The 139,197-nt window shown below is 46.4% G+C and overlaps 1 protein-coding gene across 1 annotated transcript; it reads right to left on the bottom strand.

Annotated features, from left to right (window-relative positions):
• Window positions 1-17,531: 17,531 nt before the first annotated feature.
• Window positions 17,532-118,978, bottom strand: LOC125427940 (noelin-2-like). The gene is made up of 3 exons (XM_048487508.1): window positions 118,794-118,978; window positions 21,902-22,051; window positions 17,532-17,549 (listed from the first exon to the last, which is right to left on the bottom strand). The coding sequence occupies exons 1-3, from the start codon at window positions 118,929-118,931 to the stop codon at window positions 17,532-17,534; spliced, it is 306 nt and encodes a 101-aa protein (XP_048343465.1). The 5' UTR covers window positions 118,932-118,978.
• Window positions 118,979-139,197: the final 20,219 nt, after the last annotated feature.

Below are 139,197 nucleotides of genomic sequence, written 5' to 3'. Positions count from 1 at the left end.
CCCCCCCCCCCCCCCCCCCCCGTCTCTCAGGCCCACCTCTGGAGTAACCAAGTGATCTGAAATCAAGCCTGTCACACACTTTCCACTGTCACAACAATTATTATTATCTCTTCATTAATACTCATCAGCAAATCTTAAGGTGGAAGAGGACTCTGTAATTAGGCAGGCGATGCTGGCTCATCAGAAATTCCTGCTGGTGCAAAGGAACAAGAAACATCCCCCACCCCCATGAACCATCATAACTTTTGCAAGGAATTCCACTAGAAGTCCAGATTTCTGAATGGGATTTCTGCACGGAAGAAACTGCAACTGACGGGCAACCCCTGCCAACAATCACTCCCTGCTACACAAAAAGCCGCAGAATGTGTCTGATCATCCTAGCTCGACTCTGAAGCTGAGGAACAAAATCCCCTTCAAAAGCAAATTCCTTTTGCTAGTAAAAGAAAAAATATAGCAGCTTTCAAAAGGTGCCTGGCCCTCCCTTTCCCTCACGGCAGTTTCAATGCCTTTGTGGGAACACAGAACAATTCCATAAGCTCAAATCTTTCTTCTGGCACGTGAACTGCACGGCGTAGTGGCAACCAGTTGCTAGCAAAGGAAAAAAAAATACTTGAAATCAAAACTTCAGACCAATCCCTTTAAAAAAATGTATATCAATCACATTGATAGGTCTTCATCACGGACTCCAAAAGGTTCAAACACAAGTGATTCAAGGCAGCACCACATGCTGGAAGGAACCCCTAGGGGGGTTCCCTGGTTTCCTTCCAACACTAACATGGGGAGGGGGTTACGAAAGAGAAACAATGGGAGGAATAGAGGTGATAAGCTCTGCCTTCTTCTGTTGCCATTGCTTCCGAATGGGTCTCAAAAATCAGGATCTAGAGTAGGGGTCTGCAACCTGCGGCTCTCCAGATGGTTCATGGACTACAAATCCCATCAGCCCCTGCCAGCATGGCCAATTGATCTAGAGACAAGAATGGTTGGGAGTGGAAACTAAAGGGTAGGGAAGGTCGAGCCCATTTTCTCCATGACGGTTCCCTGTGGATTCTCCATCCCCTGCCTTCTGCATTCATATCAGGTGGTTGTTCGGTGATGCCCTCCCCAGATCTCAGAAGCTAAGCAGGATCAGCCCTGCTTAGTACTTGGATGGGAGACCACCAAAGAACGCCAGGGTTGCTATTCAGAGGCAGGCAATAGCAAACCACCTCTGTTAGTTTCTTGCCTTGAAAACCCCATAAGGGGGTCACCATAAGTCAGCTGCAGATTGACAGCACTTTACAGACAAATGCATTGGGGGATATTCCATACCAAGACAACATGTATTTTGGACTGGCCACCATCTGGAGTTTCAGTAAACCAGGTGTCAGCTGATCATGTAATCTGACTTTATTTAAATTAGGACATTAAAATAGGAGCTTGTCCAGATGCTGGGGGAAATGTACCATCCACGGCTTGACTATGTGTTACACTTTTTATTATGTCATTTTAAGTGAGTTTTTTCCCCTTTTGCAAATGGAGCCACCAGGACTGCTTTATCAATTGTGAGGTAGGGAATGGGAGAGAAATGTTAGCTCTTGCTGTTTTCTCACCAGAAAAAAGAACAGTTCTGAGCTAGCTGTTGTGGGTTTTCTGGGCTGCATGAAGAAGAAGAAGAAGAGGAAGAGGAGGAAGAGGAAGAGGAGGAAGAGGAAGAGGAGGAGGAAGAAGAAGAAGAGGAGGAGGAAGAGGAGGAGGAAGAGGAGGAAGAGGAGTTGGATTTATATCCCCCCTTTCTCTCAAAGACTCAAAGGGGCTTACAATCTCCTTTCACTCCCACCCCCACCCCCACCCACAAACACCCTGTGAGGTAGGTGGGGCTGAGAGAGCTCCAAAAAGGTCACCCAACTGGCATGTGTTGGAGTGCACAAGCTAATCTGGTTTCCCAGATAAGCCTCCACAGCTCAAGTGGCAGAGAAGAGAATCAAACCCAGTTCTCCAGATTAGAGTGAACCTGCTCTTAACCACTACACCATGCTGGCTCTTTTTGCCTGCATCTATGGCTAGCATCTCCTGAGGCATGTCATGGTGATATGTGTTTCCCTCCATGGTACAGTGTGCCACAGAGAGGAACACATCTTACTGTGACATGCCTCTGAAGATGCTGGCCATCAATGTGGGTGAAACGTTAGGGGCAAAAACTACCAGACCACAGCCACATAATCCAAAAACCCCACAACAATCAGTTGATTCTGACTGTAAAAGCCTTTGACAATACTCCTGAGCTACTTGCAGCCCTGCTTAGTGGGGGCTGCTGCTGGTAGTTAAAATATGTATGTGCTTTCTTCACTGTGGTTAAAAGCAACTCTGGATGGATTGAAAAAATGGCAGAGGAGAAGGAGTTCAAATTTCCTCTTTTCTCCCCTCATGTTACTACTCTAATTCTTAGAAAAGCAACTACTCTGCAGGCTGTACTTGGAAAAGAAAGATATAAACACAGAGAAGACTGTAAGGTGTAATTGAACCCTGAGGAAAAAAGCCACTGTAGAGTTGTGTGCAACTAAGATGGGAAGACCCAGATTTGAAACCCTACACTGTCTTGTAAGCTTGCCGGGTGACCTTGAGTCTCCCTCTCTCACACACACTACACAGCATGGTGTAGTGGATAAGAGCAGGTGGACTCTAGTCTGGAGAACTGGGTTTGATTCCCCACTCCCCATGAATGGCAGAGTTTTATCTGGTAAACCAGATGTTTTTCCCCACTCCTACATTCTTGCTGGGTGACCTTGGGCTAGTCTCAGTTCTGCGGAACTCCCTCTGCCCCACCTACCTCACAAAGTGTCTGTTGTGGGGAGAGGAAGGGAAAGGACTTTGTTAAGCCCTTTTGAGTCTCCTTACAAGAGAGAAAGTGGGAGTTATAAATCCAAACTATTCTTCCTTCTCCTCTTCCCTCTTTCTCAGCCTTACCTGTCTCACAAGATTGTTATACAGAATGTCCATCACAGTCCTTGAAGGAAGGATAACATCTAAGTTAATTTAATAAAAGCTGAATGGAGAGGGCGTTTTATTTTTTCTTTCATCCTCTAATAACACTAACACAGAAAACAGCTTTGAAAATAAGCTAGCCTGTGTCCTTGGATTCAACTTTCCCAATTAAAATTGGTTCCTGGCAACTCCTCAGCCAAAGGTTGCAATCAGCTTAGAACTCGTAGCTCAGATCTTAGTCACCACAGCCAGAGTTCCACACCTGGAGGAAGGCTTTCCTACTTTCCCTTTCCAACAGCAACCACCAATTCCCCTCCTCCCAAACCCATTCTTGAGGTCAAGGGACACTACAGAACAGAAGATTGTGCAAATTATTATTCTTTTTTTTTTAAAAAAAAATCCTGACAAACATTCTGGTGGGTAACTCTGTAGGGCAGCAAACCACTGGGTTGTAATATATATAAAAATCGATTTGCTGCTACTCATATTGTTAGATTTTACAGACATGCATAGAGCTGCTAAACTAAATAACATTCTTTCAGACAGGAATGACAGGTGATCTTATAAAGTTGCTAAATAATTGGTTGTGGTGGGTTTTCCAGGCTGTGTGGCCGTGGTCTGGTAGATCTTGTTCCAAACATTTCACCAGGATCTGTGGCTGGCATCTTCAGAGGTGTATCACAGAGAGAAGTCTGTTACACACTGTGTCTAGTATCTGTTACAGACTGTGTCTAGTATCTAGTACCTGTTACACACTGTGTCTAGTATCTGCTACACACTGTGTCTAGTATCTAGTCACAGTGTGTAACAGACTTCCCTCTGTGATACACCTCTGAAGATGCCAGCCACAGATGCAGGAAAAACGTTAGGAACAAGATCTACCAGACTACGGCCACACAGCTCGGAAAACCCACCACAACCAGTTGAATCCGGCCATGAAAGCCTTCGACAATACATTGCTAAATAATTATTTGTTAATATGCATTTTTAGCTGGCCCTTTGCCCAAAGGTGTCCAGGTGGGTTACAATATAAGACAAAATTAATAAAATATCAATAAACCTAAAAACAATCACAACATATAACAATATGACAATAAAACTAATTTAAAATCCATAAAACCCATTAAAACCTATGAAAATTCATAAAACTTATTAAAATTCATAAAATCTATATAAAAATTCATATTATCAGAAGGGGAAAACCATCTCTTCAGCCAAAGGCCAAGGAAAATAGGTGCATCTTTACTAGTTTTCTAAACGCCTATAAAGAAGAATATGAAGAAGATGCTTGACACACCTCGGGGTGGGGAGGAGGTCATTCCATAGTCTTGGGTCTCCACCTTTTTTTTACCATTGAAGGTGGCAGTACCACCAGAAGGGCTTCATCTTACAGCACAAGCAGGTCAATATGGGAGAAGACATTCCTTTACACACCTGGCTCCCAAGCCCAGGTATCTACGCTTTATAAGTCAAAGGGCACTTTCACATATGCTGAACAATGCACTTTCAATCTAATTTCAAAGCAATGTGTAGCTAGATTTTACTGTGTAAAACGGCAAAATCCACTGGTAAATAATCATTAAAATGTATTGAAAGTGGATTGAAGGTGCATTATTCGGCATGTGTGAAAGCACCCAAAGATAACACCTTGAATTGGGCTCTGGAGTGAACTGGCAGCCGGTGCTCGTCTTCTTCTAAGACTGGTGTGATGCGCATCCAGTGGTGGGATCCAAAAATTTTAATAACAGGTTCCGATGGTGGTGGGATTCAAACAGTGGTGTAGCGCCAATGGGGCTACTGGGCAGGGAGGTTGCTTTAGTAACCCCTTCTCGGCCCTCAGAAAAAAATGGCAACCACTTCTGGAGAAGTGGTGAGAACTGGTTGGATCCCACCTCTGTGTGCATCCAGCCAGCAAGGTTGATCGTTAAGCATAGAAGCGCTTGGTTGTCATCTCATAAGGGGAATGGATAGAAATTAATTTTATTGTGAATAATCTAATTGTCAATGGAATATTATGATCAGGAAATGTCCTTTCGGTTTCAGTTTGCGAAACCGTTTTGTCAGTTTTGCACTGGTCAATGACCACAATACATTTGAAATCGGAATGAACCAACCACCAACGTCATTTCCCCCCAACCTTCCACAGGAGAAGTGGCTGGCTGCCAGAGAGAGTGAGAAAAACTGGAAGCCTTGATCTCAGCCTAGCCTGTCAAATGCCAGCTAAGTTCGATGAGAACAGGGCTACCTGGAGATGGGCAACTGCAGAGAGAGACAGGCAGGAGATGAACGAGCAGCATTTATCCTCATTTCCAACACCGTATGCTCCTCTGGAACAATTTCAAATGCCAAAAGATTCTACAGATGGGTGACACGTGACAGCCCTGCAATTATATTCCCAAACCTTTTCTCATCGATGCCTGGGGCACGTGCCGCATGGCAAAGCTAACATCGCAAAGCAGAGAGAACTGATCTTCAACCTCTCCACATCCACAAGCAGGATAACTTACTCCTCTTCAGTGGGGCAACTGTTTGAAAAACCAGAGGCCTACCATGGCAACTCAGCTTTAGCCCCTCCTACTATGCTCTGTGATGTCATAAGAGGACTATGAGGTCGTTATTAGCCGCCAAAGATGGGTAGGGCTTACGTACTGCCTGATGAGGTCTGATCCATTGGATTCTCTGACCAAAGACCACTGACAAGGGCTACCTTGGCAAAGCTTTGACTCAGGCATGCTTCTCAGTGTTTTCCCAGTAGCTGGATTCCCAGTTTACAAGGGAAGACAGGACAGAATGAATCTGAATTGTTCACAGCAACATTTCTGGCACTTGCGATGGCCAATGGCAAGATGGGAAGCTTCTGAGGTCCCTTACATCTGCTCTGGCTATCCCAATTCACAGCTATCCCAATTCTTGGTAAGGCAAAAATTGGAATGTTGAGGGTAGTAAAAAAATTTGGGGAGGTTATTACAATGATTTAGCATAGCCAGTATGATGTAGGGGTTAAAGTGTCAGACTGAGAACTGGGGAACCAGAAGCGTACCGGGGTAAATGGCACCTGGAGACAATTTGGACATCCCCCCACCCACCGCTGCCCAGGTGAATGACACATGGGCAGGGTTGAGGGCGCTTGAAGACAACGAGGCAGCAGGACTTCCTGCTTCCTGTCATCTCCAAGTGCCCTCGACCCTGCCCAGGTTGCCATCGTCATGGACATGGGCAAAGTCTAGGGTGCCCGGCTCCCCCCCTTCAGCTCAGCTCCCCCCCAAGCCGGCAGCCAGCCATCCCTTCTGACCCTCCGGGCAGGCCAGAAAAGACAGCAGTCCCCGGCTTCAGAGACCTGCTTTTATAAGCACTGAGGCTGGGCGTGGGGCTTGGGGATATTTGGGTGACATTTGAATGTTAAGACCCAAGAAAAGAAAGGAAGTCAACTTGATAATTTGGAGGCTTCCTTTTAGGACAGGTGACGTGACTCTGCAAAAGACAGAAACCCAATAATCCTGTCCATCATGACCAGTGATAGCTGCAAAGGGCTCTTTGTGTAATTTCAAAGATCCCATGGGAAAAACAGTGGAGACAGAACAGTAGGAGATTCCTCCCTGCCTGAATCCTGGGACTTTATTGATCTGTACTCCTGGGACAAAGGGGTGGGCCATGGATCACCAGACAATCACACTTCCAAATTTGCCAAAGGAGATCATGTAGTAGCAACAGAGTTCAAACTGCAAAAATCATCTTACGGTTGAAGAGTGGCATTTCAATCGAACCCAAAGGAACAAATTAGTTGCTTCCCACATTTTTGTAGCAATTCGAGTGTCAGAAATGTGAGTTTCTACATTAGCCACTCCTCACTCAAACCAAAACTGCAGGCTCCCTAACCCCTCCCATCCATATTAACAAAATTAAATAGAAACCTTGCTGTTAAAACTGATGACAGTTTTTTGCACCAGCCGCACATAAACGGCGTTAAAAACAAACAAGCAAGCAAAAACTGAAAACTAACCCCCGCCAAAAGGAAGAGTGTTGTCAAGGAAAACAGACAGGACATAAATCGCCTACCTGACTGTCCATTACATTTACAATTAATGAAAAATATCATATAAGCACACAGCCCTACTGAGAATGTTTAGGTGCTGATTCCTAACGGTAAAGTGCTGCTTTGAGAGCAACTCACAGATAGAAATGTGTTTTTGAAACTGTCCAGAGGACACAATGCCAGCATTTAATCTAGATCAGGGGTAGGGAACCTTTAACACTCAAAGAGCCATTTGGACCCGTTTTCCACGGGAAAAGAAAACACTTGGAGCTGCAAATAATAAAGATAACACTGTATATGTTGGGGTTTTTTTACCTTTTACTCCACTCATTCTGAGAAGTGCATGGATGCACCCGCCCTGCTGCCTGCAGGGCAGGCAAGGATGAAGCCGGCGGCTCGGCTCGTGGAGCCGCAGTGCAAGGGCAGAAGAGCCGCATGCGGCTCTCGAGCCGCAGGTTCCCTACCCCTGATCTAGATAGTGGACTAGGGGCCAGCTGCTGGCTCATATGTATTCTCTGAATTTTGTCATCTCTAAAACATTATCCAAAGTCAACTTATGGGGGACTTAGGGGAAGCATCCGTAGAATTGGGGGGGGGGGAGTCTTTACACAACCAGAAACATTTCTCAAGGGACTTCCACACGTCACTAGATTTTGCTGAAAGTAAAATTCAAAGTAGATCCGGAGGTGCCTCTTCATCATGCAAGACATCTGAAGAATTCTGAGGGAGGTTGAAAGAGATTCACTAAGGCTCACAACATTTCCCAGGGCTGGCAAGTCCCCATAGTGTGTGTCTTAGAAACACATTAAGGGTAAACACAATTGTGTGTTTGATGCTAAAATGTAGAGCTGTGATGGAGAAGACGATGTGCAGGGAAGCAGGCAGAAAGACATGCTTAATTCTTTCATCTTGGCTTATCCCCAACAATGACCTGGCATGGGTAGCCCAGTCTAACTTAATCTCATCATATCTGGAAAGCTAAGCAGGCTTGGCCCTGGTTAGCACTTGGATGGGAGACCTCTTGGGGGGGGGGGGGGGTGGGGGGGGGGGGGGGTGGGGGGGGGGGGGGGTGGGGGGGGGGGGGGGTGGGGGGGGGGGGGGGTGGGGGGGGGGGGGGGTGGGGGGGGGGGGGGGTGGGGGGGGGGGGGGGTGGGGGGGGGGGGGGGTGGGGGGGGGGGGGGGTGGGGGGGGGGGGGGGTGGGGGGGGGGGGGGGTGGGGGGGGGGGGGGGTGGGGGGGGGGGGGGGTGGGGGGGGGGGGGGGTGGGGGGGGGGGGGGGTGGGGGGGGGGGGGGGTGGGGGGGGGGGGGGGTGGGGGGGGGGGGGGGTGGGGGGGGGGGGGGGTGGGGGGGGGGGGGGGTGGGGGGGGGGGGGGGTGGGGGGGGGGGGGGGTGGGGGGGGGGGGGGGTGGGGGGGGGGGGGGGTGGGGGGGGGGGGGGGTGGGGGGGGGGGGGGGTGGGGGGGGGGGGGGGTGGGGGGGGGGGGGGGTGGGGGGGGGGGGGGGTGGGGGGGGGGGGGGGTGGGGGGGGGGGGGGGTGGGGGGGGGGGGGGGTGGGGGGGGGGGGGGGTGGGGGGGGGGGGGGGTGGGGGGGGGGGGGGGTGGGGGGGGGGGGGGGTGGGGGGGGGGGGGGGTGGGGGGGGGGGGGGGTGGGGGGGGGGGGGGGTGGGGGGGGGGGGGGGTGGGGGGGGGGGGGGGTGGGGGGGGGGGGGGGTGGGGGGGGGGGGGGGTGGGGGGGGGGGGGGGTGGGGGGGGGGGGGGGTGGGGGGGGGGGGGGGTGGGGGGGGGGGGGGGTGGGGGGGGGGGGGGGTGGGGGGGGGGGGGGGTGGGGGGGGGGGGGGGTGGGGGGGGGGGGGGGTGGGGGGGGGGGGGGGTGGGGGGGGGGGGGGGTGGGGGGGGGGGGGGGTGGGGGGGGGGGGGGGTGGGGGGGGGGGGGGGTGGGGGGGGGGGGGGGTGGGGGGGGGGGGGGGTGGGGGGGGGGGGGGGTGGGGGGGGGGGGGGGTGGGGGGGGGGGGGGGTGGGGGGGGGGGGGGGTGGGGGGGGGGGGGGGTGGGGGGGGGGGGGGGTGGGGGGGGGGGGGGGTGGGGGGGGGGGGGGGTGGGGGGGGGGGGGGGTGGGGGGGGGGGGGGGTGGGGGGGGGGGGGGGTGGGGGGGGGGGGGGGTGGGGGGGGGGGGGGGTGGGGGGGGGGGGGGGTGGGGGGGGGGGGGGGTGGGGGGGGGGGGGGGTGGGGGGGGGGGGGGGTGGGGGGGGGGGGGGGTGGGGGGGGGGGGGGGTGGGGGGGGGGGGGGGTGGGGGGGGGGGGGGGTGGGGGGGGGGGGGGGTGGGGGGGGGGGGGGGTGGGGGGGGGGGGGGGTGGGGGGGGGGGGGGGTGGGGGGGGGGGGGGGTGGGGGGGGGGGGGGGTGGGGGGGGGGGGGGGTGGGGGGGGGGGGGGGTGGGGGGGGGGGGGGGTGGGGGGGGGGGGGGGTGGGGGGGGGGGGGGGTGGGGGGGGGGGGGGGTGGGGGGGGGGGGGGGTGGGGGGGGGGGGGGGTGGGGGGGGGGGGGGGTGGGGGGGGGGGGGGGTGGGGGGGGGGGGGGGTGGGGGGGGGGGGGGGTGGGGGGGGGGGGGGGTGGGGGGGGGGGGGGGTGGGGGGGGGGGGGGGTGGGGGGGGGGGGGGGTGGGGGGGGGGGGGGGTGGGGGGGGGGGGGGGTGGGGGGGGGGGGGGGTGGGGGGGGGGGGGGGTGGGGGGGGGGGGGGGTGGGGGGGGGGGGGGGTGGGGGGGGGGGGGGGTGGGGGGGGGGGGGGGTGGGGGGGGGGGGGGGTGGGGGGGGGGGGGGGTGGGGGGGGGGGGGGGTGGGGGGGGGGGGGGGTGGGGGGGGGGGGGGGTGGGGGGGGGGGGGGGTGGGGGGGGGGGGGGGTGGGGGGGGGGGGGGGTGGGGGGGGGGGGGGGTGGGGGGGGGGGGGGGTGGGGGGGGGGGGGGGTGGGGGGGGGGGGGGGTGGGGGGGGGGGGGGGTGGGGGGGGGGGGGGGTGGGGGGGGGGGGGGGTGGGGGGGGGGGGGGGTGGGGGGGGGGGGGGGTGGGGGGGGGGGGGGGTGGGGGGGGGGGGGGGTGGGGGGGGGGGGGGGTGGGGGGGGGGGGGGGTGGGGGGGGGGGGGGGTGGGGGGGGGGGGGGGTGGGGGGGGGGGGGGGTGGGGGGGGGGGGGGGTGGGGGGGGGGGGGGGTGGGGGGGGGGGGGGGTGGGGGGGGGGGGGGGTGGGGGGGGGGGGGGGTGGGGGGGGGGGGGGGTGGGGGGGGGGGGGGGTGGGGGGGGGGGGGGGTGGGGGGGGGGGGGGGTGGGGGGGGGGGGGGGTGGGGGGGGGGGGGGGTGGGGGGGGGGGGGGGTGGGGGGGGGGGGGGGTGGGGGGGGGGGGGGGTGGGGGGGGGGGGGGGTGGGGGGGGGGGGGGGTGGGGGGGGGGGGGGGTGGGGGGGGGGGGGGGTGGGGGGGGGGGGGGGTGGGGGGGGGGGGGGGTGGGGGGGGGGGGGGGTGGGGGGGGGGGGGGGTGGGGGGGGGGGGGGGTGGGGGGGGGGGGGGGTGGGGGGGGGGGGGGGTGGGGGGGGGGGGGGGTGGGGGGGGGGGGGGGTGGGGGGGGGGGGGGGTGGGGGGGGGGGGGGGTGGGGGGGGGGGGGGGTGGGGGGGGGGGGGGGTGGGGGGGGGGGGGGGTGGGGGGGGGGGGGGGTGGGGGGGGGGGGGGGTGGGGGGGGGGGGGGGTGGGGGGGGGGGGGGGTGGGGGGGGGGGGGGGTGGGGGGGGGGGGGGGTGGGGGGGGGGGGGGGTGGGGGGGGGGGGGGGTGGGGGGGGGGGGGGGTGGGGGGGGGGGGGGGTGGGGGGGGGGGGGGGTGGGGGGGGGGGGGGGTGGGGGGGGGGGGGGGTGGGGGGGGGGGGGGGTGGGGGGGGGGGGGGGTGGGGGGGGGGGGGGGTGGGGGGGGGGGGGGGTGGGGGGGGGGGGGGGTGGGGGGGGGGGGGGGTGGGGGGGGGGGGGGGTGGGGGGGGGGGGGGGTGGGGGGGCCCTTATGTTACATTAGACTCCAACCAAATCCAACTCATGGTACTTATATCATCTAGTTTGGCCCTTAGACATAATTACTCATGTAGGAATCAAAGAACATTTTAATTCTCTTCCTGGGAGTCAGAAGTGATATTGTCTGTTCCATTACCTCCGCCCTCTCCCACCTTATTCTGCTGTGGGTCTGGACCAAGCCCCTCTGCTTGACAGGGGAAACAGACTATCAATGATATAAAAAATCACCTCCTTCTCCCCACTATTCTTTAGAATTGCTTATTCTCTTTCTCTCTATTTCAGTCACCTCTCTATGCAGATTCTGCCAGCTCATAACTCTATTTTACTTATTTTTTCCCCACCATATTGTTATTTCCCCTTCCATCCCCAATGGAGGCCAAAACAGTTTACATGAAAATATAAAAGAACATTGAAAATAATGCTATCCACCAATATAACCGCCACACACATCTCACATCCCCCATTCTGGGTGATATATCAATCTCTTCAACAAAGCTTTCCTCAATAAAACTGCCTTGAAGATTTTCCTTCAGGCTGGCAAAGAAAATATTATCCTCATCCCTTCTGCCAGGCAGGCTGCTACAAAGGGACCATGATTGAAAATCCCCAGCCTTTTGCACATGTTTGTTCTCTTTGGGTCAAGCATGCATTACCTATGAATCAGATTCTCAGTTGTTTTATTACATTAATACCCCACTCACTCCTCAGCCAGGGCTAGGTTCAGGGTAGCTTACAATAAATCAAAACATCAATAGCCTAAAAACAGATATAACATTAAAACTGTAAACGTGTTTTCCCCTCTTCAGAACTGACCATGTTACCGCCAGGAAAATAGCCAAAATATTTTCCTGAAGTTACCTGACTACACTGGCTCCAGGTCAGGACACAGAGATCAGTGTGACTCAGAAGCCCGCAAGACCAGTAGATGTGATTTTTATTGATGTTCTTAAATAAATTTTGTACCCTGATCTGTTCTGCAAAACATGTATTATGCTTTCCTGTTTTAAGTCTAGTGTATCCTGTTTAAGTTTAGCCTTGTTTGAGTTAAGTAAAGTAAACTGTATTAGAGAAATGTGGTATTTTAGAATGGTTAATATTAGAGGCACAAGGAAGTTGGCTCTGGAGTTTAGTTTGGGCCAACACCCAGCCGACTCCTCAGCAAAGACAAAGACCCTTTTGGTTTTGCAAATTGAATCTGATGGCAGCACCCCAGATGTCCCAGCCGTTGGAAAACGTGTCGGGACCACCATTGGACAGTTTGAACTTTTGTTTGTTGCAGGACTGGAGGCTGGAGCCTCATGGATATAACCTTCAAGGGGAAACAGCCCATCTGATAACAAGGAGATAATCTGGCGCGGTAGTGTAGGCCACCCAGATTCTATGGAATGGACCTTCTCAGCATCTCCCATTTCCAGTGCACCATTATGTACAGAAAATCTCACGGGAAGACGCTTGACAGCGAGATTTCATGATCCCATTCACAAAAGTTGTAATTGTATCTTTCTTTTGTATTTACGTTTCTTTATTGGTGTAAGGTAAGGGACCTGCCCCCTTACCTGCCCCTTTGCCCCCTTTTGATGTGCGCAGGCATAAAAGCCTTCTTAGCAGCTTTGTTATGAGAAAAGCGTGGATTCCTTTGGGTTTGAGCTGCAGCAACCACTTCCGAATAAAATACTTTGCTTTTGAAGGACCCTGGCTTCCTGCACCTCACTACGTTGCCTAAACTGAAATCACTTAATGTTACCCAAGCAGCAGCGGTAACAACCACAGTGTAGGTCAGAAAAGACACATGGTTTCCAGGAGTGGGCAAAGCAAAAAAAAAAAATTCCTCTGCCTACACAGAGAAAGCAGAGTGGAGCATTATGCATTTCTCTTCCTTGGCTTTTCTGCTCTGCCGCACCTTCTCCCACCAACACAGGAACAGTTCCACCGGCTTTTCCAGGGGGTCAGAGGGGCCCCGTCTTTTTAAAATGTAAGCCCTTTTGATCTATCCCAGGAGTGATAGATCAAAGGGATGGCTGTCTTTAAAAAAAATTAAGGAACAGGTGGCAAACACCTGAACATGGAAGTAGGGAAAGCAGGGGGCAAGCAAAATGGCAGTGAGACTCAGTGGGACACCTCCTCATGTGTAAACAAGGAAACATGGGGAAACCCCAGTGCGAAGCACACAGATGTGCAGAAAACCATCCATGTACAAAGAGCCTCCGTATCTGTCCTGAGAAATAACTGAATGGTTCTTATGAATGGCAGAGTAAAGAAAGAAAGTTGTGAAGAGCACAGCTGGTATGCACAGCCTGCCCGGAAAGATTTATCAAAAGTGTATCATGAGAACTAGAAGCTTATTTTGTTTCAATATGCAAAGAGGCATTCCCAGTTTCAGGTGGACAGTCACATTGAGCTGCAGTTGAAGAGCAAGATTCAAGCCCAGTAGCACCTTAAAGACCAAGAAGGCCTATTATGAATGGGGTGCTTATCTCAGGGCTCTTTGCTGCCCAGTGGGGTCTCCTTGAGTTTCTGTTTATACACAAGGAGGCACTCCCCTGCTACTGTCCAGCTTGCTTACTGGAGTCTCCTGGGCCTTTGCAGCTTTTCCTGGTTCTCTTCTGCTTATCAACTCATTCTTAAAGGCACACAATCACAAGATTGCTGACTTTATTAAAGCCCTTTAAATTATTAACTCCTCTTATTGCAGTTATATTGACATTGTAGCGCCTTTCCAGAAATATTCCTCCCCCATCCCCCCCCAATGAAAGAGGCACTCTGCTGAAAAAGGGGACCATGTGCTAGAACTCATATCGTCCCACCCTCTCCACTCTCTCTCTCTCTCTCTCTCTCTCTCTTCCTGCTGCCACTGTTGAAGAGACACTTGTATTTTGATATTCCTTGTTATTTTGATATTCCTGCATTAGATCTATGTCCACATATGCTCCCTGACACCCCTGCTGTGTCTGAGGGGGATTCACACCATCCCTGGAAAGAAGGGGGCTGAGTGCACAGGAACATTGGGGTGTATGATGGGACCAAACATTCTCTGTTGTTATTATATTGAGATATCGATATATCAATATGATAATTTAGATGTTGGGGTTTTTTTGGCTAAGTCTGTGGGGTTGAGCTTCTTTTCTTTGACTTCCAATTGCTTGCTGGGTTTAACTCTTCAATCCTCCCCCTTGTGGATTTGCTGGCAGGATGAGTTGGAAGCAGAAAGGAGCCAGCAACCCGGAAGGGGGGCAAGGGGGAAGGCACAGACGCAGCGTGAGGAAGGGTGACGCTAGGTAGGCTGACCATGGGCAGAAGGAAAATGTCAACAGCACTCCCCATCTCTGGCCGTGAAGCAAATTAAAGTCACACTAGAAGTGGTGTCGCTTGCCACAGAGAAAATAAAAAGTTAAAGCGGCCTCAAGGAAATATGTCCGTACAAGAAATCTTGCCATGATAGACATGCACTCCTGCAGCTCAGCAGACACCTTGTGCCTAATCAGCCCAAGATACCCAGGGTAGAAGCCTCTCACAGTCAATATTCTATCAAAAAACTGTATGTAAACAGTCATACCAGATGACCCATTTCTACCCTATCCAGAAGCCAACAAATAACGGCAAGATCTGGTCTTGGCAGCCTCTTCCCACCTACGATTATTTTGTGCTTGCTTGCTTGCGTGCGTGCGTGTGTGTGTCTGTATGTGTGGGTGGGGGTTGTGTGTGGGTAGGGGAGGGAGTTCTGTTAATTGCAACTTTAAATTAGCACCGCACTTATTTGCCTAATAAATACTTTATTTGAGCGTGTGAAGTCAATAAGAAGCCATTTTCTCTTTTGTAATAAGATTTTAACTCAACTAATCTCAAGGAGGAGGGGATTTACTGCTTGCTGCTGCCAGCCGGGCTGCTCCACTTGGAGCAATAAAGGCACCATTTGCATCTCATTAAGCGGGGAAAAGGTGAGCGAGAGGAAGCTCCCCTGCATCCTAAGAGGCCCGGCTGTCTTTGAGCAGAAGCACAGCCCAACGAAAGGATCAAAGTCTCTGGCTTCCAATTAAGTGCAGAGGAAGCAAAAGGCTGGGGAGAAAATATGCTGTAATTAAGAGAGGCTTTTCCGTTGTTGCTTTGTTTGGGGAGCAGAGGTTTCTTTCTCAAAAGAGGGCCAAGCCCAGCGTAATGAGCACAGGTTGCGATAAGTCTTCCCCTTCCCTCGATGATTCATCGATGGGATTGGAACAATAGGCTGATGCCTCTGGTCAGAATCTGTATGTATAGCTGACCAACATGAGACCTTCTTTATCGCAGATCGTTTCCACAGAATAATCCCTTCCCCCCCCACATAGCTCGTCTGCGGAGCCAACAGAGCAGCTTTCCTTACACTGCCCTTGCTCCCTCAACCCAGCTGCCACCCTTCAGGCTTTGCTTTTTAAGGTAACTGCTCTATTTCTATATGAGAACATTGAGGAGGTTTTAAATGGCATGGCAGTAGAAGCAGCATGATTTGAAGTTTGACTGGTGTTGTCTCTACCCCAGTCTTCGCCTCTACCCCAACTGGCTTCTAAATGCAGTTATCTGCTGGGTTCTTTTGGTTATAAGGTTTCAGATAATTATTGGGTGCAGAGGCCAGTAATCCGCCAATCTTTGAAGTTCTTGAGGCGAATTTTCAGCCTTTTTACAACTTTACGAATCCTACATCAGAAATGAACGCTCCTGCTTGGGGTTGAAAGTCCCGTCAAGTCGCAGCCAATTTATGGTGGCCCTTTGTGAGATTTTCAAGGCAAGAGGCAGTGAAAAGAGGTTTTCCACAGCCTGCCCTGGACTTGCTTGGTGGTCTCCCATTCAAATACTAACCAGTTCAATCCTGCTTACCTTCCAAGATCTGATGATACTGGGCTAGCCTGAGCCATTCATAAACTCCAAATCTTAGCTAGCTTTCCCCAGAAGTACAGTTTCTCTCTGGAGGGTCTAACCCTAGGTGGAATCAGGCTCAGATAATTAGGAATTGGCTTCCTTATCAGCCACCAGCATGGCCAATTGGCCATGCTGACAGAGGCTGATGGGAATTGTAGTTCCTGAACATCTGGAAAGCATCTAGTCAGACCCTATCTGACTAGAACCAGCAGTTTAACAGACTTTCTTCCTACCCAACCCATCCCATTGGGCACTTCCAGAATTCCAGGGGTCCTGATTGGCTGTTAGCTTCTCTCTCTCTCTCTCTCTCTCTCTCTCTCTCTCTCTCTCTCTCTCTCTCTCTCTCACACACACACACACACACACACACAGCAAGCATAGCAGGGATTGGTGGTTGATAGAAAGGCGTAGGCCCTTTGCCTATCCAGCACACTATAGCATCTTCAGGATATAGCAGTATAGCATGTCCCCATTTTTTAATGATAAGACTTTGGGGGCAAGCTGGGGGTGGGGAGAAGTGGTTGCTGTGGGGCAGAGACAAGGAAAATGGTGATAGCCTTCCCATCGACCCAGCATGCAAACTTGGACTATGATCTTTCCAAAAGGATCTCATTGAATAGAGCAAATCAGGGGAAAACCGAGAAAGACTACAATTGGAAGAGGACAACAAATAGATGCTCTGGGGAAAAATCTTGCTTCAGTTTGGATGCTAAACTAGTACAGAAAATATCTGTGTAGAAGCAACCTTGGATTTACAGAAGAATACTGGCTTAAACAAGCCTAAATTAAAATGGAGTAGCAAAGGACATATCTGGGAACCAGAAACTAGTGAGGGCAGCATGCTGGAATCTGACAGCAGCAGAGCAACCTTGAACTACGGGGCAACCAGGTTAGACTCCTGGACAAACCTGTAAGGGTCTGGTACTCCAGTCAATAATAAGTCTCAAGAAAGGTCCAAGAGCTTTATTAGAACTGTGCAAGCCCCAACGGCCAGGTAGCTGAATCTAAGATCCAAGCTCCCTGGCCCCAGTATATACCTTAGGGTTACAATTTGGTTTAACCCATAAAGCCCCCACCTTTGCATTCCCCCAATATAAGCATGAGAAAGGACAGTAATACAGTTACATTGTTTTTGGGAATAGGCAAGTCACTCCCTGAGAAGGAAAGGTTAGGAGTACTCAGCAAGCTCCATTGAACTAGTTACATGCGAAACAAAAGACAGAAAGCCCCATGGCCTTGGGGCAGGGAGATAGGCTGGCAGGCCAAGGATGGCTACTTGTTGGAAGACTGGGTGGAAGATTGCCCTTTTGGGAGGGGCTACGGCCCAGAACAGGACACAGGGAGAAGATCCTGGGTTTAATCCTTGACATTTCCACTTAAAAGATATTATGTTCAACCACACCTTTTACCCCTTGAAAAATGAGTTATGTGGAGGTCTGATTCAGTTCAGGACGGTGGCACAACATTTAAGCCCCGGGAAACCACTTTTTGACCCCTGTGGAGGCATCATGGTACCAGTATCAGGCAGGTACCCAATTTCAATAAGGACCATAATATCATTAAGAGAAGGGGATTTTAAGTGCTGCCCATATGCTGTTTTCCATTTCAAATGGCTCTAAGGAGCATCTGTATCCTATAGGGAAAACATACAGGTACTGAAATGAGTAATTCTGTGCTTAGCTTACTGGAGCAAATAGTGGCTCCCAGAGGTTTTTTCAGGTTGGAAGGGTTCAACCACCCCTTTGTACCCTGATCCTGATGTCAGGCCCCAGAATTGCTACAGAAATGTAAGGCAAACTGGACAATAACAAGGATGCCGTGGAAACATGGCATCACATTAAAGCCTGGATTTTTATTTTTCCAAATGCTGAAAGAGCCCCAATTCTGCCGGGGACTGAAGCATGGGGGTGGGAAGGGTTCCTCTCTCCCCCTGCGTCACTTTCAAGAGCTGAATTGGCCACGATTGAAAATGACATGGGAGGGGGATGGAACAGGAGCCCCTAGTTCCCCTGTGCTGCAGTTTGCCCCCACCAGATGGAATTTGGAACAGCAAAAAAACAGGATCTACAATGGCAACACCTGGTCATGATAGACACAGGGATGTGGGATCTTCCAATCTGTGGGATGTGGGATCTTCCAATCTGGCCCATTTATGGAGCTCCCAGAAACACTACCAAGGCCCTTTGCTTGCAGGTGTAGGGCATGACTCATTGTCACTGTCAGTCATAAGAACATAAGAACGTAAGAACTAGCCTGCTGGATCAGACCAGAGTCCATCTAGTCCAGCATTCTGCTACTCGCAATGGCCCACCAGGTGCCTTTGGGAGCTCACATGCAGGAGGTGAAAGCAATGGCCTTCTGCGGCTGTTGCTCCCGATCACCTGGTCTGTTAAGGCATTTGCAATCTCAGATCAAGGAGGATAAGATTGGTAGCCATAGATCGACTTCTCCTCCATAAATCTGTCCAAGTCCTTTTTAAAGCTATCCAGGTTAGTGGCCATAACCACCTCCTGTGGCAGCATATTCCAAACACCAATCACATCGCTAAGTGTGAAAGAAGTGCGTTTCCTTTTATTAGTCCTAATTCTTCCCCCAGCATTTTCAATGAATGCCCCCTGGTTCTAGTATTGTGAGAAAGAGAGAAAAATTTCTCTCTGTCAACATTTTCTACCCCATGCATAATTTTATAGACTACAATCATATCCCCTCAGACGCCTCCTCTCCAAACTAAAGAGTTCCAAATCGCTGCAGCCTTCTCCTCATAAGGAAGCAGTGCTCCAATCCTTCAATCATCCTCAAGGTGCCCTTCTCTTCTGGCACTTTTTCTATCTCTTCGATATCCTTTTGGAGATGTGGGCGCATCAGAAACTGAACATTTCAGTACTCCAAAGCGGTCGAATCCATGGCTATTTTTATATAAGGGCATGACAATCTTTGCAGTTTCCATTATTATCAACCTCCTTTCCTAATTATCCCCAGCATAGAGTTTGGTTCCTTTTCACAGCTGCCATGCATTGAGTTGACATTCCCATGGAACTATCAACCAGGGACGCTTCAAATCCCTTTCCTGGTCTGTGACTGACAGCACTGACCCCTGTAGCGCAGGTATGTGAAGTTTGGATTTTTTGCCCCTATGTGCATCATCAATTTTACATTTAGCTACATTGAACTGCATTTGCCATTTCTTAGCCCACTCACCTAATTTATCAAGGTCCGCATGGAGCTCTTTCAGAATCCTTTGTGGTTCTCACCACTGCTACATGTAATTTGGTATCATCATCTGCAAACTTGGCCACCAGACTACCCACCCCTACTTCAAGGTCATTTATGAATAAGTTAAACAGCACTGGTCCCAATACGGATCCTTGGGGGACACCACTCCCGACATCTCTCCACTGTGAGAACTTCCCATTTACACTCCACCCTTTTCTCTGTTTCTCAACCAGTTTTTAATCCATAGGAGGACTTCCCCTCTTATTCCTTCATTGCTGAGTTTTCTCAACAGTCCCTGGTGAGGAACTTTGTCAAAAGCCTTTTGGAAATCCAAGTAGACAATGTCCACCGGTTCCCTCTTATCTACATGTCTGCTTACACCCTCAAAGAACTCTAGTAAGTTTGTAAGACAGGACTTGTTTCCTGGACAAAAGCCATGCTGACTCCTTCTCAGCAGGTCTTGCTTTTCTACATGTTTAATAATTTTTATCTTTTAATGATAGATTCTACTAATTTACTAGGAACAGATGTCAAACTGACTGGCTCTGTAATTTCCTGGGTCCCCCCTAGACCCTTTCTTAGAAGATTTGGTGTGACATCGGCCATCTTCCAGTCTTCAGAGATGGAGGCAGATTTCAGGGATAAGTTGCATATTAATGTGAGAAGATCAGCAATTTCATGCTTGAGCTCTTTAAGAACTCTTGGATGAATGCAATCCAAGCTAGGGGATTTGGTAGCATTTAGTTTATCAATGGCTGCCAGAACTTCTTTCCTGTTCACCACTATCTTTGCTAGTTCCTCGGATTCACCTCCTAAGAAGCTTCTGGTTCAGGTGTGCAGGAATTTTCCCCACTCTCCTCTTGGGTGAAGACAGATGCAAAGAATTCATTCAGCTTCTCTGCACTCTCCCTGTCATCTTTTGGCTCACCTTTTGTTCTTTCATCGTCTAACGGGCCTACCGCTTCCCCTAGCTGGTTTCCTGCTTTTGATGTACCTGGAAGAACTGTTTGTTGCTGGTCTTGATGTTCGCGAGCCATGCGTTCCTCATAATCCTTTCTTGCCTCCCCTTACAGCTAACTTGCTTCTCTTTTGCCAGTACCATCTGTGTTCTCTCTGGTATTCTTCTATCAGCCAAACTGGACTTCCATTTTCTAAAAGACATCTTTTTTTTCCTAACACTTCTCTTTAACCTCCCTTTTTAACCATGGTGGTGGCTTTCTTTTGGACTGGGCGCTGCCTTTCCTAACCTGTGTGGAACACATTCCCAGCTGTTTCTTAAGACTGTGTTTTTAAATAACCTCCAAGCACCTTGGACAGTTTTGACTTTCTTTGATTTTCTCCCTTCAGCTTCCCAAGCACTATCACCCCTCATCTTTGAGAAATTTCCCTTTCTGAAGGCAAATGTAACTGCAAGATAGAAGTTGTCACTTGTTCGCGATGCAGAGGATATCAAATCTGACAGCATTGTAATCGCTGTTCCCTATTGCCTGTAGCAACACTGACTTCCCCGTGACCAGATCCTGGGTCCCACATAGAATTAGATCTTAGGCACCACCTCTCCCCTGGTTGGTTCTACAAACCATCTGCTCCAAGCAAAATCACTTCATTACTTCACTTGTGCACATTTTTGCTTTTGTTGGCCTCTCTAATTTCTTTTTCCATCTCAGAATCCTCTTGTGCACTTTGGTCAGGGGGATGATAATATATTCCTATGTTAAACTATGCTTCACCCCTGGTATTGATATCCACAGTGCTTCTGTAGAGGAATCAGCTTCCCCTGCATTGTCTATTTTATGTGACACTATGCTCTCTTTGATGTAGAGGGCCACCCCACCCCCAATACGCCCTGTCCTATCCTTCCTGTAGAGCCTCTGTAGAGTCAGAGCAAACAATCCTGAGCAAGGGAGTCCATCAATTCTTGGGCTGCATATGGGGTTATCAACAATATCCTAACTGCTCTATATTGATATAGTGGCATCTTCTTTTTTTGGATGGCTTTGGATCCAGAGATGGAACACATGCAATGGGTTCTGAAGGTTTCCAGGTCAGTCCCAGGAATTTCCACTTACAGTATCTCAGGGAAAAATATTATTTCCTGCCTGAGATTCCAGGGAGCCAGGTGGCCAATCAGATTAGCTTGTCCTTAGCTAGACAGGCCAATGGCATGACTCAGCATAAAGCAACATCACATGGTCATACAAATAAGATGGCAACCAAGTTCCTAGGCACAAGGCCTAATTAGAGCAAGACTGGGGACCTTGCAAGGGTCATGTAAGCTGGTTCTGGTGGGTTTTCTGGGCTGTGTGGCCGTGTTCCGGTAGATCTTGTTCCTGACGTTTTGCCTGCATCTGTGGCTGGCATCTTTAGAGGTGTATCACAGAGGGAGGTCTGTTACAGTGTGGCAGTGTGTAACAGACTTCCCTCTGTGATACACCTCTGAAGATGCCAGCCACAGTTGCAGGCGACACATTCGGAACAAGATCCACCAGACCATGGCCACACAGCCCGGAAAACCCACCCAAACCAGTTGAATCTGGCCGTGAAAGCCTTCAACAATACATTGAACAGATCAGGTAAGTATTAGACATTCAATCGTGCACAAATAGTGTGGTTGCAAGAGAGGTCAAAAGTGATATATCCAGAAAGGAATCTCCCTGGCTCAGAGAGGTGAACAAGAATAAGCCTGGCAAGAAAAGATGATGGGAGACATCACAATGCCCAACACTCATTGCTACAAGCTACTCGCTCCAAAATGAGGAACACATCTCTTACTTTTTCTTTCAGTTGCTGAAGCTGCCGACTGCGTAGGTCTCTTGAGCAGGATCCCTGGACTGGGATCACAGCAGTGCACAGACATTTGCTGTCAGGGACCTGAGCAGAGGTGTAGACCTGCCAACCCTCATTGGAGCTCTGGAAGAGAGTCTGCAAAGAGAAAGAGCACATGGCAGTCAGCAAAGGACTCAGCAATCGCAGTTACCCTCAATCCCAGGATGTACACAGGGGCAAACAGGTAAGACCATCAGGTCATTCATTCTTCATTTGTAAATCAAAATTTACTTATTTCAAAATTTACTTATTAAAATATATAGGTCCAACCATTCCTTGTCATGGCTTAAAAATCATTGTTAAAACAGGTAAAAACCAACAGAATGAAACTAGAGGTGTGTACCATTTTTTCTCCTGGTACTATTCTAGGTTTGAGTTTAATACTTCTGAAAATTTCAAAAAAAACCAAAAACCCTGCTAAAAAGCAGTATCCCCATACTGACTTTTTCAGAAATTCACAGTTTTTCAGGTCTATTAGACCCAAATAAATTTTCAGCCACCTCCGAACTCCTCATAGGCTCAGCAGAGGTGTAGCTCCAAGGGGACAGGGGGGCGATGCAACAGGTGTGCGTCCCTGTGGGGGCGTGGGGATGTGGGGTGTGTTGCATGGCGGGACAGGGGTGTTCCAGGGTGGGACGGGGGTGGAGGATGCACCAGTGCACTGGGCGCTTTTCCCCCTTGCTACGCCTCTGAGGCTCAGAGTCATTACATGGCGCAGAGATAAATGCTAGGCTTGGCTTTGCCAAATTCCCACCGTAAATGTAACCCCTGATACCCCCTCTCCCCAAAAGATGCCCAATGTCTATACCTGGTTTAAAAGCCCTGTTACCTAAAATGAAGGGACTCTATTCTAGTCCTCAAGGGGCCCAATCCACAAAATGAGCCACAACAAAAAAGGAACAGGCAGGCAGATCACCTCAAGTGGGAGAACAGCCAGTAGGTGGCAGCGAGAGGACAGAAGTGGGCCCATAAAGACATATGGGAGGAGAAGGTCCTTTGGATAGGTGGGGCTGGGTCCTGAAGGGCATTAAAGGTCATAAACCGGGCCCTTGAATTAGACTTGGAAACAAACTGGCAGACAAGCTAACTGTTTCCTGTCATCGCTTCCACCTCAGAATTAATCCCTCTCTCTTTTCATTCCCTACAGGGTTCTCTGTGGAAAGCCATGGCAGCGGGATTATTTTCAAATGGTTTTTAATTTGTATAACGGATGAATCCATGATCTTCGGAAATGGTTTATTAGGAACGTATTAGCATGTTCAGAATCTAAGGAATGAGCTATTGAGATTCTTCCCATCACAGTTATAAAGGTTACAGTTATTTACTTTTAAAAAACTGGATTCTGACATCATTCTATGCTTGGTTCTTGAAAGGTCCTTATATGGAAGCCCCATAGAGGGTGTCTGGGCCCAACATGTGCTGTTACCAAGTTAGAATGAGAAAATTAGGCAGGCCAGGTCCATTTTTTTGAGCATCCTGAGCAGGGAGTGCCCAGGGCCTGCGTCACCTCCTCTGTTTACTACCAGACCCTGCTCATATGCCTCCCTTTCTACCCACAGACCCAACACTGTCTGCACATCACCTCCCCACCCATTCACTAACCCTCTGACTGACTGCACCCCCCACATGCCCTGACAATGCTGGCCAGTGACTATGGCTGGGATCATGGATGGCAGTGTGCTTGCAACCAAGCAAGCGAAGAAAGCATTAGTGGGCAGAAAGGGAGACCTGTAATCCATGGCAGCAGATCCCATATGAAGCCCTGGGCCCCAGCAGCTGCTCCACCCTAGGGTATGCTGATGCTGGCCCTGCAAATAATAATAATGAGAGTTTGGATTTATATCCCACCTTTCTCTTCTGTAAGGAGATTCAAGGTGGCTTACAAGTTCCTTTCCCTTCCTCTCCCTGCAACAGACCCCTTGTGAGGTAGCTGGGGCTGAGAGAGTTCCAAAGAACTGTGACGAGCCCAAGGTCACCCAGCAGGAGTGCGGAAACACATCTGGTTCACCAGATAAGCCTCTGGCGCTCAGGTGGAGGAGTGGGGAATCAAACCTGGTTCTGCAGGTTAGAATCCACCTGCTCTTAACCACTACACCACGCTGGCTCTCTTACACTCACCAGTTTCCTCTGCTCACTGCTTTCCTCTGCTGACTGGGTGATCTCTGCCCAGTAAGATTTCAGCCTATCCTTCCATGCTGTGTTATCATAAGGATATAATGAGACCCCCCCCCCCCCAAAAAAAAAAAACCCCACCTCCCTAATCTGGTTGGATGAAAAGCAGGACAAAAACATCATCGGGAAAAATAATGACAATAACAACAACAGAAATATATTAAGAACTTTTCTTACACATTCAAAGGTTTAAACAGGATCCACATTAATTGGATTACAAGCCATCTGGCTTTGCTGTAGGGAAAACTGAGAACGAGACTGTTTCACACACACACACACACACACACACACACACACACACACACACACACACACACACACACACACACACAATGTATGCAAAGTATAAAAACAACACACAGTCTCTTGCACCCCCTTTGTCCCTCATCTCCAGCTGAAAGAAGGGCTTCTCAATCAAGACACAGCTCTGAATCTCGCTGCTTGCTGCATTCCCCTGAGGGAGAAGCCAAGGAGACTCCAAGATGCCAGGTTCCCACACAACAGCCTGGAAAAAGATGTGCTGTTTGCTTCGTCTCCCGTCTGTCTGGCACCTGCCCACCTTGCACATGGTATCTCTATAAATATTTGCTGGCTGGATAAACAAGAGATCAACTATTTACTATTACTATTTTACGCACACACCTTGTACGTCTGCACAATGAAGTGAAATGGTGGGGTGCAGGAAAGTCTGGGATATTACGAAAACATTACACAAACATGACTGAGTTATGCCAATGATGAAGGACTTCCTCAGGATTATATCATGGATGCTACCAAATCTCTCAGCCCCTCCATTTTAACTCGAAACATCCCAATGCATTTCTCCTTTGCACTGGTCGAATCTTGGCCTTTATTTTCAAACCACTTCCTGTCTCCTCACATTGAATTTCCCCCTGATAAAATCACACAGTTCTCAGCCTTATTTTGGCATCTCCTGCATGTGAGTCCCAGAAATGAGTGGCCTTTTTGGGGTGCATATGTGGATTTTTTTGAAGTCAGTCTTGACTACTCTTGGTAGCTCTGTGGACAGAAGGGAATCATAGAGTTGGAAGGGGCCAAACATGCCACCTAATCAAACCTCTTGCTTAATACAGCATCAGCCTAAAGAATCCCTGACAAGTGTTCATCCAGTTGCTGATCAAAGACTGCCAGGGAGGAAGAGCTCATCACCTCCCAGCCAATTCTACTGTTGAACTATTCTTACTGTAAAAGGGAAAAAATCCTCTAGAGAGCCAGTGTGGTGTAGTGGTTAAGAGCAGGTACACTCTAATCTGGAGAACTGGGTTTGATTCCCTGCTCTGCCACTCCAGCTGTGGAGGCTTATCTGGGGAACCAGATTAGCTTGTGCACTCCAACACATGCCAGCTGGGTGACCTTGGCCTCCAGTTGTTTGGAGCTCTCTCAGCCCCACCCACATCACAGGGTGTTCGTTGTGGGGGTGGGGTGGGAAGGGAAAGAAGATTGTAAGCCCTTGAGTCTCCTGACAGGAGAGAAAGAGGAGACATAAATCCAAACTCCCCCTCCTCCTCTTCTTGGTTGAGAGTCTGCAACTGGCCCAAGGTCACCCAGAAAGTTTCCTTGGCAGAGTGGGAATTCAAACCTGGATTTCCTAGATCCTAGTCTGACACATTATAGACTAAAAAATAGACTAAAAAATGCCCATCAACATATTGTTGAGCTATGTACAGAGGAACTGACTGCACACTGCATGGATCCTTTAAGAAGAGTGTATCCGAAAAGAGCACGTTTGCAAACAAGGACAAGAATACTCAGCACAGATTTTGGTCTGACTTAGTAAGGAACAGTTGTCACATGAGGCTTGGAAAGACCTGGGTTTTAATTCTGGCTCAGCTGTGAGACTCTTTCAGTGATCACACACCATCTGTCAGTCTAACTTACCACCCAGGGCCGCTGGACAAATAAAAGGAGATAAGGAATTAATGTCCAGAGTCATTGTATGGATACAAAGGATGTACTGTTGGGGTGGACGCTATCTCTGTTCTTTGCATCTGTGGACACTAGCCATGAAGATGGATAGTTTCCCCGCGGGCTTCTGTCCCGCGGTCACTCCAAAGAGTCACAGCATGTTGGGAACTGACTTTTGACAGATACTGAATGATGATCATTGCAGAAACTACCAAAAACATTCAGCGAGGATAACATGGAGGAGGACGTCATCAGTCACAGCACTGCCTGCTCCCAAATCCCACCGGTTTGCACAAATGCTCCCAGGCTGTGGGATGCCTTGGGGTTATAGGTTACAAGGGCACGGCCCGCCACAACAGTTCCACGCTAATTCAGGGCCGCCTGTTGTCTCCGTCGTTTCAGGGACAAGATGGTTGGCATCAGCGCTGCCGAGGCCACCACCTCTTCCCAAACCCCGCAAATGGAGGGAACGTGTTTCTAAAAACTCGCTCGACTCCTAACTAAAAATGGAGCCACTGATGCTATTTTTAGCTCCTGCCTGCCCTGGGCCGTGCAGAACGCAGACACGTAATGAATTGTGGCGTGACCTATTCCGTCCTCTCGTGTTATGCAGTGAAACTTCTTCATCCATTTGGCTTCTCCGCACCCCCCCCCCCATTTTTTGTTCTTAAAGAGGCATCTGCTAAGAAACTGAGGGGGGGGGAGGTGGAGAGAGAAAGACAAGAATCCAGAGACAACTCTCCCTTGCAAATGAGAAATAGCCATCAAAGCATTCGCTGGTCTCTCCTTTGCCCCCCAATCCAACACGCCAGAAATCTGAGAGAAAACCTTTTAAGAAGCAAAGCAGAAGGAGCTCTACTTTGCAGTGGGGGGGGGGGGCACAGGGGCGGGTAGAGGATGCAAACTAGGTCAGCCCCTTGTTAGCCCGTCAACTGATCTATTCTGGAGGCAGCCTGCCCCTAATTTATGCACAGAAAATGAATAATCAACAATGAGTGATCCGGCACTGCCTTTCCAACGCAGCTGCACCCCACCTACTTGCAGACTCCCAATTCGAGTGTTACCAAACACTGGCTGAAAAAGTTACACCCAGGGTTTTATGAGACTTCAGGCTAGGCTTGCCAACCTCCAGGCATGGTCTGGAGATCTCCTGGAATCACAATTGATCTCCAGGTAATGGACATCTGTTCCCCCGCAGAAAATGATTGCTCTGGAGGGCAAATTCTATAACATTAGACCCTACTGCTGTGGCTCCCCAGGTTTGAACTCCAAATCTCCAGGAATTTCCTAACATGCATAGAGGGGCAGATTGTGTACTATCATACCCTGCTGTTGCACAGCATCGTGCAACCGCCGAGTATGATATCACTAGTGCACAATCTGCCCCTCTATGCATGTCATTTCAAAAATCCAAAACTAAAATCAAGCTTCTAGTCACTCATGGGCATGAAAGTATATTTGGAAATACATCAGCAAGGATTATGAATTTGTGCCAAACACACTGCAGGGCAAATGAACGTGGCTTTCCATATAATCTCCATCTATTCAGCTCTGTAGTAAAAATGATACAGAAACCAGCAGTAGGTTTCCCTCATAAGTTTGCAGTGAGCTTGAATCATACCCTTCGTCAGGAGAGTGAGTGTTTTGCACTGAGATAAGCCAGCCATGAAAATGGGGAATAATAACAAGCCAAAGGGGCAGGTTTATACATACCCAAACATTAGGAGGAATTAATGATTCGGTAAATAACCCCATAAAATGCTATTTGTTGCTATATTATTTTTGTTATACTATATATTTTTTTACTATATCAATGCATTATTTTCTGCCAAATACCCTACCAACCATCTATTCATGTGAATGCCAGGTTGGGGGGAGGGGGAATAGGAGTATCTCCCAGGTGTTTGACATCCAAACATCCTGGAAGTCCTGCTTTTGTAAGAATGTTTGGGGCTGGGTTCAGTGGTGTAGTGCCAACAGAGGGGAATGACGCCCTGGGCGGCGCCACAGTGGGGGCATAGCCGGGCTGTGGCGGGGCGTTCCGGGGCGGGCGGCGCCAAGGATGGGGTGCAGGGTGCGCACGTGCCCTGGGCGCAGTCCCCCCTCGCTCTGCCCCTGGCTGGGTTTGGAGTGGGTATGGTCAAATGGCATTTGTAGGGAAAAGTTTCTCAACAGTTTGGGTGGCAATCTGGCTTCCATGAGGTAAATAACAGGCAATGCTTATGGCTTCTGCAGATAGCTTTATTGGTTCAGTTGACTGATAGAAGTCCCCCAGTAGCCTTTGGGCACTCCACAACACTCCTGCAATAAAGCTAGCCCATAGTCTGCACTCTGGGAGTTCAGCGATCCTTCCTTACATCCTGGCTGCCTCTCAGCTCCACAGCCTTACTCTTCTGACAGCCCGGCTCAATGGCTGGTCCCGCTCTGCCACCCTAACCTCCTGTCCTCTGGCCCCCTGATCCCAATCTGTTCTCAGTTCTTAAAGGATGCACTTTCCCTGCACCACAGCTGTATGAATCAACCAGCCACATCTGGCCCTTAGTGTGCATGGCCACATCTCACCTACTGGTTGCCCTCTGGATCTACCTGCGTCTTGGTGTAAACTGGGGGTGGCTGTCTTAACCATTCTGCTTTTACTCTGTGTCTGGCCTCCAGGGTTGCCCCAGTGTTTCTGTCCAAATAATATACTTTTTTGTTTATTATAGATGTCCTTTCCAATTTCCAGTTTTACTTATTTTTATACATCTCAGACAGCAAAAATTAAGATATATATGCCAAAGTAGCACAAGGTTTGTGTTCTTAAGTACTGGGTATGTTTGCAATTTTGCCTGTAGAAAATTAACAGTAGAATTCAAAATAGGTTGTCACAGAATCACGCTCAAGTGAATTGAGCTAACTCCCAGGAAAGTGTTCCTAGGGTTGTATTGACACACTTTAAATTTTGTAAACATCAAATTGTGCAATTTTACTGCTCCCTGTAAATGAGCCCTGACCCTAACATGGATGGCCCACACTGGCCTGACCTTGTCAAATCTCAGAAGCTAAGCAGAGTCAGTCCTGGTTAGTATTTGGATGGGAGTCCACCAAGAATTGCCAGGGGTGTTGTGCACAGGACGGAAATGGCAAACCACCTCTGAACATTTCTTGCCTTGAAAACCCTACAGGGTTGTCATATATCAGCTGCATCTTGACAGCACTTTATACGCAAACACACACACACACACAAATGAGCCCTGACATGGTCCACCCTCATCATATCTCAGAAGCTAGGCAGGGCAGACAACCAAGGAAGGCCATGGTTGCTATGCAGAGGCAGGCAATGGCAAACCACCTACAAGCTCTTTCTTGCTCTGAAAACCCTACAGGGTCACCATAATTTACCTGCAACTTGATGACACTTTCTACCACTAAGTAAAAAATAAAGGGATGCTATGTGTGTCTTTACCATTCCACCTTCCCTTCCCATGGCAAATCTACTCAGAAATAAAATCCAGTTGCATTTAATGGGACTTATTCACAGATAAATTGGGCATAGGATTGTACTCCCCTCATGTCCCATACTCCACCCCCCTCAAACTGCCCACCCAGGATTCCCCCTGGTTCTGGATGGATATTTCAAAATCACAAAGCATGCTTAAGTGATCCTGTGAGTGGGGGATTCAGATCATTCAGGAAGCCTTTCAGAGAAAATGGCTGCCCCAGGAGTCAGCCATAAAATGCTTGCCACAGCTTAACTTCAGTAAGACAGTGTAGCTCCTTGTGCTTCAGTAGCAGCTGCTGCCAAATCATTGTTTTTTGTTTTGATTTGATTTTCAGTCTGCACAGCCAATCAAGTCTCCAATTGTCAATTTGAAGCCTTGGTTGTCAAAATTTCACCCAATTCCTAAAAAACACTGGGTGGGTGCCAGAAAAGGTGTTGGGGGCACCATGGCATCCATGGGCGCTACTGTGTTGGGGACCCCTGCCTTAGCCTCTTTTTCTACTTTATCATAAAAGCTTACGACAACACCGTTTTGGTTACAAATTACATTGCCATCATGCAGAATAGTACCCCAAAGACCTTTCCTTTCTGCAAAGGCTTTTTACAGCAGAGGAAGATCCTAACGTGGCTGGGTGTTCAACTCTCCCAGCTTACCTTTGAAATGCATCTCAGCTGTTTCTGCTCCTATATATATCAGACCAGCTTCTTCCTCACAATTCATGTTTGGAGCACAGCATGTAGGGGAACAGCAGAAGGAGTGTGTGTCACAAGAGAAGCTGTTATCAAGAGAAGGGTCTGACTTCCATTCTTTGCTATTTGGGAGGACCCGTGGCTCAGTGGCAAAGCTTCTGCTCAGCATGCAGAAGAACCCAAGTTCAATCCCCAGCACCTCCAGTTAAAAAAGGACCAGGTGATGGGAAAGACCTTCGTCTGAGACCCAAGAGAACTGTTGCCAGTCTGAGGAGACAAAACTGACCTTGATGGAGCAAGGGTCTGATTTAGTAGAAGTCAGCTGCAAACGTTCATGACTTTCCCATTCCCCTGCACCCCTGACATCATCTTCAGGTTCCTTCTTCTCCTCAGCTTACCCAGAGCTGTTGGGATGTGGCTCTGCCACAGGGCAATTGGCCAGCTGGGCCCCAGGGGGTCCCACAAGGTGTGGGGGCTTCTGCCACAGCATTCACAGAATGGCAGGTTTTGCCCACTGCAATTTCTCCCAAGAAAAATATAGGGAACAGCATGAAGAATGAGTATTTGGCACATTTGATTGACTGGCAAATCCCATTCCCCTCGAGTACTAGGCAACAATGTTTTTACTGTAATTATTTGTATAGCAGATTTCCTCACAACTCCTGGCATGTGTTGTACCAGTAATACTTATAAGCAGATTTGGGAGTTAGACCAGTGAGGGGAAAGGAGGCCAATGATCACATTTGCAACTGGGTGGGAAGCTCTGATCTAGATTGCCCACCCTGGTCCAGAGCCCAAATTCATCATACAGTGGAACCTTGGAAATTGCCGATTTTGGTTTCGCTGGTCGCTGCCGGCCATTAGAACGTCGCAGATTTCGCCAACAGTCTTGGATTTAGCTGACGTAAATTGCATAGTTTACACAATTCATGCAATTTGCTACGCTGTTTGTGCATGCGCAAATGTCGCGCACGCGCAAACAGCGCAGTTTTGAAAATCGTTGATTTTGGATTTCGCTGATAATCGCCGGACAGATTATCGGCGAAATCCAGGTTCCACTGTATTTTAAAAGCTAAGGAGGGTCAGTCCTGGTTAGTACTTGGATAGGAGACCAAGCAGAGGTACAGCACCCACAGGGACATGTGGGGTCACATGTCCCAGGTGTAAGCAATGGGGGCAGAAAATCGATGCCCGGCAGTGGCCCCCTAGGCATGCGGAGCAAGGGCATGGAGGGGACTGAGCTGGGCAGCATGAGTCGGCCTCCTCTGGACTGTCCATGAGGGAGATGCGGGAGACAGCCGGAGATCCAGTGCACTGCCTTCCCTCCTTGTGCATGGCTTCGCCCACCAGCTGGCCTCTACCGCACTCCTGCTGCACCTCGCCTGCCACCACAAGGCCTCACTGCTCCTAAGGTGGCGCCGCCACAACAACTGCATCCCACTGCTGGGCCCTGCTGCCAGAGAAGTGGGGTGTGGGGCACTGGGGGAGCAGAGGGCAGGGCATGGGGGGCACTGGGGCATATTTTCCCCCGGTTGCCCTTTTCCCTCCCTACGCCTCTGAGACCAAGTCCAAGGTTTGCTACAAAGTCCAGGGTTGCTAAGCAGAGGCAGGCAATGGCATACTTCCTCTGTTCACTTCTTGTCTTGAAAACCCTATAGCGTAGCCAAAAGTTACCTGCAAACTGACAGCCCTTTCCACCACCAAAGGATGAGAGAAGCGGGCAGGTAAGCTTTTAAGAATGTTTCTTGTGCTGCTATTCACGCTGGGATATGAACCAGGAGCTCATTTTCTCAACTACTACCTTTTGCCAGCATGACAGTATTTGCAGAAAGGACCATATTCTTTGCAGTTCCTTGACAGCAACAACTGCAGCCCTTTCCTCTCTGGCAAAAAAAGAGAAAAGAAGCCAAACCAGCCTTACAAAAACAGCCCTGTTAGGGACATTTATTTCACGTATGCTAATGTGGATTTCACTGCAGGAGCACGGTGGCTCTGCAGAAAGGACGTTTGTCAAAGACTGGCAGTGTGTTCCCGCTGTTCTCTCAGGCACGTCTGCAGAAGCAGAAAATATTGTTTTGTTGTGAATTCAACTAAAGCTTCTCTCTTCATGCCCTTTCCTTTCTTTCAACACCAGGAGATGTTCATATGCCACAATGCAACTATCTGTCCCCTGCTTGCATGCCTGGTTCCTACAAATGACTACAGATGCAGCAGGAAAATGGTAAGGAATCAACAAATCGGTAGCAGTGATAGGCAGAAGAGTCTATTCTCGGCCTGGAGACCATATTTTTGGATACCAACACCTGTCAAATACTAAAAAACGCTCAAAGGGCAAGATGCCGGAGAAGTGAGCACACACAAACACTAACACGAATGCCTGCCCTTTCCCCCTTCTCCATAAATCTAACATTTATTCCAAGAAAGGGGGGTTACCTGATGCAGGGAATCACCCTTGAACTAGACGCAGGGGTCTTTAACCTGTGGCTCTCCAGATGTTCATGGACTACAAATCCAATCAGCCCCTGCCAGCATGGCCAATTGGCCATTCTGGCAGGGGCTGATGGGAATTGTAGTCCATGAACATCTGGAGAGCCGCAGGTTAAAGACCTCTGAACTAGAACATCAGTCCCAGCCAGGATCCATCTTCTTTGTAAGCTGCTTTCCCCACTGTTCCCAAGCATAGTTTTGTGCCTAGATTGACATTTTTATAACCTCCTCTACTGAACATAAAGGATGGGAATCTCTCCCCCAACCTTCCCACGTGTCCTGCAAATTCTCAATCTTTATTTTTATACAGTCAAAGAACAGCATAAATTTCACACATTCCCCACAGATGCTAATAACCCCTGAACCTTAATGCAAGGCCTGCTTAAAATTTCATAAGTCCAAAAGGATAAATTATAAATAAAAAAGAATATAGAGAGTTAAAACTCTGATATTTAAATTTGAAGCTTAACCCAACAGTACCTGGCAAATTTTACCAGCTACAGAGAACTTCGCAGTATTCGCTGTATCCTTGGGGCTTCTGTCCACATGTAACATCTTGACATACACCAGTGGCAGCAAACCTTTGGCACTCCAGATATTATGGACTACAATTTCCATCAGCCCCTGCCAGCATGGCCCCTTGGCAGGGGCTGATGGGAATTGTAGTCCATAACATCTGGAGTGCCAAAGGTTCGCCACCACGGACATACACCAAGCCCGAGCAACCAGGATACATGTTCAGCAAGGGAATAATAAACTTAAAATGGACCTCTTGGTGAAAGGGCCAGGGCAGTAAGACAGTGTTCCATGCTTTCAGTTTCCCCCAAATCACAGGGACATCCCCTATCCCACACGGGAACCTTTTTACAACATTCAGCCAGAACCACAGATGGGAATGCTTGCCAGATTGCAAAGAAAAAGGACTTCCTGTGACCACCAGGATCCAATGGAGAAAGATAGGTGGCAGAGTAGTATTTTCAGGAGACAGGGCAGCTGGGGACTTCTACCCTTCCCGCCAACTTATTTATACATTTAACTTAACACAGAATATAGCAACACAATTCACAGCCCAAGGGCAAGGCACAGCAAAAGCACGAACACGATCCAACAAAGAAAAACAAAGATTGAATCTTAAGAACCTGCGTACAGCAACAGATAGTACCAACTATACACAGCGGTATAGTTTACAGACCCTCATCCTTTACACACGCTTGTTTCTGAACCGTATCGTTACAGTGCAGCCCTATTTCCTGTGCAAAAAGCCCTCTTGAATAATTCAGCATTGCACAGCTTGCAGAAAACGAGGAAGGTGGAAGACATCCTGACCTCCTCGGGCAGACAGTGCAAACAATCCAGAAAGTCTCCGGCAGGTGCCAAAAACAACGACCCACCGGACCCCACCGCAGTGCTGACTGCTGTGGATGGCAAATAGATGTGTCACTTTGTAACGTGCATTTAAATATTTCAATAGAATTAGATCATCTTCTATTGTGGGTTGTTGGAGGTCACATCTTTCCCCAATGGCATGTTCCTGGTAAAAATTATTTGTTGTCCCATTTTGTAGAATGGGGAAGCAAGATACAGTACAATATGCTGCTTTTTCGCTTAACAGGGTTAATAGTAGCCAGGGTGGGGTGGGGAAAAGATTTTTACTGAGAAAACAGCGTGGGGGAAGGATTAGACCTTTTTCGCCAATGCTACCGCTGAGATACATCAGCTCATCACCGCTTGTTAAGGTTAGAAAATATGGCAAGATATCTGATCACGGGGCTCCTATGTAAATAGTGTAATAATAACTCTCTATTGTATGGTCAATGGACAACTTTCAGTAAAATAAAGCAAATATGGATACAGACAACATACAATATAGGCAGGTGTTTAACAAAAATCCTCCATCATTTGCGATTTATTCTGAAGAGTTACTTTCCAAAAACGCCTTTTTCAGTTATGTATGCACACAGTTAAATATGTTTGTAAATTGCCATATGGTTTTCAAGGCAAGAGATGTTCAGATGTGGTTTGCCATTGCAATCTCCTGTGCAGCCACTGGATCAGTACGAGCCACTGGGTGATGTCACATCATGACGTTTACTGGGTAGAATATGTTTACATGGTGGTTTGCCACTGCCTTCTCCACTGATTGACCCATTGGATACTCACCGTGAAGGGGTCTTCTCTTGGGTGGTGGAAGCCATCTTGTGGATTTTCTTTCTCCTTCCGTTAGGTAGGCAGGAAAAGATATTTGGTCACTTCCTGTTGGTCTGTTGCCGCCAATTCTGCTCCAGTATCTGACCAGCCGAGTGACTCACAAAAAAACAGTGCAACAGACCAACCACATGAAACCTATAGCCGGTCCAACAAACATAGAAGGGACCAAATACTAACAATGAACAATGAACAATAGGACAAAACTCCTCAGTGCTAAGTTAGGAGCATGTTGTGAAAAAAGAACTCTCGGGGGGGGGCAAGATGGCTTCCACCACCCAAGAGAAGACCCCTTCACGGTGAGTATCCAATGGGTTGTTCTCTTGGATGGTTTCAGCCATCTTGTGGGTACTCCCCCAGCAGTGCCCCAATAGGGCGGGTTGAGTTAGTCCCCCACAACGTGCTCCAGGACCCTTCTCCCAAAGGATGCCTGGACTGCATCAAGAGAAGTTAATCTGTAATGCCTCACAAATGATGAGGGAGAGGCCCAAGTGGCCGCCTTACATATCTGTTCTAATGGGACATGCTTAACCAGGGCCGCATTGGCGGCCGCACCCCTTGTAGAATGAGCCGTAATCCCAGTAGGGACAGGGATCTGTTTAGCCTTATGGGCCTCAATGATGCACACTTTGATGTTGGAACTAATTGAGGTAGTCGACATCAGTTCCCCTACTCTAGGTGGAACTACGTTCACAAACAGGGATTCCGATTTTCTCAATTCCTCTGTGCGTATGATAAACGCTTTTAGAGACCGCCTGACGTCTAGACAATGCCAGAGCTGTTCCCTAGGGTGCGAGGGCCTTGGGCAAAAGTTAGGCAGGACTATGTCCTGAGCTAAATGGAAACCTGATGCCACCTTGGGACGGAAGGACGGGTCAGGTTTCAGGACCACCCTGTCAGGGAAGAATAGGCACAGGTTAGGGTTCACAGAGATGGCTCTGATTTCAGACACCCACCTGGCTGAAGTGATTGCCACTAAAAATAAAAGCTTCATGCGAAGCCAATGCAGGTGAATCGACTGAACTGGTTCAAATGGAGAATTGGTGAGTGCATCCAAAACTACATGTAGTCGCCAGGAGGGAAAACGATGGGATGTAGGTGGCTGCGACTGCTGGACGCCCTTTAGGAATTTTAGTATGTCAGGATGCCTAGTAACTGGAAAGCCCTCCGCTGGGGTCAAAACGGTTGCCATCGCTGCCAGCTGACGATGAAGTGTGGAACTGCGCAAACCGGAGACAAATCCTTCCTGCAGGAAGGCAAGGATGTTAGGGAGGGAGGAAGATTCTGGGTCCACGTTCTTCCTCCTGCACCATCTAGCAAAGGCCTTCCAGGAAGCGTTGTAGATGGCAATGGTTGACCTACGACGGGCTGCAATAATGGTATCAACCACCGATTCGGAATAACCTCTGTGACTTAAGTGCTGCCGCTCAAGAGCCAAGTGGTCAGCTTGAGCCATGCTGGATCTTGATGGAATAGAGGCCCCTGCAATAGCAGGTCCGGGACGATCAGCAGATGAAACAGAGGGGCGATGGACAGTTGTTGTAGGACCGAGTACCAGGATCTCCAGGGCCAGTCTGGAGCTATCAGGATGACTACCCTCCCCTCTACCTGAACTCTTCGAAGGAAGGGGTGCAAAAGAGGTAGAGGTGGAAAGGCATAGAGAAGGCCCTCCGGCCAGGAGGCGATCAGGGCATCTGTTTTCCATGCCTGAGGGTGATAGAACCGAGCACAAAACCAACTGATCTGAGCATTGAGAGGCAATGTGAAGAGGTCGAGCATTGGTTCCCCGAATCTGGTCGTTATGGATCTGAAGATCTCTGGTTTCAGTTTCCATTCCGCATTGGAAAGTTTTGTGCAACTCAACCAGTCGGCTTCAATGTTTAGTTGACCTTTTACATGTTCTGCATGGAGGGACACCAGATTTGCTTCGGCCCAGATGAGGATGCAGAACGCTTCCTTGTGTAATTGGGAGGACTTGGATCCCCCTGATTGTTCAGGTAACACTTGGCTGATATATTGTCCGTGTGGATCACAATGTGCCTGCGTAGAATGAATCGCAGGAAGGCTTTTAGGGCAAGGAAGACTGCCTGAACTTCCAGAACGTTGATGGGAAGAAGAGCCTGCGGCGCTGACCAGAAGCCCTGTGCCAGATGGTTGTCCAGCTTTGCCCCCCAGCCAAGAAGACTTGCGTCTGAAAAGATGTGGATCCGATTTTGCGGTGCAAAGACTTTCCCCCTTCCCAGGTGGGCTGGGTTGATCCACCATCGGAGGGAAAGCCGGACTGGTGGGGGGAGAGACAGGGCCTGATTTTTTCTGCTGATGATTTGTCTGGAAAATGGTCGCAAGAAGGCCTGCAGTGGTCAGGCATGTGCCCTGCCCCATTGGATCAGGTCTATGGTCGATAATAGAAGACCCAGTAAGCTCACGAGTTGCATCAATGGCGAAGTTCTCTCCGTCAGCACTTTGTGGCAAGCCTCCCGGATCTTGAGAATCTTTGCAGGGGGAACGAAAAGTGTGCATGACACGGTGTCTATCAGAGCCCCTAGGTGCTCCATCCGTTGAGAGGGGAGTGTCGAGCTCTTGTCTAAATTGACCAGGAACCCGTGTTCCGCAGGGATCTGCCGCACCAGCCGGACGTCCTCCGACACCTGGAGGTGAGACCTCGACCTGATAAGCAGGTCGTCGAGGTATGGGTAGATGTGTATGCCCTTGCTGCAGATCAGGGCAATCAGGGCCACTAGCACTTTGGTAAAAACTCTGGGGGCTGTGGCCAGCCCGAAGGGGAGCGCCACATATTGGAACTGCTGGTCCCCTAGAGCGACCCTCAAAAATTGGTGATGAGATGGATGGATGGGGATATGAAGGTAAGCTTCCTTCAAATCCAGTGAGGTGATGAAGTCTCCCTGCTGAATTGCAGCCACTGTTGATCTTAGAGATTCCATCTGGAATTGGAACTTCCGAAGGTGCCGGTTGAGATGCCGGAGGTTGAGGATAGCCCTGGTGTTCCCGTTCTTTTTGGGGACAGTAAAAAAGTGGGAGTAAACTCCCGTCCTCCTCTGGTCCGCCGGCACAACTTTGATGGCTTTGATCTTCATCAGATATTCTATGGCTGCATTGAGTCTGTCTATTTTCTCTGGTTTGGTGCCTATAGGGCAGTGGTGGCGAACCTTTGGCACTCCAGATGTTATGGACTTCAATTCCCATCAGCCCCTGCCAGGATGGCCAATTGGCCATGCTGGAATGGGCTGATGGGAATTGTAGTCCATAACATCTGGAGTGCCAAAGGTTTGCCACCACGGCTATAGGGGAAGGAATGAAGTGGTTCCTGGGCCAGGAAAGGAACTCTAAGGAGTAGCCTGAAGAAACTATCTCCTGAACCCATCAGTCTGCGAACAGTAAGGTCCATCGGTGCTGGAAAAAACTGAAGGCGTCCGCCGACCGGGGCATCCAGGGAGTCAGGCTTTGTTATTGTTGTTGAAGTCAGCTCTGAAAGGCTTGCCCGGTTTACCTTGGCCTTTGTGATCCTGATGTTTACGAAAGGAGTTGTGCCCCTGCCAGCCCGGTCTCCTGGAATCCTTCTGGGATTGAAAGGACGATCGAAAGGGCTGAAAGGAGGACTGTGCCGCAAATTTGGGCTTGTCTATTCTGACTGAACGGGGCATTGTCTTTTTATGGTCCTTGCTCTCCACTAGGATTTTATCCAATTCGGAGCCAAATAAAATCCCCCCCTGAAAGCCATAGCTAGAAAGTCATAGCTAGAGGTTGTCCACCTGCCATGGTTTTAACCATATTATGCATCGGGCCACAGACGCTGATGCCATTATACGTGATGTAGTTAGGAAGGCATCCAGTGAAGTGTCTGCCAAGAAGGACACAGCCATCATAATTCTTTCTACTCCTTCTCTGACACCCCTGTCCCCGGGAGGGATGATGGCTAACAAGTGCTGTAGCCAGACGATAGTGGCCCTGGAGACTGTGGCAGTGGGGGCTAGGATTCTGGCCGCCATAGCTGCTCCCTCATGGACTTTGCGCATGCTGCTGTCCGCTCTTCTGTCCGTGGGGTCTTTTAGGTTTCCCTCCCCATCTCTAGAGACTACCCCCCCCCCCGAATGTAATGCTGAGACTGGACCGTCTACAAGAGGCATCTTAATTAGGTTCTGTAGGTGTTCAGGGGCTAGGTATAATTTCTTGAAAACTGAGGGAAAAGCCCTCTTGTCTGCCGGGTTAACCCACTCCCTTTTAAACTTTCTTTCAAATGACTCTGAGAGGGGGAAATATTGCTCCCTGTCATCCTCATTCTGGAAGATGGAGCTGAGACCTTTGGGGCAGCCTCTGATAGGATGGTGGGTTGGGTGGAGTTAGGATCTTCAGCTTCAGCTGAATCATGCAGCTCCAAGGCTGCAATGGTTTTTGACAGCAGCGTGGTGAACTGTTCAGTTTTGAACATTCGCTGGGTCTTCTCCACCACTTCAGGGGGCTGTGTCTCTGGATCTGAGAAATGATCCGAGTCGGACAGTAGGTCACCTTCACTGACGTCACTAAGGTCGGAGTCCAGCAAGACATGTCTCTGCATGCTCTGGGGGACCTAGAGCGGATCCTGTTTCCCCCCCTGTTTGACTCAGGACAGAGTTGCTGGGAAACCTCCTCCCGAATGGAGGATCGCATCAAATCCACAAGTTGGTGGGGGGAAAATTGGCTCCAGTCGTTTGGAACGACTCCCGCCCTGTTAGCAACCGCCGCTAGCGCCACCTCTTGCCTGTTAGGAGCCTTGGCTGCTCCAGATGTTGTGCCTGGTTCTGTTTGGGCCAGAAGGGCCGTTGGCGCCACGGGAGCGAGAGTGGCCTGCTTGCCGCGCCATAGGGCCTGGTCCTGCCCGCAGCTCCCGTTTGATCATTCTTGGTGACCTGAACTGGCGCGTCTCCATCTGCGGCTGCCTGAGGAACGCGACTGGCCTCTGTGTCGGTCATCAGGCTCGGGTTGTCAGCCCATCGGCTGCTCTGAGGGAGTAAGAAGAGCTTGGATGAAGCCCTGGTGTTTTCCGCAGCTGATCTGGTGAAAGTTTCCCTCTCAGGGGAAAATGGGGTCATCACCATGCTGTTAATGAGGAGAGTAGTCTCCTGTGGAAACTATGATGGCTGAAGCCCCATGCCCCAAGTTGCGGTGGGGCGGGGGAATAAAGGCTGCGGTTTAGGGGTGAGGAGACAGTAGGAAACACCACAACACCAGGGGGACACAAAAACTCACAAAAACACAAAGTAAGGTACACGAAGGGATGAAGTAGTAAGGAGTTTGTCAAAGTTGCTGCACTACCGACGAGGCAGGAAAAGATACTGGAGCAGAATTGGCGGCAACAGACCAACAGGAAGTGACCAAATATCTTTTCCTGCCTACCTAACGGAAGGAGAAAGAAAACCCACAAAATGGCTGAAACCATCCAAGAGAACAACACTTTATCCCCAGTAAATGGGTATTCATTTTACTGACCTCAAAAGGATGGAAAGCTGAGTCAACCTTGAGCTGGCTACCTGAAACTGGGGACTGAGTTCGGGTTATGAGCAGTACAGCAGCTCACCACACTGATGCTCTCCTCCATGCAGCAACTACAGTGTTCTTTGGTGATCTCCCATCAAGTACTAACCCAGGCCAATGCAATTTAGTTTCCTAGATCTGATATGATCAGGCAAGCCTGTACCATCCAGGTCAAAGCCAGTTGTATGTAGATTACCCTATATAATATGCAAATTTATGCAGAAACAGTTTGCAAATTGAAGTCACAGTTGAATTAGGAAGAACAATAAATACCAATCCCTCTATCATGCTTTCCCCACTATCTGTCTCTCTTTCTTGCATTTTATCCTTCCAATGATTTCCTGGGAAATGTATATTCTTTGTATACTCTTTCTCACCACTCAAACTGTCTAGGTTTGGAAAGCAAAGACCTTCTCACAAGACCCTTTCTCACCACTCAAAAGAATTGCCTGAGATTCTGAATACTGAATCAGTTATTTTGAACTAGATATTAACTAGGGGTTCAATTCCAGTTTGAAGGCAAAGCTATTGAGAGATTTTTTAAAAAAAATTGTATTCCGTTCTGGTTCTCTGAGAAGCAAAAAGCCTCTCTCAGTCAATTTTTGGGCTCAGATTCAATTTGACTGCATGTTGGCAGACTCTTGGACTGCATTCCTGGATCAAATACCTGGAGATCCTCTGTATCATTTAACATTTCTCAGCACCACTCTCAGAATCTTGCTTGTTTATAATCCATATAAATCAAACAGAATTACTAATTCAGACATGGATGTTGAAAAAATAAGCAGCAGTCTGGGGAATCAGGGATTACAATTCTATCTGATTCTGAACAGACTTTTCTCACTTTGTGTTGGTAGTTTACTGCACACAGAAGTGGATGGCACACTGATTAAAAGGATTACAGAGCAACTGCTCATTAGGGAACAATTAGGATAGGAAAGAAGGGTGAGATTTTGTGCTGCTACCTTGCTAACTACAGGGAGTCTGGCACTCAACGTCTGAGAAGAAGCAGGATATTAGATCTAAGAATATCAGTCTAAGGACAGACAAGAGATGACATAAAAGGATGGAGGGGTCACTAGCCTTATAGCCCTCTCTAGCTGACCACTTGCTGCCAGAGGCATGGGGGGGTGGAGAAATGGCCCAGGACAACACCTGATCTAGTCGCCCCTGTGCCCTCCTGCCCCACTTACCTTAGCTGGCGGGAGCCTGCCGTGGGCTGCCTCTCTAGCAGCCTGGCAGGGCCAGGCCTAGGGGTGCCCAGAAGTGCCTGGCCAGGCTGCTCCTTTGGCCGGCGGAGGCTCCGCTGGCTGAAGGAGCAGCCTGGTGGGGCAGGGTCAAGGGGAGGGGGTGTGCCCAGATGGCATGCAGCCAGTGGTGGGATTCAAATAATTTAACAACCAGTTCCGGTGGTGGGATTCAAATAATTTAACAACTGGTTGATTATAAGCACCATTTTAACAACCAGTTCTGTCAAAGTGGTGCGACCCTGCTGAATCCAACCACTGCATGTGCTCCTCCTCACATGACCAGCTGGCATATGCTTGGGAACATGTGACCCTACATGTCCCCATGAGTGCTACGCCTCTGCTTGCTGCCCCCTGTTGGGTCTTCTTCTCAGTTCCTTTGCACATTAGACATGGCTCCATCCACGACTTTGGCATCCCCGCACTTTTCCAGATACATTTTCAAGTATATCTTCACAGGCATAAGGACTACACATTTGGAAAAAATGGAGGATGAAATTCAGAAAGTGGAACAATGTCCTACATGGTAGATTACACACTTGCATGGTAGTTCTGTGGCAAGTTGGCATGCTCATTTAAAACATGGGACATCATTCGGGGGGGAGAGGGAGGGCTAAGCTTCCCCCCCCCCATGCATGCTTCAAGTAATTTCTGAACATGCTTAAATACAGGTTTCGCTCAAGTTCTGATAATATTTAACAGACTGGGGGGGGGGGTGTTGTGCTTGCTTGGTATGAGGAGAAAACTGTGTGGAGACCCAGTCATGTGAGGATTTTGCAAGAAGATAAGTGTTGTTGTTTTTATACCCTGCTTTTCTCAACTGTAAGGAGTCTCAAAGTGGCTTACAAACCCCTCCCGTCCCTCTCCCCACAACAGGCGCTTTGTGAGGCAGGTGGGAGTGAGAGAATTTGAGACAACCGTGACTGCCCCAAGGTCACTCAGCAGGCTAATTTAGCATTTTCTTTTTAAAAACCCAGGTTGAGCAGAAATAGAACATCCTAAAGACATCTTGGGGGCAAAGGTGAGTTCTTCCCCAAAATGCTTCTTTCAACATCCTCAAGATGTTTTATTTGCGCTGTGTAAAAAGGACCCATGTCAACTTCCCCCCTTCTACAATACACACAGGAATTATTCTCTAATACTGTACGTTGTCTTAGAATAAGCCTCTTCGTAAAACATATTATTAAGCACTTGACTAACTCTGTAATTGCCACCCCCAGCACATCCAAACCTTTTTTTTGGCTGTAAAAACAAGGGAAAAATCTTCAAAACACACATATTTGCCCCCCACCCCCCGTCTCTCAGGCCCACCTCTGGAGTAACCAAGTGATCTGAAATCAAGCCTGTCACACACTTTCCACTGTCACAACAATTATTATTATCTCTTCATTAATACTCATCAGCAAATCTTAAGGTGGAAGAGGACTCTGTAATTAGGCAGGCGATGCTGGCTCATCAGAAATTCCTGCACAGGTTATAGGGAACAAGAAACATCCCCACCCCATGTGAACCATCATAACTTTTGCAAGGGAATTCCACTAGAAGTCCAGATTTCTGAATGGGATTTTCTGCAGGACTGCAACTGACGGGCAACAGCCTGCCAGCAATCACTCCCTGCTACACAAAAAGCCTTGCACGAGATGCGTCTGATCATCTAGCTCAACTCTCTCTGAAGAAGAGGGAACAAAAATCCCCTTCAAAAGCAAAATTCCTTCTGCTAGTAGAAAAAAATATAACAGCTTTCAAAGGAGTGCCTGGCCCTCCCCTTTTCCCTCACGGCAGTTTCAATGCCTTTGTGGGAACACAGAACAATTCCATAATTCCGCTGCTTCATATTGATGTATTTGGGGCTATGTAGGGATGGGTGGAGGATGATGATGTGTATATGGAGTCTGAGAATTGCATGGAGTCTGAAATTGTATGCCATGAGTCTGAAATTGTGTGCACTCGAGGAATGCTGCTGTAAATTGGATTGTGATAGTGCACAATGACAATAAAATGCTTATGCTTATGCTTATGCATAAGCTCAAATCTTTTTTCTGGCACGTGAACTGCACGGCGTAGTGGCAACCAGTCGCTAGCAAAGGAAAAAAAATACTTGAAATCAAAACGTCAGATCAATCCCTTTAAAAAAAATGTATATCAATCATGCAGATAGGGTGCCGTCTTCATCACGGACAAGTGATTCAAGGCAGCACCACATGCTGGAAGGAACCCCTGGCGGGGGGGGGGGGTCCCTGGTTTCCTTCCAACACTAACATGGGGAGGGGGTTGCGAAAGAGAAACAATGGGAGGAATAGAGGTGATAAGCTCTGCCCTCTTCTGTTGCCATTGCCCCTTCCGAATGGTCTCTCAAAAAATCAGGATCTAGAGAGTGGGGGGGTCTGCAACCTCGCGTGTCTCTCCAGATGGTTCATGGACTACAAATCCCATCAGCCTACCCAGCATGGCCAATTGATCTAGAGACAAAAGAATGGATTTGAGGAGTGGAAAGCCCCGAAAGGGTAGGAAAGGTCGAGACCCATTTTTTCTCCATGATGGTTCCCACAGTGGATTCTCCATCCCCTGCCTTCTGCATTCATATCAGTGTGTGGTTGTTCGGTGAAGTGCCCTCACCAGATCTCAAGAAGCCTAAGCAGGATTCTAGCCCTGATTAGTACTTGGATGGGAAGACCACCTAGCCACTATTTTGGATGGGAGACCACCAAAGAACGCCAGGGTTTGCCTCTATTCAGAGGCAGGCAATAGCAAAACCACCTCTGTTAGATTTCTTGCCTTGAGAAGAAACCCCATAAGGGGGTCTACCATGGGAAATCAGCTGCCAGATTTGACAGCACTTTACAGACAAATGCATTGGGGGATATTCCATACCAAGACAACATGTATTTTGGACTGGCCACCATCTGGAGGTTCAGTAAACGAGGTGGCAGCTGAATCATGTAATCTGACTTTATTTAGAATTAGAACATTTGATAAAATAGGAGCTTGAAATCCAGATGCTGGGGAGAAATGTACCAAATCCACGGCTTGACTATATTGTTACACTTTTTATTATGTCATTTTAAGTGAGTTTTGTCCCCTTTTGCAAATGGAGCCACCGGGACTGCTTTATCAATTGCTTGGCAGTGCAGGGGAATGGGAGAGAAATGTTAGCTCTTGCTGTTTTCTCATCAGAAAAAAGAACAGTTCTGAGCTAGTTGTTGTGGGTTTTCTGGGCTGCATGAAGAAGAAGAAGAAGAAGAAGAAGAAGAAGAAGAAGAAGAAGAAGAAGAAGAAGAAGAAGAAGAAGAAGAAGAAGAAGAAGAAGAAGAAGAAGAAGAAGAAGGAGGAGGAGGAGGAGGAGGAGGAGGAGGAGGAGGAGGAGGAGGAGGAGGAGGATTTATATCCCCCCTTTCTCTCAAAGACTCAAAGGGGCTTACAATCTCCTTTCCCTCCCACGCCCACCCCCACCAATAAGCACCCAGTGAGGTAGGTGGGGCTGAGAGAGCTCCAAAGAGGTCACCCAGCTGGCATGTGTTGGAGTGCACAAGCTAATCTGGTTTCCCAGATAAGCCTCCACAGCTCAAGTGGCAGAGAGGAGAATCAAACCTGGTTCTCCAGATTAGAGTGAACCTGCTCTTAACCACTACACCACGCTGGCTCTTTTTGCCTGCATCTATGGCCAGCATTTCCTGAGGCATGTCATGGTGATATGTGTTTTCCTCCATGGTACAGTGTGCCACAGAGAGGAACACATCTTACTGTGACATGCCTCTGAAGATGCTGGCCATCAATGTGGGTGAAACGTTAGGGGTGAAAACTACCAGACCACAGCCACATAGTCCAAAAACCCCACAACAATCAGTTGATTCTGACTGTAAAAGCCTTTGACAATACTCCTGAGCTACTTGCAGCCACACTGCTTGAGCATTGGGGGCTGCTGGGCTGGTGGATAAAATATCTATGTGCTTTTCTTCACTGTGGTTAAAAGCAACTCTGGATGGACTGGAAAATGGCAGAGGAGAAAAGAGTTCAAATTTCCTCTTTTCTCCCCCTCACATGTCCACTACTCTAATTCTTAGAAAAGCAACTACTCTGCAGGCTGTACTTGGGAAAAGAAGAAGATATAAAACACAGAAGAAGAAACTGTAAGGTGTAATTGAACCCTGAGGGGGAAAAAAGCCACTGTAAATTTGTGTGCAACTAAGATGGGAAGACCCAGGTTGAAACCCTACACTGTCTTGTAGAAGAAGAAGCTTGCCGGGTGACCTTGAGTCTCCCTCTCTCACACACACTACACAGCATGGTGTGGTGGATAGAGCTAGTGAGACTTTCAGTCACTGGAGAACTGGGTTTGATTCCCCACTCCCCCATGAGATGGCAGAGTTTTATGCACCGGCGAAACCAGATGTTTTTCCCCACTCCTACGACTTCCTGCTGGGTGACCTTGGGCTAGTCTCAGTTCTGCAAAGAACTTCCTCAGCCCCCACCTACCTTACAAAAGTGTCTGTTATTGTTGGTAGGAGAGGAAGGGAAAGGACTTTGCTAAGCCCCTTTGAATCTCCATCACAAGAGAGAAAGTGGGAGTTATAAATCCAAACTATTCTAGCCCCTTCTCCTCTTCACACTCTTTCTCAGCCTTATCTGTCTCCTAAGATTGTTATACAGAATGTCCATCACAGTCCTTGAAGAAAGGATAACATCTATTAAGTTAATTTAATAAAAGCTGAATGGAGAGGGCGTTTTATTTTTTCTTTCATCCTCTAATAACACTAACACAGAAAGCAGCTTTGAAAATAAGCAGCCTGTGTCCTTGGATTCAACTTTCCCAATTAAAATTGGTTCCTGGCAACTCCTCAGCCAAAGGTTGCAATCAGCTTAGAACTCGTAGCTCAGATCTTAGTCACCACAGCCAGAGTTCCACACCTGGAGGAAGGCTTTCCTACTTTCCCTTACCAACAGCAGCCACCAATTCCCCTCCTCCGAAACCCATTCTTGAGATCAAGGGACACTACAGAACAGAAGAATGTGCAAATTATTATTCTTTTTTTAAAAAAAATCCTGACAAACATTCTGGTGGGTAACTCTGAAGGGCAGCAAACCACTGGGTTGTAATATATATAAAAATTCACTAAGATTTGCTGCTACTCATATTGTTAGATTTTACAGACATGTATAGAGCTGCTAAACTAAATAACATTCTTTCAGACAGGAATGACAGATGATCTTATAAAGTTGCTAAATAATTGGTTGTGTTGGGTTTTCCAGGCTGTGTGGCCGTGGTTTGGTAGATCTTGTTCCAAACATTTCACCTGCATCTGTGGCTGGCATCTTCAGAGGTGTATCACAGAGAGAAGTCTGTTACACACTGTGTCTAGTATCTAGTCAAATACAAATACAAATACAAAACCTTTAATGGCATATAAAGAGTGGTAAAATACAGATTATGTTAAAACCAATTGACTAAAATTTACACAAAGGTTTCACTCTTGATCCAAGTGCCTTTGTTAAAAACCTGGCAACTGATTCAGTAGTGTGGGGATGATGGTCACTAAGCAGGTGTGAAACTATTTCCTTGTCTGATCTCACTGAAAATTTCTTCAAGATGGCCTCGAGAAAAAGCAACCGATAGACTGCCAAATCTTTGCTAGTATCTAGTCACAGTGTGTAACAGACTTCCCTCTGTGATACACCTCTGAAGATGCCAGGCACAGATGCAGGAAAAACATTAGGAACAAGATCTACCAAACTATGGCCACACAGCCCGGAAAACCCACCACAACCAGTTGAATCCGGCCGTGAAAGCCTTCAACAATACATTTCTAAATAATTGTTTGTTAATATGCATTTTTAGCCTGCCCCTTGTCCAAAGGTGTCCAGGTGGGTTACAATATAAGACAAAATTAATAAAATATCAATAAGCCTAAAACAATCAGAACATATAATAATATGACAATAAAACTAATTTAAAATCCATAAAACCCATTAAAACCTGTGAAAATTCATAAAACTTATTAAAATTCATAAAACCTATATAAAAATTCATTTTACCAGAAGGGGAAAACCATCCGTTCAGCCAAAGGCCAAGGAAAATAGGTGCATCTTTACTAGTTTTCTAAACGCATATAAAGAAGAATATGAAGAAGATGCTTGACACACCTCGGGGTGGGGAGGAGGTCATTCCATAGTCTTGGGTCTCCACCTTTTTTTTACCATTGAAGGTGGTGGTACCACCAGAAGGGCTTCATCTTACAGAACAAGCAGGTCAATATGGGAGAAGACATTCCTTTAGACACCTGGGACCCAAGCCCAGGTATCTAAGCTTTATAAGTCAAAGGGCACTTTCACATATGCTGAACAATGCACTTTCGATCTAATTTCAAAGCAATTTGTAGCTAGATTTTACTGTGTAAAATGGCAAAATCCACTGATAAATAATCATTAAAATGTATTGAAAGTGGATTGAAGGTGTATCATTCGGCATGTGTGAAAGCACCCAAAAAATTGAATGAAATGAAATGAAATGAAATGAAAGCACCTTGAATTGGGCTCTGGAGTGAACTGGCAGCCGGTGCTCATCTTCTTCTAAGACTGGTGTGATGCGCATCCAGCCAGCAAGGTTGGTCGTTAAGCGTAGAAGCGCTTGGTTGTCATCGCATAAGGGGAATGGATAGAAAGGAATTTTATTGTGAATAATTTAATTGCCAATGGAATATTATGATCAGGAAATGTCCTTTCAGTTACAGTTTGCGAAACCGTTTTGTCAGTTTTGCACTGGTCAATGACTACAATACATCTGAAATTTGAAAGAACCAACCACCAACGTCATTTCCCCCCAACCTTCAACAGGAGAAGTGGCTGGCAGCCAGAGAGAAAAACTGGAAGCCTTGATCTCAGCCTAGCCTGTCAAATGCCAGCTAAGTTCGATGAGAACAGCGCTACCTGGAGATGGGCAACTGAAGAGAGACAGGCAAAAGATGAATGAGCAGCATTTATCCTCATTTCCAACATCGTATGCTCCTTTGGAACAATTTCAAATGCCAAAAGATTCTACAGATGTGTGATATGTGACAGCACTGCATTTATATTCCCAAACCTTTTCTCATCGATGCCTGGGGCACGTGTCGCATGGCAAAGCTAACATCGCAAAGCAGAGAGAACGACCCATTGGATACTCACTGTGAAGGGGTCTTCTGCTGGATGATGGGAGACCGTCTTGCTTGGTTGTTCATCACCTTCTCTCAAGGAGGCAGGAACAATTTCAGTTGGCCCCTCCCCCATGCCTTGCTGACGCAGTTAAGCCCCAGTATCTGGATGCCGTAGAAGAACTTGCACAATAGACAGTACAAACCACGCAAACAGTTCAACAAGGCCTAACCTGACCCCTTAAGGTCTAACTAACTAGGTGGCCAACCAACCAAAATAGATAAGATATGTAGACTCTGGAGAACAATAAACGGAACAGTGGATCGGAGCACATTGTTGGGGAAACCCATAGCAGGGTGGGTCAAGACGGTCTCCCATCATCCAGCAAAAGACCCCTTCACGGTGAGTATCCAATGGGTCATTCTACTGGATGCTGGGAGACCGTCTTGCTTGGGACTTCCCGAGCAGTACCCCAAACATTAGGATGGGTCCAATTAGTCCCCCACAATGTGCTCCAGGATACGCCTACCAAAGGACGCCTGGACCGCATCGATGGAAGATAGTCGGTAGTGCCTAACAAAGGAGAGGCAGGGAGAAGCCCGGGTGGCTGCTCTACAAATCTCCTCAATGGGCTGCCACCCTGTTTAACCAGGGGCTGCATTGGCTGCAGCACTTCTAGCGTTGAGAGATGGCGGCTGTTAAAGCCCCTGGGATAGGAAGATGGCTAGCCCTATGGGCTTCTGCAATACAAGCTCTAATATTTGAGCTTATCGCTGCCGTGGACATGGCCTCCCCCAACCTAGGAGGCACCACATTAATAAAAAGACTCTCTGACTTTCTAAAGGATTCAGAACAAATAAGGAAAGCTTTGAGGGACCGTCGGACGTCCAGATGGTGCCAGAGACATTCCTTCAGATGCTTGGGGTCCGGACAAAAGTTGGGGAGGACCACTTCCTGTCTGAAGTGAAACCTAGAATCCACCTTAGGTCTGAAGGTAGGGTCCAGCCTAAGAACCACCTTTTCAGGAAAAAATTGACAAAATTGTGGGTTGGTGGACAGTGCCTTAATTTCTGAAACCCGTCTGGCTGATGTAATAGCTACCAGAAACAGTAGCTTCATTCTTAACCACCTAATGTGGATAGACTGGACAGGTTCAAATGGAGATCTAGTGAGAGCATCCAACACAGAATGCAATCTCCATGTAGGGAACCTGTGAACTACTGGTGGCTGAGACAATTTTACCCCCTTCAGGAAACTGACAACATCAGGATGCCTAGGGATGGCTTCCCCCTGAACAGAAGGGATGACGGTAGCCAAGGCTGCTAATTGTCGCCTAAGTGTGGAACTGCGAAGTCCGGACTGGAAGCCATCATGAAGGAAACGCAAAATGTCAGTCAACAATGGTCTCACAGGGTCTACCCCTTTACGCGCACACCAGCGTGCAAAGGCCTTCCAGGAGGAGTAGTATATCCTAATAGTGGACTCTCTTCTGGAAGCTAACATAGTTTCTACTACCTCCTTGGAATAGCCCTTGTCTGTCAGCCTGCTCCCCTCAATAGCCAGGCAGTCAAACTGAATCGCCCTGGGTCTGGGTGAACTAGAAGACACTGTAGCAGAAGGTCCGGTACCACTGGCAACCGAAAGGGAGGGGCAATGCACAACTCCTGGACTACCAAGAACCAAGGACGTCGGGGCCAATTTGGAGCCACTAAGATCAGTAACCTCCTCTCTAGCTGAACGCTGTGCAGCAGTTTGGACAATAGCGGGAACAGGGAAAGGCATAGAGGAGACCCCCCGGCCATCTGGCAGAAAGAGCGTTCGTGTCCAGCACCTGTGGATGGTAAAATCTGCTCAGAAACATCGGGGCCTGCTTGTTCTCCTGTGAGCCGAAGAGGTCTGTCGTAGGCACCCCGAATCTCTCAGTGATCGATAGGAACACCGATCGGTTCAAGCTCCAGTCCATTTCTCTGACCCTGGATCTGCTGAGCCAGTCTGCTTCTACATTCAAGACGCCATGAACCTGCTCCGCTCGTAGGGAGGTCAGATTCGCCTCTGCCCATATGAGAATCTTGAAGGCTTCCCTGTGTAGATCCGACGATCTGGAGCCCCCCTGATGGTTGATATAGCACTTCGCGGATATATTGTCCGTGTGTATGATGACATGACGTCGAAAAAATCTTCCGGCGGAAATGCTTCAGAGCCAAAAAGATCACTCTGACCTCCAGAACATTTATGGGCATCTGCTGAAGCTGTACTGGCCAACTGCCCTGTGCATAGAGGGGGCCCAAGGTAGCCCCCCAACCGATGAGGCTGGCATCTGTAAAGATGTGTTGTGGTTCCGGGACTGAGAAAACCTTCCCTGAAGTCAGGTGTTGATAGTTGCAGCCACCACCTCGAACTGACCATGGCAACGACAGGAAGGCGGATAGGCTTGTCCATCCTGAATGATCTGTAGCAATGGCAAAGGGGCGACTTGGGCCTGCAAGGGGTCTGGCATGGGACCTCCCACTGGATCATATCCGCATTATTGTTGGAACTTCAGAGACTTCGCCAGCTGAAGTAGGTGGTCGTGCGGTGTTGCAAAGTCTGTAGTACTGCCAGATGGATCTTCTGAGCCTTGTTCTCGGGCACCGATAGTGTGGTGTTTATCAGAGCTCCTAGGTGTTCCATTTTACAGGAAGGGGTCGTGGAGCTCTTGTCCCTGATTTATCCTGCGAATCCATGATCAGGACAGTGATTGCTGTACCTGGAGGGACATCCCTTTTAGACTCCTCTGACCTTGATCGAATCAGGATGTCGTCCAGATGCAGGATGCATTAATGTTATGCCCTGACTCCTGAGAAGGGCTATGAGGGAGCTACCTCATACCTGTCGTGAACACCACGAGGAGCTGTCTGCTAACCCGAAGGGGAGAGCTATATAAGCTGGAGAGTGATAGAAGCCCTATAAAGCGAATCTGAGGTACTACGATGAATGGGCCGGGTGGATAGGGACATGTCAGATATGCCTCGGTTTCTGAAGTCCAAGGAGGTCAAAGAAGTCTCAGCGTTGAATGGCCTCTACCGTTGAGCGGAGTGATTCCATCCGGAATCAGAATCTATCCTGAGATACCTGTTGACATGTCTTAAATTGAGAATGAGCTCTGGTGACTTTGCCCATTGCTTCTTGGGGACTGTGAAGGAAGTAGAGTAAGTTCCTTTGAATAGTGATGCTTCTACGGAACTTCCTGGATACTGGCGCCAGATGTCCACTAGGTGTTGCACACTGCCAATCTCAGCTGTGAGGAGCCTTGGATGGGTTGGAACTGACCGGAGGAGAGATATGAACCCGGTTTAAGTGGCCAATGTTTGAACTCTAAGGAGTAGCCTATGGAGACGACCTCCTTTACCCAGGCGTCTATGTGTTCTTCTATCCACATGTGGCTGAAAGAGCCAAAGATGCCGGAGAAGGGATTTCATGCCAGTCCGCGCCTTGTTTCCCATGTGAACGAGAAACTCTTGCTGGGGTTGCCCTACAAGAATCTAAAGTCCTGTCTCTTATATGGAAAAGGATGACTGAATTTTTTGCACCAAGAGGGTCTTCTCCCATCCCTACTGGAGCGGAAGGGAGGCCGAAAGGATGCGAAAAGGACTGCTTTCGGCACAAATTTAGGTTTTCGCACTTGCGCTTTGAAGCGTGGCATGGTCTTCTTATGATCTTTGGATTCTACCAGAATGCAGTCTAGTTCGATGCCAAAGAGAATACCAGCCTGAAAATCATAGCTTGACACTACTGACTTTGACACGGCTTGAGCCAAATTAAATGGCACACCACTGAAACGGTGTCCATGGTGCGTGAAGAATTGAGAAATGCATTCAGCGTTGCATCAGCTAGGAAAGAAGAGGCCATTAACACCCACTTGACCCCCTCCCTGAGACCCTGATCCTCTGGGGGAATGCGTGCCAGCAGGCGTTGAAGCCAGACAATGCTCTAGCCACCGTGGCAGCCGGGGCCAGAATCTTGGCCGACATAGCCGTGCCCTCGTGGACCCTGTGGAGAAGGTGGTCTGCCTTCTTCTCCAAGGGGTCCTTAATGGATCCCTCCACATCCCTATACACCAGACCCCCAGAATGCAGGGCTGAAACTGGGCCATCAACTAAGGGAATCTTGGTGAGAGAGGAGAGATGATCAGGAGTAAGATAGAGCTTCTTAAATACAGGAGGGAACCCCTTATTTTTTGCCGGGCCAACCCATTCTTTTTTAAACTTTCTTTCAAAAAGCTCGGGGAGAGGAAAATATTTTTGAGATTCCTCATCTTTGGGAAATATGGATGCCAACCCCTTGGGGCAGCCCTTGATAAGTTTGGCATTTTCCTTAGCACCTGGATCCTCTGCGTCTGAAGAATCATGTAATTCCAGTGCTGTGATGGTCTTTGACAGAAGAAAAGAAATATCCTCAGATTTAAAGAGTGTGTGAGACTGTTCAGAGGATTCTGCCTGAGGTGATTCAGGCGCTGAGAAATGGTCAGAGTCCTGGTCTACCTCACCCTCAGAAAATTCACTGACATCCGAGCTGGAGGACGAGTACCACCATAATCTGTCCCTGATGGCTCTCCTAGGTGACCTAGATCTGCCGCGGGATCTATGGGGTAGAGCCTTAGAAGAAGAGTGGGGGCTACAGTAACGCCCCACCTCCTCCCTGATGGATTCATTCATTAAGGAGATCAGACAATCCGGTGTGAAGTTGGCCCACTCAAACCCTGGCTGGCTAGAAGAGGGCCCAGCAACCGCCTCCCGCCAGAGTCTTGCCTCGCTGGGCTTGGCCAGCGCTGAAGGCGCTGGCACTTTCCGCTGTGTGTCCAAAGGCGCTGCCGTCTGCGAGGCCGCCCGCGCCTCTGAGAGGCGACTCAAGGCTTTCGCCGTTGCCTTTAGCCTCGGGCCCTGCTCGTCTCCCGGCCCTCTGACAGCTGGCAGCTGCGTCAATGTAGCGAGCCCGAAGCTGAGGAGGAAGCGCCCTCAGAGCTGCCATGGCTGCGGTAAGTCGTCTCACGAAGCGAGGGACCACGGGCCGAAGCCTCCGGCTGCGCTTCCAGCTGTCCCGGAGCTTCTTCCTCTCTCCCAGCCCTCCGGCTGTGTGAGGAGGAACTGCCCATCCTTGCCGCCGCCCTGGTTCCCTCAGCAATGGAACGCACGAAGCGCTCCTGCGGTGGGGAAAATGGCGCTGACGCCATCTCCTTGTGCAGAAGGCGGAAAAATTCTGTCCTCTCTCCTGCTCGCCTCACACCTCGACACAATCACCTCACGCCACACACACACAGGGGTGGGTGGGAAGGGTAGGAGAGGGTAGATGCAGCACAAAGGATCAATTTCACACACAATTAAACAAACAGATTTTCTCTGAAGAGCCTACAAAGATCCTGCTCTCCCTGATCAAGGCAGGAAGATACTGGGGCTTAACTGCGTCAGCAAGGCATGAGGGAGGGACCAACTGAAATTGTTCCTGCCTCCTTGAGAGAAGGTGATGAACACCCAAGCAAGACGGTCTCCCAGCATCCAGTAGAACTGATCTTCAACCTCTCCACATCCACAAGCAGGATAACTTACTCCTCTTCAGTGGGGCAACTGTTTGAAAAACCAGAGGCCTACCATGGCAACTCAGATTTAGCCTTTCCTACTATGCACTGTGATGTCATAAGAGGACTGTGAGGTCATTATTAGCCGCCAAAGAGGGTAGGGCTTACTGTTCCTATTGAGTACTGCCTGATGAGGTCTGATCCATTGGATTCTCTGACCAAAGACCACTGACAAGGTTTACCTTGGCAAAGCTTTGACTCAGGCATGCTTCTCAGTGTTTTCCCAGTAGCTGGATTCCCAGTATACAAGGGAAGACAGGACAGAATGAATCTGAATTGTTCACAGCAACATTTCTGGCACTTGCGATGGCCCATGGCAAGACAGGAAGCTTCTGAGGTCCCTTACATCTGCTCTGGCTATCCCAATTCTTGGTTAGGCAAAAATTGGAATGTTGAGGGTAGTAAAAAATTTTGGGGAGGTTATTACAATGATTTAGCATAGCCAGTATGATGTAGGGGTTAAAGGGGGTAGACTGAGAACTGGGGAACCAGAGGCGTACCGGGGTAAATGGCACCTGGAGACAATTTGGACATCCCACCCTCCCCCGGCTGCTAGGTGCCCTTGACCCTTCCCATGTGAATGACACATGGGCAGGGTTGAGGGCGCTTGAAGACAACGAGGCAGCAGGACTTCCTGCTACCTGTCATCTCCAAGTGCCCTCGACCCTGCCCAGGTTGCCATCACCATGGACATGGGCAAAGTCTAGGGTGCCTGGCTCACCCCCCCCCCTTGGCTCAGCTCCCCCCCCCCCCCACAGCCGGCAGCCAGCAGTCCCTTCTGACCCTTTGGGCAGGCCAGAAAAGACAACAGTCCCCAGTCTCGGAGACCTGCTTTTATAAGCACTGAGGCTGGGGGTGGGGCTTGGGGATATTTGGGTGACATTTGAATGTTAGAACACAAGAAAAGAAAGGAAGTCAACTTGATAATTTGGAGGCTTCCTTTTAGGACAGGTGATGTGACTCTGCAAAAGATAGAAACCCAATAATCCTGTCCATCATGACCAGTGATAGCTGCAAAGGGCTCTTTGTGCAATTTCAAACATCCCATGGGAAGAACAGTGGAGACAGAACAGTAGGAGATTCCTCCCTGCCTGAATCCTGGGACTTTCTTGATCTGTAGTCCTGGGACAAAGGGGTGGGCCATAGATCACCAGACAATCACACTTCCAAATTTACCAAAGGAGATCATGTAGTAGCAACAGAGTTCAAACTGCAAAAATCATCTTACGGTTGAAGAGTGGCATTTCAATTGAACCCAAACGAACAAATTAGTTGCTTCTTACATTTTTGTGGCAATTCGAGTGTCAGAAATGTGAGTTTCTACGTTAGCCACCCCTTACTCAAACCAAAACTGCAGGCTCCCTAACCCCTCCCATCCATATTAACAAAATTAAATAGAAACCTTGCTGTTAAAACCAATGACAGTTTTTTGCACCAGTCGCACATAAACGGCGTTAAAAACAAGCAAGCAAGCAAAAACTGAAAACTAACCTCTGCCAAAAGGAAGAGTGTTGCCAAGGAAAACAGACAGGACATAAATCGCCTATCTGACTGTCCATTACATTTACAATTAATGAAAAATATCACATAAGCACACAGCCCTACTGAGAATGTTTAGGTGCTGATTCCTAATGGTAAAGTACTGCTTTGAGAGCAACTCACAGATAGAAATGTGTTTTTGAAACTGTCCAGAGGACACAATGCCAGCATTTAATCTAGGTAGTGGACTAGGGGCCAGCTGCTGGCTCAGATGTATTCTCTGAATGTTGTCATCTCTAAAACATTATCCAAAGTCAACTTATGGGTCCCTTTTCAGGGGAAGCATCCGTAAAATTTGTGGGGAGTCTTTACACAACCAGAAACATTTCTCAAGGGACTTCCACACGTCACTAGATTTTGCTGGAAGTAAAATTCAAAGTAGATCCGGAGGTGCCTCTTCATCATGCAAGACATCTGAAGAATTCTGAGGGAGGTTGAAAGAGATTCACTAAGGTTCACAACATTTCCCAGGGCTGGCAAGTCCCCATAGTGTGTGTCTTAGAAACACATTAAGGGTAAACACAATTGTGTGTTTGATGCTAAAATGTAGAGCTGTGATGGAGAAGACGATGTGCAGGGAAGCAGGCAGAAAGACATGCTTAATTCTTTCATCTTGGCTTATCCCCAACAATGACCTGGCATGGGTAGCCCAGTCTAACTTAATCTCATCATATCTGAAAAGCTAAGCAGGCTTGGCCCTGGTTAGCACTTGGATGGGAGACCTCTAAGGCCCTTTCCGCTCGGGCCAATTAAACCAGGATAACACCAGCAAAAAACCCGGGTTGGGGGAGAACTTCACATGGATCTTGATTTAATGTGGATCCCCTCCCATACCCCCCCCCCCCCCCGAGCTTTACAACAATCACACTATATGCAATTCTTTTGTTTTAACATGCTTTGCAGCTCGGTCGAGCAAATAGTGTGTTATGTGGCTGCATTTTCTTTTCTTTTTCCCTCCCGGCTCCCATCTATGGAGCCACACAGGCACTAATGACTCCAGCAAGGATCTGGGGGAGTCTGTCTGCCTGCCTGCCTAGCTGCATGGAAGGGAGGTAAGTTTTTGGGGAAAGTTACCCCCCCCCCCAAAAGTGCCTCCATGTGAAGACGTGCGCCCTGGCCAATGCACTGGCTGTCCACAGGACAGCCAGCCATGAGAAGGGCTAGGGGCTATGCTGGGTTTGTTAATTCCAGCTGTAACCCACTCAGAATTTGGTGCGCAGAAAGAGCCTAAGTCAGTGATGGCGAACCTTTTCGAGCCCAAGTGCCCAAATTGCAACCCAAAACCCACTTATTTATTGCAAAGTGCCAACACGGCAATTTAACCTGTATACTGAGGTTTTAGTTTAGAAAAAATGGTTGACTCTGAGGCATGTGTTACTCGGGAGTAAGCTCAGTGGTAGTCAGTGGCTTTGTTTTGAAGCAACCGTGCAACTCTTCCAACGGGTGAATCACGACACTAGGAGGGTTTACTCAGAAGAAAGCCTCATAGACAGCAACCGAGCTTACTCCCAGGTAAAGGATTGCACTTTAGTACTTCGCATGAAAATCAGTGGGGTTTAACAGCGCTTAACAGGGTTACCTATACTGCTTCCCCAAAACCAGGTCTTAGGTTTAATGCTAATAATCGAGCCCAGCAGCCCAGGCCAGCCTAGATGTGTGTGTGTGGGGGGGGGGGGACTCTGTTTGCATGTGCCCACAGAGAGGGCTCTGAGTGCCACCTCTGGCACCCATGTCATAAGTTCGCCACCACTGGCCTAAGTAAATCAAGGCTTGTGATGCAGAGGAAGGCAATGGCAAACCACCTCTGTTCATCTCCTACCTTGAAAACCCTACAAGGTCACCGTAAATTGGCTGCAACTTGGCAGCACTTTACACTACCACACCATCCCAACAACTTGGCAACACTTTACACATGCACACCTCTCTAACAATGCCTCCCTCTGCCTCTTATACTCACATTGCTGGCCTTTAGCTATGGAAAAAGTGGCAAAGAGGAAAGGTGGCATGCAGTTCAGAGAGCAGAAGGAAAGAGTCCCATGATTTAGCACAACACAATTTCATTTTTAAAAAATTCAGGGCTGTAGTCAAGACAAGCAAAAAGCACAGACCGAAGATTCCCTTGACGCTTTGCAAAACTTTGCCTTGTTGCTTTGCAAAAGCTCCTCTTCAAAAACGGCCTGCATTGGCTCAGTTCTTCTGATCGCTCTTTGTTCCTGATCAAACCCTTGAAAAGTGAGATCAGAAGTCCAACACATGTGCCCTTATTCCCAATATCAAAGTCAAGCAACTCAGATCTGAAATGCTCCTTTGATCACAACATTCTTCCGTCAATATTATCGATTTCTCCATGACAGGGATGTCACCTTTCCTTTTCGCAATGTTCCAGCTGCCCAGTGGGCCAAAATTCAAGACTGTGATTATGGAACAGGTGGCACATGCTGAATCTATGTCTCAGCGTGGAAATATGTTACCCCAGCACCACAATGCTGGCATAGTAGAAAGACCTTGTTTCAGTGGCGTAGCTAGGAAAAATGGAGCCCGGGACAAAATCACAGTTTGCCCCTTCCCAGCGTCCCCGCGCCATGGTGTCCACTCCCCACCACGGCCAAACAACATTTTTTTTGCACCAGGTCATCTCAAAGTCACCATCACATTACAGAACATGCCCCATCACACAAAGCTGAACACGCGGTTTCTGCAGAAGTTTTAAACAACATTTAAGTATTTTAAAGGGGGGGGGAATCACCCTGAAACAGCATGCGCTTTTAATGTTGTTAGAAAACCATTCTCCTTGCAAATCCACCTTAAGGGGCTGGAAGAACTTCCTGAACTAAGCTAACGATGAAAGTGATGCTGTTTCAGAATAATCTAAAACAGCATCATTGTCAATGTTGTTGTCATGAGTTTCTGGTGCATGAGTTCTGGGCTGTGGTCTGTGGTGAATCTTGTTCCCAATGTTTTCCTTGCACCTGTGGCTGGTATCTTCAGAGGTGTATCTGTGAGAGAGTCTGCTATACACTGTGTCCAGACTCTATCTTATAACAGACTTCTCTGTGACCTTCTGGATGCCAGCCGGATGGGTGAAATATTAGGAACAGATCTGCAAGACCAGACCATGAAATACACACAGCCTGTAAAACCCACAAAAAAGCTATTGAATCTGGTTTGAAAGCCTTCCAACAATACTTTTCAATGTTTTTTAATCTGGGAGGCTTGAATTGCTTGCATCCAACTCCAAAGAGCGGATTTAAAAGAGAACATGTGAGAAGAATTTGAGGATGCCTGTCAGGAGATGTTTATTAACAGTACCAAAATTTTAGGCTATCTTTACTGATTATACCACCTAGGTTTGTGGAAGTTTGATTCAGAGGGTCCCAAAGTTATGGACCCTCAAATGATAACCCCATCTACTATTAGTTGTAAGGTCAGGGATGATAGGGGTCGCTCCCAAGGAACAATGGAGATGGGGTCACCAAAATTTCAGGCTATTATTGTCAGGTGACTCCCCTGATGATACTCAGCAAATTTGGTGAAGAGTTTGGTTCTGGGGGTCCCAAAATTACTATGGACCCCTATGAACCAAACTATTATCTTCCTATTGCTACTGGGCTTTAAACTGGCACCCCCTCCAGACCCAAAATGAAAAACAAGTAAAAAGAAATACAGAAAGCCTAGCTTAGACCTGCAGCCCACCACAAGGTGGCACCCGGGGCACTTGTCCCCGGATGTCCCCATGGTAGCTACGCCTGTGCCTTGTTTCAGCCCAAAGACCTTTAATTGACCCTTCAAGGAAATCAAGTGAAATCACATATCTCACCAACGAATTGTGTAACTGCTTCTCTTGTAAATCCACAACATAATCCCAAATCTGGACAAACAGGATGGCCATGAACAAACATTAAAAAAAACCCAAACAAACAGTGGGGTATAGAACTCAGAATGCTGAACTAGAACTGGGAGACAATGGTTTGAATCCCTACTTTTACATAAAAACTTGCAGATGGGCTTCAACCAGACACACTTTCTCAGCCTAACCTACCTCACAGGGTGATTGTGAGGAGCAATGCTGCAAGACACTTTGGGTCCCCAACAGACAGAAGGATAAAATATCTACCTAAAGACCAAACCATCAGACAGGGCAACCCAGTGGCCCACATAGTTAGCAAAGAGAGGATCTTTTTCTGCCACAAATCAGTATATCCCTCAGAGTAATTATGAAGTAATTCCTACCCCTCTTGTAGCAGAACGTAATCAGAAAGATGCACACTTAAAATCTGCAAGGAACAGCTGTTAAACTGGCAAATTAGGTTTACCTCCAAGCTAGCGTCCATCACCACACAATTCTACCAGCTTGAACCTACTGTGTTTGGGAGAGGGCAAAGTTAATTCAGAGGTCCAGTGGATGTCTTCTTCATTTATTTGTTTTAATTAAACCCTTCCATATTGGACACTAAGCAAGGGAGACCTAGGAACACAATTAATGCAAAGATGCACCAAGGCATTCATTCAGTCCCTAAGGAACTGAATAGATCTGTGGTGGTGAACCTTTGGCACTCCAGAAGTTATGGACCATGCTGGCAGGGGCTGATGGGAATTGTAGTCCATAACATCTGGTGTGCCAAAGGTTCGCCATCACTGGAATAGATGCTTCCCCTTCATCATTGCTGCTCATGTGCTGGGAAGGGCATGAGAGTAGTGCTGGACCAGGGCCATGGATTTTAACTTGAAGTAAGATTAGTCCTTGGGTATTGTTAGATTTTGGAACTTTAATCCAATAAGCAAACTCCGAAATGTTGATCAGCGTTTATTGAAGAGGTAGTCAAGCATCATATTTGGCAAAGCCAGTTCTAACAAAACTGGCATCTCAGGTCCCTTATACCCCCTAGGGATCCCCCCACCCAAATTCCCAGAGAAAGAATCTGGGCCTGGCCTGCGAATATGTTTGGCTCCAAGGTCAGCAACAGATAGTAGAGGAGCCACCCAGTCTCCTGCCCATCACAAGATAACAGTCGTAACTCTTTTCTCACAGGAAGGCCTACTTCACTACAAAGCATGCAAAGCCATAAAGCACAGGTCAAGGAAAGAATGCACAGATGACAGTGATTACATATAACAGAGCTGGTTACATGTATCAAAATCATCATGTCATATATTGGCCTCCCGTGGGTCCGTGAGGGAAGTCGCCATCTCTGGGAATTTGGGTTTTACTGTTGTTCAAATTTTGCTGAATGAATGAATGAAGGTCTTTATTGGCATTAACAGGGAAAAAAGGAAAAGACAGAAATTAATAGACAATGAATCTAAGATTAATACAGCAAGTAAACATTTCAGAAACAGTCGCTAAAATATGAAACATTCCATTCATAGTATATTATAATATTACAATAGAATATTAAAATAAGACGACATGATGAAAAGGAGAAAGAGTTAATTGCATTTGTTCTATGCGTACATAGACCAATTAGTGGATCATTTGCTTTCGATTATTTCAAGGAGAAAATCTGCAACAATCTCAGTAAAAGTAGTATCAGTATTGTTCAGAAGGTTTGGAATAGCAACTGAGTCTGCAAGGGCCATACTGATTAACGGGATGGAATTTGGATATCTGTCTCTGACTCCTTTGGTTCTCGAGCAGTGAAAGAGGGAATGGGCTATAGTTTCAATCTGATTTGGGTTGCAAGAAATTTTGCTGATATTTTATGGTTATAGGGGTTTAAAGCCTTTTACTGTTATTGAATTATTGTTAGAAGAAGAAGAAGAAGAAGACGAGAAGAAGAAGAAGAAGAAGAAGAAGAAGAAGAAGAAGAAGAAGAAGAAGAAGAAGAAGAAGAAGAAGAAGAAGAAGAAGAAGAAGAAGAAGAAGAAGAAGAAGAAGAGGAGGAGGAGGAGGAGGAGGAGTTTGGATTTATATCCCACCTTTCTTTCCTGTAGGAGACTCAAAGGGGCTTACAATCTCCTTTCCCTTCCCCCCTCACAACAAACACCCTGTGAGGTAGGTGGGGCTGAGAGAGCTCCGAGAAGCTGTGACTAGCCCAAGGTCACCCAGCTGGCGTGTGTGGGAGTGCACAGGCTAATCTGAATTCCCCAGATAAGCCTCCACAACTCAAGTGGCAGAGCTGGGAATCAAACCCGGTTCCTCCAGATCAGAGTGCACGTCTGATCTGCTTAACCTCCTCTCACCGCACCACTACTTGATTGTGCATGTACCGCCCTGAGCCCTATGGGGATGGGCAGCCTAGGAATCAATCAATCAATCAATCAATCAATCAATCAATCAATCAATCAATCAATCAATCAATCAATCAAATAAATAAACAAACAAACACACACACACACACACAGACATACATACATACATACATACATACATACATACATACATACATACATACATACATACATACATACATGCATACAGCATTGAGTTACATCTCACAGCTAGTTACACTGATTCAAGGGTACATTCAGCCTGCCCAGATAAGCACCACCCTGACAGGTGTGCTCATCCACGCTGAGGCACTCTTTTGCATGGAAGGCCAGCTAGCTATACCACATCTCTGATTTCAGAGGGTGGTATCTGCCACCTTCTTCCTATGCCTTGTCCCTTGTCAGGAGCTGATAACATATGGTCCCACCGAGTCCCACTGGGCTGCATAGCCTGTGCGCTGGTTTCTGTCAGCACAGAAAATGGTGGCCTGTCTGTAAGGGAGCGCATTCTCTTTTTTCTTCTCTTGTCCTCACCAAATTATTTACGCCCTACTTTGGTGCTTCTGTGCCAAGACGGTTAGCATTTTGCATGGGTAATTTGTAATTATTAATTAGGAAAATCGAGAGCAAAGACATCCGTTCCACATAGCCAAGTGAAGATAAACGACCCAATCCCCCTGGAACAAGCCAGGGATGAGACATTATATTTCCAAGAAGCGGTTTCAACTTCATGTTTCGCATTAGGAGGAAAAAGGGATTTATTGGACATGGTGTAGATAAAGAGTGTCTGGATTCCGCTGGCACAATGCATCTGAAGCGGAGAGGAGGATTTCAGAACATGAAAACACAACAGGCAACATGGCGGAGCAGACTGTCCTATAGCACAACCCTTCTTCTGCAAATGATTTAATATTTATTGGTTATACTTGTGCCCAGCCTTTTCTTTTCTTTTTGGCTAAAAATGCAAAGCAGTTTGCATACTATATTAATCGATGCTACCATCTATTCCCAAAAGCATGTAATGGCCCCAAGAAAAGAATACTGTAGTGGTTACAAATGAGAGTTTCCAAATCAAATATTATAAAGCTTCCAGTCAAATCCCCAGCGTCATCCTGGCAATAAAGTACGTTGCAATCATCGATCTGTGAGTTAGATCTCCATAAAATCTACATTTTGTGGCAGAGGCTAGACTTATTGATAGCTACCTACTCGTTCGCCTGGGGTGAACAAGAATGGTTTCCAGGTGAATACTGATTATGTAAACTGGAATACTGAGAAAGTGGGGATCCTTCTTGTCCAAAGGTGTTCCGCCAAGGTATTCTACCTCCTGTAACTAACTTCAGTGGTGGTAGCTAGGTTTACTCTTCATGGATCCTCAAAAGATAGGAAGTAAAAGGGTGCCAGAGTGGGCCCTCCCCTTTATTCATCATAACTGCTCCAAGAGATGTTGCCATATTCAGGCCACATCCCCAAAACAGGTATTACAAAGATTCACACCTTGGATGTCTGTCAGGTTAGCAATTCAGAGTGGTACCCCAAATGATGTAATGTGATCTTCCAAGGCTTTAGGATTAGGCGGTAAGAGGGTGGGGACTCAGTAGGAGATGGCTTCACCAACGCTATGACATCATTTTCAAGATATACCTGGAAGCAATGGTGATAGCTCTAGGAACTGCTGAAACTCTATGGGTTACCACAAAGTTTCTAGAAGTGCCCACACTGCTTCCAGTGACATGATTGTGTGGGTGATGGCCTTGGCAGCCCTACCATAGGCACCAATTTAGAGTTCCTCCCAAATTCACCCCCCCCCATTCCCATTGTAAACTTTCTAATTACTGTAAACAATGACTTGGATCTGTGATGTGCTGGCAGAAGTGCCAGTTTCTCCTGCTCTCCATGGCAGTCCCTCAAAAATTTACCTCAAAAATGTGATTTCTGATTTTGCAGGACCTCCAAAGAAAAACAACCATGTTGAAGTTGAACTGTAGTCAAGAGGGAAAATGGGACAGAATTATCCCTTCATTCTATTCATTATAGGTTGGCAGAGGCTTAATGAGCAGTATTATTATTTTGAAGGACAAGTGACCTTATTTTCAAGGCATGTTTTGCTCTGACAGCTTTTATTTGGTTTAAATTCTAAGGTGCTTACTAGTACCTATGAGGAGATCTATACCACTGGTTAGTTACCATTTCTGTACCATCAGACACCAACACAAATCCTCTCTTTCCTTTCTAATTCTTGTGTCTTCTGTAGAAAGCAAAAGAAGATTGCCTGCATCTGGGAACACACACTCAAAATAAACCAACACGAACGGGTACAGAAGCTAGTTTTATTCCATGTAGGCCATGAGCTCTGTGAAATCCAGGGAGATCAACATGGAAGTTCAGAAATGTGAACTTTGCTGTTCTGTCAGAAACCAATTTTGATTAGAAAAGAAAAAGAAACTCAAGATGGCAGGATTTGGAAAGACACGCAAGAGTGGAGCAGTGGTTCTCATATCCATTTCTCCACCTTGGCATGATCCTCCCCTGGAATCCTTGAGCCTGGTGCCCCACCTACACACAGTGTTGTTGTGAGGGTAAATGATGGAAGAGAGATCAATGGCTTGGAACCTCATTTCCCCATATGTTTGTGCCAAATACTTTTACTCACTGGGAAGTAGGAAGAGGAGGAGTTTGGATTTATACCCTCGCCTTTCTCTCCTGTAAGGAGACTCAAGGTGGCTACAAACCCATTTCCCTTCCTCTCCCCACAACAGACACCTTGTGAGGTAGGTGGGGCTGAGAGAGTTCCAAAGAGCTGTGAAGGTTACCCAGCAGACTTCATGTGTAGGAGCAGGGAAACAAATCCAGTTCCCCAGATAAGAGTTCACCACTCATATGGAGGAATGGGGAATCAAACCCAGTTCTCCCGATTAGAGGCCACCCCTCTTAACCACTACACCATGCTGGGAGAAAGGACAATGTTTGCCAATCTCTCCTTCTCATTGCAGTCTCCCCATTTCAACCCCATGACATTCTTGGGGTCCACCGAGATATGGGGGCACAGTTTCAGGGGTGTTGGAACACTATAGGGAAGGCTGCTATTTATATAGCTGGTTCTTCTCGCACAAAACCTGCTCCAAGACCACATATATTGCCCTGAGATCCTTGGAGGAAGGGCCCAGTTACTTTCTTCTACCCAGTTACTAAGCTTTTGCACAAGTGGAAACACTCCCAAAAGCCCACGGTAGGTGCTTCTTCTAAGTCACGTTAATGCATCTCTGCCTGCCTGCATGCATGCATGTATGAGTTCTTGCACAACCAATTTCTGGGACATATAAAATACACGAAGGGAAGTGCCAAGGTTTGCACAAGATCTTGCACAAGCGGAACTGCGTTAATCTGTTTGGGTTTCTGCTTATATATTGCTGGATCCAAGCCACTGCGTTCAAGGAGGAGGCCAGTGTCAACAGACAGCATGACTCAATATCCAAAAGTATTGACAGCCACTGCTGCTGCAGTCTGTCATGTTGGGAGGCAGACACTCAGCTGTTTGTTTGCTTGTTTCCTAGAGAGCTGCAAATAATTTGAGAAAACTATTATTGCTTTGTGGTGTATAAATTGATTCCCATTTTGCCTCTTGGTAAACAGGTGCTGAAAGTTTTTGTGCTGTTTATGGGTAACGTTATCTGTAGGAAGGAGGTTGATTTTAAGCCAAGTACTAAATACTTCATTTTATTTACTATTATGTTGCCTTCTTTTCTTCTTCTTTTTATTTTCCCAAATGGCACCTTAAGGCACCTAAGGGTGCAGCAGCTTGATATTCAATCTCTGGGTACCTCCATAACAATCGCTGGAATAAAACCCAAGGCATTTATGTTTCTATGTTTTCTAAATGCATCACAAGCATCACGATTTTCTTTTTGTGATGGCTAAATTATACAAAATACATTTTATGTTCTTAATAATGGTAAGTTTTGAGCTGATTGTAAAACCACCACCACACACTTTAAAACCATCATCACATACTTTAATTCCCTGCCCTAGGTATTTTCTTTACCTCCCCGCAAATAGGGGAGCCTCCTTATTCCGCATCATGGATCCAACAATTTTGGAAATCTTCTAGTTTGGATCCTATAACATTGTTCTTCTCATGCTTCCTCTGTTGCAGAGTTTGTCTGCTCTGCTGCTCACATTTTACATGTGCAATGAAAATTTTTGACCCCGCATATGTGGAAGTTCTAGCAACAGAGGAAGTGAACACCACAGTGGAAGAAAATCTCAATAATGGCTGGAAAGAAACACAAGAGGAATAATGCTATAGGATCCAGGCCTTTATCGCTTGGCCTGCACAAATGCTCTGAAGCTTGCAATCTGTAATGTTGAGGTCAGTTCTGGACACCTTTGGATAGCTCTTAGAAGAATGAGGAGGAGCAGGAGGAGAAGTTTGGATTTATATTCCCCTTTTCTCTCCTGTAAGGAGACTCAAAGGGACTTACAATCTCCTTTCCCTTCCACCCCCACACAACAAACATCCTGTGAGGTGGTTGGGGATGAGAGAGCTCAGAAGAACTGTGATTAGCCCAAGGTCACCCAGTTGGCATGTTTTGGAGTGCACAAGCTAATCTGGTGCCCCAGATACGCCTCCACAGCTCAAGTGGCAGAGCGGGGAATCAAACCCGGTTCCCCAGATTAGAGTGCACCTGCTCTTAACTACTACACCACGCTGGCTCTCAAAGGCCTTAGGCAGTAGACCTTTCTTTGCTTACAGACACCTCCTGAATCTGAAACACTCACCTCCCTCCCCCCCTGCAGTCATCTAGCAGAGACACAAACCCAAGGAGCAGACTCTACAAGCAGTCCAGATATCAACTCTGTCCCCACATCCACTTAAGCAATATGACTACAGCCCCAAATCATGGTCTCTTTACTTGCTTGTCCTCAAACGTGACCCATGTCATCAAGAGCTCTCATACCCTTTCTGCTCTCTACAGAAGGTCAACAGGTCAGTCTTGATGCAAAAGAACAAACAGATATAAATCTGGCCTGAAAAGGCAATGTTTGGAAACCTGCAGGGGAATGTTTTAGATGACCAGGATGCCCACTGCTGAACTGAATGCTGCCATTCCTCAGCACAGGAACTTCAATAGGAGACCGGAGCAAGAAATGGCCAGATTAGAATTGGTCAATAGGTTGAAAGAAGTGACATGCAGCTGACATCAACTGGTTTGGAACTGCTTTCAATTAACTTCAGGCTCTGACAGATTTGATACTGGGAATCCCACATGTGAGCCCACACCCCTCTTCTCTTTTAAAGAACACACGAGCCCCTGATTCATGGTCAGATCACAACACAGCAGAAGGCGGGTGATGCTACACCTGATTGTGTCCTTTTTTGTAACTTTGTGTATTTATGTACACCCATCACTATTTCAGACAGTAGTGAACATATTTTCACTTTTCAATTCACTTAGTAAATTAGCAGTAAGCTTAAAAGTTTGTGTGAAGATGGGTGATGTAACAGTTTGGTGTGGTGTAGTGGTTCAGAGCAGGTGCACTCTAATATGGAGAACTGGGTTTGATTCCCCGCTCTGCCATTTGAGCTGTGGAGGCTTGTAAGCCCCTTTGAGTTTCCTTACAGGAGAGAAAGGGGGGATATAAATCCACTCTTCTGCTTCTTCTTTTCCCACCCTGCTTTTCTGACCTGAAAGGACCCTTGATGGAGACCAACATGCAGCTCCTGTTTCAGGAGCTGTATTTGGGCCTCTTCATTTACTCCAACCACAAGCAGCTTGGCCATTAAGCCTACTGGGGAACATGCCAATGGGCTGATGGCCAGGGACTGACCTGCACAAGACAAGGGAAGTCTCACATTGTGTATGGTGGGTCTGGTCCTGCTGATTCTCTCTCCACGAGAGGGAATGGGGGAGGAGGGTTTGTGACCCTTGTTCCTGGTCATTTTGCCTTCCCAGTTCACCTGTGACCCCAATGGAGGCAAACAACAATCCCATGTTGCCCTTTCATGATAGGAAAACAATGGGGAGGGGTTCTTCAAGTGGAAAGAAGGATGATGTTGCTCAGAAAACAAGTGGAACACGAAAAACCGGGTGTGCCGCACATATCTGCTGCACATTCTATCTCTGCAATTTGTCTGCAAGGTGATAAGCTGTGGCTGGGAATGTTAGAACCTTGCCAGGATTTGACTGGAAGGAAGGATGCCCTTGCCGTCATTGTTTTTTTCTGGGGGGGGGGGGACACAATCCAAAGACCAACATAGCGAGTGCATGCTCCTGCAAGCTGGTAAGCACTTGAAGTTGCAACAACACAGATTTTCAGGGAGAGTGGTTTAGTAACAGTAAGACCAACTGATTCCTTATACCGTTCCTGGGACTTAAACTAATGACCCAAAACTACTACTTCTGTGTGGGTTTTTTTTGTCTTGCTGGATCTTTTTGTACACCCCATTTTGCACTAAGTATCACAGATCTCACAAGGGGTCACAGCACGTATCTCATTCTGCACCAAAACGTTCACAGTATTTAACAGCCTTTTAGCCTGCTCTTCATTTCCCCCCCTCCTGTTGGGCAGTGTCTTCTAGTATCTGAGGTTTTATTCCATGCACCTGATGAAGTAGATTCCACTTCCCACAAATGCTCCAATAAAGATGCCACAAAACAACAGTTTGTTTTGACAGCTCTAGAATTGGAGCTCTCTGCACAGGGCAACTACCGTGTTTCTCCGAAAATAAGACAGTGTCATATATTAATTTTTGCTCCCAAAGATGCGCTATGTCTTATTTTCAGGGGATGTCGTATTTTTCCGTTCAGCAGCTGCATGCTCTGGTGTTCTGTTCAACGGGCATGCTTCCAAACAAAAACTTTGCTACATCTTACTTTTGGGGGATGTTTATATTTAGCACTTCAGCAAAACTTCTACTACGTCTTATTATCAGGGGATGTCTTATTTTTGGAGAAACAGGGTACAGGCCTTGAACACTGAAGACCAAGACCAGACCAGAGAAGGATAACTCTTGACACACCAGGATTCCCATATGAATCAGTGTGTAGGGATGGAAGTGAAGGGCAACAGGTATATTTACAATATATAATCCTGCCAACGAGCAGAAATGTGGATTATGCGGCACATCAAATTAGAATAGTTATCTCTCAAAAGACCAGCCGTTTTACCTCAGAAGTTCATAAACATGAAGGGAACTTTAACTGAGAGAGAAAAATAAAACAGTATATTCATATCAACAAAGTATCACATATATATGGTTACATTCACGGCTCATCGTTTTTTACAGTTTTGGTAGTGCTAGTAAGCTTAAACAGTATCTTTTGTCAGAGCACTTTTACATAGCATTAGTTAGCACTACACAGAGAAACCTCTCCCTTCACTCAGTCAGGGAACAACAGAACATGACCAACGGATTTTAACTGTCACCTTTAGAATGTTCGTGCAGCTTCTCAGAATTCTCTGCTGCTTGTGCTGCTGCTGCTGCATGCAAACAAGGCTGGAAATTCCAACAGGAAGAATCTCCTGAAACATCATCACAACCCAGAAGAAAGCACAATCCCTTCCCAGAATTCTTACTGAATGAACAGAGGAGAGGCTGGGATGCCAGAAGGCAACAAGTTTCCTTTCACAACTGCAAGGAAGAGGCATGTCCACTATGCTGGGAGCAGATAAGTATTTTCTCAGTTGAGAAAAAAAACCCAGTGGAGTGGTGTGGGTTTGAGGATCAAATCAAAATCTGGGAGACCTAGGTTCTAATCCCCCACTCCACTGTGGGTGACATGAAATGAGACATTCTTTCAGCTTAATTTACCTCATACATTTGTTGTGAGGAGAAAACGGAGGCAGGGAGAATAAAGTTGTAAGCAACGTTGTGTCCCCATTAAGGAGAAGAAAAATGTACAAAAGTTGAAATAAAAAAACCCACATGAAGTGTGCTTCCAAATTTCATCTGGGAAAAATATTCTTCATTCTCCTGGTATCCAAGATTTCAACAATAAGTCCTGGAATTGATCCCTGAGGCCTACAGTAATGTAACCCAATTAGAGATACGATTAAGTACATTAGCACAGCACATTAAAGTTAATATTTAAAAAGTTCACAGATGTTAAGACTGGATGTCTTGAGAAGTGACCCCGCCTGCCCTCCTGGCTAGCATCAAGCCAGGGAATTCCCTTCTGTTTGTGCTAAATCACTTGCCCTCCTGAAAGGGTACAGAGTGTGCCTGCCCATTTCATTTACACATTAAGGAAAGGTTCAGGTGCCAGTGAGCATTAAATAATAAAGCTACTTTTAATCCAACACAAAGCAAAAAGAACAGGAAATAAACACAGTGTTTTCTTTAAGCCTGAACAGGGAGAAGTTGGGTGGTTTATGCTTTATTTATTTATTTAAAGTCTGCTAATCCAGAACAAGACCTTCTCTGACCCTGGCAGACTGGCAAAATTAGAGGATGGCAACCGAAACAGTCACCGATCAGCGCTGTATACTTGGCAGGTGTGTTCGATTTCACCACATTTCACCACCTGTCAGCTTCACATCTGTTTACAAGGCAGACAGGAAATCTCCCAGCTAAGATATATATCCAGACCAGGTTTACCCAAGCCTGTTGATTAACCTAATAAATCCACAAAAGCCCATAATTATTTTACTAGCCTGCTAACCCACAGGTGGTTCAGTTCACTATGTGAGGCGTGCTGATGGAGGGAACAGGACTATCGTCTAATTAACAAAATTGCCCAGTCACCTGGAAGAATTTATTCCTCACCGTCGGTAAACAGATAGTTGCCTTTTTAGAGACAGTACAGCCAAAAAAAACCCCGCTCCCGCTCCCGTGACCAGGGATTAGAATTGCATTTTGGTCATCTGCAAGACAGGCAGGCCAGGAGTGGTCAAACTCAAAACTTGTGCAGGACAGACGGACAATCTCCTATCTATCTAGTTGATTTCCCTTCCTTCAGGGAACTCAGAGTAGCTTATACGGCTGTTACCCATCCAATTCACCTCACAGCACATCTATGAGGTGGGTTAGCCCATGCTAGACTGATCTCATCAGATCTTAGCAACTAAGCAGAATCTGGTCCTGGCCCAGGAAGACCAGGGTCACCATTCACAGAATCATAGAGTTGGAAGAGACTCCAAGGGCCTCAAGTCCAACCCCCTGCAATGCGGGAACACATAATCAAAGCACTCCTGACAGATGGCCATCCAGCTCCTCTTTAAAAACTCCAATGAAGGAAATTCCACCACACTCTGAGGTAATGCATTCCACTGTCAAACAGCCCTTTCTGTCAGGAAGTTTTTCCTAATGTTTAGGTGGAATCTCTTTTCCTTCACCTTGAACCGATTACTCCTAGTCTCTGGAGCAGCAGAAAACAAGCTTGCTCCCTCACCAACATGACATCCCTTCAAATATCTAAACAGGGCTATCATGTCATCTGTTAATGTTTTCTTCACCAAACTAAACATACCCAGCTCCCTAAGTCTCTCCTCGTAGGGTATGGAGTCCAGACTTTTTACCTTTTTGGTTGCCCTCTTCTGGACCTGTTCCAGCTTGTCAATATCTTTCTTGAATTGCAGTGACCAGCAGCCCAGAACTGTACACAATATTCCAGGTGAAGTCTAACCAATGCAGAATAGAGAGGTACAATTACACCCCTCAATCTAGACACTAAACTCCTATTGATACACCCCAGAATCACATTGGCTTTCTTGGCAGCCGCATCACACTGCTGACTCATGTTCAGTTTGTGGACTACTAAGACTCCCTTTCACATGTAGTATTGTCAAGCCAGGTGTCACCCATCCTATATCTATGATCTATATCTATATTCAGAAGAAGGCAAAAGTAACCCACCACTATGTTCAGGGACTGCGCCCCCAGACTCCCGCCCCTACTGGGAAGAGCTCCAGGAGAAAGATTTGTGCAGATACCAGAGTGGCAGGCAGCACTGGGCAGACACTAACAGGCCAGGCAGCTTGCAGGGAGGAGCCCTGCCTTGAGGCTTTCTGCTCTCTAAAGGCAGTACAGCAACAGAATTGGCCTGGAAGGCAGTCTGAGCCATGCCCAGACACAGCCCAATGCTGCACCAGAAACCCAAGCCCTCAGCAAGGAGTGTAAGGATCTCAGTCGTTCTTGTTTCCCTTACAGCCAAACCTGGCCTTGACGGAGATTCTCTTGGCCGGGCGTCCGGCCGGGGGGTGGGGATACCTCCAAAGGAATTTCAGAAAGCAGTCCTAAACAGCTCCACTGGGCCCTTTCCGCACGGGCCAATAAACACGGGTAAAGGGGGGAGATAAAACCCAGTTTGGGTGGGGGAACTTCACATTGATCCCACTTCTGAAGCGAGTCCGCCCTGGGTTTCCCCCCCCCCCAACCCGTTTTTACAAGAATTTCGATTTCAGTGATTATTTTGTTTTAATACACTTCACAGCCACGGCTGTGTGAATGGCTGCAGTTGCAAGACACGTTGTGCAGCTGCACTTTTTTTGTTTCCCTCCTGGCTGCCATCTGCGGAGTCACAAAAGCAGAGGTGTAGCAAGGGGGGAAAGTGCCCGGTGCACTGGTGCATCGTCTGCCCCTGCCATGCCCCCGCCCACCCCGGAACACCCCTGCCATGCCCCGGAACACCCCCACCATGCCCCCACAGGGGCACGCGCCGGTGCATCATGTCCCCCATCACCTTGGAGCTACGCCTCTGCGCACAGGCACTGCTTGCTCCAGCAAGGGGAGCATGTATGCCTGCCTGTGTAGCTGCGCTTTGGAGGGAAGTAAGTTTACAAAAAAAGTTAGGGGGAAAAAGCACCTCCGTGCAAAGGTGCGCACCCCAGCCAATGCGCTGGATGTCCATGGGGCTAAGCCAGGTTTATTTATCCCAGCTGCAACCCAGTCTAAATTTGCTGTGTGGAAAGGGTCTCAGACTTGTGCTTAAGTCTTTGCATATGTGGTGCACCTGTCCTGGACAACCTATTTTATTCTGTCCTCTATACAAAGAGGCCAGAAGTAAGTTTCTTGCCATGAAATTACTGAGTTTAATTTCACCCACCTTTTTGTGATCAGATTCTGCCCCATTTATCTCTGGTACGGTATTTCATTTTTTGCCTTGACTAAACAATCAAAATGTGAAGTAGGTATCCAAAAGGAGCAGTAACTTGGTAAATTAGAATCATGTGATGCTCTTATGATATGGTTTGATCACAGATTTATCTGTATTTTGAAATTTGCTTAGTATGCTAATTTTTATGCCAATACCTATAAGAACTGTTTATATTATTTTAGTGTTGTTATGGCCTATGGCTACATACAATACATTCTATCTTACCTTACTCAGACTTGTGTGTGTGAATGTATGAAGTGGTGTCATGTTGCAGCTGACTCATGGCAGCTCATAGGGCCGTGGTGGCAAACCTATGGCTCTCCAGATGTTCATGGACTACAATTTCCATCAGCCCCAATTGGCCATGCTGGCAGGGGCTGATGGGAATTGTAGTTCATGAACATCTAGTGCCATTGGTTTGCCACCACTGTCATATGGTTTCCAAGGCAAGAGACATTCAGAGATTTGCCATTGCCTGCCTCTGCATATTGAGCCTGGTGTGCCTTGGTAGTCCCTCGTGCAAGTACTAACTGGACCTAAACCAGGCTAGCCTGATCTTGTCAGATATCAGAAGCTACTACTTGGATGGGAGGCCACCAAGGAATGCCTGGGTTGCTATGTAGAGGAAGGCACTGGGAAACCCCTTCTGTTCTTCTCTTGCCTTCAAAACCCTACCAGGTCACCACAAGCCGGCTGCAACCCGATGGCACTTAAACACACACATAGTCCATAGACAGCAAGATGATCCACGCACAATGACCCTGGGGGATCCAGAACTCAAGCATGCCCGCGGATTTGTGAGAATGTACCAACAGCCACTATGCACCAAGCCTCCACACTGAATGCCACAAATTGCACGGATTCAAAGCTGCTGGAAATGCCGCTCTTTGAAAGCCGTCGATAAATGAGCAGCGCAAGCGTACGATGCGTCAGACGCGAGAAAACTATGAGCTTGTCAAGCAGAGCAGGTCTGGTTTCTGAACGTGTCCTTCCAAACGACTCCTCCCGGCTGCCTGGAGAGCGGAGACAAAATGTACAGAGCTGCGGCAGCTTCAAGTCTCTGGTGACATCAAATGCCAGACTCCGATGCCCAGATTCTGTGCACCTGGCTCCTCTCTTAACATCTGACAGCAGATTCCGAAAACAACAGACTCAAGCGGGAAAAAAACCCCTCCGTAATCATTCCTTGCTTGCCCCTGTTTTATGTTCTCTTCTTTTTTAAAGCCCGTTTCTTCGCAGACGGTAAGCCAAGCAAATGACCGAGCCCAGGTGAGCTACAGGACTCATTTGGATAAGGCTTTAAGAAGCCAAGAGGGCGCTGCCCTTTCTGTAGAGCAGTTTACTCAGCTCACTGCACCGCAAGGCCTTGTTTACCAGGCAACAGGCTACTGCCTAGGATTTCTCTTTCTCTCACTCAGCCACCAACCCCTTTTTCCCTTTTAGATCAAGCATCTGAAGCTTCATTTCCCGATGTTCCAGCTGCTTCTGCCAAGAACTAATCAGCAAATCTTGAAGGGTCTGGACAGTTGCCATACTCAGGACAAGAGTTGGGAGTCTGCAAGCCAAGATTTCGGTTTCGAAGGATAGAGGATGGGGTGGGGGTGGGGAGGCAGGTGCAAAGAAAATGTGCTTGGCCCTTAATCTGCCATCTGATTCTCCCTAACAACCCCCCTTCCTTCCCTTTTTTTTCCTTCCACACCTGGCTGAGAGACCAAAAAATAATAATAAGGGTAGGGGAGTACCCAACCAATAGTTTCAAAGAAGGAGGAGGAGGAGAATCATGTACCTTCTCCTGATTGTCCCCTGCAAATGTGTCCCTCTTATTGTTAATAGGCAAGCACAATTTTGAAGAAATATGTAACTGCACATTTAGTCTGTACAGTCATTCCATGTGCAAAGCATCCAAAATTCAGTGTTGGTTTCATTCTGGAAGTAGAGATGGACACCATACAGAAAGTTGGTTGTGCTAGAGCCAGTGTGGAGTAGTGGACTCTAATCTGGAGAACTGGGTTCAACTCCCCACTTCTCTATATGAGTAACAGACCCTAATCTGGTAAACTGGATTTGTTTTCCTACTCTTCCACATGAAGCCTGCTGGGGTAACCTTGGGCTGGACACAGATCTCTCAGAACTCTCTCAGCCCCACCTGTCTCTCAAGGTGTCTGTGGTGAGGAGGGGAAGGGAATGTGATTGTAAGTCACTTTGAGACTTCCTAAAGGGAGAGAAAAAGCAGGGTGTAAAAACCAACTCTTCTATCCATGACTGAACCAACCATCTGGCTTGGCTTTTTTGGAAACCAAGAAAATAATGGGAGGTGTGGAAATCCAGCCACCATCTAAGCAGCTTTTCTCCAACATAAACAATTCTTCCACCAGAACAGCCACTTAAGTTACAGGAAGATTCCATAGACGGAAGGAAGGCTTCCAATTTGAGAAAGACAAGATATAAAAATCATACTAGAGAAATGAGTAACTGAATAAACTTTGCTGAATGGTGTGGTAGAATTGGGATAGGATCCACCCCAATATTTTATTTTTGACCAAGTTTTGGAAGGCGAGAAGCAAATTCCAGCAGAAAATCTATTATAGCAACAACGCAGGGATGGATAGCCAACAAAAGCTAACTGAAACGAAGAACAAAAAATGGGAATATGCCTTTTTCCACCCACAAAAGGCAGCAATTTAAAGGATGCCAAAAAGCAGACCCTTGAATCATGGTGATTTTTTCCCCGCTATTATTAGGGTCATTTCGGACCTGCCACCTACATTGCTTTCTCCCAGGTCCACACGGAGCTAGGAGGCAGGAATTGCAGAGCTGAAGGCTGGAGCCGAGCACCCTTGTGGGTTTGGAGGTGTTTATGTGGATTTGAAGGTGTTCGGTTCTCTGCCTGCTGTCTCCCAGTTCCATGAAACTAGAAGGAACAGGAATTTTTCAAGTTCAATAGATTCAATTTTTCAACAACAACAAAAAAAGGACCCCAAAAAGTCAAGAAGCTATTATGAGGATTTGTGGGGTTTCTTTTCTTTCTTTCTTTTTTTTGGAGGGAAAGGGGGAGAAATTGCTTAACTGTAAAATCTGAACCTGAAAAATACCAGAGAAAATGGTACACAATCCTAATCCTAAATAGAGTTTCTTCGAAACAGGTGGTCATCTATGATCTTTGAAAGGAATGATTCTAGTTCGGATTGCACTATTTAAGCACCTGGATTTGTTACTTGCTGATACAAGTTAAGCGTATGGAAATCTATTGTAATTTATTTTTCTTTACTTCTTCTGTACCCCACTGTCAAGTCCCGGATCTGTAGACAATCACCAAACTCTGTATTTCAAATCAGAAGCCTCTATTGGCAAACGTCGGATGGCATGGCTGGAGAAAGCCAGTTCTAATGAACTGACTTTTGGTACAACCTTTTATCCCCAAGGCCTCTTCTCCTCCCCACTCCCTCTTGCTCACCACATATCAAAGACAGAATAAAATAGAACAGGAATGTTACTGCCGTTACTTTCCTCAAGGCCAGTGTGAAAGATAAGGACCGGGGTTGGCTCTTGGGTGCCTCTAGTTCAGTGACGAATAGAGGGGGAACTGTGCCCGAGGCATGAACTGCCTGAATGCACCCTCCCCATGTCCAAAATGCCCCGCCCCCGCCTCCCCATGTGACTGCAATGGCAGTGCCCGGGACAAGCCACCCCGGATGTCCCCATTGCAGCTACGTACCTGCTCTAGTTCGCTACATGATGCAGATCAAGGGAAGGTGGGGAAATGAAAGGAAAGGTCCATTAACATGACAGAGTTCTCTCTGATGTCAGAAAGACCCTTCCTGACACCCACCTTTCCCTCCAATGGGACTCAAAGCACTTCACACTGTTCTCCTTTCCACCCTCTTGTCCACACAACAACCTGGCAAAGTAGGTTACTCTTAAGAGTGTTTGAGTGACCCAAGGATCCCATGGCAGAACTGGGATTCAAACCAGATCTTAGTCCAGTACTCTAACCACTACACTATGTTGGCTCTCAAGAGTTGCCCCATAGGTCTGTCCAAGCCAGTATGATCTGTTCAGACTGAAAGCAGCTCTCTGCGGTCTCCTCTAACCCCGCTTTCTGAGCAGGGCTGGCTCTCTGGCCAAGCGGCTCTTGAGGCAGCACTGCAAAGAGGGTGCTGAAACACTGCAGTGGTGCAGCTCACTCCCAGCCACAGCTGGCACAGGATGTGAAGGATATCCCTTCTAAGGCCTGTGTCTTCACTGGCTGGGTCCAAGGGCTCGGTTTGGCTCAGTTCGGGATGGGAGCAGTGAAAGAAACAGGGGCAGGCATCTATTAACTAGGGCAATAAGTACCATGAACCTTCTGAAAGTGGAGATTCCAAGATGTGACCAAGGTGAGCTTCTCCACGGCTGGTTCTTCACCCTGCTCGGGATGGTCTTAAAACCTGTAGGAAGCTGCTCAATAATTGAAAACAGCAGCTCCCATTTCCTGGCTGAAATTTCTCCGCCAAAGCAAAACCAAATTTAACCCGAGCATATGAGCCTCTATGTTGTGCCATTCAGTCCTACAGACGTGCCACTATTCTGAAGGGGTTAAGGAAAGTTGACCCCAGTGCCCGATGGAAGCAGTTGCCAAGAAAAAAACGGGGTTCCACAAAAGGACTGGCATTTCAAAAGGTTTTGCGTTGGGTCCTCCTTGGGCGCAGAGCTAATTAGCAAGGCCCAAGGGAAAACGAGCAACACTTTTACAATAATTGGCTAATCATTATGTCACTGTAGAAATCATTAATCGCGACAGGGGAGCGTGTTGCTAATGCAGCTCTAAGAGGCCGCATCATCAGCTCTCTCCTTTAATGGATGGTTCGGTTAATGGGGAATGGCAGGGGATGAGAAATCCTATCTAGAGACAAGGGTTGGCGAGGAGCTGAACAGTGGCAGGGTTCCATTTGATCTGTGCAAGGCTCTGATGGCGGGTCAAACAGTTGCCCCGTAAGTTCAAGGAGTGGGTGCCACAATTAAGGGGCTGAACACACAACCCCCCCCCCCCGGGCAAAGAAAGTGACTAGAGAAGTGCAGAATTTGGGGGTCACCTTATGAAACTGACCAGTGGTAAATACAAGTCTAGAGAGCCATCGTGGTGTAGTGGTTAAGAGCAGGTGCACTCTAATCTGGAGAACCAGGTTTGATTCCCCACTCTGCCACTTGAGCTGTGGAGGTTCATCTGGTGAACCAGATTAGCTTGTGCAACACATGCCAGCTGGGTGACCTTGGGCTAATCACGGTTATTCGGAGCTCTCTCAGCCCCACCCACCTCACAGGGTGTTTATTGGGGTTGGGGAGAGAAAGGAGATTGTCAGCCCCTTTGAATCTCCTTACAGGAGAGAAAGGGGGGATATAAATCCAAACATTTCTTCTTCTAGAAAAAGTACTTTCTTCGTACAACTTTTGGATTATACTGCTGTTTGATAAGGGCCATTGGCTCAGATGGCTTTTTATTAGCACCACTGTGGGAAGGGAGTTTCCTTTTTTCCAACTTTAACTATTTTAGATAGAGCCATTCATTTCTCTATTTTTGTTTCTCAGACCATCCTTTTGGGGTGTTTTACATGACACACTACAGAGTAGTGCTGTAGCAAGAGGACAGGAAGCTTTGGGAAGATCTGCTCTGCCTCTGAGCATCTACAAAGTGAAATTCTGAAATTTTTGCATAACCTTCCTTCTTGCCCCTCCTTGCCTCGAATTTCTGTTTTGACCAGAATGGAATGGATTCAAAACAGACTCCAAATTGTTGAAGGCTTTCACGGCCAGAATCACTTGGGTGCTGTGTGGTTTCCGGGCTATATGGCCGTGTTCTAGCAGCATTCTCTCTGTGTTCGCATCTGTAGCTGGCATCTTCAGGATCTCTGGAGCCAGCCACAGATCTGAAAATACCAGCCACAGATGCGGCCCAGAAATGTCAGAAGTACCATTCAACCATACAATGACTTTCTAACACAAGGCTCAAATTCAACAAAAAGAGGGAAAGAAAAAGAATGTTGGATTTCAGGGAGAAATTTAAGGAGAAGTTAAGGGGAAATATGAGCATTTCTCTTAAAAACAAATGTGTAAAAGTGCTGCCAAGCCACAGCAACCTTACAGTGACTCCAGAAAGGGGCTTTTAATGCAAGTGAGAAGCAGAGGTGCCATTTCCTTCCTCTGCAGTGTCTTCCTTGGTGTCTCCCTCCAAGATCTGTCAAGGTTGCGCTATATTATGCTGCCTGCCCTCCCCTCAATTATTTTACAAAAAAAGCGCAGGGAAGGGATAAAAAAACTCAGGTAGGGGGAAATAGGGAAATACTGTGGCCCTCGTAACCTCCATCTGGGCTTCTTAGTAACATCCATCATTAGTTCTGATGCAGCATAGTGCCAGCGTGGTGTAGTCATTAAGAGCAGGTAGATTCTAATCTGGAGAACCAGGTTTGATTCCCCACTCCTCTACCTGAGTGGTGGAGGCTTATCTGGTGAACCCTAACCCACCTACCTTACAAGGTTTCTATTGTGGGGGAGAGGAAGGTAAAGGAGCTTGTAAGCCACCTTGAGTCTCCTTACAGGAGAGAAAGGTGGGGTATAAATCCAAACGCTTCTTTTCTTCGGTGAGAAGAGTCTAAGCTCCTTAGGGGAAGCACCTTATAAATACACTACTAGATGGATTAGGATGGTGTCGATGGAGATAGAGAAGGATTTCTTCTTCCTTCCTCTGCCTCTTCCTACCTCTGCGTCAATGCCTTCCAGACCCTTTTACATTAAGCATCACAAATGCCATAGAGGTCTCCCCACTCCACAGACTTCTGTGTGTCTTGGAGTCTCCATCAACAGTTCCACTCGCGAACAAGTTAGTGCTTAAGAAGCCATAGGTTGTCAAACTCCATGGCTCTCTCAGAAGTTATGGACTACAGTTCCCATCATCCCCTGCTAGCATGATGCTTGAATGGGATGATGGGAACTGTAGTCCATAATGACTGGAGGGTCAGCGGAAAGTTTGACACCACCACCTGCTAACTTCTCTGGAGCTCAGAATGGAACAGAAGCAATCCAGGTGCAAAGTAATGCACAGGCTGACCATAAACATCTCCCAGCTGGTTCAGATCAAATTCTTGCTTTTAAAATTTTAGTTGTGTAGCCAGATTTATACCCCCATTCCATACTCCCTCTGCGCCCTATGATCCTGCCACATATTTGCTGTTCACTTGGTTTAAAGATGCAAAATGTCTAGAAATGCTGATGCCTATGGGGTGGGAATATCCCTCCCCTTTTTTTGAGGGAGAGGGAAACATGGCATTTTGGAAATATTGAAATCCTATGGAATACTTACACTTTCATAGCAGCTTTATGTACTGATTTTTCTGCTTTGACATGACATAAAAATGCATCCTTTGGGAACTCGGTTAGCATGTAAGAATTATACTCATTTGACGATAAAGGCCTCTCAATTTTCTAGGAAGCAAAAAAAATCACTGGAAATATTAGAGGAAGTGAGCTTCAAAGGAAACTGCCTAATAATTTACTCCATGTCTCGATTTATCATCTGAGAGACTGGGTGCAGGAGCCGAGTATAAAATTGAAATTAGGCATACATTTTGTAAATAAAGAACAGAAAGAATACTATTTAGAAAGGAACAGCCTCTTAGAGTCACCATATGAACAACTACTACCATATTTGGATACCAAGATAAATTTCATAACATTGAAAAAACTGAACAGTTTGTGTAATATAACATACACATTGCAACATAGTAACTGTGCATAAACATTTAAATGATAAAAATGTGCTTGAAAATATGCTGTGTACATATTCTCAAAACGGAGGCAATATCAGTCTATCTAATTCTCAACATGACCAAATCCATGGATACATAGATCTAGAGACCGGAGCCGTGAATAGATACAACAGATATTCTACAAACCTGAAAAATGCCTAAGTTCACTAAAAAATCTGAAATCTGAAATCTTTTTTAAAAAATCAGCGGTTAGCCCCTCTGCTCACATGACTTTAGCTTTGAGAAACAAATGCCCTCAGTGTCCTATACCAGACAAACAAAACAGTATTGTTCTTGGTTCCTGCCCGTAAAAATGGTTTATAAACCGCCCTCTCCTTAGGGGGAGGGCGGTTTATAAACCGAATATATAAATAAATAAATAAATAAATAAATAGCCCTTTCCTGGGCTATTCTGGCCTCTAAAAGAGAACTAATTGAATCCAGGCCCAGCAGCAACCACGGAAGACTCGCTACCACGTGATTTTACATGACGTCTCCAGGCCCGTCTGCTTGCTATTACTGAACAGCAGTCTCCCCACATAAGCCAGTGTTGTGCAGTTTCAGGTTACAATTTGGGAGAGCCAGATTTATATCCCTGATATGGCCTTGGAAGTTACTGGAAGCCCTTGGGCCAATCACACACTCTCAAACTAACCTACCTCACAGTGTGGTTTTGAAGATAAGATGGATGAGAAGAGACTGATGTCAGCTGTGTTGGTTTTCATTGGGACAGGGAGGAGGAGGAGGAGGAGGAGGAGGAGGAGGAGGAGACTCAAAGGGGCCTACAAACCTTTCCCTTCCCCCCTTGCAACAAGCACCCTGTGAGGTAGGAACGACTGAGAGAGTTCCAAACAACCATGAGTAGCCCAAGGTCACCCAGCTAGCTATGTGTTGGAGTGCACAAGCTAATCTGGTTCACCAGAAAAGCCTCCGCAGCTCAAGTGGCAAAGTGGGGAATCAAACCCAGTTCTCCAGATTAGAGTGCACCTGCTCTTAACCACTACACCACGCTGGCTCTGCAAAAGGCAGGGAATATGTAAGTAGGGTTGCCAGCTCTGGGTGGGGAACTACCTGGAGATTTTGGGGGTGTAACCTGAAGAGGGCAGGGTTTGAGGAGGTGAGGGACTTCAATGGGGCATAATGCCATAGGGACCAACTTCCAAAGCGGACATTTTCTCCTGGTGAACTGATCTCTATCGCCTGGAGATCAGCTGTAATTATGGGAGATCTGGAGCTTGGCAGCCTTAGCTATGAAGTAAATAAATAATAGATAAAGCTGAAAACTAAAATATGGATAAAAGATCAGATGGTTGGTATGTGAGAAAAGAAGAATAAAATAGAGAAATTTGAGGATATGGGGGCTGCCAAGAGGAGATAAGGAAACATGGTAGAGAGGGAGATAAAGGGGAAAGTGAGGTGCCTTCGCAAGTCCTTGCAGCTTCTCCACTGTGCAACTAGCCTAAGCTTGGCAGATAACCACACAATTCAGCCCAGCCCAGCTGGCACTGCACAACTGGGCCAGACTTTCCCCAGGGAAAGGCTGCCAGAGGGAAGGAAGAAATGAAAATGAAAGACAGAGGGGGAGTAAAGAGAAAGGTAATGTCGACTGGTAAGCTTGGGAAAGAGAGAGAGGAATCCAGGGAAATGGGTGAGAGACTATGGGGCATTCAGGAAGAGGGAAACAGGAAAGGAGGGGAGGAAATGATGCCCCCTCAAGTCCCTGCAAGACTTTCACTTTTCATTATCTAACATTGTTGATCATCTTGCATTAAACTCTTCATACTATACATTTTGAATGACTAAAATATTCTCTTTTCATTCTTTTCCAAAATTAAAATATTCCCCAAATGTTTTCTCCACCATTTAAACACTTCTAGTATTTCCTTTGCAAAGCTAGAAAAATATTATGAAAGAGAGACCACACACATTTTAAATGGATGTCTTCCAGGTTTTTTCCCAGGCCTTCCAATAGCTCTTTGGGACACTCTTTGGCCATCTGATCCTGAATGACAGCTGCAGCAATCTGTAATTTCACTCTAACTACCCCATTTCTGCTAAGTTTCTGCCCCACCACTCCACCTCCAGATGTAACCAAGGAGTACCCCTAATCTTGGTCCCTTTCCATTTTTTGCTTCCAATTTGGAATCCACAGATACTCAGGTCTCTATTGCCAGCATGATTAATTTGGGAAAGAAGAGGAGGAGGAGGAGGAGGAGGGAGTTTGGATTTATACCCCCCTTTCCTGTAAGGAGACCCAAAGGGACTTACAATCCTGTCCCCTTACCCCCAAGAACCTGTGGAGTGGGTGGGGCTGAGGAAGGAAACTCCATAGAACTGCTTGACTAGCCAAAAGTCCACCCAGCTGGCATGTGCTGGAGTGCACTGAAAACTAATCTGAAGTTCCCAAGATGAAAGCCTCCACAGATCAGAAGTAGCAGAGCAGGAATCAAACTCAGTTCTCCCAGATTAGAGTGCAGCTCCTCTTAACCACACTACACCAGCTGGCTCTCCACAGGGAGGAGGGAGGGATAATCCCCTTGAAAGAATAGGTGTCCCCATCTCAATGTACCCTGCGCCATGGTGCCTTTCTGCACATGAGAACATCCTCTGGGGGGGGGGGGGGGGGGGTGCGGGAGGCAAATGCCTATTACAGGCTCTAGACAATTGCTGAGAGATGTTAGTGGGGGTACACTACCAGCCCTGGCCTAGAGGAAGCACATGGGACAAAATATATCCAGCTTGCTAAACTCCAAGCCAACAGGAAAAGAGCAAAATAATTTACTTGAGTACAATGATTACTGACAAAGGTCAGAGGGTTAATAATAAAAAAAAGAGACCTGCTTTAAGCTGCTCTTAATTAAAGGGGTTGCCTCTAGTTAACATATTCCATTACACCAAAAAAAAGGATGAGGAGCTTTTTTTGGGAAATCAACAACAATGTAGCTGCAACGCCACATTTTCAACCTGGATCCAATCGCCAACCAGCCACCACTTAGAGGCTCAAATGTTTTGGAGACTTTTTTTTATGTTTTTTAGAGTGTTGGGTGGAGGAATGAGAGGGGAGAAGGAGGGGCTTTTTAACCTCCTCGGGTAACCATAGGGAAACATTTTATCTCCATGCAAAATTTAAAGGGAACAGAAACGAAAAGCACTTTTCTGGGTGGTTGAGATTTGGCTTGCCTTTCCAGCTGAATAACTCCCTTATTGGAAGGCTGAGACTTTAGGTATGCCGGGATCCACAACCAGCAAAGAAAAACTCTTCCAACTTTGTTTCAGGGGGTGTGCACAAAGCCAAAGCCTGTGGTGGTTTCACCACTCCAAAGCGTGGAGGCCCTGCTGATAGCTTGAGAGAACATTTCATCCAATTGGAGCCATTCTGTACTCCTGTTTGCTGCTCTTCAGCTGGAATAATAATGCATCTCCAGTTCCCTGATTAGTTACTTTCTGGTTGCTGGCAAAGACTGTAAATGACAGCTCCTGGAAATTATGCAGAAACCTGAATATCTGTGGCCTTATTATGTCAACACATTTCATCTTTTTATGTCAATACATTTCATCTGCTTCCTTATCTCCTCTGCAGAAGCTTTCAGCGGGTGGGACACAGGAGACTTTTTTTCACACATGCAAGTAATGCACTTTTACCATTGTTTTGCAAGTGAATTTTTTCCACATTTCTCACGAAAGTAAAATCCAGTTGCAAAATGCACCAGGCGATGGAATGAAAAGCACATCATTTTAGAGTGTGTAAAAGAACTCTTGCTATGCTTCACACTTTCCACGGTTCATGGTTTTTGATAAAGATCCCATTCTATTGCTGAGGCTTGGAGCCATTAACAATATAACCCAGCCTCAGCAAAAATGAATGAAAATACCCCACACTCAACTTTAGGCTTTAAAAGCCAGGACAAATATATGCGATGTTTTCCATACAGGGATGGGCTTGATTGGTTTCTCCACTGTAACTGCAGCTGCTGACACAATGCTGTCAAAACGGCTTCTGTGTGGCAGGTTTCCTTTCACCATTTTCCAGCCTTAGTTCGTGGGTAGTGGTCATTCCCACCCCAATGCTATTGAGGTTTTTTTTTTAGCTTTTCTTTTTAAAAAATCAGCAATTGACTATCATGGTATTAAAATGGTCTGTTGGGCTCTCTGAATTCCCAACTTTTTTTAAAAAATGGTAATTATCTATCCCATTTTGTTGTGGCGATATAAGGAGAATAGGCATATATGAAGCCCTGCGATGATGATGATGATGATGATGATGATGATGATGATGATGATGATGATGATGATGATGATGATGATGATGATAAAGAAGAAGAAGAAGATGAAAGAAGAGGAATTTGGATTTTACCCTGCCTTATTCTACCTTGAAGGAGTCTCAAGGAGACTTACAATCACCTCCCCCCGCCCAACACACACACAACCTTGTGAGATAGGTGGGGCTGAGAGAGCTCTGAGAGAACTGTCACTGGCCCAAAGTCACCCAGCAAGGTTCATGTAGAGGAGCAGGGAATCAAATCTGGGTCTCCAGATTAGAGTCCACCATTCTTAACCACTAGCCCTAGACAAAGTGATATGTACAATTCTATTCAATTTCTTATTTTAGTTCATCAAAAAAAATGAATAATTTGGATCTGACGAAGGCATCCAGGAATTCATGTCTGAGAAAATCTAACAAATCAGGGTTTGTACTGTCAATGGCTTTCACCGCCGGAATCTGTAAACTGTTGTGGGTTTTCTGGGCTGCATGGCCATAGTCTGGTAATTTTTGCTTCTAACATTTTGCTGCATCTATGCCTCTGAGTAGGCATGTGAACAAAACATTAGGAGCAAAAAGATGTGAACAAAACGTTAGGAGCAAAAACTACCAGACCGTGGCCACATAGCCTGCAAAACCCACAAAACCCAGTAATCAGTGTTTGTTTGTTTCTACATCAGGATATATTCATATTGTCATGCCACCTTCTTTCCCCAATTGAAAACAAATAATCAGCAAAATATCCCAAATTCTATTTTCTGCCATTCCAGGTTACTTTTCGACTTCTCTATTTCACTCACAAGCTACACTGGTCTCTCTGGTTGTTTCTTTCCATTTACGACTACATTGTAATGTGGCTAGGCAGAGATGGTCAATTTCAATAATGCTCAGAAAGGCATTATCTGGGATATCAGCAAGGCTAAAGAGTTCAGGGATTTTCAGTTTGGGGGGGGGAATACTAATGGGATGTTTGTTAGAGGATTATGAAATCATTAAATTGGGATCCATGAGATTTGCAAAGGAGGGAGATCCCATTTGATTCCCATTGTCTCCATACTACCTTTTCCCCCTCCCCCTAGCTGCCTACTATTTTCACTTCCTGCCACTTTTTGCTCCCTCTATCACCACCTCCTTATTTGTCATTCACTCTTTTCCTTCCCATTTCCCCTTCCCCACACTTACTGCCCTCTCCCACCTTTTGCTTCTTTCTCCCCTCCCCATGGTGCTTTCAGTACCTATCCAGGCTAAAATCTTCCTGTGCAAATGGAGTTGCTCAGTAACCCAGCAATGCCAACTGTGATCTTGTGAGGTGTTGCAAGATCTCAATTTATATCCTCTGCGTTGGGATGTTTTTAAAACCCTCTCACAATTGGATGGGTTCTAAAAACGTGGAGGGTAGCGCAAGGTTTGTAGGAGAATTCATTCTCTGTACATGGCCACAATATGTGGATTTATTGAGCAACATTCTGGACCTAAGTTCAAATTTAGTTACAGAGAAGTATGAAATGGGGAAAACTGGATAATGTTTTCTCTCTCTCCCAAAACACGTGAAATTACATGCAACCAATGAAGTGAATGTAGATGCAGGGCAGACCAAAGAAATCACCCCTTCACACACTGCATGTGTAGCTTGTGGAATTCACTGCCACCAGATGTAATGATAGCCACTGACTTAGATGACCTTACAAAATACTGTTCTTCCATGTTCAGAGGCAAGATACCGTTTTGCTAGTTTTAAAGGATGGAAGCACAGGGACTTCTGAGTATCTGGGCAGTCACTATGGATAACCCAACGTGGCCTTTCTGGAATAGCCAACCAATCATTGTAGTAAACATCTGAACTAGATGGATCGTAGGGCTGATCTACCAAGATTTTTTTCTTTTAGCATGAGTACAAAATAGATCTCAATTTATAAAATAACATATGAGGAAGCATATATAAAATCTGGTTGCTTCTTTATTCTTGCTGTGGAAGGAAAGCAACATTTACCATCAAACCTTGATTAAAATTTGGTGCAGTTATTAGGGGCCACACATAGTTGTTTTGGGGGGCTGGATTCCGCCTTGAGTTGCCTATTGACCATCCGCCTAGATTTAGGAAGACTGTATGGAGGGCAGTAGATGGTTTGCTTAGCAGTGAAAGAGAGCTCAAGCTGCTTGGCTGGCATGGTTGATCTGGACAGTCAGAAAGAATCTCAGGAGTTGACTGCCCAAAGCTGCACCTGGGGTTGAAGAAGAGAATCCAAATAGAAGAAGAGATCCCCACTTTAACCCATCCCTTGCAGGCATGAAAAAGAAAGAAAATACATTTCTCTGAGTTTATTTTGTTCTGCTTTTCAAAAAGCACAATTGAAAGGAGACAGAGAAGAAGGAGAAGGAAAAGAAGAAAAGAAAAGAGTTGGATTTATATCCCCCCCTTTTCTCTCCTGTAAGGAGACTCAAAGGGGCTTACAAACTCCTTTCCCTTCCCTCCTCACAACAAACACCCTATGATGTATGTGGGGCTGAGAGAGCTCCAAAGAACCGTGACTAGCCCAAGGTCAACCAGCTGGCATGGGTTGGAGTGCACAAGCTAATCTAGTTCACCAGATAAGCCTCCACAGCTCAAGTGGCAGAGCGGGGAATCAAACTCAGTTCTCCAGATTAAAGTGCACCTGCTCTTAACCACTACACCACGCTGGCTCTCAGGAAGGGAGATTAGTCCCTTTACCCAAATCAATGCCATTTCCTACAACATAATGCCATCCACGCCCCAATGGAGCTGCCCCACACACTTATAACAAGCACAGCAGCCAAAGCAGGTTTGTTACACCAATGGATGCCATTGGATTTGGACCACGAAGTACAGATTGTAACCCCTCCTATCTCAAACTCAAAAGACTTTCTTGGACAAGTCCCTCATCTCATCCTCTGTTCTCCAGTTGGTAAAAACACAATAGACTGCCCAGGGTTGTTTTTAAGAAGAATGAAACCATTACCACAAAAGAGCAAACCAATAAAACCTCCTCTGGTACCTTGCAAGAGAGACTAACAAGATTTTATTCCAACATAAATTTTCACAGACTAGACCCCACTTTGCCAGATGAAGAATTGGGCTCTAATCCATGAAAGCCTACATTGAAATAAAAAAGTGTCAGCCTTTAAGGTGCCACAAAACTCTTGTTTTATTTCTGCTGCAACAGATAAGCATAGCTACCCTTCTGGAATTATGGCTGCAAGACACTCCAAGCCATCAAATTGCTATAGAAATTAGCATGTACATCTCTCGGCCTTGTGAAAACATAGACCTACCCTGACACCGAGAGCTGCATTGGGGGCAGGGCTGTGTCGTATGCAATACAGCTGCAGTCCTGAAGCGCAAGCTGCTAAGTGGGCCTTGGGGGGGGGAGGGGGGAGAGCTTTATGCACTGAAAACCTGGCATCCACCTGAACCAAAATGGCTGCAGTGCAAGCAAAAAGAGCCCACTTTAACCTGATGTTGCTGTCCAAGGTGCTGATCCAACTGTGCCCCCATTAGCAACCCTTTCACGCTACCCAAACCTTTCCTCTGAAGCTCTTGCAGCCGGCACAGCAGCTATGCTGGAAACTTGGGTGGCAGCAGCAATACAACTTTATACTTTCTCCGTTTAGGGGAGGTTAAGATCCCATTAGAAGAGGAAGACAACGGCACACAGGCTTTTTATAGCCTTAATGTGCAGCTGTTCTCAGAGCTGGCACGGGGTCGGCGGCGTAAATTCTTAAAGCGGAAGGGAAATTTTGCTGCTGGGGGCACTTACAGGCTGTATGGAACCAGATGCACTAATAAAACTTTTGGCAGGGAAAGCGAACAAGCTGTCTTGGAGGGGGGTCGAGGCAAAGGGGAGGGCCTGACAAATGGAAGTTAAGACGAAGAAATCCGAACGAGAGAGTTTGGAAGTTGCCAGGACGATTAGCTAGGCACGGGCTGCCAGAGGAGCGGGGCGGAGGGAGGGCTCTGCGTGATAGCTGGATGTTTCTTGGAAAGACAAAATCTAATGGGATCCACATGGAAGCAATTGATGCTTCCTTTCACAGGGCACATTAGAGAAGCTTAACGTTCAGCTTTTTCTTTTTTTCAGATAGCAAAAAAGAAACAAGATTTGCCTGGCTAGAATTTACACCCTCCGACTGGAGATCCTTTCCCCAAGATGTACTGGGGATGGGCTTTAGTAAGAAAAAGGCACTGCCTGCATCCTCTAAGGCAGCCTCGCCTTCCAAAATAAGATGCTTCAGGGATGGCTTGTCATCAGCAGTTGTAGAGGAGAGACAGCTGGAAGGGCCCACTACTGCTGACTCTCTATTCATTCATCTCCTCTGACGGCTGCCCCCTCACCCTACCACTGCCTGCCAGTGAGTGCTTTGCCACCTCTGTTCCCAGCTGCAAATGCTGCCTAGTGCAGCTGAAGGTCAAGTGAGTGGTGTACAAAGGATCAGTGTTCTTGGTGGCCGTGGCAGTGGCATGCCTGGCTGCACCCACCGCCCTGCTCCAGGTGTGTAGGCAGTGTGGGTGAGTAGGTGTGTTGCAGAGTGAGGGTGGGACAGCACTGCAAGTGAACAGAGGAGGAAGGGACCTTCGGCACAAATAGGTCAGGCATGAGGGTAGGCAGGCAAGAAGGGGAGATTAGCAGTGGGCTTTGGGGTACCCCGAGAACTCTTTCCAGGCATCCCCAAAAGCTGGCCCTGTTTTCAGCAACAACTGTTACTCATTTATTGTTGATGGGGCCTATAATTGAGGCAGCAGTTACATTATTGCTGGCCTCCCTACCCTCTCCTAGCACTCCCTGTTCTAGCTGTCTCTATTTGTTTATTTATGGGATTTATTGGGTTGCGTTCATTTTGTTGTTGTTTTCGGTCCCACCTCCTGGGTCAATCAACCAGGAGAGTATGCACATTAGACTGTCGCCAATAAAAGATGTGAGGGTGGTGGCGTTATTTAATTGATGGGGTTTTAACTGGTTTTATGATGGATGTGGTTTTGTATTGCAAGCTGCCCTGAGCTTGCCTCTAGAGGAGAAGGGGTAGGATATAAATCCAATAAAATAAATAATAAATTAATCAAAATGACTCAGACTCAGCTCACATCCTAGCAAGTCCATTCACCAACCACCCTACCACCATTCTTTATGGTCAAAGCCTCACAAGCCATAGAAGGCTGAGACTATGTGCTGAGACTATGTGCTGAGCCTCAAGAAGTCTGCAAATAAGATAACCTAGGATTGCCCTTATCTTCAGTAGTGGCAAACCCTTCCCCTCCCCCACCCCCAAAATACCCAGCGCAAAGTGAAAGACCAAGTCCTTTCTATGTATTGCTGGACCTGGGAAGAACTTGGAGGATCAGGAGCAAATGGTTGGCCACATCCTGAAGTCTTCTGATACAAGCAGAGAAGTGGGAAGAGGGTCACAAACTCATCTCTCACTGTGCAAATGGCCCAAATCAGAAGCAACAAGACAGAAGCATGCTGCTTTGTCCTGTCTCCAAAGTCAGTCTAAAGCAGGGGTCTGCAACCTGTGGCTCTCCAGATGTTCATGGACTACAATTCCCATCAGCCCCTGCCAACATCTGGAGAGCCACAGATTGCAGACTCCTGGTCTAAAAAGAGTGACCTACTCCCAGCCATCCTAATTCTGTGTAGGTATAAAAGGACAAAAGGCCAGGTATCAGTGACAACAAACCACTGAAGCAGGCCCAGTCCCTCCAGATCAGATGGAGATAGCTGGATGTCCCAAGTCAAACCAGAAACCGAGGTCCATGCGTGATGCTCCTATTGCAACCTCTATGATTGCTCCTGGGGAGGACGCTGGCATGGAATAGCCCAATTTCATCAGATCCCAGAAGCTAGGCAGGGCCAGTTCTTGGGTGGGAGATCACTGAGGAAGGCTCTGGAGAGGAAGGCGATGGTGAACTACCATTTGAGCTTCTCATTTGACTTGAAAACTCCTTACTGGGATCAACTAAATGGTACTCATGTAGGTATGGTTGTTCTCACTCTTTAAATCCAAACACTGCCCTGGATCACGAGAAGCCATTTTCTCCCCAGGAGGACAGAATTAGTACACGTGGAACCAACAATGGTACTGTAAATTCCACTGGGGGAGGGTCAGCCATAATGCAGAACGGTGCTTAAATTGGTAATGCAGCAGAAAACTATCCCCTTATGCTCAGACCTCCATGCAGAGCCCGGAGCTATGTCCCCTCCCCTTCACATGTGGCACTTCCATGATGGCCTCTGGCTAGTTTTAGATGAGAAAAAAGTGTCCCTGAATTCTAGATGTAACTCAGACTTAGAAACATAGAACCATAGAGTTGGAAGATACCCCAAAGGCCATCAAGTCCAACCCCCTGCAATGCAGGAACACATAATCAAAGCCTTCCCTACCACTTGGTAATGCCTTTCTACTGTCTTTGGTCCCCACCAGTATTACCGCTGCAGTCTTACTGAGGCCATCCACGTCATTCTGCAGTTTTCACAGCTGAAGCGGAAAAGTTCCACCTCCTGGGCTGTTGAGTTGCACATTCATTTGGATGCAAACTTAAATGCAGATCAAATGAGTTTGCTAAAAAGAAATGAAGCCAGCTCACTCGACAGTGAACTCTCCTTCAGCAGAACCACTTTTTAATGCATGTTGCCCTCTGAAATTTGCAATTACACATTTCATAAAAATTGTGGAAGGAATGGAAGAGACTCTGGGCCAGCTAATCTCCGAGAATGCTGCTGGCTGCTCAGAGTGTGTTCATCAAGGAAAAAGAAAACCTTCAGAGCAAAAATTATGCAGTACTTGAAAGTCTGCATGAGGGTGATATATAGGGTTGCAGTGTGTACATGACATAGAGACAGGAATACATAATATATAAGCAGGGGCTCCCAACATGGTGTCAATTGGCACTGTGGCTACTGTTGACCCCTTTCCTGAAGCCTGCCCATTGTTTTACAAAGTGGGTGGGGCTAGATATGGCTCCTGCCCAGATCTTATTATTTATTTATTATATTTAATAGACCGCCCTATCCCAGAAGGGCTCTTCTGAATGGCTGCACAGATTTTAATAATGTCACTCACCCAGCAACTGCCATCACAGTATTGGTTTTATTCCCCCACTATACTTGTTTAGGTTATGCCTCTTCTCTCCTATTCCTGGGCTTCCTCTATAGGTGTGTGTATGTATGGCTCCACCTCCTCTGGCAGCCATTTTGTGTCTACCACCCTGTCACAAAACTCAAAGAGTGACTGCAGGCTCCAACATGTTGGGGATCCCTGATATACAGAACTGCTGATAGAATCTTCCCCCATCAGCAAAATCATATCTCATGGGGGTATCCCATTCCTCGGGGCACGGCATTCTGTGCAGCAAAGCAGTGGCGTAGTGGTTAAGAGCAGTAGTGGTGTAATGGTTAAGAGCAGGTGCACTCTAATCTGGAGGAACCGGGTTTGATTCCCCGCTCTGGAGGACGCCTTGGCCACTGGTCAGATCCAGCAAAGCTTTTCTCATGCATAAAGTGGTCCTCAGCAAGGGGGGTTGGGGATGTTGTTATTTCTTGAATGCATCCACCCCTTCTTTCATTGTGGAACTATAAGTAGTACACACAGGGTTTGTAAAAGGTCTCCAATCCAGGAAGTGACAAACCCAAGCTGACAACTTCAGCAAGGTAGATGCATCGTGCACTCTCCAGTCACACGCCTGAGCACCCCCAAACTGAAGATCAGCCACGTTTCAGGCAAAGAAAGGATTCGGATTAGCAATTAAGTTACATGTTTAAGTGCATACAAGTCACAACTGACTTGTGGCAACCCCAGCAAGCAGCTTTCAAGGCAAATGAGAAGAAGTGGTGGTTTGTCATTGACTAACATGCCCCTTCGGAGATCTGATGAGATCAGACTATACCCTGGCGCCTTCCCTCCCAGATAACAAGTTAGGGAGGTATAATTTTTTGCCTTCCTCTGTCACTGGGCACAAGAAGTGATTACACATCTTACTACTATTTCCAGGGCATCTTCCTCTCCTTGTGGCACCCTGTGGCCAGGAGGCTGTTTCAGAAGTTAACGTTCCTATCTTTGGGTGAGAAAGGTGAGATTACATACGATCTATAGGAAGGCCAGATGGGAACAGGAGTTGAAAGATCCATACAGCACAGACCCAGCAATGATATACCAATCAATCAGTAACAAGAGGAACATCATGCTCGGAGTCATTCAGGATTCTGCATGACTGGGGACAACCAGAAGAAGGCCGTCACCTCCCTGTGAGCTTTCACAGGCTTTTGTCTGGCTGTTCATGCTATCCCTTTTTACGCCGCTCTTTCTCCAAGGAGCCCAGGTGGCATGCACATCTCCTCCCATTTTGCCTCCACAACAGCCCTTAGAGGTAGGTCAAGCTGTAAAAGTGACTTGTCCCAAGGTCAGCCACTGAGTTGCAGACCCTCAGCTTCTTCCAGCATTCCCTGCCTTTTGGAGCAAACCCAGCTTTTCTAAGGCCTTTTCTTTCAGTTAATCTGCAAAGTCCTTTTCCTACACACACAGGGAGACCCCCAAGTATGTAGAGACCTGTGCCTTGCCTGCCGATAGCCTGATTTTGTTGCCATTCATAATCCACGCAGGGACCGGCTATTTTACTATTAGATATAACAGTAGGTAGCATAAGAAAAACCACGGAGGATGTCACTGGTTTTCTGTACTCCAAAAAGAAACAAAATACACTAAGAGAATTAGCCAAAATCAAATGTACAAGTCAGAAAAATATTGGCACAATTATATCACCCACATTTATAATAGTGGCATGCATAATAGTGAGCACAAAAAATCTTATATGAAAAAAATGGGTGGAAGGCAGACAATGAGAAATTACAGGAAACATGGGAAAATCCTTATTTCATTTCATTAATCTTTAATAGGCATAAATAAAACAAAATTTGCACAGGCAAATCCTACAGCCTCAAATGTAGTTCAACAGCAAGAAAATAGTCTGCATAAGTCAACAGTTGACTTCAAGAGTTCCGGGTCACTTCAGATTGAAAAAGGAATCATCAGGAAAATTTAAAAATGACAATAAAATCCCTTACGCAAGCAATATAAAATTATTTTAAAAGGGCTCCTCATTTGTAGTTCATTTAAATCTGAGGGAGAAGTGCTGTAAAATGGCACCATAGAGGTGCTCTGTACAATGGAAGATTAATAAAATCTGTATATCTCAGAAGGTGGGGTGGTCTAAAATGCTTTTAAGAAGATTGCTGTCACATAGAGTGGGAATGTCAAAGCGTTCGGAAATACTAGAATATGGCAATCCAAGGTGCTGAAGAAATGGTCAGTGTATACTGGATACTGATGAGGCACAGACCCCCCCTGGATATTTTTTTTATAACAGGCTTAGTAAAGACATTTTGTAATGCAAGTGTCAAACACAGATCTGTTCAGTAAAACATGTTTAAGATTCTCTGTGTTCTTCCCTAGAGGAAGCAGTTCAACAGATAAAGTCTTTCAAGAATGTCAACAGCACACTCTCCATGCAATGTGTACGGCATTATGTGTTTTCTCTACAGATAAGGCTTTATTGCTTTACTGCTCTTTCTCAGCTCCAGGGTCAGGCTGACAGACTCCAGTCTGAAGATTTGGAGGCTGGGCCAGGAGGATTTGGAAGGCAAACTGAAGATTACCTGGGGAAATGCCCTGATGTGAGTGGATGAAGCTTGACAGCTGCCCCTGGGGGCAAACCCTATATAATGTTTTGTAAATCCTTTGTTTGACCCACAAAGCCTTTAGAGCAAACACTAAACATCATGGTGTACTGATTAGGAGCAGATGGACCCCAATCTGAAGAACCAAATTTAATTCCCAACTCCTCCACATGAGCAGAATGCTATTATCTGATGAACTGGATTTGTTTCCCCGCTCGTAAACATGAAGCCTGTTGGGTGACCTTGGGCTAGGCACAGTTCTCTCAGAACACTCTCAGTCCCACCTACCTCACACGGTGCCTTCTGCGGGGAGAGGAAAGGAAGGGGTTTGTAAGCTGCTTTGAGACTCCTTACAGAAGAAAAAGGTGGTGTATAAATCCAGACTCTTCTTCTTTGTGTCTGTTTTTATTTGCCTTAAGACAAATACATTTTTTCAGGTTTTCCACTCTGATGTCTTTTAACTGAACCCCAAAAATCACACCAGCCCCCCAGGGCCCAAACTGGGAAGTGGAAGCTGAGCCAAAAAAATGGCTGTTAAAAGTTAAAGCTGAAGGAACGAGAAGCACTTGATGCAAACATCTGCAGCCATCTCCAAAAGTACAAGTACAAGCACCTTCCTCATGAGGTGAGGCTGCAGCGTTTGGGACTCTTTAGTTTGGAGAGGAGACGTCTGAGGGGGGATATGATTGAAGTGTATAAAATTATGCATGGGGTAGAAAATGTTGACAGAGAGAAATTTTTCTCTCTTTCTCACAATACTAGAACCAGGGGGCATTCATTGAAAATGATGGGGGGAAGAATTAGGACTAATAAAAGGAAACACTTCTTCACGCAACGTGTGATTGGTGTTTGGAATATGCTGCCACAGGAGGTGGTTGTGGCCACTAACCTGGATAGCTTTAAAAAGGGTTATGGCCACTAACCTGGATAGCTTTAAAAAGGGCTTGGACAGATATATGGAGGAGAAGTCGATCTATGGCTGCCAATCTTGATCCTCCTTGATCTGGGATAGCAAATGCCTTAGCAGACCAGGTGCTCGGGAGCAGCAGCAGCAGCAGCAGCAGAAGGCCACTGCTTTCCCATCCTGCAGTGAGCTCCCAAAGGCACCTGGTGGGCCACTGCGAGTAGCAGAGTGCTGGACTAGATGGACTCTGGTCTGATCCAGCAGGCTTGTTCTTATGTTCTTAAGTATCTTCTCTCTACTATATTCCAGGCATCACATCAATCATCATTTGCCCACCTGTAGACTAGTGGTCCAGCACCCAGCCTGATGACTGTTGGCTCATTAAATAGGAACTGAATTGAACTCAGTCCAATTTTGGTGACTCAAGACCATATAAATAGACAGTTTTACCCAACGGCTCTAATTGTCTTTCCCTGGGTCTCCTATAAAGTTTGTGTTTCTGGTACCTGGCATTACATTTTATGGTACATATGGCCCAGGTATTTTATGGTACATAGGGCCCGATCAAGTGACATTTATGTCCTATCTGGCCCTGTAACAAATGAGTTCAAAACCCCTTTCATAGGGTATTCAAGATAAGAGGACAAACAGAGATTGTTTGCCATTGCCTTTGCATGCATGGTTACCCTGACATTCCTTGGCGGTCTCCCACCCAAGTCCTAACCAGGACCAACCCTGCTTAGCTTCTGACAAGGACAATGAAGCCCCCTGCACCCTCCTGCTATAAGCAGGCTGCAAACCAGAGGGAACTCTCTCTGCCAAGGGCAAGCCAGTATTACTCCTCGACTCCCAGCTGGCCCAAGATCATTCCAGACTGGCCAGCTGGGTTCTGAGCAAGGAGCTTCAGCTGGTAAAGATTAAGGCAGTCCACCCTTCACCCCAGCAGCCTCCAGTCTTTTCCCTAGGTGCTTGCGGGCTGGGTAAGCGCTCTCAAGGGGCCTGATCAGGCCACATGTTTGAGACCCCTGTCCAGCCTACCGGGTCTTCACAAGTCAGCTGCAACTTGAGAGCACTTTCCACGACCACTTCCTGAAGGCTGCACCACTTCCCGTGAGTGACATCACAATCAACTACCTGCAGATTGTCACCTCAATCTTACTGCCTGCACCTCAAATAGGTGGGATCATCATGTTTCTTTTCCACATTAACCCAATGGTTTGTGTTTTTTTTAAAAAAAAAAAAGATCCTGAAGCAGCCAACTGGGAGTAAACAATGGCACAGAATAGGCAAAACACACAGCAGTAGATTGGCTCTCCTTCCCCCTGAAACGGTTCCCCTTCTTGCACTGAAAGCCCCATCCAGAAACAAAGCGGCAAATGTTCAGTGCAGTCCCATTAACGAGTATAGGAAGCGACCCAATTTGGTCGGTCTCAGCTCCGTTGCCAAAACTCTGCGCGACACAGCACAACTCCTGGCTACACAATCAGGCAATCATTTATTTAAAGGCAAAAGAAGGCTTGCTGTTGCCAGCATAGCTAATAACAAAGCGGCAAACGACCGCATCGCAAGCTTTTGTGGATGTCAAACCAAATAAACTATACATCAGTATGAGCAGTGGCATACTTTTTTTAAAAGAATATGATTTGAGAGAACTGTTTGCAGTTCTTCAAAATACCAGGAAAATAGCTGTCCCTGGCACTCTTGTGACAGTAGAGGAACTAAACAATTCATCTCCCCAAACCCATATTATACCTTTTATTATACCTATCTTGGTCTTAATAAAAGGAATTGCATGGATTTCGGATTTTGCTATCAGCCAGCAGAGCTGTCAATGTAAAGGAATGTGCGCGCACACAACTATCAAGAAATGCAGTTACTGAAAATAACAGCCTAACCCACCTTAACTGTTCAAAACAGGTGCGTTAGAGGTGTGTGAAGTATTTGAGCATATATAACAAGTATAAGAAGCAAGTGTGAAATTAAAAGGTTGCAGGAGAACCTCAGCAACCTGTATGAAATAGCACGTGCCTGTGTTTTATTTGTATTCTGGAAGTTAGCAGACTGAAGATAGGCTGTCTACTTATGTTCGTAGGTGAGTAGATTTTAAGAGAGTTCCAGGTGTGCAGGTGATTCGAAGGTAGCAAGCCAAGTGTTTGGGCTTTGATAACTAATCCTAGTACACGCAGAGATAACAAATCTTTCTGATACTGGGAATGACAGAATGCCCCACTCATCGCAGATGGACAGATACTTGATGCCCAGCAAATCATGCAGAGACATAGCAGGGAACCTCCACTGTGGGTGAGCACTTCAAACTCCCAGGAGTCTCTGATGCATTTCTCACACCACATTAACATTCTATTTCTGCTGCTTCTTATAGGGAAGTAAAGAGTTCCACCCCACATCGAATCTCAAGTCAGACCCGGTTTCTGACAGCATGGAATCATGCCTGTTGCAGGCATGACATTTGTTTTGCTCTCCCCATTTAAAAAAATTACAATATACATGGAAATGGCACACAATGTGTCAGCTGTTCCCAGTTTGCAGCCGACCTATGCACTTGTGGAACTTATGGCCCACAGGATATTGCTGTGGCCACAGGTTTAGCTGGTTTTAAAAGAGACTCAGATAAATTCACATAGGAGAGGTCCATCATTGGCTGTTAGCAGCAATGAATACATGGAACCTCCACATAACAATGCTGAGGAGCAGCAACAAAGTATTTTTCCCAGATGGTATTAATTTTATATCACAGAGTGTAGAATAAGGAGGCAGGTCATCACTTACTGCCCTGTTTGAAGGCATGGGGCGGGGGGAAATCTGGTTGGCCAATGAAAGCAGCAGTGAAAATGCCATGCTGTGGATTATTAGGGAAGCGACTGAAAATAAAATGGCGATTAGTGATGTAATGATGGCCACAAGCATAGATGGCTTTAACAGAGCATTAGACAGATTCACGGAAGGTAGATCTATCAGTGGCTACTAGCTATGACTAAAGGGGGGCTTCACATTGTAGCGATTAAGAGTGGCAGACTCTAATCCTTGCTCCTCCACATGAAGCCTCTTGGGTGATCTTGGGCCAGTCACAGTTCCCTCTGAACTCTCTCTGCCCACACAGAGAAAGGCAATAACAAACCATCTCTGGACATCTCGTGCCTTGAATACTCCAAAGGTTTGCCATAAGTCAGCTGTAACTTGACAGCACTTTCCACCACCACCACATTCAAATACAGCAAACCTCCAAAACTCAGTCCAAGAGCAGCATCAGGGAAAGTCTTGGCCTCAGCCTCACAGTCAGTGGGTCATGGCCTGGCATAGAAAGCTCTGGAGCTCCCCTTACCTGCTCAAAGCCTTCAATGCACCAAGTAAATAATGATTTACAAGTACTGTTTAAAATATCACCATCTGCCCAGCATATTAGACACCTCAAACCTGTGCAGAGAGATCAACCGATGGAAAGTCTCTCTGCACATGCCCCAGCAAATAGATGGGTGGAAAATCCATTCTACATGCTCTAATAATCAGTCTGGAGTTTCAGTGAAGCCATCTAGATCCCAATCCACTCTATGCCCAAAACTTCTCCAATGCATTTCGAGATACTTTTGCACAGAGAATTCTCCGTTTTTTCTATTTGAAAAGGATCCGTTATTCTGCACCCTGCAACCTAAAATTAATGTCACGGTTTTTTTTGGAGAGGGGGGGAATAATCAGTATAAGCTGAATTGCCTGAAGTGAACTAACTGCTCTGAATTAATGCAGTTTATCGACATTCACATTAACTGAATTCAAATTCATTTCAAAATCAGAGCCATTCCAGCTCCATCTGAAGGTGCCCAAGAGGAAGCACATTTGAATCTGAATGTGGGCCCTAAATGAGCCCAGGATCCAAAATCTGAATCACAGATTTTCTCTCCAGCTCTACCAACCATTTGCTCTGACGTGGCTTGAGTTGGATTTGGTGTACATGACCCAGAACACCCAAGATGCTCTCCTTCAATGGAGTCCTAGGTTGAAGCTTTTGGGCTGACCAAAGAAAAAAACCCCAAAAGAGGCAGGCATGGAAGTCCAACGAGTTGACTAAATAACATATCTCGATGCCAAAGGGCCTGGGATGGCAAAAAGTGATGCCAATATTCTTACAAAAAAAGTCTCAGTGGTGTACAATACCTTTTGCTTACCCGTTGTGGAATGATTCTACTACCTCGTCCCACTACTATTCCTATTCCGACCAAAGGTGGTGCAGTGGTTAGGAGTTAGTGACCTCTAATTTGGAGAACTGGGTTTGATTTCCTGCTCACTCCATATGCAGCCTACAGAGTGACCCTGAGCTAGTCACAGTTTTTCTCCAGAGCTCTCTCAGCCTCACCTACCTCACAAAGGGGGCCTGTTGTGGGGGAGAAGGAAAGGTTACCTTGTAAGTTGCTTTGAGACTCCCTTTGGTAGAGAAGAAGTGGGGTATAAAAAACCAACTTTTCTTCTTCTAAATATTTATACCTTTTTCTTTCGGCTCAACTCTCCACGTTTTCCCCCCAAGATAAGAAGCTTCCCTCCAAATTTGGTGGATTTATTTCATCAGAGGAAGAGCCATTTTAGTTGAGGAACAGTCATTTAAATTGGAGGAAGGCTATGGGTGGGGAGATGGGATCTACCCCAGTATGCATGTCCACTTAGGGAAACCAATGCAAATACAAAGATAGAGTTGAATTTTCTGTCTTCCCGGTCGAATTCAATCACGGGCAAAGGAGGCAGCATTTTTCAAACCACCCTGATCTTCCAACAGCAGAAAATGGAGAGGTTACAAAATCCCAACAGAATCAAGGAAGGAGTCTCCCTTAGCAACACACAACTGAGACTGCACATGGAGGCCGAGAATCTAGGAAAAGGGGGAAAGAGAAACAAAACTCTAGGATAAAGAGAAGGGGGGAAATGCAGAACAAAATCCAGCACAGATCTAATACATTTTCCAGCCAAATCAAGCCTGAACTTGCCCTAGAAGCTAAAATGACTAAACTTCAAAGGACTATCGTGTTTTGATCACATTATGAAGAGACAAAGGAAGTCACTGGAAAAGAACCAATTAAGGTTAGAGAGGGAAAAACTGCAGGCAGCAGTAAAAGAGAAAGACCCAAAAGGAGATGGATGACTCATTCATGGAAGCCAAGGTCCTCAGTCTGCAAGATCTGAGCAAGGTTGTTAATATGAGAATGTTTTGGAGGACATTCATTTTATAAGTTACACAAGAAGTGACTGGAAAGCACCTAACTCACACACAAAGATCCCTTCCTGCAACTTAAAGTGACTCTTCTGAGCCAAGGTTCATCTCAGTAGCTAAAGGCAGGCTGCTGAGGCAGAGATGGTAAAATACAGGCCATGATGAGGAAGCATTTAGCCTGGAAAACCGAGCTCCGCTCACTAAATACTTTGGGAAACATTACTGCTCCTCAACCTCTATTATATTGGTATAGTTACCAGGTGTGATATAGCAGTTAAGCAGCTGAGCTATGCATGCCAGAAGTCCCCAATTCAAAGGTTGCCTCTGTCATGAACTTCTAACTCACCCTAAGGTAAGTTATATTCTCTCTGCCCCCCTCCACATCTGCAACAGGGGGATAACAGTTCTAACTGACCTTGCAGGGCTGCTGTAAATGGCAAGGAGATCATAAATGTAGCTTAGGATACTGCAAAGCATTGTCTAAATCTCTTTGTGTATGTATTAAGCTTGAAGTACTTAGCACAGATTCATATGTTGGATAGAGGGAGCACACATGTCCCCTTATCACCCGAAAAATTAAAGGCAGAGGGAGAATTTACTCATACACAACGAGGACTGCATTAGACCCTCACCATCTTCAGGTTCGTACCTCGCAATTTCACTGATATCATGCTCTGCAGCCCTCTCACATGATGTGGCTGGTCTTGAGCCTGTGACTCCTCCATGTGTTCAGTCGATGTGTAGAGTGGAAGAGAGAGCACGAGTGAGTTGGTCTTATTCGCTGCCTCCACAAGAACACAGGCTCCTCAGCACTGTGCCAATGTGGGGAGGAAGTATGGACACACATACCCAATCCCCATGATCAAAAGCACTAATCCTCCAATGGTTACATTTTTTGGGAAATGTGGTCATTTTGCTTCTGGGAGGAAACAGACGTGTGCCCCCCCCCCCCATTTCATCATTCATATGGACCACACACAGATGGAAAGGGTTTTGACAATGTGCAAGGGTTGGATTTATCACTCCTCAAAGTATCCTAAGTGGAGTTTCTGTCTGAATCACTTCTGCTGTGTTAACCCTTGAGGGAAGACAACTCTGTGGCATATAGATCAAGAGGGATTGGAAAATCCAGTTACACTTCATTTGGAGAGACGGCACAGTAGCACACTCACCAATGGCAGCTGATGGCTCTGGCTTCATTTCCTTGACATGAATCAAGCAAAGACCTAACAGGGAGCCTCCTCTTTTCAGGGGTACTTTGGTCTCAAATGAAACTTTAATTTTTAATCTTGTTTTGGGAGAACACTAATTTACCCCAGGAAACAGCTGGGGAAGGTCTGGCATCATATTTCAAACAGAACACATCATATGCACATAAAGATGACTGAACTAAAGATACTGCGAGACTTGCAAATAATCTCCCATGATGTGATTTCTCTTCCACTCATAAAATTCTCCTCCACTCCCAGTCGCAAACAGCGATGCATCAAGTGGGAAGAACGGAAGAACTCCTTCTGGTTCTAGGGCCAGCTATTTCTTTCCTTTGCTGAATTCATAATCCCGTCTACATCCAAATATAGTTTAGAAAATAAAAAACTTACGTTCTTCACTGGCGGGGAGTACTATGCAGTGAATTTGGCATTCAAAATCTACTTTGGAATTCATCGCAGGGCATTCTGAAGTGGCTATTTCAAACCTATTTTTCTTTCCCATACAAAATTTCAGACATTCATTTAGGGCTAAATTTGATCTCAGAAATGGACTCCCATTTCCAAGATATTCATCTCTCAGAAACCATCCAGAAAATGTCATGCTTCTGTTTCTGGTTACAGTCTTGAGTGTGTTTACTTGAAATTCAGTTCCACTAACATCAACAGACCTTCCTTCTGAGAAAAACCCTTCGGGGATGGATTTGTCGATCCCAGGCATAAGGATGGAAGAAGGGGGGAAATTAATATATTTTACGGGGCCTAGGAATATGGGGGGACCTAGTCTAGGCAGCAAGCTTATTAGAGAATAACATGTTCTATTTATGTCATTGTGGAAATAAAAGTATGCATTTATTCTTTCATAGTTCATAAGGTCATGCATGAGGAAAGGATGGGTGTGCCTTTAGGGGGAGCCTATTATAAGTTTGTACTGGTAGAGAAATTTTACTTGGATCCAAAGTAAAATCAATCATACAGTTCTTTCACCCCAAAAAACCATTTTTCCCTCAACTTGTTAAATGTAGAATTAGATACTGAAACTTAAGCTTCTTCAAGGCTTCATTACTTGAACTTTGGTGCTGTATTCTCCAGGAAATGCAATTATTTTATTTACTTACTGTAAGATTTGTTTCCTATACTACAAATTCTCTTTATTCCAACTGGCCTTCTGAACACAATCACACACATGACTCACATATTTCAAAAAAATGCCAGTGTGCTATAGGGGTTAGAGTATCAGACTACGATCTCTAAGACACCAAGTTCAAATCCCCACTGTACCATGGGAACCTGTTGGGTGACCTTGGACAAGTCATATATCATCAGCCTGTCCTACCTCATAGGGTAGTAGTGAGGATAAAATGGACAAAAGAACAATCTATTTTTGGCTAGTTGGGGTCCCCACTGGAAAGAAGGCTAGGGTATAAAAAAAGACTAAAAGAAACAAAAACAGAAATACTCATCAGACATTTGCAAGTATCTGCTGAGGGACTCTTAAGATGTATATATACAAGATGTATGTATACACTACAGAGTGGAGCCTCACTTTCCTGTAAATGACTCCCTAGCATGACTTCCTGCAAGGGCTAGTGAGAATCATCATTTTTCGTGACCTCCCAAATTGAATCAGCGGCCAAAAAATGGATGCCACCAATCTAGCATGCAACAACATGTCAGCAAACTCTCTGCAGATGAAAGCCATCAACTGCATCCATATGCAAAACAAAGCTCATTTAAAGTGACAAAAAATTGCAAGGGGTAATCTGAAATAATGCTAGGAAAAGTGAAGGGCAGCAAGAAAAGAGGACGATCCAACAGGAGATGGATGGACTCAAGAAAGGAAGTCATATAACCCTCAGTTTGGAAGAGTTGAGCAAGGCTGTTAACAACAGGACACTTAGGGGCTTTCCGCACTGACAGTTGTACTAGTTTCTATCTAGGTTCACTTCAGTGTATCCGCACTGCAACTGAGCTCAACATTGTTTTGTCTCAGTTCCACCCCCTCAGAACTGCGACATCCCTGTTGCAGTTATGAACTGCACCTTTCTGCTGGAACAAGGTCAATACCGCTTCGAAGCTTCGAAGTGCGGACACATCAAAACGACACCTCATCCGTTCAACCAATCAGGAGTTGCTTTTGTGGCATACGCAGAACGGGAGAGTTACGGTGGGCATGTAACTGTAAACTGTAAAAACTGTAAAAAAAAGAGACAGCTCCCGTTTCCCATGGTAACACAAGCTTCAATCACGATCGAGGAGAGAAACAGGCACCAAGACGATCCCGCCCACTTAGCTCGGTTCCAGGGGGCCAAGTAAGTTGCTGTGCGGACAGCCTGGAATCGCCCCCACTGAAGGGAACCGAGTTGACCTTAGCTCCCTCCTGTAGTGCGGAAAGCCCCTTAGAAGGGCACTGTTTTTTAGGGTCACCACAAATGAGAAGCAACTTGAGGGCACATTTCACACACACACACACACACAAAAGAATATCTTCATTACAGTCATAGACCAGTGTACTATTTCCAGATCACACATCAGTTCACTCTATTGTAACACTACCCAATTCATTGAACAGTTTGCTAAAAGAATTACATAAAACAAACAAGATAAACCACTGCTAGTCAGTCTCTACAATTCCTATCTTACTTAAGTCAAAACATGCATATAACTATATGAATATATTAAAATATATAAAAGATTGAGACATCAAATTTATAGTATGTCTGCCAATTTAATCAGCCTGTTCATCATCAAATACAGCATAAAATACTACCCTACCTTTCAAGAGTGATTAGACTCTGGGAGATATTAGACTGCTGGACTCTTCCTAATAACTTCCATTATTTCAATGAATGGGTCACCTCCATCTTTCTACTTTCACACACACTCCAGGCAAACTTGGCAGCTTTAATGGTAATCTCACAATCTTTACCAGACAACAGTCTAGGAATTTTCTATCCCTACCTGGGAACTGGATCAAGGCAGGATTAATTAACTTTTCCCTAGTATGGGCAAAATTCTTACACTCAAAGAAAAGGTGCTCAAGCGTCTTTGTTCAGCCTTCATCACAAGTACATAGATACACTCGCTTTGGTATTCTTTTATATTTACCTTATAAAACCACAGTAGGCAAAGGATCGTACCTAGCTAAAGTAAAACTTCTTCTAGGATCAGGAATTTCACACACACACAATGTGAAAAAGCTTGCTTGACTCCAAAAGGCCCCGTGCAGAATAATGCACATTCAATCCACTTTGAAGATGGATTTTACTGTGCGGAATAGCAAAATCCACTTTCAAACAATTGTGAAAGTGGATTGAATGTGCATTATTCTGCATGCGTGGAAGAGGCCAAATATAATAGGCACTGAGACCAGAATAAGTTTTTAGGCACTTTATTCTTGTATTTATTGCATTTGTATTTATTCATGTATTTTTGAAGGGTGGAAGAAAGATACTACCATTTGATAAGTGGCGGAATCATTCTTTCTCCTTTTCAAAATATTCATGAGACAGAATTAAGGAAAACAGTGAATAAAAACTCAGTTCAATAGAAATGAGGTATGGGCAGAGATGGGATCCAACCAGTTCTCACCACTTCTCTAGAAGTGGTTACTAATTTTTTCTGAGTGCCGAGAAGGGGTTACTAAAGCAACCTCCCTGCCCAATAGGGACTGGAGGTGCGTATGTGCGGTGGCGCCGCTGTTTGAATCCCACCACCATTGGAACCCGTTATTAAAAATTTTAGATCCCACCACTGGGTATGGGGTTGGGCCAACTGAGTAACACCCCCTTCCCCAAGATTAAATCTTGTGAAAAGATCAGAAGAAGTGAGTGTCAGAAGAATTAGATATAGAGGTATAGAGGAGGTGAGAAATATCCACCTGAGTGCCCCTTGAGTGGTAGACGCTTATCTGGTGAACCAGCTGTGTTTCCACACTCCTACATTCCTGCTGGGTGACATTGGGCTAGTCATAGCTCTTCAGAACTCTCTTAGCCACATCTACTTCACAAGGTGTCTGTTGTGGGGAGAGGAAGGGAAAAGGAGTTTGTAAGCCGCCTTGGGTCTCCTTACAGGAGATAAAGGTGGGGTATAAATCCATCTTCTTTTAAAGTGTGACAGTTCACAATTAACAGCACTGCAACCTTCACAAACAACAAACTCAAAAAACAAATGTACACATCTTTCACTGCCTGTTCTAAGTAGCTTGAAGACCCTCAGAGAGGTTTCTACGGCACAAGGATTCATTTTGAGCGGCTGAAGACAAAACTTTTGATGGACAGCCTTATCAAAACAACATTTCTGTTAATCAGCCAGCTTTTAATCCTGAGTGGTTAGTTAAACTTAAATTTACATACTGCTGACACTTCAAGCACAGCAGCTGTCTTTCAGGCAATAAGAAATGACATGCAAGATGATCTTCAGGCGAGCCACCAAGTACGGTTTCTCTCCTTGGCTCCATTCGTACGTTACTCCATTTCATGGGTTATTTTAACCCTGGTTGGTTTGTGTGAAACTAAGGCTGAGTTTGCCGATGACCATTCCGAATCCCTGGCTGCTCTCAACAAATGCTTGTTTCATGGCTCCCTCTCTGTAGCATGAGAATTGTCAATGAGAAGCAGAAGTCACAATCCAACCAAGATTAAACTGGAATCTCTGCATTCAGATGTCAAATGAAATCATGGCAGCTGTGGTAAATAAAGAGACCCTCAGATTCTGCTTTGACAGACCATAACTAGCTACCATTCATGGAGTGGCTTCAGAGGCATGGGGGGTGGGTGGAGGGAATGGCGCCTGGGGCAACATCTGCTCCGGGTGCCCCCGCTCCCCTTGCCTTAACCAGTGGGAGGCTGCTGCAGGCCAGCCTTATAGCCCCACCAGACTGCTCCTTCAGCCAAGCTGGTCCTTCGGCCGAGAGGGCTGGGCTGGGGGGGGGGATGTAGGGGGTGTATGCCTGAGGACATGTGACCCCTCATGTCCATGTAGGTGCTCCGCCTTACTCTGAGTGGCTCTCATTCCAGACAATCCCACTAGCCACAATTAGTTTAGTTAAACCACGAGGTTCCATTCAACCACCCGTTCAACCACCCGTCTGAACTGAACCACCGTTCTTTATTCTTTCATTCCCTGTTGTAGTAACAGCAACAAGCCAAAAAAAATGATTTCAGGAATTTCACAGACAGATTTCAGGATGCTCTTCTATCTCAGCCTTCAACATCTGGCCCTACTAACCCAATCAACACATGCTTTAGTTGATTTACCTGGCAATTAAAACTGATTCAGGCTTTCAGCCTAGTAATTTCAGGGATAACAGGCCACCACAGAGCACACACCAAATTCTGAAAATAAACAACATCCCAGAACAAAACTCCTTATCAGTGGCATAGTGGTAACAGGGGGGGCCACACCCTGGGTGCATGCGCCATTGGGGTCACAGCTACCAGCTGAAATAAAGTAAGTGGGCTGGGAACGGAGCACCATGAGGGGATACAGCAGGTCCATACCACTTCGGCAGAACCGGTTGTTAAAATGGTGCTTGTAAACAACCAGTTGTTAAAGTATTTGAATCCCACCACTGGGCAGGGCTCTGAGGGGGGTGCCCCTCCCCCCCTCACCCCATCCCAACCCACAAGCCAGGCCCCAGCAGCTGGAGCAGGCTGTTTTTTCAGCCGGCTGCTAGCTGAAATAAAATAAGTGGGTGGGGGATGGGGCTCCATGGGGGGCTCTATGGGGGAGGTGCCCCTACACCCCTCCCCTTCCCCCCACCCCACAAGCCAGATCCCAGCAGCTGGAGCAGGCTGTTTTTCCAGCAGGCTGACAGCTGAAATAAAAGAAGTGGACAGGGGGCGGGGCTCCATGGGGGGTGGGACCCGGGTACCGTTTCCCCTCCCCCCAAGCCCCTGCTCCTCATGTGCCATCACCGAAAAAGGAAATTCCCAGCAACTCAAAGGAAGCTGCGTACATGCGTCGGCAATGCTGCTGAACAACTGATGAGTGGTGGCTAAACGTGTGAACTTTTTTTTCTTTGCTGTGGAATGGAAGCTGACTTATGGCAACCCCAAAGGGTTTTCAAGACAAGAGACCTCAGAGGTGATTTGCCATTGCCTGCCTCTGCCTAGCAACCCTGGACTTCCTTGGTGGTTGCCCATCCAAACACTAACTAGGGTGGACCATGCTTGGCTCTCACAGAGATAGAGGCAATCAGGTTAGCCCTGGTCAGAGCCTGTGTGAACACAGCCACTGCAAAGCATTTCGGGGGGACAAGGAAACTCTATCTGCAATGGTCTATTTACACTTTGGAAGCCATGACATTGTACTCCAGAACACATTGATGCAATAATACATTCTGCTCAAAAATCATTCACTTAAATATTTACACTCTTGATTTTTTTTTCCCCAATGGGGACCCAAAGCAGCTTATAATATTATTCTCCGTTTCTCCAATTTTATTCTCACAAGAACAATCTTGGAATTGTTAGTTTCTCCTGAGAAAGTAGGTATGCTCATAGTTCACAGTGAACACACATACAATCCATGTACACTTGATTTTCTTTGTATACCCATTTAGGTATGATTCATGTTACAGTCAATATGCATGCATTGGCTGAACATGTGATATAAACTCTCATATATTTATCCAGACACTGGTCCCAGTTTCATTCCTTGAAGTTAATGTTTATTGGGTGTTTCTTACAACGAGTATGCACCTTACAGATGTATATGTCACTGTAACATTTGGAGTGTTATGGGAGTTCCGGACTGTATGGCTGTGTCCCAGTACCAATTTCTCCTGATGTTTCGCCTGCATCTGTGGCATCTGCATCCATGGCTGGCATCTTCAGAGGATCTGATGGTAGTAAAGCAAATGGAGTATATATACCTGTGGAATGTCCAGGTTGAGCATACCACTGTGAAACATTCATTCATTCATTCATTCATTCATTCATTCAGTCAGTCAGTCAGTCAGTCCAGTCAGTCAGTCACCTTTCTCCTTAATGGGCAGCTTACCTCATTCTCTCCTCCATTTTATCATAACAACCCAGGTGGGAGTAGACTGAGGGTGTATGGCTGGAGCCAAAGACCTCAGTGAGCTTTCATGGCGGAGGGGGAATTCAAATTTTTAAAAAATCTACCCAAAACAAGGTCCTGGAAGCATGAAGCCATAAAAGAACAACTCTATTCAAAGCATTCAAAGCATACCTCCCTTCTCACAATTTCTACCTTTGAGGAGTCTCAAAGCAGCTCACAGTCACCTTCCCTTTCCCTCCCCAAAACAGACATCTTGTGAGTTAAGTGGGGCTTGGAGAGTTCTGAGAGAACTGTGGCTAGTCCAAGGTCACCCAGCAGGCTTCATGTAGAAGAGTTGGGATACAAATCCAGTTCTCCAGATCAGAGTCCCCTGCTCTTAACCACTATATCATGCTATACTTTCAAAGCTTTTTACAGTATGGTAAGGACTCACTGTTCCAAATACGTTAAAGATGTAACCTTATAAAACAGTGTACAGAGGATTAATATACTGCTGCATGTTAACACTGCTCATGCCTCCAAAAATGCAACCTCCTGACCTTTTGAAGATGAAGGAAGGGGGCAGCGGTAGGAAGCACACATCTGACCTGCAACCAAAAACCAGCTTGTCCTACAACTTTCATAGGGCACTGGGTGGGATCAAGAAAAGGCAGATCCCATTGGGCCGCTGATGCAGAGAGAACATTTGAAAGAGTGATGCACAAGGCTTGGAAGAATGCAGTGAAACTTCAGTTGCTTCTGAGTATGACAGGCAGAGTGGAACACATCAGTTGGAAAATAAGATATTTTGCCAGGGCCAAGAGATCTGCCAGCTTCCATGATGCTGGTTTTGACTGGAGGTCATTTCTAATTCTCATTCATGCTGAGTCACACACACAGCAAACCCCATTTTAAATCTCCTTTTGGGTGGACTGAACCAGTGAGTCTTTGTTTTCATGTCACCTTCCACACCAATAGCTCTCTGTTAAGTGGAAACATTTTCCAACATTGGTTCCCGAACTACACATCAGAATTATTCCTTATTTCTGTTTGCTTTTCTCCCTGCTGGAGAGTCAGAGTGGCTTTCCAAGAAACAAAAAAATGTCATGTGTTTGTAAGATGAACAAACTAATATACATATTTTAAAACATTGATTTTTAATAATTGTAATCAGATTTTTTTAAAAAAATGCTTTTTTAAAAAAATGCTTTTTACGGAAAACTCTATCTAAAGATAATTTTCTGTTTAAGATACATTATAGTCCAAAGGTTATTAATTATGAAATAAGGATTAGTTTTTAATTATGTAACATGAAGCTGTATATTCATGCAATGCTTAAATTTGGGGGGGGGGGGTAAAAATTCCATTGATTCATTCATAATGGCAAGGTCCTCCAGAGACTGCTGTAAGATTATTTTGGGCAGTTTTTCCATCTAGAAGACATTATCACAGATGTTTGGTTTTTCAGTTCTCCAAAACTGTGAATTTGTGTCTACAGGGGAAACCATGTCTCTTCTTCACAGCAAAAGTAGAGTGGAATAGATCTGCACAAAGGAGCTAAGTGTGAGGAGGGAGGGGCAAACAGTAAAAATGAACTCTTCTTTTGAGAAGAATGCTACACAAGTCTTGGAAACTCTGAATATACTGTCTGAGGATTTATCATGTTATTCTCCCTCTGGAACAGAAAATCTATAATGGCAACAGGCCATTAAAAAGACCCAATTTGAGAATATTTTAATGATATCAATAAGACTGGCATGCATGGAAAATGCAAACACTGCAAAAAGAAATGCAAAGCCTAGAGGCCTGAGGTAATCTGGAGATGGTTCACCCATGCAATAATCTCATATTTAGCCATCTATGCATTTCCTAGGGTATAACCAAACCAGTATTTTTGCTATAACTGTAAAACTAATCTGAAAAGTTATTTATTATTCTAAAACTGAAACCTTTGTCTGGTTATAAATAAAAATCATATCAGCAAGAATGAGTGCTTATGTAGAAAACCATGACTTAAATGTAATCTGACTAGTAATTTAAATCGTGATTTAAATTGATTTAATTTAAATCAAATCCACCCTGATTATAAGAGGTGGTTCAGGCCAACATTTTCATAAAGAGAACGAGACTGTGTATAATATGCATCCTGTGTTTTTTGTGTTATTTTACTTACAAGGTCTTGTTTTCTACTTATGGAATACCATTTTCTCTATCATTTATATTATGTCTGCTATGTTAGGCTTTGTTTCAGATTTTGGTAATCCTAATCCTATTATGTTGTGTATTAGAGTTTTCTTATGTTTTCCATGGATTTACACTAATTCGCCCACAGTCTTTATGAGAAAGGAACATATAACTGAAGTAAATAAAGGGAAGGGAGCTTTTCGTGTAATATCTAAATAAGCTGTCCCACACCAGGGTGGTACTAGAAAATCTGAGATAGCATTAAAGCGTTTATCAATTCCATCAATAGCAGAGATATATGTCAGCAAAACTGAAGGGGAAAATGCAAAAGGATTTCATGGTTTAATGAGGAGTTCTCAACCTGTGGGTTCTGATCCCTTTGGGAATTGAACAGCCCTTTCACAGGGGTCACCTAAGACTCTCTGCATCAGTGTTCTCCATCTAGCAAAAAATGGATAAATGTTAGGGTTGGGGGTCACCACAACATGAGGGAACTGTATTAAAGAGTCCCGCAGAATTAGGAAGGTTGAGAATCCCTGGTTTAATGTATTGTCAAAGGCTTTCACGGCCAGAATCACTAGGGTGCTGTGTGGTTTCCGGGCTGTTTGGCTGTGTTCTACTTGGCATTCTCCCCTGACGTTTCCTTACCATCTGTGGCTGGCAGCATCTTTCTACTATCAGATCCTCTGAAGATGCTAGCCACAGATGCAGGCGAAGCATCAGGAAAAAAAATGTTGCTAGAATTCACAACCATACAACCAGGCTCTACAGCACCCCAGATTTCATGGTTGTTATATGCAAAACAGAAATGTGTCAGGGAATGTTTAAGTTTGTTTACCATTTTTAGATGATAATAACTGTGTGCATAGAAGGTGATATAAAATGCTGTCACAGTATAGAATGATTTTAGCATCCATTACACCTTTTTTAGCCGTCTTACTCTCCTTCCAAATTGGATATCGGATACCTATACTGTTTTGCGCCTGCAGCTGTGGCTCCTCAGAAACTGATGGGCTGAGCTAGCGATATGGCTTGAAATGTTCAGTTGATCAGGGAACTTCATCAGTTTGCAATCCAACTTAAAGTTGCATGACTGGCTGCAACAGGTGATAGCCAAGTATGGAGAAGCGAACTCAGGAGGTGTGGCTGCTAAGGAACAGGGAGCCCACACCCAAGAAAAAACAAGGAAGAATGTGGAATTGAGGGATGGCCCAGGGGGGAAGAGAAAATGAGAAGATGAAAGAGAAAAGGTATGTATCCAAGGGAGAAAGCTTGAGTCAGTGTGTTGTAGTGGTTAGAGCGATCCAGGCAGGGACAGGGGTTCCCAACATGTACTGCATAAATTGTTTTTTTTTTTTTTTAATGTATTTATTATTGTTTTATTTGTAATAATATTTTGTGATATTTGCCGTACCGAACCCTTTGAGGAATTAAGATTGGGGTAAAGAGGTCTAAATATAAATAAAATAAAATAAAATAAATAATGCCCATGAACTAGCTGTAAACTGGCCACTTTAAATGAGAGGAATCCCTTTATTTACTTTATCCAAGGTCCACCTTTCTTGCTGAGACTGAAAGCAGATTATAAAATTTAGGAATGGCCAGACATGTGAATAAGAATTGTCACAAGACTGGATTACAAAGGCAGAAAGCAACACAATAAGAGCAGTCCCAGACATGATGTCAGAAATGCAAAAACTGGATTATGGGGATTAAAGAGTTGATGGGAATAAATATGAATTACCCAGGCTGATCTAAGACAAACGAGTCATGCTGCTTTAAGTGGCTCTCCAGCAGCTTTGACTGGGTCAGGACGTCCCACTTGGCTCCTCCCTCTCCTACACGGGACAGATGACTAGCAAGTCGGTGAAGGAAGCAAAGAGCACCTTGCTTGGCGACCAACCATTTCATAGCCAGGACAGGGAAACCAGATAAAAGGGTTAGGAAAAACCTCTCCACTTGTGTGCGAGAGGCGTTTTCCATTAAGAGGCATAAAATCACAATACAGTAACAGAGGCAGGCTAATTGTATAGTACAAACGGCATCAAATATCTATTGATTTGTTCATTTGATATCTGCCCGCCTTTCAATGCAGAAGGATTCCCATGGTGGCTCCTACGGGATGCCGATTGATTTGGGGAGGCTTCCAGCTGCTGATGGAGCAAGGCTCTGGGATGGTATCCCAATCAAGCTCCAGGCAATGTATAAATATTTCAACACAGATCTGAATCCGGTGATTCGTGTGCAGAGCTCCTTTCACCCAAATCAAGAGTTGACATATTTCAACATAATCACTATTTAATTAACGAAGCCATTTAGCTCATTTATAAGAACAAGGGTTCAGCTCAAGAACAGGCTGCCTAACTAGATCTCAAGCCTGCTATGTCGCACACATGTAACTCTTCGACACAAAAGAGGTTGCCAACTCTGGGTTGGGAAATCCATGGAGATCTGGGGTGGCACCTGAAGAGGGGAGGGTTTAACCCCACAGAATCCACCATCCAAAGCAGCCATTTTCCTCAAGGGATCTGACCTCTGTTGTCTGGGGATCAGCTGTAATTCTGGCAGATCCCCGGGCTGCATCTGCAGGCTGGCATTCACAGCTGACTCACACATGACTGTTCCTCACAATGACTGTAACATTACAGTAAGCCATTCAAATGGGTCATTGGAGGCTTAATGCTGCATAGTATTTACACATCCCTTGACACTCATTTTTGCTGCTATCAACCAAATTGACCCAAATGTCCAACCAGAAGTCCTTGAGTAAGGATAATCAGGCATAATCAAGCAAGGACAAAGCCAGTGGCAGGCACAATCATGCAGCCCAAGCCATAACTGATCCAGAATGACCACCACCTACCTGACCCAGTTTGGAACAATGGTTAAGGTGTCACACTAAGACAGGGGTGGCCAATATCCATGTTGGCAGGGGCTGATGGGAATTGTAGTCCATGAACATCTGGAGCACCATAGGTTGGCCACCCCTGTACTAGGATGTGGGGAATCCAGGTTCAAAACCCCACTAGCACCATGAAAGCTTGCTGGGATGGTCACACATTCTCAGCCCAGACTCTGGCTAGTATTTGGACAAGAGACCTCCAAGAAATACCTAGCTAGTGACATGGAGGCAGGCAATGGCAAACCACTTTCTAATGCCTCTTGCCTTGAAAACTTTATGAAGTTGCCATAAGTCAGCTGTGACTTGACAGCAAAAACAGATACACTGGCTGCACCTACAAAGTAAATTATAGCTCTCCATTTCACCCATAAGAATGTCAAATATTGACTAGCTCTCTTCCCACCCAACATGTTGTTCTGCTCCTTGCCGCTATTAGGCAACAGATGCAAAAAGAGAAGGAAATGAAGAGTTGGTACCGACTTCAGAAGAGCCATTTTAAGTAGGGAGTACAGACCCTATGGAGCAGTAGCATGCACTAAGGGGAAACTATGTCTGAATACTTCCTCATTAAATGGGAACTTGGTCCACCAGGGAGAAGTGTAAAGCAGAACCTCTCTCCAGGATGTGTTCCATTAAGCAAGCAGTTCTTGATGTCACGGAATCATCAAAGCATGCAGCTCCCGGCCCCGCCCCGCCAATACTTATACACCCTTATTGTCAGTATGACACAGCCCCATGAGGACTGTACTATGTTCTCAAACCAGGCTGCATTGACACATTGCTAGGAAACTGTTGCAGCAGAGATTGTAAGTCGGTGGACTTTCCTCTGCAGACAAGACCATTCAGGAGATGAATGACTGCTACGGTGTCAAATGCCCTAGTTCGGGATCCTAGTTTGGGGGTACTGGCAAAGCCATTTCAGGCTCTATGGCAATAGGAATGTAAATGAGCAGATATACACTGCATTTATTTACCTCTGGGACCTCAGCCTGGCTCTTCCGTTGTGGAAACAGACTTTTGGGCTTTGGCTCCATCAATGTCAGATGGGTACAGTGAGGAGGAAGAAACCCACAGAGAGGACCATTTGAGTAGCTAGATCAGCTGTAGCCCAGAGGGACCTCCATTGAGACAGGTAGAGTCAGGCAAGGATTCCCCGGCTGCCTCCAAAGATTTGGCAGAAATTCTTCCATCTGTTCCAGGAGGCTGTTTGATCTTCCAGGTGCAGGATTACTCCCAGGGAAATGAAGGGCCAGGGCCATTTTGTGGTTTTACCCGAGCTCCCTAGAATCTACGTCTCTGCTCCCCTTGTTTGGCAGGGGAGTTTCCCACTGAAAAGGGCTTTCTCCTGATTATTTTTAGTTTTGAGACAGTCATTAGAATAGAAGGGCACCGGTCTTGCTAAATAGCCCTCCATCATTAAGTGCAGAGAAGCAGCCAACATTCTGAACTTTATCCTCTCTTGGATTCAATTTTTTAAAAATGTTTTAATTTTTTTCACCAGTTCCACAGTTCAGTATTCATCATGCTTTAACAACTGCTTCACCGCCCGTCTGTTTATTGGTTTGTTTTTGCCCTGAAAAAAGCAACCTCCACATTCTTGGTTTAAAGGCTAACAAAGAGAGTCATGAATCAGGCAAACATAATTGTGCTTCCTCTGGGATGCAGACATGGTCTCTATCTAAGCCTGCATCTCTTAACTCTTTCACATCATTAACTGAGTAGTCACAGGGGGGCTTCCTACGGCTCACAGTAGGGGCAACAGATCTATAGATCAGTGTCTGGCAAAACAAGCTACCGATTGTAGCCCAGAGCATCTCCGAACTGCGTCAACATCTCACTCTCTAATCTCTCCCCGGTTGCCCTGATCGCAGCCGGCAAACCTGTTACTCCTGATCACATTTTGAGCAACTCCGCCCCCTTCCCAAGTGTTGCATTTATGACCACACCCAGCAAGTTACCGCTTGCAAAACCCGACTACAGAGCTGGGGAAGAAGCCAGATCTCTTAACATTTGAAGTCATCCCTGATGAAAGGTAAAAATTACATTCTTCTGCTTTACAAGGTGGTGGCATCGAGACATCCAAAAGCTGCTTCCTACTTTCTTCCCCGTGATTTTCCCCATCTCTTTTGCAGAACCAGAATTCCTAGTGGGCATTACATAAGGCGAAGGAGAGAAGAAAGCGGCTTTTTATCGCTGGTCGGCCTCAGAAGGAAATTCTTCACGGCAGAAAAATTGGCGGTTGGGCGCCCAACATTTCACACACAAAGAACACATTCCCCCACACTCTGTAACAGTCCACAATTGGGCGCCACCTCACCTTATTCCACACGCGCCAGCTGCACGCGCAGCGCACGCTATGACTAAAAGCTTAATGTTTCTCCTTTTAGGAACCACAGTACATTTCCTCATCTTAGTGCAGAGGCGGGCAATGGCAAACCACCTCTCTCTGTCTCTCACCTTTAAAAAACCCTCTCCCTATAGCTTGTCTTCCAAATCAGCAGCTTAATTTGCCAGCACTTTACATACCCCTAGTCACACAAGCATGAAGGGGGGGGGGGGGGTAAGCGGAACTTCTCTTTCTTGGGGCTCAGCTGACATAACTTGGCCACCAAGCTGAATTATCCCCTTGGAGAGCATGAAGGAGCTGCCATGCTTTTGGGAAGCGGGTTCAGATTCCACCTGTGTTCTCGGTTCTCTTGTAGCGGGATCATTTGTGCAACCCCCGAAGCAGCTAGACTGTAAGAAGCGGGGGGGGGGGGCAACCTCCAGAGCTCCAAGCAAAGTCACTCCAGATCTCCAGACACCCTCATTTCACTAGGCAGCAACACAGAATTTAACTTTCTTTGGCGATGGCATCAAATGTTAAGTCTCTGGGAACATCCCCAGCTCTTTGCTGCATTTCCACAGGAGCTGAAGAACTGGACTTTAGGCAGGCTTGGAGGGACAGATCCATCCCAGCTACAGTGTTACAGCTGAGGGGACCGGCCCTTGGAGGCGAACAAGGGCAGGGAGCACAATGTCGGCTCTGGATTCACTGACCTGCCTCCCGTGACCACTGGGAGCCACAGAAAAGCAGCTAGGATGGAGCAGAAGAAGCGTGAAGGGAGCATTAGTTGTTTTGTGACCATACAAGCCAATAGAAGACTGCAAAAATCTTAAAGAATGAACAAAAATAATCCCGTAAGGTGTAGGAAGATACACTGGTGGGCAGCAGCCAACTGCAAAAGGGGGGGGGAGACCTAGATGTGAGGGGGGGGACAGCATATAGGAAGAAGAGAGCAGAGGACTTTGAGAAAGCAAAGCCTCAAATCACTGGGGAACGCACACTGGAAAGAAAGGTAACAAGAAGGAACAGTATGGAGGCAGCAGTCCATTCTGGAAAGAGATCCGGGGGTCGCCTTCATGGCCCCAATCCAACCCCCCCAGCTCCTTTCCAGCGATGGCCCCGATCCACCACACTGCCACAACCAGCTGCCTTCTCCATCCGCCCTGCCGGCAGTTTGGAATCTGCATTCCCCCTCGTTCTTCAGAATCGGGGCCCCCGCGCACCATCACAGACTTGGAGGGGTGTTTTGAGACGGCTCCCCCCCCCCACGAGAAAAGGAGCAGGGAAAGATTTTGAAGGACGAGGGGGGGAGAAGAAAACAGGGACCCGCTCTCTCTTCCTCGCCACCCCTCCCGGTCCGCTGCTCGGAAAGGACATAAAGTTGGCCGCCCGCGGATCCACCGCCCTCAGCGCGCCAGTAAAAAGAGGCAAGCGGAATCCCCGACGGCAGAAAACCTCACGGGGGTGGCCAGTGGTCAGGACCGGGTTTGGGGGTGGGAAGAGATGTGAAGGCAAAGAGATCTCTGGCTCTACACCTCGCCCCTCCACCTCCAAGCACCGAAGTGGGACCTCCAAGCCCAGAAACCAGAGACGTGATCAGGACCGGAATTTGGGGTGGGGGGGGGGGGGGAGAGAAGAAATGTGAAGGCAAAGCGGTATCGGGTTCTACCCACCCCACCCACCCACTCACACACTTCCAAGCACCGAAGCGGGACCTCCGAGCACCGAAACCAGGGACTCGGCGCGGGTCTGCCAGCTGCAAACTGCCAGCCAGGAGAGAAATGTGAAGGCAAAGCAGTGTCGGGTTCTACCCACACACACACACACTTCCAAGCACCGAAGCGGGACCTCCGAGCACCGAAACCAGGGACTCGGCGCGGGTCTGCCAGCTGCAAACTGCCAGCCAGTCGGAAGTCTGCCCCAACCCGAACCTCGCGGGGTAAAGCCGAAGAACCGGATCCCGAGAGAGGCGCCTCCCACCCCCATGCACGAAGAGGGCGCCAAGTTGGGGACCCTCCTCGGCTCTTGCCGCCCTCCCCGCCCCCCAGAGAGGGACTCACGCTGCTCTCGGAGGTGCCGGACTGGGAGACGGCGGTGCCGTTGAGCCCCACCAGGGAAGGCAGCGTCTGGGACATCCAGTTGGTGACCATGGCCATGGTGCTCAGCACGGCGCCGATCTTCAGCAGCGGCACCGTCATGGCGCCCCCGCCTCAGGCCCCCGGCCCGCCGGCCAACCCGCCCCCCTCCCCGCGCCCCGGCCCGCCCGTGAGGCGCCGCTTCCCCGGCCTGGCCCTCCCGTCCGGCTCCCCCCGCCGCTCGGCCGCCGCAGGCCTCCCAGCCCACCCAGCGGCGCCCCTCGCCGCCCGCCTTATAAGCGCCCGGGCGGGCTGCTCGCCGCCCTGACGTCACGCCAACGCTGGCCCCCGGCCGGGCAGGGAGGGGGAGCCCGGCTCTGGCGAGGCGAGGCGCGGGAGGCGGGGTGGGGGGGGGGGAGTCGGCCACATGCCTGCGTGGAAACCCTGGACGGGCTGAGCGACCCCGAGGAAGCAAAGCTCACCTCCCCGGTGGAACAGAAACTTAAGCCCCCCAACAGTAACTTGACATCCCAAACGCTCTCTTGCAGGGGATACAAGATAGTTCTGCTCCCATTTTCCTGCACATAGCTGTATCTGGGGGGGGGGGGTCTTTCTGCTAGGGTCCACTCTCACCCCCATGCCAACCATTTCTGTAGGGGGTTAACCACCCCCAGTGGCATGATAACTGGATGGTCCTGGCTCTTTCCTTCCCCAGACCCGCAGTGTGCTGGAAGCTGAACCTCGCTTGTGCAGTGTGAAAATCAATTGCCAATTAAACCCTCATTCCCATCCAAGGACTCCCCACTCTCCTGACAATTTCTCTGGTTTGTCAAGAAAGCACATCTTCCCGGGCCTCGGATGAGATGTGGGACCCGATCCCATGTGTTCATGGTTCAGTTCCAGATTTCAGAGATAAATTCAGTTCCTGGTTTTTTTGGTTTATATTCATCCACAAGCATCTGTAAAAAAGGCATTAAGAACTCTAACCGATCAGATTATGGAGGCTGAAGCCAAATACCCTGATTCACTGGTTATTATTTTGGGAGATTTAAAACAAAGAAGCAAACTTAAGGGAAGACCTACCAAAAATACTTTCAAGCATGTCAACTGTCCCACCTAGAGGCAAAGAATAATATCTTAGACCACTATGCTATACAACACTAGGAAAGACATGCTTTATCGGTCTTTTACCACGAGCAGCTGTAGAGCCATTCTGAATCAATCATTATACATGATTCACCTTGTACCTGCTTACAAACAAAGATTTTAAAGCCACAAAATAGCCAATAACTAAATCAGAGTGAGAGAACTTGGACTGAAGAGGCAAAGATTAAAAGCTGCAGAGCTTGCCCCTTGACTGTACAGACTGGAATATTTTTTTAAAGAGCCACCTCTGCAGATTTAGGATGAACTCACAGAATACTGTAAACATCATATGTCAGCTTCTGTGAAGATCTTTGCTGTATACCAACCAGGAACTTGCGTATATATAGTAACAACAAAAAACCCAACCTTGGTTCTGGCAGCTAAACTTAAGCCACGAGTTACGTCAGATTCCAAAGAAAGGAGGCCTACAGAAAGGGTGATAGAGAATGCTGTATACAATCAGGCCAGAAAATGTATTAACTGAAAGGAGATCAGAGCAGCAAAAAGAAACTACTCTGAAAGCTAAAAAAATCAGTTTTCACCAGCAGAGAAACTTAGCAAACATTGTGGAAAACTCTCAAAAATATCACCGGGTTACAGTAAACCACCTTCCCAAGCTGGAAGGAAATCCAGCAATTGGCAGACAACCTGAGCGATGTTCTACTGTAGGTTTGAAAACAATCTACAGTCACCTTTCTCCACAACCTCCTTATCTCAGATGCACCAACAATAGCCAAACTTCCTACAACTGAACCCATTTCATTTGGGTTTACAACCCCTGTTGATCTCAGAAAAGGAAGTGCAAGATCTATTTCACAGACAGAAGCCTGGGAAAAGCACCAAGGCCCCAGACAAGATAACACCTTCTTGCCTACAAAGAGTCTGTGCTGTCCAATTGGCCCCCATCTTCACTCCAAATCTTTAACAAATCACTAGAGATGTGCTATGTTTCCTTCCCTGCTTCCAAACACTCCACTATCGTCCCAGTGCCGAAGAAGCCTTCCATCAAGGAACTGAACGACTACAGAACCAGTTGCTCCTAACATCTGTAGTTACGAAAACTTTTGAAAGGCTAGTGATGTACCATTTGAAAACCATATCAACGGATCCACTGTTGGACCCCTTGCAGATTTGCATACCGAGCAAATAGATGCGACAGATGATGCTGCTGTTAATATGGCTTTGCACTATATCCTACAGCATCTTGAATCGCCATGAAGACCTATGCAAAGGGTCCTCTTTTGTTGACTTTAGTTCAGCATTCCAATAATACTATCAGACCCGGACAGTTTCTTCTAACCAAACTAAAATCAGCTTGTAAGCAGTACCTGGAGAGCATATTTGTACGTGGATCACAAGCTTCCTAACAGATAGGAAACAGCAGGTGGAAGCTAGGAAAAATATCGAACATCAGACACCTGTAAAATTGAGTCTGAGGGGCCCCAAGGCAACTCTGCTGTACTTTCACCACTTCTCTTCTCTCTGTATACCAATGACTGCATCATCAAAATGATCCATCTGTTAAAATACTGAAATTTGCCAGATGATACAACAGTGAATTGGTCTCATTCGAGACAACGATATGAGGCAGCATACAGTGACCGAGGGAGGTTGAACAACTAGCCTCGTGGGTGCCACTGGAACAATCTAGAACTGAACACACTTGAAAACCCGTAGGAAATGGTGGTAGATTTCAGGAGAAACTTCCTCCCATCCTACCCTCTACCTCTCCACAATACTAGACAACACGAGTATCAACAGTAGGAGACCTTTAAGAATTTCCTAAGGAAGCTCCATCATATCTCATGACCTAAAATGGTCACCTTAATATCAAAAATGTCATTAAAAAAAGCACAACAAAGAATGTTTCTTTCTCTCTCGCCAAGCTCAGGAAGCATCAAACTGCCCAAGGAGCTGCTGATACAGTTTCTACAGAGGGAATCATTGAGTCTGTCATCCTGCACCTCTATAACTGTGTGGTTTGGTTCTGCAACCCAACAAGAATGCGACATTACCAGACTTCAGAGAATAATCTAGAACTGCCGCAGAAAAAAACAATTGCTGCTAACCTGCCTTCCATTGAGGACCACCAGCTTATTACTGCACTTTGGAGTCAAAAAAAAAGGGCTGTGAAAATATTTACTGACCCCTCGCATCCTGGACATATAAACTGTTTTCCAACTCTTACCCCTCTAAACGTCGCTACAGAGCACTGCACACCAAGACAATAACTAGACATAAGAACAAGTTTTTTCGAGATACCATCACTCTGTTAAACAAATAATTCCCTCGATAATATCAAACTATTTATTATATATTTATTATATAATTACACTGCACTACTTTTTTTCATCATTCCTATTACCCATCTCCTCCCCAATTATGACTGTATGACTATAGCCTGTGCTTTGACATTTCCATTTTATTTGCCATGATTTTACATTTTATGTTTAATACTTATTACTATTGATTGTTTCCTGATTGCTTACTAGACCTATATGACCAATCATTAAGTGCTGTACCATATGATTCTTGACAAATGTAATTTTTCTTTTATGTACACTGAGAGCATATGCACCGGAGACAAATTCCTTGTGTGTCCAATCACACTTGGCCAATAAAGATTCTATTCTATTCTATTCTATTCTATTCTTGGCTCAGAGGGAGTCCCAGTGTGTTCAATCGAGATCTCACAACGGAATGAATTACAGGATTCACCATGAGTTGCACTCTCCTGGATAAATGTCTCGCTGAACACCAGCACAATGTAGTTCTTCGCATGTCCGACTGCCACCTGGGAAAACTGGCTTCAAGCACCCACTCTTCTGTAATGCTGGCAGGTTGTTTTGCAGCCTTACCTACCTCACAGGGTTGTTTGGTGGAGAAAACAGAAGGGAGACTTGGGTAAACTGTCCTAGGTTCCTTGAAGGAAGGGTGACATTTTTTTAAAAAAAATGCACTAGGTGAGTTTAAAATTACTGCCTAAGCTTGCAATCCTCCACTAGTTTATCTGGGAGCAAATATGACCGAATGTGGCAAAGCAAATAACATTTATACCAGTTAGTGCAAATCTTGCCATAACATGCTCAGGGAAAGTTTCATTGGGCACCAAAAGGGCTTATGTCTAAGTAGACAGTGCCTAGGATCCTCCTATGCTTGGGTTGCACAGAAGTGACTCCCATTAAACATACATGGGATTAGAACAGGGACACTCTGGGACAGCATGAATTTTAAGTGGCAGATAACAGGCATCTGGCCTCCATCTATAAAACCAGTGACAAAAAAACCTGACTTAATAAATGCTCAGAACCACTGAAAGTATTATCAAGGAGCCAGTGTGGTGTAGTGCAGGTGCACTCTAATCTGGAGGACCGGGTTTGATTCCCTGCTCTGCCACTTGAGCTGTGGAGGCTTATCTGGGGAACCAGATTAGCTTGTGCACTCCAACACATGCCAGCTGGGTGACCTTGGGCTAGTCACAGTTCTTTGGAGCTCTTTCAGCCCCACCCACCTCACAAGGTGTGTGTTGGGGAGGGGGAAGGAGATTGTAAACTCCTTTGAGTCTCCTTGCAGGAGAGAAAGGGGGGATATAAATCCAAATTAGAAAAAACTATTAGAGTAATGAATCTAAATGTTTAATTAAACGCTCCATGTGGACTTTGGTGTGAGCAACAAATGCAGACTTTTAATGAGACTTTTTGAAGTTTTCAGTGGTTGCAGTCTGGTAGTTTTTACTTTTAATGTTCTGTTCGCATCTGTGGCTAGCATCTTCAGAGGCATTTCACAGTAAGATGTGAGCGAGAACCTTTCTGCAAGGCAGCCAATTACTGGGACCTACAGCTCATTGTTTTATCAAGTTATAGGAAATATTACAAGTCTCTTCTTAGAAAGTTAGGAAAAACTTTTTGCAACAAAGTTTTCCAAGTTGGGATTGGAACCCTGCTTACTTAGTTGCAGGGTTCCTTTGAACCAGTAATGCAACACCTTGGCTCCTTCCACACATGCAGAATAATGCACTTTCAATGCACTTTGCAGCTGTGCTTGGAATAGCAAAATCTACTTGCAAACAATTGTGAAAGTGGATTGAAAGTGCATAATTCTGCATGTGCGGAATGGGCCCTTGAGTCTGTTTTCACTGCCTAGTTCAGCTGCTAATAACACTCCAAAAATGGTTTATTCAAATGTCACATCACTACTCACCCAACACTCACTATTTAAGTCAGCGTATCGATAAGATTATAATCTCCTTATTTATTTACTTCACTTATACCCAACTTTCTCCCCGATGGGAACCCAAAGTGGCTTACATCATGCTCCTTTCCTCCATTTTATTTTCAAAACAACCTTGTGAGGATAGCTTGGCAGAAAGTCTGTGTTCGGCCCAAGTCACACAGTGAGCTTCTATGGCAGAACGGGGATTTGAACCTATGTCTCTCAGATCCTAGACCAATATGCTCACTCAGGGGTCCCCAAGGTGGAGCCCGTAAGTGTCATGGCGCCCACTGACACCTTTTCTGGCACCCACAAAGTGTTTCTAGGAAGTGGGCGGGGCCAAGTAGGGCTTTTACTGAGCAAAGCTTCTGATTGATCACTGGAAATTTGATTGGATGTTTGATTACTTTAAAATTGATTACTTTAAAGTAAATTTGATTACTTTAAAATGTTGCTCTGGCAACCGCCTCCACAGCACAGGGATCTGCACTGCATTACTGAAGTTAAGTTGTGCCAATATTCTGCAGCTGGCTCTGCCTACTCTGGAAGCCATTTTATGGCAGCCATTTTGTTGCTGCGTTCTCCATGTCAGAAATTCCAATTCAAAGCCCACAGGGTCCAAAAGGTTGCTTGGATCTCTGCTCTTAACAACATTATACTGCATTGGCTCAGATGTGCAGAAGCCGTGCAGCCTTTGAAGAAGGTTTTTCTCCCTCCCAATTACAATTTTCTCTGGGAAAAAAAAATATTGGAAAAGAGAAGCAGGCTGTCCATGCCAATTGCAATTTGGCATCTGCTTATATTTATGAAAGCAATAATGCAAATCAAAGGAAATTAATTAGCAGCAGTGTGCCAAAACAAAGCTGCAGCTGATTTGTATTGCTACCTGAATGGCCTTCAGGTGCTAAACAGGGTGCTTTCGGTGATAGCGCCAGAAAAGAGAAGATCATGAAACAGGACGATGGACCAAACATATCCAGGGAGGCAGGGGAAGATCTTGTGTCTCCTCTTTCCAATTGGAGTTCAATCAAGGAAAGATCCTACATCTGCTGCTTCCTAAAGCATCACAATCTACACTCCTCCCCCCCCCCCCATGATCCATGGTTTTGAGATTCAAAACTCCCAATGCTCCTCATTTAGCCAAGGTCAGCACCTCCCTTGCCCTTAGCCTGGAAAGCTTTTGCAGGAGCCCTACGTGAAGTGGCCTGATGGTTCAGGGGCAAAGCAGAAGGTCCCAGGTTCGATCCCTGGCATTGCCAGTTAAAAGGATTAAATAATAAATGATGTGGAAAAAAACCCTTCCTAAGACCTTGAAGAACTGCTGCTGGTCATAGTAGACAATACCCTTGGTCTGACTCAGTATCAAGCTGTTTCATATCCACCTCTTTGCAGCAGACTGGTGAAAGATCATATGAACATATGAAGCTGCCCTATAGTGAACCAGACCACTGGTCCATCAGGTTTAGTATTGTTTACTCAGGTGGGCAGCATCTCTCCAAGGTCTCAAGCAGACGTCTTTCACGTCACTTACTACCATGTTTTTTAACTGGAGCTGCCAGCAGTTGAACCTGGGACCTTCTGCATGCCAGTCAAATGTCCTCAGGCTGTGGCCATTTAGTCATGGGGGGCCCCCGCCACCCCCCTCCTCCTTCCCCCTGGGTCCATACACTGTCTTCAAGACAAGGTTGTGGGGGGGGGGGCTGCCCATACGGGGGTGGGGGTGGAAAACTCAGATTTTGCACCAGGCTACATTTTCCCTAGATACACCTCTGGTGCCAGGCACACCATTCCTGCAGCATTCTAATGGCCCTTTCATTCCTTCTGTGTTCCACCATACCTTATAAGTACAGGTAAACATGTGTTCTTAATCATACCATCTGGGCACCACCTATATAAACGGGGGGAAGAAGGCAGGAAAATGACTACTGAGGAAATTGTTTTCAGTTTGAGGCTAAGGCTCTGAACAAAGATATCCATTTCTCACTTTGACAACCAGTATCTGGATTGTACCATTTTTTTAATCATAAACAGGGGTGGTGATCATATGGCTGGGTGCTTCTCCATACCACAAAAACAACCTCCCAACAACCCTGCATGTAGAAAATAAGATGTCAGGGCACAAGACTGTGATGTGACCATCTCCCTGATGCGCTAGCTTTTTAATGCATTGGGAGGATGTTGTGTATGATTCTCACAATGGCTCTGAAAGGTAGGTGAGGTTGAGAGAGGGGCAACTATGTCCAGATCAGTGGGTGAGTTCCATTGCTGAGTGAGGATTCGAGCACATCCCCATTTCTTTCCTATAGTCAATGCCCACCACTCAGTCCAGCTGCACCATACTGTCTGCTCTTTTTTCTCTTCCTCGCTTTTAAAAGGTTTACTGCAGAAATCCAACTAGAGCCTTCTCATGATAGGGTGGGCAAGGTTAATTCATCCAGACTTAGGTGGGGTTTTTACCCCAGTGCGGCTAGTTGTGAAGGAGGGGGATCAAAAGATGAACTGTGGGGGGAGGGTTAACTGTCCCTCACCCAGCATTTCAACTCTGATTCAAATCCCACACCCAGTGGCTTTTCAGCCTCCTTCACCTTGAACCCATTACTTCCTGGTCCTAGTCTCCTGAGACATGGCAGAAAACAAGCTTGCTCCCTCACCAACATGACATCCCTTCAAATATCTAAACATGGCTATCATGTCACCTCTTAACCTTCTCTTCACCAAACGAAACATACCCAGCTCCCTAAGTCTCTCCTCATGGGGCATTCCAGAATCTCAGTGACAAAGACAGGCAAACAAACAAATGCATTTCGCAGCACTGTTTCTGTGCCAGTTTATTAGTAGTATATATTGAAAGTAAAGTGTGCCATCGAGTCAAAACCAAATCATGAATTGAGATCAGCAGAGGCAATTTGCCTGGTATAGCAATCCCAGTCTCTCTCTCTCTCTCTCTCTCTCTTTTTTTTTTTTTTTTTTGGGGGGGGGGTATCCAAGTACCATTCCAAGTACCGCTTAGCTTCCCAGCCAGGCTGGCTTAGTAGGCCTACTACAGCATACATGACATGCACATTCTATTTATAAACAGCATACATTGTTGTTGTTTTTTACTTTCAAGACTTACAGTGACCCCTCAGAGGGTTTTCAAGGGAAGAGACTACCAGAGGCAGTTTGCCATTGCCTGCCTCTACAATCCAATTCAGCCATGGACTATATTGCCAAAGAGAGTTGCTGAGCACTTTTTCCTTCCCAAAGAAGACTGGAATGGAATCTACTGTGTGTAAAGGGCCATCAAGTCGCATCCAATTTATGACAACCCAGCAGGGTTTTCAAGGCAAGAGACTTAACAGAGGTGGTTTGCCATTGCCTTTCTCTGCACAGAGATCCTGGACTTCCTGGCAATCTACCATCCAGCTACTAGCCAGGGTTAACCCTTCTTATCTTCTGATATCTAACTAGATCAGGCTGCCTGGGCCATCCAGGTCAGGGCCAAATCTGCTGGGGACCAAATTAAACATGATGGCACCTTCACAGCCACCTCAAAATTGCTGCTGCCACCATCTTAAAATTGCTTTAAAATGTTGTGAGCAGTGGAGCGGGCTGAGGCACTCTTATTTCCCCCCCCCACCTTATTAAGTACTGAAACCGCTGCACCCTCTTTTTCAACACTTGAAAAGGTACAGGGGAATCCGGCCTTTGTGGCATTTTAAAATGATTTTAAAATGATTTTAAAATGATGCTGGTGGTAGCTAACATGCATAGTTTGGCTAGGGCAAAGTCAAAGCTAGTTTGTAGATGTGAGTTTCCTGGTTGCCTATGGTGAACAGATGTGCCCTGCAGGTGAGCAAGCAAGAAAAGTTGGTTCCTGCTTTCTTGTTAAAAAGAAGAACTGTTCTGGGTTAGCGTATTGTCAAAGTCTTTCACAGCTGGATTAAACTGGTTGTGGTGGTTTTTTTGGGTTTTGTGTCCGTGGTCTGGTTAGGAGCAAGATCAACCAGACCACGGCCACACAGCCCGGAAAATCCACCACAACCTGTTCTCGGCTTGTTAGCTGAAAATTCCTGGTTCTGTAATATTTAATTGACAAGAGCTAGTAACAACCACAAGTGTTAAAAGAGGGATTTCTCAGCTATAATTGCGAATGACAAAGTTAAGAAACTGCTGCCAATCAGAACACCTGCTCAGCTAATGGAAAAATCCCAGGTTCTGATTCAGGTCTAGTAGTGACATCTAGTGGTTGTTGCTATCAAAGTTAGTGTGGGTTAAAAAGTGCAACTGTTCAACCAGAGATAAAAACTTGTAGTCCTTTCGGTCCAGTGCAAAGTGATCCAAACCAGGAGCTCAGCTTTACTAGTCCCATGGTCCAACTGTTATCCCAACACCATGATACAGCAGTGATCTGACTCAGTGGAAGGCAACTTCACGTATTCATGTACTGACTCCAATCAACAAACGTCCCCATTGGGAGAACGCAGCCATCTCTCCCCAAGCTCACACAGACATGGTTTGCTGATTTATTCTCCCATTTGCATCCACAGTTGGTTATCCTACTTGCTACTTTGGAGGAGAGGTAGAAGGAAGACCTCTGATGTCTTATTTGTACCTGCTTTATTGCTGTTACTGGATACCCACACAACGTTGTTGCAGTTATAAATGAGAGAACCAATTAGAATACATCTTCTAAAGCACTTATTATGTTGCTAAGTCAATCAAAAGATATCACAGAACCCTTAAGACACAGAATCGGTTGGGATTGTATTGATTTCAAGTAGAATTATTTTAGCAAAATGTTGGCGTGCATTTTTTTAAAAAGCTCCCGACTGATTATCGGCATATGAAGTGTGGAATGTAATGGATAACAAGAAGGTCCTATATTTATGTTTCTATATTGGCAAATGTTTGTGTACAGGCATATACCTGCAAAATGTTTATTATCACAGCTGAATATATACTGCGCTTCTGTTTAGAAAAATTCTGAGCCAAGGTTTCCCAAATTCTTTATTATGTCCAATTGATGCAAATTAAGCAATTGTGCATGATTTATTTAATTTTGCAAAATGTATTCCATTGCTGCTAGTCAAAGCGTGTGTTCAGTGAATCTTTATGTCTCACTCTCACCTCTAAATATTTACTCAGCAATATGGTTTCAATAGAGGCAGGAAGGTCTGGGGCGGGGGAGAGATTGAAAAAAAAATCACTGAGGAAAACATGGTTTTCTTTTCTATGTCCCCCCCCCCCCCAGTACTTTTGTTTTCCAGTTTTTCAAATAAAAAAACTGGAAATCTGGGGGAGCACTGAAAAAAAAAACTCTCTGTTATACAGTAGACATATATAAGACCTGCAAGATTACTATTGAAGTGTGGATTACAGCTCTATCCAGGGCTGAGGCGGATGGGGACAGTGCCGCTCCACAGGGCTTTCCCATGGTGCGGGAAGGCCGGAAAGGTCTACCCCCCCACCCCAAATGCCAACTCCCCCACATGTCACGATTTTTTGTGGCGTATCTCTGCCAACAGCTCCACTGGTGTATGGGGGCCAAGAGGGGTCTGGGGGCTGACTAAAGTTGACCCTGTCCCCCCCAGAACACCCCTGGAATGGCGGCATAGCTGGGGGTGGCATGCGATCGCCGGCACGAGGCCAGGCATAGCTATTGTGATTCTATGAGAATAAAATAATACATCCAAATAATACGCTTTCTTTTGTGTACTACAGAATTTGTGTTCTACCATTAACTTATTTTTTCCCTTCCTCCTAGATGGCAAAAATTACAGTTACATACACTGTGAGAACACCGGGAACATAAGTATTCAGTTCTTCCCAAGTATTTGGTATAGTTGCCATCTTTGTCGTATAGCGAACAGAGATATTTATGCTTTTAAAATTTTCATCATTGTGCTAAATAGTATGATTTTATATGCTGTTATAAATTATGCAGTTCATATTGTTAAATCAGTAAAATAAAATTTAGATTTTTAATGTTTTCAATACACATAAACATAGACATATATAAAAAACAAACTTTATATTCTTACAGCTTGTGTGGAACTTGATGTCTATACCATAGTTCTCAGATTTCATGTGGGTTTCTGGTCTTTTCAATATATCTTAATATCTAATAACGTTTATTATAGCGCATATGTTGCCTAGATCATTCCTGCTGAGTTACTAAAGCAGAATCCCCACCGGTGGGCCCCTCCACTGGCAAATTTGTTTACCCTTGTAGATCGTTATGGAATTATTCCAGAGACATGGCTCAATTCCATTATAATTCCCATTTTTAAAAAAGGCAATCCCAGTCTTCCTGAAAACTACAGACCCATAACTCTCTTGTCCATAATAGGTAAATTATATACAAAGCACCTAGAGCGTTATCTTAAGACCTGGACACTTAAAAATTAAATTATAGGTCAGGAACAAATAGGTTTTATGGAAGGCAAATCAACAATAGATCATTGCTTTCTCTTAGCATTCCTGGCCAATAAATATATGAATCAGGGCACAAAGAAACTTTATGTGGCTTTCATGGACTTGAAAAGTGCCTTCGATTCTCTGCAAAGGAGCACTCTGTGGGAAAAACTTAGGGTACTACAAATGGATCCTCGGCTTCTGTTTCTCATTAAAAAAATTCACCTCAGATAATTATTATGGCCAGGTGAAATTTACAAATAAGGGATGCATCTAACTCCAAAATTTCCAATCTCGACAGGTGTAAGACAGGGTTGCATTTTGCCCCCCAGCATCTTTTTAATTTATATTTGAATGATTTAGCCCCAATTCTTACAAAAAACCAATGGACACCCACCAAAGTTAAATAAATACTAGGGATACTCCTGTATTATTTCTTATGCTGATGACACTACAATCATGTCATACACTAGAGTTGGTCTTCCATTTATACTTTAATTTTCCATGACTACCGTCAAAAAAACAGTTTTAGTTATCAACTATGCCAAATCAAAAATTCTAGTCTTTTCAAAAAATCTTGGAAACCAAGAAAATAAGCTATTGGTAACAACTCAATTTCACACAAGTTAAGGAATTCAATTATCTTGGTGTTGTTTTCCAGCATAAACTTCTATGTTCCAAACAAAAAGCAAAAGTAATTAGAACTGCTAGCTGCCTCAGCTTCCCCACTTACACAATTCTTTTACACCAAAGGCAACCAAATTGTTCCAGCTGCTGTAAGAATATTTGAAGCAAAAAAATAACTTCATCCCTTCTGTATGGTTCACAACTCTGGCTACAGGAGTTTGACTCTAATATTGAGAAAAAATACAGTCCTCCTTTTACAGGAAAATCCTGGGTGTTCCAAAAAATGTCCCAAATAGGGTGATCTGTGCAGAACTGGGTATACACTATATTGAAACAAAAGCTTGGATTATGCTTTTTAAATTTTGGCTAAAAATATTCTTTAGGGTAAAGGGAAACTCGTTATTCTCCTATTTTAAATCTGACCGACTGAGCATATCCTGGTTATTCCATATTGAATCCAAAATAAGAACTCTAGGATTTTCCCTGGAATTTCTCGAACCTCTTAACAAGGAATATATATTTAGATTGCTCAGCCAAAGACTGATTGATATATTTAGATTGCTCAGCCAAAGACTGATTGATATGGAAATTCAGTCCCTTCACCCAGTACAACCTGCAGTATGTTCCCCAGATTTTCTAAACCTACCCATCCTACATGGGAAGATAGCAAAATACTTCTATAGTCTCGACAGTCCATCTCGTCGCAGAGCATTTATGCTTGCCAGAGTAAACGCCTTTCCTTCTAAAGTTACAATCGGGAGATTTCAAGGTGTTTTATTCGCTGACAGACTATGCCCATGCTCTGTTAATGCCGTGGATACAATACAGCACATCCTCCTAGAATGTCAGCTACACTCTGCATTACGTAGTCACTATATAATCCCGATTATTAAAGCTAAAACAAATCTGCCTTCGGCTTATGTAGTGAAGTATTTACTTAGTGATGCATCTTCTGAGATAACCTTTAGGGTCGCTACATATCTAGCGGAAGTAATATCCCAAAGACGGTACTAAAATGTGTCCCTCAATGTATCAAATCATCTAAATCATTGATTTGATGTCTGAGGCTCAGGTCATTGTGGTGAACATGGGAAGTCATTCAAATCAGTTTTGATTAACATATGGATGTTGCGGTGTGTCTCCGGAGAGTTTGTGTATGATTTGTCCTAACTTGGTGAACTGGATTCCTCGTTGTATTGCTGTTTATCATACAAACATACTGTATGCAGAATTATTTATGCCTAATAAAGGTTTACTGTACTGTTGCCTAGATCTTTCTTCTTCTATTTTAGTTCAACTTTACCTTCAGAGGTGTACCATGGGGAGGCATGAGGGGGATTGAGACCCAGGCGCCACTCGCCTGGGTAACGGAGAGGGCGCATTTGGCCACCCGACCCCCCCAACCAGGAAGGCAGTCGTTCAGCCCAAGCTCAGCACCAGCCTGCCCCACAAGAAGCGACACTGCAGGGCCGGTGGGGGAGGAGGTCTTCTTCTGTCCAGGTAGCCCAACACGGTTCCCAGAATTGTCTGCCCAGCTCACAGGCAAGAGAGGAGAGTGTGGTGTTTGGTTGAGAGGCAGAAGTGAAAGGGAGCATTGGGGGACAAGAGTCCTAAGAAGATGTTCTTAGATTCTGCTACTGCTTTGATTGAAAAGGTTACCCCCCCCCCCCCCCTCCACATGTCCCTATTCGGCCCCTGCGCTCAGCAGAGGCTAATCTCCTAATGGTCCCATGAACCGGCTGGCCTCAACCCGGGCCAGGGCCTTCAGTGCCCTGACCCCAACCTGGTGGACAACCTCTCCCCTACCTTCTAGCTGATTCCCAGGGGTATCCCAGACCAGTTCCACAGGGCCTGTCTGTTGTTCTCTGCTGGGCTTTTTGGGAGTCCAGCCGCTGAGGTGCTCTGAGTGTGACCTCTGGCATCCATGCCACAGGTTCGCCACCACTGCCTTAGGGGAAGGGGCGATATATCAAATAAATAAATAAATAAATAAATAAATAAATAAATAAATAAATAAATAAATAAATAAATAAATAAATAAATAAATAAATAAATAAATAAATAAATAAATAAATTTAAAGGAATATGTACACTTTCTTCACACACATGGGCTCCCTATAGCACCATAGCTAATTTTTAAAAAGATGGATGCTAGATGCTCATGCGGGGTGGGGCAGAGGGCAAAATCAGTTCTTTCCCTGAGTGCCATTTTCTTTAGGTATGCTCCTGTTTATTCTCAATTTTCAGCTAAATAACTTAAAAGACAGATGCACGTTCCATGGAAGCGCAGGAAAACACAAATTTGTAAGTCTTTCCAAGTATTTGGTATATTTGCCATTTTTTTCTTATAGAGAACAGAGATATTTATACTTTTTAAATTTCATCATTGTGCCAAATATAATTTTATCTGACAACTTGTAAATTATGCACTTTATGTTGTTAAATCAGTAAAAGAAGTTCAGACCTGATAGAAAAGTAATTATTGCATATATTACATATTATTTTCCCAAAAGTTCCACACACATTCCCCCACAGACTAAAACAGTTTTAGTTTTCAATCATCTCTTCATAAATGTAAGGGCTGGAAATCTGCTCCATTTTGGAGGGAAAAACCAAACAAAAAAGGATTTTTAGGAAGCTGAGTTCTCCACTTCCTGTATTCTGACTGAATCATATATTGCATATTGGAACAATTACATATTGAAACAGCTCTCACAAGCTGTATAAAATGCATGCTTGTTGCAAATGAGAGCAATTTAGACAAAAAGTGAAGCAGGTAGATATGAGTCCAGCAGCACCTTAGAGACCGACAATATTTCCAAGGTATAAGCATCAGAGAGTCAAATACAAGACATCATAATTGACAAAGGGAACATTGACTCCCAAAAACTTCTATCCCAAAATTCTTGCTGGCCTCTGAGGTGCTACTGGATTTAAATCTAGCTGTAGTATTGCAGACCAACACTTTCTGAAACTATCTCCCCACAAGAGACATTTTAGCCCAAGCTGGGTGAAAGAATGAGGCCTGCACTGGTCCTTAATACAGCCTTGCCACTGACAGTGTTCCTTCCCAAAGGAAACTCCTGAAAATCCAGCAGAAGCCTGGAAACTCGATCTTCATGGTGGGATTGCAGAAGTTTCCATGATCTGTCTGTGCTGCGTTTGCTATTAAGCCATCCACCCACCCCAAGGAGCGTGGGCCACTGAGGAGGAAAAAATCAAAGGGGACAAGACGGGTGTTGTATTGCCTTTTTGAAAGAAAAACGATGGGTCGATAGAGTCCAATTATCGGCACTGGACTCCTGTCGATAGTTGGGATGAGTTGTTTTGCAGCAAATTGTGCGGGGCAGCTGAGATGAACAGTCTGCATTCTCGGCATGCCCATCAGCCCTCGATATGAACCTCCGCACCTCAGCTGCTCCCACACTGGGCATAGCACTGCTATTCAAAGCACTCTCTCACTCAGACACACTCTGCATGTTGCCCTGCTTCTCTCTGGCCCCTTCCGCACATGCAGAATAATGCACTTTCAATCCACTTTGCAACTGGATTTTACTGTGCTGAGTAGCAAAATCCACTTGCAAACAATTGTGAAAGTGGATTGAAAGTGCATTATTCTGCATGTGCGGAAGGGGCCTTTGACTCTCCCAGGGCTTCTACTGCTCCAAGCCCTTGTATGATGCTAGAGTCCTTATTATTTCTGTACTTACATCCCACTTCCTCCCATTACCATTGGGGACCCAACATAGCTTACATTGTTTCCCCCTCCATTTTATCCTTACAACCTTGTGAGGTAGGACCATTCCAAGGTCACCCAGCCACTGGGGATTCAAACCTGCGTCTCTGCATTATTAGTCTAAAAATATAAATCCTACCATATCTATTGACTGGCACCCAGTCTTTGTCAGCTTGATCCAAAGACCTGGAAAGAAGGTTCATGAAAAACCTCAGGGTAGTTTCGGCTGCATTTGAATTGGCTGGTGGAATTGTGGTAGAAATTAATTAGCCAGTAGGAAGAGAAGAGAATGCTCATTTTGAGACTCGAGCAGAGTTACTCCACACTTTGTAGGCAATGGACAGGATTGCAAGGTCAGGCAGCAAGTCTATGCACAAGTAGAGCTCTATGAGAAAAAGATCACTTTCCTAATTCAGTTCATAAAATGCCAATAGCTGGTTTGTGCAACCTCAATTTGCCTTGGGGTTGGGCAGAGAATAGGCTCAATTCTTCATCTTCCTTTCAATTTTGCTCATCAAAACCAGGATTTCCCAACTGGTGATTAGCAATGTAAGGATTTCCCCTCTTTCAAGTGCCAGAACTGAGGAGCTACTTTGGACAGCAAAACCAAGTGGAGGTTGAAGGGTTAAACTCCTCCCCTTCTTCCTCAGCCCCAGGCAAACCAAGGCTGCACAAGTCTTCCATTTGTATTTTATGGGCATATAAGATGCATCCTCTTCATCTTGTCTGAGCCCTTCTTTGGCTGCAAGCGCTACTGAAGTAAATGGAATTTACTTCTGTGTAAAGATGGATAGGCTCAGGAAGGGCCACATAGATTAATGCCAGGAAATCACACTCGTTTTAGAATAGTAAGAAGGTATCTATTGACAGCATCTGCGTCCTATGCTGGTTAATTAAAAAGAAGGCTGACTTTGACAAACTTTGTTTTGTGGCTTCTAAAGATTTCCAAGAAAGCTTCGACTCTGTCTGCAGAAACCAATCTTTGAGAGCTAAAGCATCCTCACAGGTCTCCGACAGTCCAAAATACTGATCTGTGGACGGGGGGGGGGGGGGGAGTCTGAAACACCACAAGTGAATTGGAGGTGCTGTAGTGGGCGGCAGGAGCACAAATCCCCTCCCCTCTTATGTGAGGAGGAGGAGGAGTTTCGATTGATCAGGGGACTCCAAACCTTTGAACAAGGCCTCGAGTCTCCTTACAGGAGAGAAAGGGGGGTATAAATCCAAACTACTACTCCTCCTCTTCTCCTCCTCCCTCCTCCGCCTCCTCCCTCCCTCCTCCTCTTCTTCTCTGACAGTACTGACTTTTAACAGACCAATAGTCTGCATCAGGATGTAAAGTTAGCATAGATATGTTTACTAAGAAGTAGTCCTGACCTGGATGACCCATGCTGGCCTGGTCTCACTGGATCTTAGAAGCTAAGCAGGATCAACCCTGGTTAGAACTTAGATGGGAGACCACCACGGAAGCCCAGGGCCACTATGCAGAGAGAGGCCAGGGCAACTCACTCCTGCTAGTCTCTTTGTCTTGAAAACCCTACAGAGCCACATTAGGTCAGCAGTGACTTGCAGGCACTTTCCACACACACACACATGAATACTCGTGTTCATGCAGCCCAGCTAGGGAACTAACTGCCTGGAGAGTGAAAAAGTCCTCGTTTGTTTGATAGAGAGACTTACTAGGCTATGTACCAGCTGATATTTTTGGCCTCCACACCAGGGAAAGCTCCCGCTGCCCATATCTACAATATTAAGCCTCTATTAAAGGGATGGGACATTTTTTCTCCAGATTTGCTGGCACCCCTAAGGCCAACCCAATGAATGTTTACTCAGGTATGAATCCCACAGAGTTAGTAGAATTTAATGCCAAATAATGTGTGTGCTTCAGGGTGTGCAGTTTTAAGCTGACTGGTAGATCTCCAGCCATCTGCTGCCAATAGATCATCTCTGGGTCCTCAGTGCTGGAAACCAAATGGCCCCAAAAAAGAAAAGAAAAACACACACTCAAGGAATACCCAGAATCACACAGAACAGGGAAGCAATTAGAGGTTTAAAGGCTTCCAACTGAATCCTTTGAGAGCCAGCAGGCTATAGTGGTTAAGGTGAAAGAGTATGATCTAGGAAACCCAGGTTCGAATCCTCCTCTGCCTTGGAAACTTGCTGAGTGACCTTGGGCAAGTCTCACACTCTCAGCCTCAACCTCAGCTGGCAAGTGTTTGGATGGGAGACAGCCAGGGAATACCAGAGGCCCGATGAAAAGGCAGGCAATGGCAAATCACCTCTGAACATCTCTTGCCTTGAAAGCTCCACCAGTGACCAGTCAGATGTGACTTGATATCAACATCATAGCATAGAGGAGTTGGAGTCATCAGTGTTTAAAATTACAGTCCATGATGACTAGCCAGTCTTGTCCATAGAAGACAAACGTTTCCTAGCCATAATGGAAAAAGAGTGTCAGCAGGGGATGAGCAAGGAAATTGGATCGCGACTCTAATTCCTTCAAAGAACCTAGAGACAAGTTACTAAATAATCGTGCTATGGCACTGCAACGTTTGAAAGCACTACAAAGAAACACATGGGGAAAAACCCCAGAGTTTAGAGCATGATGAATCCATCAGTAATTCATCAGATAATAGTGTAACTGATGCCTCTACAATCATCAGCAGGGCAGAAAAACAAAGTCATGTACAGAAAAGCAAAAATCAGCTCGCTGTAAAATCAAGGCAAGTGAGAAAAGATGGTACCGAGTCAGAACCTGAGATAGATGATTTGATGCCTAAGTTGATTGTTACATCCTCTGTGCAGCAAGAGGAGAGATGTGCACCAGGAAAGGAGATAGAAAACATCACAGATCCAGAAGATGATCTCATAGTAAACAGTTGGCACTCCAGGAGGCTTTCCAGACATGTCACAGAATCGAATGTTGTTCTGGACAAGTTTGAGAAAATAACAGGTCAACACAAACAGGAAGTAAAAATGAAAATATCCTCTCTCAGAAACACACAAGAATTTCTAAAGCAGGAAGACTGCAAATGGCTTTTCAATCCACCACATGCGTCCCATATGGGAGGAGCATGGGAGAGAGTGATAGGGATAATAAAAAGACTCCTGGATGCTATGCTTTTGAATGTTAGCAATCTTTCACACGAAGTCTTAGTTACATTGATGGCAGAGGTAGGCTCTATAGTCAATAGTCAGCCTTTAACTTCAATTTCCATCGGACCCAGAAAAAAAAATCCAAGCATTTTAACACCAGCAACTTTGTTAACTTTTAAAACTCCAGAGTGGACCTATGTAACTATAAAATTCAGATTTAAAAGGAGTACACTACAAACAATGGCAACAGGTGCAGTCTTTGGCTAATGCATTTTGGAAGAGATGGAAGAGAGAATATTTGCCATTGTTTCAAAAAAGAAGCAAATGGGAAGAACCCCAACCAGATCTTCAAGTAGGAGACGTGGTCTTGATGAAGGAAAAAGAATCTCCACGGAGGTTCTGGCCATTGGCCATTGTGGTAGAAGTAGTTCCAGGAGAGGACCACAGAGTGCGTAAGGTTAAAATAAAGACAACTAAAGCAACAGGTGAAGAAGAGACTTTGCTGAATTGATAAGCCACAGTTCAGCTTTCCAGGAGCAAGACGGAGATGGCTGCCTTCCTTTACATGATGTGGCAGCTCAACTCAACAAACATACTCTAGAAATAACTCTGAAAGCTTCAGACCCCACAGTGTGGCAACAGACAAACATGAAAGGAGAGACTCCTCTCTTTGTAGCGGTGGATAAATGTCTTGTGGAAAACGTCCATTTTCTGCTACTTAATGACTTTAACCCTGATTTTAAGAATGAAGATGGAGATTCTTCTTTATTCAGAGTTCCTGAACGTTGAACTTTAGTGAACCACAAGCAGCTTGAATTCTGCAATCAAGATTGTTAGAAGTTTATAGTTAGCATAGAAGTTTATAGTTATAGTTAGCATAGAAGTTTACAGTTAGCATAGTTGATATTATGTATTAGGGATAGATAGTTATTAAGAGTAGTACAGTAAGAATAGTTAAGTATAGTTAATGGAAGTTGATAAAGGTAAAACTTCCAGAGGAAGTTTTAGGCGGGAGTGTCATGCCCCCACAGACCCTTTAAGATTTAGTTTCCCTTTATATAGAATGGGTTTAGCTATGTTTGTATAGTATTCAATGGGAGGGAACCTAATTTAGTTCTGTCCCTTTAAGAAGCCCTAGGGTTGGTGTTCTACGGCAGTTATTACCCAGCAACCCATCTG

This window comes from Sphaerodactylus townsendi, linkage group LG03 (assembly GCF_021028975.2).
Source record: "Sphaerodactylus townsendi isolate TG3544 linkage group LG03, MPM_Stown_v2.3, whole genome shotgun sequence".
Classification (NCBI taxonomy): Eukaryota; Metazoa; Chordata; class Lepidosauria; order Squamata; family Sphaerodactylidae; genus Sphaerodactylus; species Sphaerodactylus townsendi.
The sequence above is the reverse complement of the archived record's forward strand: the minus strand, read 5'-3'. Positions and strand labels throughout refer to the sequence as shown.

Coding starts and splice junctions, on each gene's coding strand:
- LOC125427940 (XM_048487508.1), bottom strand. CDS start 118,931: ATGACGGTGCCGCTGCTGAAGATCGGCGCCGTGCTGAGCACCATGGCC. Junction 22,052..118,793: donor CCGGCACCTCCGAGAGCAGC/GTGAGTCCCTCT, acceptor TTCTCTTTGCAG/ACTCTCTTCCAGAGCTCCAA.